At 50.1% G+C, this 139,964-nt stretch overlaps 3 protein-coding genes, 1 long non-coding RNA gene and 2 pseudogenes across 6 annotated transcripts; 1 reads left to right on the forward strand and 5 right to left on the reverse strand.

The window, feature by feature from the left end:
- Window positions 1-7,790: 7,790 nt before the first annotated feature.
- LOC308427436 (dnaJ homolog subfamily C member 8-like) lies at window positions 7,791-8,789 on the reverse strand (annotated as a pseudogene). The gene is made up of 2 exons: window positions 8,082-8,789; window positions 7,791-7,797 (listed from the first exon to the last, which is right to left on the reverse strand). The product of its transcript is annotated as a dnaJ homolog subfamily C member 8-like (transcript).
- Window positions 8,790-9,810: 1,021 nt separating this feature from the next.
- LOC308427244 (steryl-sulfatase-like) lies at window positions 9,811-16,852 on the reverse strand. The gene is made up of 10 exons (XM_080925328.1): window positions 16,664-16,852; window positions 15,701-15,853; window positions 15,375-15,496; window positions 15,091-15,213; window positions 14,205-14,628; window positions 13,857-13,993; window positions 12,625-12,762; window positions 11,985-12,144; window positions 11,195-11,316; window positions 9,811-10,475 (listed from the first exon to the last, which is right to left on the reverse strand). The coding sequence occupies exons 2-10, from the start codon at window positions 15,847-15,849 to the stop codon at window positions 10,123-10,125; spliced, it is 1,728 nt and encodes a 575-aa protein (XP_080781454.1). The 5' UTR covers window positions 15,850-15,853; window positions 16,664-16,852; the 3' UTR covers window positions 9,811-10,122.
- Window positions 16,853-18,943: 2,091 nt separating this feature from the next.
- On the forward strand, window positions 18,944-21,522 carry LOC308427502. The gene is made up of 4 exons (XR_013975252.1): window positions 18,944-19,307; window positions 20,310-20,374; window positions 20,740-20,889; window positions 21,339-21,522. It is a non-coding gene; the product is annotated as an uncharacterized lncRNA (long non-coding RNA).
- Window positions 21,523-34,856: 13,334 nt separating this feature from the next.
- LOC308427437 (ribosome biogenesis protein NSA2 homolog) lies at window positions 34,857-40,051 on the reverse strand (annotated as a pseudogene). Its single transcript has 2 exons — window positions 39,506-40,051; window positions 34,857-35,622 (listed from the first exon to the last, which is right to left on the reverse strand). The product of its transcript is annotated as a ribosome biogenesis protein NSA2 homolog (transcript).
- Window positions 40,052-51,343: 11,292 nt separating this feature from the next.
- LBP (lipopolysaccharide binding protein) lies at window positions 51,344-75,249 on the reverse strand. The gene is made up of 15 exons (XM_080924692.1): window positions 75,104-75,249; window positions 72,774-72,888; window positions 71,889-72,017; window positions 68,553-68,708; window positions 67,998-68,061; window positions 64,089-64,152; window positions 63,263-63,354; window positions 62,613-62,789; window positions 60,993-61,052; window positions 58,467-58,634; window positions 57,173-57,240; window positions 56,708-56,750; window positions 55,474-55,537; window positions 54,689-54,765; window positions 51,344-51,730 (listed from the first exon to the last, which is right to left on the reverse strand). Exons 1-15 carry the CDS (start codon window positions 75,225-75,227, stop codon window positions 51,686-51,688), a joined length of 1,446 nt encoding a protein of 481 aa, XP_080780818.1. The 5' UTR covers window positions 75,228-75,249; the 3' UTR covers window positions 51,344-51,685.
- Window positions 75,250-91,823: 16,574 nt separating this feature from the next.
- Window positions 91,824-115,189, reverse strand: BPI (bactericidal permeability increasing protein; the record flags this gene model as incomplete). Its single annotated transcript, XM_080925563.1, has 15 exons — window positions 91,824-91,862; window positions 94,077-94,153; window positions 94,901-94,964; window positions 99,662-99,704; window positions 100,538-100,605; window positions 101,651-101,818; window positions 103,566-103,625; window positions 104,524-104,700; window positions 106,892-106,983; window positions 108,006-108,069; window positions 109,697-109,760; window positions 110,693-110,851; window positions 112,071-112,199; window positions 112,381-112,495; window positions 115,060-115,189. 15 exons carry the CDS (start codon window positions 115,187-115,189, stop codon window positions 91,824-91,826), a joined length of 1,449 nt encoding a protein of 482 aa, XP_080781689.1.
- Between the last annotated feature and the right edge of the window lie 24,775 nt (window positions 115,190-139,964).

The following is a 139,964-nucleotide window of genomic DNA, read 5'->3' on the forward strand; positions in this document are numbered from 1 at the left end:
AACACAGACGGTAGTTGATAGGAAGAAACTTTCTAAACAGGTCCACTTCCCCTGTATTCTTTCTTTCCCACTATCTCTGGTGGGGGGTGGGCTACAAGGGAGGTTAAAGGGTTTAAGAACCATCATTAAAAGTAGACTTTGAAAAAATTATTTCTATATCAAAGAATAACATGGAGGCTTCAGAACCACGAGAAATAGATTCCTATTGTTTATAAGCCATCTAGCTCACAAATTATCTGCAACTCCAACTACAAGGAGCCCAACACACTCTGCACACACACACACACACACACACACACACACACACAGAGCATGATTGGTGTCTTAGGATTTAATTGCTGTGAAGAGACACCATGACCAAGGCAACTCTTATACAGGCAAACGTTTAATTGGGGCTTACAGTGCCCAAGAATCAGTCCATTATCATCGTGGTGGGAAGATGGCAGCGTGCAGGCTGACTTGGTGCTGGAAGAACCCAGAGTTCTATATCTTGAACCAATGGCAGCCAGGAGGAGACTGTCTTCTATAGGCTCCTTCATAGGAGGAGCCTCTCCTGTCTTGGGCAGAGCTTGAGCACTAGGTGTCCGCGAAGCCACCCCCACAGTGACACATTTCCTCTAACAAGGCCACAACTATTCTAACAAGGACACACCTTTTGGTAGTGTCACTTCCTGTGGGCCAAGCATTTTCAAACACGTGAGTCTAGGATTTAGATTCAATCTATTCAAACCACAACAGTTGACCAGAAAGGATCTTGGATATGGTGCAGGCAAACCCTCGGCCCCATCAGCGATATGGGTGTAGGTCACGGGTATCAGAGGGGGTGACTTCTCCTTCGGCTATGAAAAGGGTGAAAGACAGGATCCACGGTATGAAGGCTAATTTTGATTGTCAAGTTGACAGGATCGAGAATACCTAGGGGGATGAGTTTCTAGACTGAGGTGGGAAATTCTACTCAGTGTGGGCATCAGCATCCCACAGGCTGAGTAAGAACGAGATAGCTAACACCAGCACATCATCATCTTTCTCTGCTTCTGATTTTAGATGCAACTCAATCAGCTGCCTCACATTCCGGCCACCACGCTAACCTCAAACCCTGAACCAGAAGAAACCTTCCCCTCCCGAGAGAGGCTTGTACATCCCACTGCAGCAAGAACAGCAGCAGATACACTTTGGCTCAGGAGGTAAAAGCGTTGAGCTCAGAATCCACAAAGGGAGGAACGAATGGTCTTGCTCAGGAACCCTGCCTGCTGCCTGCACGTTCTTCCCCAACAGCGCCCCACAGTCTCGCTCTCTTGGGCCTAAGAGTCCGGTGTTGCTTCATGAAGTGAGGATGGAGTAAAGGTTAGCCCGGTAAATACTCTATTAGAAGATATTCCCAGATATTCTAATATTCTATTAGAAGCTGTCATTCACCCAGAATTTGTTGTACCTCAAAAAATAGAAATCAGGAGAGATCATTTACAGACATTAAATGATTTCCAAAAGCTCCTAGGAGATATTAATTGGCTAAGGCCTTTCCTAAAAATTTCTACTGATGAACTAAAACCCTTGTTTAATATTCTTGAAGGAGATCCACAGTTAACATCTCCACGGTCTCTGACCCCAGAGACTGTGGCAGCCTTACAAGAGGTAGAAAAACCCTTGGCTGAAGCTCAGCTAGTCAGAATACAACCTGGTGAACCTTTTGAGCTATGTCTCTTACAGACTGAGAAGCTGCCTACTGCAGTATTATGGCAGAAAGGTCCTTTGTTGTGGATTCATCCACAGGCTTCTCCAGCCAAAACTATTGAATGGTATCCCTCAGCCGTAGCCAAACTTGCCTTTCGAGGATTAAAGGCTGCTATTAGTCATTTTGGTACCTATCCAGAAAAAATAGTTATTCCTTATACTACAAAACAGTTACAGACTTTGGCTGCTGTTGATGATGATTGGGCCATACTTGTATGTGCTTTTTCTGGGACATTTGACAATCATTACCCTAAAAACCCAATTTTGACCTTTGCGCGCTGTCAGCCTCTCGTGTTTCCCCGTGTGACAAGCACAGTCCCTCTTACTAAAGGTGACATAGTATATACTGATGGCTCTAAAACAGGGCTAGGTGCATATGTGCATGAGGGCAAAGTAGTAACCAAACAGTTTGCCCAAAATTCCCCTCAGTTGGTTGAATGTCAAATTGTTCTAGAAGTTTTACGTGCTTTCCCTGGTCCTGTTAATATAGTCTCAGACTCTTCTTATGTAGTTAATGCAGTTAATTCTCTAGAGGTAGCTGGCCTAATTAAAACTGGAGCCCAGTTGCTTCCATGTTTATGCAAATTCAGCAAGAGCTGTTATCCAGACATTCTCCTTGCTACATCACGCACATTCGTGCCCACTCAGGCCTACCTGGCCCAATGTCACAAGGTAATAATTTAGCAGATCTTGCCACCCAAGCTACTGCATTTGCAGTCCTGACCCCTGTGGAGGCCGCCACCCGGTTCCATTCTCTGTTTCATGTGACAGCTGAAACCTTACGTAGGCGTTTCTCCATCACCAGAAAAGATGCCAGAGACATAGTTCTCCGCTGTGGAAGCTGCAGTGTCTTTGTCACCACCCCACATATAGGGGTAAATCCACGAGGCATTCAGCCTCTCCAAGTTTGGCAAATGGATGTTACCCATGTTTCCTCCTTCGGAAAATTAAAATATGTACATGTGTCCATTGATACTTGCTCAGGAGTTATCTTTGCTTCTCCTTTATCAGGAGAAAAGGCTTCTCATGTTATTACTCATTGTCTTGAAGCGTGGAGTGCATGGGGCATTCCTAAAGTGTTAAAAACGGATAATGGTCCTGCCTATACCTCAGCAAAATTCAAGCAATTTTGCCATCACATGGGAGTTTCACTCCTGACAGGATTGCCTTATAATCCTCAGGGTCAAAGCATCATTGAACGTGCTCATCGCACCCTAAAGGTTTATTTAAACAAACAAAAAGGGGGAATTGAAGAGGTGCCCCCCACACCCAAAATGACCATTTCTACTATACTTCTTACCTTAAATTTTTTAAATTTGGATGCTCATGGCCATTCAGCTGTGAGTGCCATGGACAATGGCCTGTGCCACCTAAAGAGTTAGTAAAATGGAAAGATGTCCTCACTGATAACTGGAAAGGCCCGGATTCTATCTTAATACGATCCAGGGTAGCTATTTGTGTTTTTCCACAGGAAGAAAAAAGCCCAATTTGGATCCCAATTGTGAGATCACCAACCTGGAAGATTACAGAGAAAGCATTTTTGAGCTGCTGCAACAAATCACATACTTGGATGGATTCGATCAGGAAGACAATGAAGCACCGGACTCGGAGGAGGAGGAGGATGAGGATGGAGGTGAAGATGAGGAAGATGAAGAAGAAGATGCAGCTGGTCCACCTGAAGGATATGAAGATGAGGAAGATGAGGATGAGGATGAAGCTGGTTCAGAAGTAGGAGAGGGAGAAGAGGAGGTGGGCCTCTCATACTTAATGAAAGAAGAAATTCAGGATGAAGAAGATGATGATGATTACATTGACGAAGGGGAGGAAGAGGAAGAAGAGGAAGAAGAGGAAGAAGAGGGTCTCTGGGGAGAGAAAAGAAAGTGAGATGCTGAAGATGATGGGGAGGAAGATGACGATTAGACCCTCCAGAGAGGGAGAGGTTGCCTGGCACTCCTGGGTGCACAGTAGAGTGATCACAATGTCTTTGTTTCTTTATGTAAGATAGCTGTCCCAGTAGGAGATGATGTGTAACTTTTTATAGGAAAAGTGTGGTTTTACTATTTTGGCCTTACCATTCCGGTTAAGATTTGCTAGTCTGTTAATCATAATGTATTGAGAATTCTCATCTTCCCATAGTGAAATTCTCTAGCATTGTATTTAGATCCTGGATTTTTATAATTCATGCTTAATGTATTAGACATTTTTAGCCCATAATTAAAACATGGTTGCTTTGAAAAAAAAAAAAAAAAAAACAAAGCATGAACAAGCAAGGTAATTTTCTCAGCCAGTTTTTCTTACTGACAGGCAGCAATTTGCAATTCCAAAGAAAGGAACAACTATTTTACTATTCATCTTGAAAAGTAATCTTACAAAAATCTTAAATGAATCACAAATCTAAACTTTTATATAAAACAACAAAGTCATTTCTACTTTAAATCCTCAGAATACACACCTACTCATCAGCAATTTTCATTAAATTATTTCAGGAAGCTGAGGAGAAAAAAATGGATACAAAAATTAATCAGCAGCAGCAGCCCAGCCTCAGTAAGAGTCACATCAGCCGAGGCGAGTTTAGGCTGCCGTTTCTGTTCCCTGACCTTGGAAGCCACAGCTCAAATTTCTGGACTTCAAACTGTTCCTTAAGATTTCCTGCACCAACTATGAGTTTTTCCGAATGCTTTCTAGGATGAAGGCTGTAACTAACAATCTGCATCTCTAACTTCAACTTCTTTCGAAGGATAAAGACTGTGGAAGCCAGAGATGCTGCCCATTGAGGGCCTGGACGCCCCCTGAGAGTTTTCAGACAATTCTTAGATGAAGAGGAATGAAAAGGCAGCTAGCAGAGCTCCACAGCAGCATGAGGTCCGCAGGACACATCATCTACAGGTGCTGCCTTTCCAAGTCACCCATTGTGACTGTGTTAACCTATAGGGCTAACACCTCAGTTCTAAAGCCTCTGCTGTTCCTCCTCCATGGCCCTGACACCAGCTTTGACAGGGCAGGGACTCTGGAGTGTAGGAAGCCACCGCATTTGCCATTACAAGATGGCACTCAGCCCAAAGGGAGGATGGCCAGTTTTGAGATAAACAACCTAAGTGCGCATGCACAACCTGTCTGTTTTGCTGAATCATGGTGACTCTGAGTATGCTAATTAGGGCGGACAGAATGCACCAATCAGGTGGCGACACAGTCCTCCTAAGCATATATAAGGAGGGCTGGTTTCTGGGCTCGGGGTCTTTCGCAACTACAATCAAACCCGCAATAAACGCCTGTAGAAGGATCCTGTTGTGGCGCGTCTTTCTTGCTGGCGAGATAGGCGATCGCTACACTGGAGGATGTGTGGAGTCAGTAGACATTTTCTCTGAGGGAGCAAAACTTAATTCTCTGAGGCCGGGGAAAGAAAGGGGAGCATACACACATACACACACACACACACACACACACACACACACACACACAGTGGATGAAGCAAAGGCTTTTTCTCTTTTTTATACCAGCTGTGATGGTTTGCACATGCTTGGCCCAGGGAGTGGCACTCTTAGAAGGCATGGCTTTGTTGGAGGAAGTGTGTCACTCTGGGGTGGACTTGGAGACCCCCTCATCCTGGCTGCCTGAAAATGCCAGATCTGTTTCTGGCTCCCTTAGATGAAGATGTAGAACTCTCGGCTCCTCCTGCACCATGTCTGCCTGGATGCTGCCATGCTCCTGCCTTCATGATAATGGACTGAACCTCTGAACCTGTGAGCCAGCCCAATTAAATATTGTCCTTATAAGAGTTGCCTTAGTCATGGTGTCTGTTTACAGCAATAAAACCCTAACTAAGACACCACCTAAGATAAAAATTGTCTACATTTAACATTTCTGATCTACCTTTTCATTCATTCATCCTAACCTCAAGGCAACAATCTTTTTATCGCTGATTAACAAACGCTTAGTCAAGCCAAGTCTACATTAGCTAGTTTTTCACTATACTTAGCTGAGGCCAATCTGTATTCATTAAGAAACAAATCATTTATCTTTAATTTTTGAAACCTTATTTAGCTAAACTAAATAAGTAGAAAATGCAGTTTTTAGGGGCTCTGAGACTTTTCCAAAACACCCATTTTTGAGGACAGAATTTACTGGCTGACAAACATAAGGTCTCATAGAAAAGTCCAACTATACATCAGCAGCAGCCTAAACCCCTCAAAGGTTTTAAGAATGTATAAACAAGGTTCTAAAAATGTAAAAACAACGTTTTGGTGGACAGGTCATATGGGCCAGGCTATGCTAAACAAGCTGAGTTAAGACAAAACAGAAATAACTGCTTTAGGAACAACTCCCCTACCCCTCCCTCTACTGAATTCCGAGAATTGTCAACAAGCTTATTTCCAACAATTTCTCCCCACTTCCTCCCCACTTCCTCCCCCTTTCTCTCCTTTCTGAAGATGATTACACTGCTGCTTTTCTGACCAATGGTAAAACAGTAGTTCACCCTCCTCACAAAAAGGTATAAAAGATATGTGCTTTTTGAGTTCGGGGTTGACTCTCCCTGTGAGGCTGAGTCACACACAGTCACACACGTGGGTTGGATCAAAATAAACCTCTTACCATTGCAGCGATCGACTGTTAAGTTGTGTTCTGTGGGACAGTGCCCCTAGGCTGAGACCTTGAGAGTCTTACAAAACGCTCAGTCAAGCCAAGTCTATGGTAGCTAGGTTTTCACTATACTTAGCTGAGGGCAATCTGTATTCACTAAGAAACAAATCATTTATCTTCTTTTAATTTTTGAAACCTTAGTTAAGTAAACTGGCTAATCGTCTACTCTATTCTTCCTTTATAACCCTGCCTGTTGATGGTGCACACCAAAGCCTGTGACCACGTCCTTAGTCACAAGACCGAGGAAGTCAGAATGTTTCTTTGATCACTATCCTGTCTCAACCCTATTTCTCTCTCCACAAGTATAGCCCTGAGCCTGAACTGAGAGTTCAGTATCCTTCCCTAGCCCATACAGCCTCACTGCCCTCCACAGAGGGGCACGTTCTTCCCTTCTATCTTTATTATTAATCTGTCTGGCAAAACCACCTAAACCATCTCCTGAATCTCCCTTTCAACTACCTTAACTTCCTAAAACTATGTAAATCAAGCCAGGTATTCTGAAAAACCATTAATTCATCTGAACAGCATTATTCTGTGCAAGTTTACCTTCATATTCTTCTGCAGAAAAATCGACTAATGGAGTGGGCTGTCTCCTGTAGTGCCAGGAAAATGTTTGTGATCCCCCAAAAGCCAGACAGAAGCCAATCTGATGCAACTCACAGCAGAGTCTTTATTCTATCCGAGCTGGACCAGGCCCCTCCGAAGCACTGTCATGTAGGACGATTTTGGTGTGTGAGGGAGCCCGAAATGTGTATCAGGGCAAGGCTTTTTGGGGGGAGTATGAAAATGCATTATAGGTGTTGTAAATTAGATTTCTCGCCTAGGCCCAGACAGACCATACCAAACACGGTTCCACGTGGAGAGGTTTAATAGAACGGGATAGGGCAGGGGTCAAGGCCGGGCGAAGAGAGGAAGAGGAAAGAGAGAGAGGAGGAAGGGTTTCGGCCTTTTGTAGGGGTAGTGACGTCACTTGCTCCCAGGTGGAGATGGGATTTAGAACTGATGTCTTCTGGGAATGCTTTGGCTGTTTCCATGGCAATTGATGTGCTAGGTTCCTGTCACCTGTGGGTGGAGCCATTGCTGGGGGAGGGGGCTATCCTAATGCCAACAATAGGTAAAAGAATATTACCACTAACAAATGCAGCCATCGACGGCACAATGGGACTGGCTGGAAGATGCCGAACTCTTTGGAAAATGAACAGGTTTAAGGGCTGGGAGCCATGTGCCAAACACCACAGGGTGTCAGGGCAACATGTATCTGCTGTGTGAGTCCACAATGCTTCTCAAGGATGGCTTCCCAAGATGGCCCAGGCTGATCTCGAGACAGGACAACACCACTGTAAGCAAGACATTTAATTGGAAGATTTCTACAAACTGTACATGACCTATGAGCCACCACAATCCAAATAGAAAACATTGAGCTACAGACTGTGGGAAAAGAAGGCGGCGTGAGTCAGTGGTTTCTTCCAATCCTGGTGGTTCCGTGGGTAAAATGGGAGAAGGTTAGACCAAGTCCCTCCTCTCAACGTACAAAGAATTACTCTGATTGATATTAAATTGTATTGAAAATAAAATAGACTAAAAAGCAATGGCTACTCTGTGTTGGGGTGGAGGAGGAGAAAGAGTGAGTCCTTGAAGCAGGAGGCAGAGGGAAGACTGTGGCCAGGGAGGCTCCACAATGGTCCCGTGGCTCAAGCCCCCCACCCCCCCACCCCTGCTGCTCCATCTTGACTTTCGGTGGCCCCAGGAAGGTTCAGTTCTCCTTCTTCCCCTTTGCATTTTCCTGGAAATTTTGCCAACTGTCCCCTGACCATCCCGACCTTAAAGTTCTTCTGACGTTCTATTTCTCACTTGGCTTTTTCCTGGGCCACAATCTCCTCTTCTCTCTGTTGCTTCTCCTCTTTCCTTTTCATCTCCAGCTCAGCAAACAGCTTCACGGTCTGTTTGTAGATGGTCTGTTTGAACTGTTCCAGATCATCTTCCTCTACATTTGCAGGCTTTCCTTCCTTCTTTAGTTGGTCCCCCCTCCTCTCTCTGACAGTGTGTTCCACGTATTCTATTCCTGCCTGAATTACATCCAGGGCCCTCTTATTTTGTTCCTGATCTAGTAGCAACTTGTAAGCTTTGTCCACAGCTTCAAAAGCCTTCTGTGTTTGTCGTCCTGGTTTTTGTCAGGAAGCACCAAGATGGACAACTGGCGAAGCCTCTTTATTTTTTCATGTTACTCCAGGATCTGTCTAGAGAACCTCAAATGGGTTCAGATTAAAGTAAGAGGAACCAGGATGAGTCAATCTTTCAATCTGATTTTTGGACATTAGAACTGAATTTCTCTTCCCTATTAGTCTCACCTCACTGTAGGTCATAAATGCCTCCTCTGTGCCGCCGCCACCAGAAGTACCACTCTCTGCCGAAGCCACCATTTTTTCCAGGGGCAAGGCTTTCTAGTAAGCATGGGGGGAGGGTGTGCAAGCATCTAACTGGAAAGCCACTGTGGCCTTTAACATAATTGGATAATTGTCTGCTGGGAGTCATAAACTTAATTTCTGCTCCCCTCAGCATTGGTGGTCACTAGGCAGGGGATGGGCTTGTAACCTGGGGTGCAAGTTTTTTGGGGTAATAACCTGGAAACACTGGTCTTGTTGAGGGAGTAACCTGCAGATGCTGACCTTGTTGGGGATTAGCCTAGAGACCGGGTCGGGGTTTTCTGGGGGGGGGGGGGGGGGAGGTGGCAACTTGGAACGTAATGCTAGGTACCAGCCTCTTAGTTTACCTGAGTTCACACTTAGGTCAGGTTCTCTAACGGAGTCTGAACATTAAAGATTTGGTCTCACACCCCCATGAAGCCATCACACCAGACTTCAGGCAGTGAGGGACTCCTCACACCCCTTCACACCGTTCCTCACACCCCTTCACGCGGGGTCCCTGGGAACAGGAGTCACAACCGGTTATGAGCTGCTCACACCCCTGCCTCTGTGAGGGGCGGGGCTGCATTGCTCAGTCCCTCTGAGGTACCTCTGGTGACAGTGGGTGGGGTTTGCTCCCCTGCACCCCACCCCTGACCCTCTAACCCCTGCCCACTTTGGTCCAACAGTGGGCATGGCCTTTCCTTCACACAGGATTACATGTGTTATCACATGTGTGACATGGCTGTGCTCGGGAGGCTGAGGCAGGGGCACGTGTGAGCTGGGATTGGCCTGGGCTACACTCCAATCCTTCCCATGATGCTTAGCGTGTGTGTCTCACCCAGGCCCACGTGAAACCCGTGTTGAAGGTTTTTCATGTAGAAGGCATTTCATGTAGCGTGTAGATGAGGCTACCCCACCCACATGCCGGACACATGCTCTCCGCACGAGTGCACACACGACGGGCACGCAGCCGCCCAGCGACCCCCCCCCCCCCCGCATGCGCGTCGCAGCCCTCAGGAACACACGTAGCTCCGGAGGAAATGCGCTGGGTTTAATGAGGAAAACACTGAGTCCATGATCCACAGGTGCGGACACAACACACCTATGTCTACAACAACACTGATAAGCTAAATGGTGAAGCAGCTGCGTGGCCTGCGTGGCACTCGTGTGTTCACACATGTTCACACGTGTTCGTTCGTGAACGCAGCATCAAGTATGACTTTGGGCCAAGCCCTTAATACTGAACGGTGGGGCGTGGGCGAGATACCATCCTTCATCCACACACGTGTTCTGTGACACACGCGTGCAAGATTCGACCGAGGGTCACGACCTCTGTCCCTCGATGACGTCACGGGTCGCCGGCGCAGCGGCAGGCGAGGGGGTGGGGCGCGGACGCGCAGCACAGCTGCAGCCACGGCTTCCACAGGACGTTGCCCAGGGACAGCTGCTCGGGCGCGGGCTCCAGGTGCGCGGCGTGGGCGCTGGCGGCGCGGGTCACGGCACGCAAGGCCTCGTGGTAGCGCGGCTCGGTGTCCGGGGTCAGGGGGTGGCGCTCGCCGGGGTCACGCGAGAGGTCAAAGAGCAGCGGGGGATCGTGGTGTGTGACGTAGCCTCCGTGACAAAGGCACACGTGCGTGGAGTGGCAGTCGCCCGTGGAGTCGAATTTGGGTGTGAAGAAGAAAGCCTTGAACACGGCGCTGCCTGTGGGGCGGTGAGGACGTCATACGTGATGTCATACTGACATAAGATGGGAGTTGTGATGTCATACATGACATGCACGTGATGACGTCTTGCATGACGTTTTATGACACGTGACTCACATGACCACACACGAGACACCTTGCACTGACATGAATTTGATGTCGTCTACATGGTGACATCATATATGACACCTGTGACGTGATATCACACACAATAACAGCATGCATGTAACGTGTTTGCCTGTCTGTGTGATCCTCACAAGAAACGCTTGAGTGAATATGCATGGTGGGTGTGGCATATGTGAATGTTTAACATGCACCAGTGGACATGAGTAGGCGTGGCCTGATCAAATATGTGCCGGTGAGCGTGGCCTGCTTGCAGGAACCAGTTAGGGCTACGTTCCATACAGAACTGGGTGGACAGGTGTGAACGTGGTCTAATTAAATGTGCACAACTGGGCTTTGACTGATACAATATGCATGAGTGGGTTTGGTCATTGAATGCCCGAGGCCTGCTAACATGGAGGCACACAAGTGGGCGTGGCCTAACTAAATGTTCGTAAATGGGCGTAGCCTACCAGCAGGAACACTGCCTAGCTGGCACAATCGAATATGCATGAGCGGGTGTGACCTCATTAAATAATCACCAGTGGGTGTGGCTTGACTGAACTCGTGATTCCCCGCCCCCGACCCACCCACACGCATGCCCCACCCCCTAACCGTTGCTAGGCCGCCACCGCACAGCACTGAGATAGGCGTTGCAGTAATGGAACAGGAACTCGTGCTCCGAGCGATGGGCGTGGCCACGCAGCAGGGGCATCAGGTCCCGCCCATCAATCACCCTGTGGGGGACAGTGCTCAGCATCAGAGGGGGTTGTGCTTGGGTGGCGGGGCCCAGGGCATAGACTGGGAGCAGCTTGGCTTACACTCTTGTGTGTCCAGCTTAGTGTCAAGGGGGACAGGGTATTGACAGCAGCTGTGCTGTCACAAAATGGTGGGGATTGTTCAGTGGGTGGGGCTTTGTCTTCCTGGGGCGGGGCTGAGCCTGAGTAGGTGTGGCCTAGTATTGGTGGGTAGAGCATAACATCAGGGAAGAACTTATTCTCAGAATGAGCGAGGCTCAGTCACTGCTGGGCGGGGCTTGGACACAGTGGGTGTGAAACTGGGGGATTTATTTTCATATGGGTGGGACTTGTTCTTAAAACGAGTGGGGCTTAGACTCATGCTGAATCTCACAGTGGGAGTGTCTTACTAATTGGCAGGCAGAGGCTAGCACAGGAGTGGAGCGTAGTCTTAAAGTGGGCGTGGCTTAGTTGCTAGTGGGCTCGGCTTACACTTTGTGTGGGAGAGGCCTTGTTACACGGCGGGCGGGGCTTACTGTGGGAGTAAGCAGGGCTTTGTTTTAGGCAGGTTGGGGCTTGTTCTTGGGGCGGGCGTGGCCTGAAGGGGGCGTGGCCGAGTTTGAGGGAGGGGCCGGATGTCTCACCCAGGCCCCGCCCCTGTCACCCACCTGTCCTGGGGCAGCTCCGCCCCCGCCAGCCCGACCACAGTGGGGAAGATGTCCATGTTGCTCGTGGGTTCGTCGATCTCCACGCCAGGCGCCACCTCGCGGGGCCAGCGCACGAGGCCGGGGACACGGATGCCGCCCTCCCAGGTGTTGCCCTTCCCGCCTGCAACATGGGACACAGGACACGCGTGACGTCATACAGGTCACACATGTCATCGTGTGGGCGGATGGCCAGGTCACACATGTGGTATGCAACATCACCAGCATGGGACGACAGCAAGACCCGCATTATCATGAATGCACACACGTGTCTGGCTCTAGGTTACATGTTTCGGGCCATGTGTGATCATGTGAGTGTAGCATGTGTGCATGTGTCTCTCTGCATGCACACACTGTGTACGAGTGTTGTGTGTATGGTGACATACGATTACACAGTAAGTCATGTGTGCATCAGTGTGCATGCGTGAGTGATGTTGAGCTCCTGTGTGTTCGTCCATGTTCACACATGTGCATACTGCACAGCCCAGCACATACAGGCACTGTCGTGGTTTTGTGTACTTGTGTTGCAGGATCCAAGCCGAATGGTTCTCTGTGTGCACACATGCACTGTTGCACACACGTATTCCCGCCCCGCTGCCTTCACCTTTGTAGATCCCGTTGCTCCCTCCATGCCTCTCGCCGTGGGGGCCCAGCTCCTCCACGTGTGCACCGTGGTCAGACGTGAAGTACACAAACGTATCGTTCACCAGGCCCAGCTCATCCAGGGTGTCCAGGATCTTGCCTGAGGGAGAAGGGCGTGGTTACATGTGACATGGGACGTGCTAACACACATGACCTACGACACATATCACACTGTGCTCATGGGAGCGACGTCACACATGGTACAGAACATGCTAGGATTCACATACATATCCCTTGTCATTGTGATGCTGTCCCATGTGCCTGGCCCAAGGGCTCATCATACATCACGTGACGTTGCATATGCTGCAACGTGACACACATGCTGTCCTATGTGTGCATTAAACATGTATGTGCTCAGCGCTGTGTCCAGTGCATCTGTGCACAGCTTCAAGTTACACATGTACCTTGAAGTACCAATGACATGTTTGTTACAGACAATCTGCACATGCACCCATCTGCACATGGAACCTGCATGCAGCACAAAGTGTGGATCAGGCATCATACCCATCATGCCTGTCTCACGTGCAGATGATACACAGAACATATGGCCTACATATGTGAGACACACAACGTTCTGCATTCCCACATGAATGTGCACGTGTCCACACATTAACTCGTGCATTCTACTTGCTATATAACATGCACACATGACCACAAACGTGACCTGTGTACTGTGTTATATGCATAATACACTCACACTTGTGAAAACCTATGCATTGAATCCTGAGGCCCCACCCCTGGCTCACACCCACTCATGGGTCTCCTTGCATGCTGTACCTGTGCAGTATGTTTCTGCTCATGCATGACTATACGTGTTATACATATGCATCATGCATGTGACCTGACATGATCACATGTTAAGCCACAATTACCACGCACTTAATAGCAAGTGCTCACGTGACCACATGTGTTGCATGTATACACGCTGCATGTTACATACATCACGTGTCCACACATTCCACAGACACAAGCATCTGTACCCACATTGAGTCCACACATTTTGAGGCCCCACCTTCACCTCCTCACACATGTCCAGTCCCTCTCCCCAGACCCTGAATGACCCCACACATGCACACAAAACACACTGCATACAACACACATGCATGTACATGCTAACTCCATTCGCCCCAGCGTCCTGCCCTGTGACCCCCTGACCCCACCTCATCCCGCCCCACCCCACGCGCGCCCGCTCACCCACGCCCCAGTCCATCTCCTCCACCGAGTCCCCGTAGACCCCGTGTCGGCTCTGGCCCGCGAAGCCCTGGTCCGCGAAGTGAGCCGTGTGCACGTGGAGGAAGGAGAGGAAGAGCAGGAAGGGGGCATCGGCGTTCCTGCAGGGGTGTGGTCAAGCGTGATGACATCACGGCTGGTTCTTGTCTAGGAACCCGAGACCTCCAGCCCCAACCACTTCCCATCCACGCAGCTCAGGCTTTCCCTATTAACCAAGGCTGCCCAACCCAGAAGCCATACCTTTGGGAAGCTCCGCCCCTCAAATGAAACCCCGCCCCCGGAGACCCCGCCCCCTCAGGCCCCGCCCCTCACCTGCTGATGAAGTCCTGGGCCTCGCTCACGAGGCGGGCAGTGAGCCCCCCATAGTCTGTGGGCTGCTGCGTGATGGTGAGGTCGGCCATGATGAAGCAGTTGGTGGGGCGGAAGTAGAGCCGGAAGCACAGGAACCCGATGCCCACCGCGCCCATCATGGCTGCCAGAACCCCAAAAACCCACCCGGGTACCTTAACCAGCCCCGCCCACCGTGCCACCCCCAGCGCTACAAGCGCCGCCCCCAGGACCTGCAGGGGCGTGATCACAAACAGGAGGAGGGGGGTGCCCAGCACGGTCCCGCCCCCTGGGAGGCAGTCACGCAGGTTGGTGGTGGGCGTGCCCAGGAAGCGCGAGAAGCCATGGCGCAGGGGGTGGTGGCAGAAGTCCCGAGACTGGCTGCAGCTCAGGCCCAGGTGCCACTTGCCTGTGGGTGACGGGGTCATGAGGTCATATGGGGTTCACTCAGGGGTCACACAAAGGTCACAGGGCCACACAGTGGTCAAGGAGTCAGACAAGAGTCACACAGGGTAACTGGGTCACACAGTGATCAGGGGTCATACAAGGGTTACACGGAGGGTTATATGGGTTAAATGAAAGTCACTTGAGAGTCACGGAGTCAGAAGGCATCATGAGGTCACTCAGGGGTCACCAGGGAGGAGAGGTCAGAGCTCAGGCTCCCCAGGGAATCACAGGGTCCAAGGGAGCTCCGCGGGTCATGAGGCATGGGGATCACGGGGAGGACACGGGGTCACAGGTGGGCTTTAGGTGTTGTGGAAGGTGCTGGGGTTACCTGGAGGCCATCTGGGGTCAGAGCCACCAGAGGAAGGAGTAGAGGGTGGACCCAAAAACGTTGGCCCCGCCCACCCTCCCCGGGCCCCGCCCTCACCTACAAGTGCAGTGGCGTAGCCCCGCCCCTGCAGCAGCCTCGCGAAGGTGACCTCGGTGGGCGGGAGCCCCCCTGAGGAGGCTGAGAACAGGAACACGCCCATGCGGCCCCGGGCTGCCATGCCTGGGGGTCGGAGGGTCATGAGAAGGTCATGGGGACAACAGGGGTCAGGGCCAGGCGGGTCGGGGGTCATTGGGGGAAACCAATTGGGGATCGGGGTCACCGAGTTCTTGTGGGTTCCTAGGGGTCATGTAGGGGTCATGGTCACGTGGGGTCAGCCCCACCTGAGCGCACAGGGTAGCGTCCGGTGAGGAAGGCAGCGCGGCTGGGCGTGCACAGGGGTGAGGCCACCAGGTGCTGTGTGAGCTTCGCGCCCTCGCGGGCCAGGCGGTCGATGTTTGGGGTCCTGGGGGCAGGGGCCAGGCGGTGACGTCATGTGTGATCATACTTATCCAGTGATGACATTATGCTTTCTGCACGTGTTCACGTGACATATGGTGACGTCATACTCCACAATGTGATGATGCCAGGCCCTGCCTGATGACATCACCCGGACCCCCGGGGTAATGGCCCACCCCTCCCACTTCCGGGTTCACGATCCTGTGCCCACCTGAGGGTCCTATTTCCATAGCAGCCAGGATCTCCAATGCCCAAGTCGTCAGCCATGATTAGCACGAAGTTGGGCCCAGGGCGGGCAGCACCGGGGGCAGCACACAGTAGGGAGAGCAGGAGGAGGAGGGCAGGGAGGGGCGGTCGCATTGTCCTGCAGGGTGGGAAGGCGGGGTCAGTAAGGCCGGGCCCCACCCATCTTCCAAGACAATCACCTTGAAGCCCTGCCCGCATCCCTGTCAATTATCGCAAAAGCCACGCCCACCCCTGGTAATCATGATGAAAAGCCCCGCCCAAGTCCTGTCAGTCACACTAAGGTCCGCCTACTTTCCCCACTCAGAAAGCCCTGCCCTCATCTGGTGTCACTCATTCCCAAGTCCCCACCCACTGCCTCTCAATCTGGCTTCTGTGCTCCCGGGTGCTGTGCGACTTTGTGCCCCCTAGCCCAGGCTACCCTCCTGTCCGGGCCGTCTCCATCTCCCCATGTAGCCCAGGATGTCCATGTCTTCCTCCTCGTAAACCAGGCTAACCCACATCTCGGTCCACAAAGCCGAGGCTATACCTGCAGGGCCTTCCGTGTAGCCCAGGCTGCCCCTGGTCTCCCTCTTTTTGGTCTCGGGTCTCCCTGCTTGTCCTCCAGGCAGCCCCGCATCTCCTCCCCTCGTAGCCCAGGCTGGTTTAGGCCTCCCCACACATAGCCCAGGCTATCCCAACCCTCCACGTAGCTCAGGCTGCCCGAGTCTCAAACACACAGTCCAGGATATCCCCTGACCCCACGCACGCAATCATGTCCATGCCCCTGTCTCACACACACTGCCCATCCGGACATGCCCCTGCCTCACACTCATTTACCATCTACATCCTCTCCTTCTAGCCCGTCCACATAGCCCAGGCTGTCCATCTCCGCGTAGCCCAAGCTTCCACACCACCCTCCCCTCCTGTCCGGGTCCCAGCGCTTGCTCACCAGTTTGTCCCCGCAGCGGGGTCGTAGGTCAGGGGTCAGAGGTTGCGGGCTCGGCCGACAGCGCGGATCAGTAGGTTCTCAGCTCGGTCCGCCCCCGCCCCGGGCTGTTATACCCGCGGGTCACGGGGTCAGGGGTCACGGGTCGCCGCGGGACGGGGGCGGGGCCGGCGCTGTTTACCTTGCTGAGGAGGGGCGGGGCCTCGGTGACGTCAGGGGGCGGGACCGGCGCTCGGAGACTGCGGTGTAGGCAAAGATGGCGCTCGGGGCCTGCTGGGCGGGGGCCTGTGATTGACAGGTCTGGGGCTCTGGATGACGTCGTGGGGTGGGGCCAACGATGGGGAATCCCAGCCTGAGGAAGAGTGACATCAGGGGGCGGGGTTAGCATCGGCGCGTCTTTGATGGAGGTGGGATGGGGCGGGCCCACGTGCACCGTGTTTTGAGTGACGTCAGGGGCAGGGCCAGCAGGTCTGGGATTCCTGTTGACGTTAGTGGGCGTGGTCGAGGTCTTGAACTCGGCGCCCGGGGCTGTGAGTGGCTGAGTCACTTGCGCTGTGTTTTCAATGACGTCAGGGTTGGGGGCAGATGCTCTAAGACTGACGGGAACGTAAAATGGCGCCTCGGGCTGTGTTTGACGGATTCGTGACGGGGCTGGGACTCCAGATTATATCAGAGGGCGTGGCCTCTCCGCCTGAACCCGAAAGTGCCAAGGGGTATCCTTCATCGGGCAGGGGCGGTGCCAGCGTGCCTGGGATTCCGGTGATGTCCTTTGGGAGGCCTCGCGGTGACTGACAGGTAAGCCCCGCATAGGGGACCCCTGGGATCTGAGTCACGAGGACAGGGTCGCCAGGGTCGTCGTGTGAGTGGCACCCGAGGGGGCGGCGCCGGCGGGCGGGGGCGTTGTCTAAGGTGAGTGAAGGACAGTGGGGAGGGGTTACTGTGGTTCTGGGGGTCAGCAATGGAGGTGTCAATCAATCAGTTCCCACCTCGCCCCCGCCGCTGTCAATCAGGAGCTATGTCTGGAATCAGAGCCTCATGGGGTCAACAGGGAGTTGGGGGGTTGCGTTGTTTTTATTTCACAACCTGGGCTACTTGTTGGTGTCAGTGGCACAACATGGGCTATGTTGGTGGCTACAAACCTGGGCTGTGTGTAGGGAAGCAGTGGGAGGACAGACCAGCAGCCTGGGCTACAATGAGGGAGATGTGGGACAGCATGGGCTAAGTTGATAAAGGATAGTGTGGGCTCCATGGAGGAGAACGTAGGCCGCCCACTTCTCCCTTCAAGTAGCCTAGGGTCTCCCACATCTCTCTCCACATAGCCGAGGCTCTCCCATGTTTGTATGTACCCCAGGTTGGCCCACATTTCTCCAAAAGTAGCCCAGGGTCTCCCACTTTTTTCCCGCCATTTCCAGGCTATCCCTCTTCTCCATCCATATAGCAGAGGCTGTCCTGAGTCTCCATCCTCATAGCTCAGGCTAGGCCATGCATCACTGAGCAGTCCATGCTGCCCCACTTCTCTCCCGGCATTGCCCAGGCTGCACTGGGTCTTTGTTCATGTAGCCTAGGCTTCCCCGTTTCTCCTTATGCCTACACTGGTCTATCCCACGTCTCAATCCACTTAGTCCAGGTTATCCCCAATCTCTCTACACACAGCCCAGACAGTCCCACATCTCCCTCTGCATAGTCCAGGCTGTCCCTGTTTTCTCTCCTCTGAGCCTAGGATGTCCCATGTCTCACACCCTGCATTCCCAGGTCGTCCCCACCTAGCCTAGGCTGTCCCATTTTTCCTTGATGAAGCCCAGGCTAGCTCACTTGCTCCTGAACACTTTGTAGGCTCTCCTGTGTCCTTCACCGAGCCTGCGCTCTCCCTGCATAGCTGGTGATGTTCCACAGCTAAATTCCACAGAGCCCAGGCCAACCCAGGTCTCTCTCCAAAGGCAGACCGTGGTGTTGGACTGAGGCACGTGGAGGTCGATGTGGGGTAGCCTTGGCAAAGCAGGCAGAGCGTCTCTCTGCATAGCCCAAGCTATCCTACATTTCCCTCTGGGTAGCCAGCCCACGTCCTCCCCCCTATAGCCCAGACTGTCCCATCTCTGTCACCACAGACTGCAGTCTATCCCGTGTCTCATGATGCATAGCCCAGGCTGTGCCACTTTTTTTCCAAGCAGCACAGGCTGTCCCACCGCTCACTCCATGTAGTCCAGGCTGTGTGGACAGCAGCGCCTCACTGCCACCAACCCGGGGCAGGTTAGCCCCGCCCCGCGTCAGTTGATTGACAGGACGTGTGCGGCAGCCATCCTCCGGTCCTGCAGGGGGCGCCGGGCCGCGGCTTCGTCGCTCGGGCTTCCGGCGTGACGCCACCCAGTGCAGTGCGCAGCCGCGGCCCGGCCTCGTGGGCCCGCGGCTCCGCAGCTTTGCGGGCGCTCGGGAAGCGATGGTGCTCAGGGAGCGCTGCGGACCCCGCTTCCCGGGACCCCGAGGGCGTGTGTGGTTCCTCCAGCACCCGACACGCGTGCGTGGGCAGCTTTTCCAGCCTGGGCGCTGTGAGGGCGGAGACCTGCGACGCCACCGTCTCCCCGCCGTCTCTGTCGTCTCGGGTAGCTGCGGGGTTCGCAGCTGCCGGGCACGGAAGCGCGCCCACCTCCAGGTGACACCCACGAGTCCGCGGAGGGTCCGCATCCCCGGCGGGTGGGCGGGGCGCTGCGCGTCCTTTCCTGCCCCTGCATCCGAAAGTGACCGGGGCTGCCTGTGCCGCTGTCATTGGTAGTGCAGGGAGAGGATGCTGAAGGCCGAGCTCCGAGTTCGGGGCGTCTATCCTGACCCCTCCACATCCCGGAGCTTTCCTACACGTGTGTCTTTCTCTGTAGCTACACAAGTCAGTGCTGGGTCTTCGCAGCTTGTGTTCTGTGTGCAGAAACTTGGGGTATTTGTGTTGTGAGGTGATGGTTCAGCACAGATTCCGTAAGTTTTCATATAGGAACAGGAGGAAATGTGGGGCCGGAGTGTGTGTGCGCGCGTTCGCGCGCGCTTGTGCTCAGGTGTGAGGCGGATGTGTAACAGTCCTTAAGCACGTGTGGGAAGAGGGAGCTCCCTGGTACAGAATGTGCAGTCACTTCCTAGCCCTATCGTCAGCTTCAGGCACGGTCATGGTGGTGCAGTAGCCAAGAGCATGGGCCTTTGAAACCGCAAAGCTCTCCCAACCCCCCCACGACACCACTTCTAACAAGGCCACACCTAATCTTTCCCAAGCACTTCCGGACCAGGGACCAAGATGTATGGGCCTATGGGCAGGGGGTCATTCTCTTTCAAGCTTCCACACATGGCCAGACCACTTAACAAACCTAAAAGCAGGAAAGCCAACTTTATCAGAAGTTAGAATGTTATCAGTGTGAGGAAAGAAATACACCCATCAAGACTCACCCATGGAGGATGGGAGCTGTCAGAAGGAAAAGATGTGGGGGACTGGGGGTGCGCTGAGGGTGTGGCCCTGACCTGGGTACCCAGCAGGGAGGAGAGGGGGCTCCAGGAAGAAGCTATTGCAGCTACCTTGTATCCCACCCATCCCCAACTAATAGCTTGTACCTTGTGTCTTGGTACCTGCCAAAGTCTTGGTTTACTCTAGGGTCCTGAGTGTGGCTTGTCTCTGCAGGATGTCAGACGGCTATGTGCTCGATATCCCTGGGCTTTCCAGAAAAGAAGGAACACGCCTTGAAGGTATAAATCCAGACGCCTCCTGAGAGACTGGTCCAGCAAAGGCCACAGTCGCTAGGCAAAGGAGAGGCTGCTTCCCCACTCAGACCAGCAGGGACCTGCCTCCCCCAGCCCTTGCCACCTCATGTCCCATGTCTTAGTGTGAAGCAGAGAGCTGCTCTGGGGTCCCAGGAGCCCCTGGGTTTCATTGGGATCTGCCCTGCTTATTGGCTCTAGAAAGGCTATAGTTGGGGTGTAGACAGTTGGGGGTGCAGTTAGCCTTCTCTGAACTGTGTGGACACTTTTAGGGAGCAGTCCCATCCCAGACTCCTGACTAGCGAGTTCTCAGAGGTACCCCCAAACTTGTCTGTTTTCACTCACGGTTTTAGTAAGAGGCCACTGAAGTAATGGTTCTCAAGTTGTGCTCTGTGATGTACCGCGCCATCCCGTGGAGTGTGTAAGAGTGGTCGCCTGCAAGCAACAGTTTAACAGCTCATGTTGGAGGAGCCTGGAGAGTTGAGAAGCTACCTCTGTTAAAGGTAACTTTCCTGCTCACTTTTCCCAGTTTGACCCCTTACTAAGCTGCCTGCCCAGCCATTGGGGCTTCCCGTCTGCCCCTGTATTCGAAAGTGATCGTGGGCTGTCTGTGCCCTGGTCACCGATACTGCAGGGAGAGGATGCCGAAAGCCTTTTCCCCGTGTTTGGAAGGTCATCTGTCCTTACCAAACCCTGGTGCTTTCGAACAAATCTTCCTTCTCACAGCCTGTTGGTCTCTTGGCTGCTGACACCAGGCTCAGTGAGTGTCCTCAGAGGGTGGCGTGTTCCCACGTACGGTGTCTGGGGGAGGAAACTTGGCTAACAGGGACTCTGGTGTCTGAGCCTGTCTAGCTCTGACCTGTTACCAGCTTCCAGTTAGCTAACCGTGCTAATTGTCAGCTATGTGACAATTCGTGTGGAGATCTAAAGCATGTCTCCTCTCATTTTCTAGATGCTCATGGACAACAAGACCACACAAAGTGGGCTGGACACTGTGAAACAGCTTTTTCCATGACACCACACTCCGAGGGCTGTGTTCTGTCCCCGTGACCATCTGCTAGTGCCTGGAATGCCTAGTGACAAGAACTTGTTACCAACTTCCTGTTACCTCCCTAACAGCTGTGCAATAAACCTATAGGTTAATTCAGTCTGCCTTTTACATCCGTGTTCCATGAACTCAGGGCTGGGTGTGGACAAGGAAGGCCAGCTCCAGTCACTCCTTGTGCCTTTCCTGTTCTTAATCCCCCTCGCCCCCCCCAAGGTTTGGGCTTCAGGGTTTTGGAAATGGGCACTTAAGGGTTGGTGCTGGTAGCCTGTATGCATTCAGGCTTGTAAGAGTGGCAAGATTGCTGAAGTCAAGGTCAGGACTTGGGGAAGGGGTTGGTAAAGAAGGATGGGTGTCAAAGAGTTCTCACTGCTAAGAACTAGGAAAGTGAATGGGGGGGCGTGGGGACTATCGCCATGGGAACTAGTGCACACTCGGGACTGGCTTTGGAGGCCCTTAAGGAACATAAGTTCCCCACTGGGTGGGATTTGGTGGGGTAGAAGAGAAGAAACTCTTTGAGTAACTTGGATACCATGATAACATTTTTGTTTGAGAATTTCTACACTTGATCTTAGCCAAAAAAGGCCGAGAAGCGATTGAGAATTTTTAAATTTTGCTTTTTACATTATGTCTGTGTAGGGAGGTCTGTAGTTCACAGAGTAGGAAGCATCTGATCACTGGGCTGGGAGTAGGAAATGGGCTTGAGTCTCCAGACATGAATCCTGGGAACTAAACTCGTGATAAGCCATCTCTCCAGACCCATGAAGAGGGTTTAAGTCTCAGCCTGTTAGGCTGTCGATGTGGACAGTTAACCCTATGCTCCTGGGTTTGTGGAAACACAAAAGCTAGTTTATTTTAGAGAAAGCTTTTTAGTTATTCTATAAGACCCGTCTTGAGTCTTATCTATTCGACACTCCCATGAATGAGAAGAGAGATTGGGGATTGATGCAAAGGCAAGAGGTTTATTATTCCAGTGCACTGGGGTGGCCTATATCCAAAGAAGAGGCAATCCTGAGCCCCTCCATCAGTGTAGGGCTACAGTGATGGTGATTAGGCATGCAAGCATTGGTGGGATTAAAAATAATCGGCTGCTACGAGCGTGGGTTGCATCTCAGGACCTATGCCCTACATTACAGGGGCAGCACAGATAAGAATGAAGCACCACTGGAGTGTGTGGACCACAAAAGCCCTCAGTGTGAGGGGGAAGCTGTAAGACCTTCAGTGGGAGGGGGAATCTATAAGGAGAGTGTAGGATTGTAAGAGCCCTTAGGGTCCCTCAATTGGATCCAAGCAGGGTGGTCTTTTTCATCCTGAGATGGTACTAGCTAAGATTTGTCTTGATACTCATTGCTTTTGCAGTGGTTTATAAGCATCCTGTATATCTGTCATTTGATTAGAGAAAGGACTAAGAATGTTCTTGGATTTTATGTTAAGACTTCTCTAATGTTACTTGGCCTCATGGTAGACACTTAACCAAGGCTAGGATTGACAGCAACTTACTTTTAGCTTTTGGGCATTCCCATTTGGATTGGTTACTATAAAAATGTATCTGATAAAAGAGTCCTAAATGATCAAGGAAGGGAATGGAGCCCCACTGTTGTTTGGGTAGAAAGTTAACATTGGTACCTATAGCAGGACTATCTTGGACCCCCAATGATAGATAATAATACAAGAGGCCTTCTGCTTCTCCAACTACTGTGACCTGACTAATTCTGGCATTGTGGCCACCATGTGGCTCCACTCTTGTCCATCTGCTCACGGCTTATGAGGCTGAATCTTCTGCCTCTGATTTCTCCCTCTCTGCCCAGAAGATCCTCCCTCCACTTCCCACCCAACTATTGCCAGTCAGGTTTTTATTACAGCCAGTCACACAATTCTAGACTGCCTCAGGCAGGTGAGCAAGGACAAATATTTACAAAACAGAAAACCTGGTCTTTGCCTCTAGGCTGGTAGAGAATTAACAATTGAATGTGCAGAGACGTCTGACACAGTGTGCCCCCACAGGTACCTGTCACTAAGAATGGTTTGAGACTTCTTGAGTCCTGTGGGTATGAATCCCTTCCCTTCAGACAGTAGAACTTGATCCCCTCAGAAGGCTTCTGCTGCAGAGGAATTAGACCACATGTTTATTCTCTCCAGAGTGGGGGTGACACTGCCCCATTTAGAATCCTCAGGATCGGGTTCCCCTAAGGTGTTACCTGCCTGGGTTAAAATTATTAATTGGGCCCTTTACTGTGTTTATAATAAAATTTTCTCCTGGTCCTTTTGAACTACTTATTTCTGTTATTGAAAATTGCCAAAGCTGAATTTAAAGGTGATTTGGCAATGTCTGGAGACCCACTGTCTCCTTTGCTGTGCTCTAATGTCCGGAGCAAACTGGTAAGTTAAGCCCCTAGCAGAATCTGACTTCAGCAACCTTTCATCGTAGCCACCTGGCAAAGTACATAATTCTCATTTTGTTTGTATCTCTATTTTAGAGCAACCCTCGACCTTAGAACAAAGCTACCACTTGAAGTCTGTTCTCAACTGAAAGCATCTCCCCCCCACCCTCCTTCTGGAGTCACATGTTCATCTCTGCAGGCAAGCAGGGGAAGGCACAGGTGAGAGTCATTGCCTCAGACCCTGGTTCCAGGACCAGCCGTGTCCAGAGGACACAGGCCATCAGCAGACTGGTTTCCAGAGACCCTTCCTTCTGTCTGAAGGACAGAGAGTGGTGGAAGGTGGTGTGGTGCTTCCGGGACAGACCAGCAGCCGTTTAAAACCCCCGTAACCAGGTGACAGAGGTAGAGACAGAAGAGCTATAGGGGCAAATGTGGAAGGATAAAGGTGTGATGTCACATAAATGAAGCTGGAGCCAGAGAAATGCGTAAAACACAAACCCACTTGTGCTGAAAATGTGTGTATATGTATGTGTTTATGTGCATAGATCTATAAAATAGGATATACATATAACACACACACAATTACATATAGTTTTAGTGTGTCTTTCAACTTTGCTTTTCCCAGTATGTAATTTTTATTCTAAGATGCTGTAGGTATCTTTTTCACCAAAGGAGACCAAAATGTCAGTTCTGGATTTTGAAACACAGGGCCATGCAAGAGAACAGCAGCAAGGTGGGATTCTTTAGTCCTGTCTGTTGTTCCTAACACTAGGGAGCAGATGGTCTGTCTCAGCAGCTTCTCTGCTGCTCAAGTCTTAGCTGGGACCAGGAAGAGGATGGTTGTAACTATGAGCCACAAAAGATCATGTTGCTTGAAGGACAGGAAGTAGAACAGAGAACGGTGTGGTAGGATTCTGAGGAAGGGTCCCAGATGGAGAATAGAAAGCAGAAGACCGGATATAAGGAAAAGATGACGTTCCGGGTTTCGGCATCAATGTTAGGGGAAGGATGAAGAGAGTGGGGGGCATATGGCCCATGGAGGTGCAGCAAGGCCCGAGGGCAAGGGAGATACCTCTGGGGTGTCCATGTTGGAAATCCCTTCCCCCTGAGGGACCAGCCACACAACGGTATAGTACAGAATAGAGTTTATTCAGGTCATGGGAGAGTTAAGAGGGTGGTAGAGACAGACAGACAGAGAGAGAGACAGAGAGAGAGAGAGAGAGAGAGAGAGAGAGAGAGGAATAGAAGAGTAGAGGCCGGCCATGAGCAAGTGGAGAGAGGGGGAAAGGGAATGGGAAGAGGAGGGGTAGGGTTGGGAGAGCAAGAGAGCCAGGAGGCAAGAGAGGCCAAGAGAGGAAGGGGCAAGCAGCCCCTTTTATAGTGTCGGGTCACTGGGGCAGAGCATACCTGGCTACTGCCAGGTAATTGAGGGGTGGGGTTTACAGAATCCCAACACCAGAGGCCATGGAGGCTCCATTCCCCTTATCTGGAACCTGGCTTGGGGGGTGCAGGTTAGAGGGTGCAGGGTTGTAACTAGAACTCTGAAGAAGGAAATCACACTCTGCTTTGTAAGAGGCTGATGCTTACAGTGTCCTCTGCCTCAGCCCGTAGATCGGCCAGGGCAACTGGATACCTGTGGGGCAGAGGCAGGAAGGAGTGTCCTTAGCTAGAGATACCATAGCAAAACTCTACATGCTGGTGGCTTAAGTGACGGAATCCATTTTCTCACATTAGAGCTGACACATCCAAGGTCAAGGTGACACATCCATCTGCTTCCGTGGCTTGGGGTGTTTTCTACATGGTGTGGGAACGGCTTCCTGGAAGCCTGTGTAATAAGGACATCTGCCAGTTTGCCTTGCAGAATCTAAACCTACCTCTCTAGTCCTCCTAACCCACAGTCCCAATGGGGATTAAGATTAAACGTACAGACTGGGAAGATGGTGACAGTATTCAGTCCACAGCAAGAGGGGACCTGCAAGATTGAGGTGTTGGGAGTGATTCTTCCCCCCCCAACCCCCCCCCCACCCCAAGGGTTAGCTGAACTGCCCACTTGTATGCCTAGACTTTGGGAAAACAACACATCCTTCTTTGAAGTTCAGATTGGCCTAGTCACAAGCCAATGATTCACACCTGTGTTCCTGTTTACATTGACAGAGGTTACAGGTTGGACTCAGGGGCTGTCCTTCCACTGGGCAGCTAGGGAATTTGCATACTGCCTTTGTAGCTGATGTCTTGGGGGCTGGATTCAGGGAGTAAAATGGCATTCTGGTAACACAAATGACCCAAGTCATGTCTTTCTTTCAAACCCTCTTGCCTGATTCGGAGTAGCTGCCGACTGTACAGGCACTGTCAGGTGGAGGCCCCACCCTGATGCGGGAAAGAAAGGATATGCTGAAGGGTCACCCCTCGGAGGCTGGCCAGCACATAAGGAAATCGGGGTGTATTAGAAATGGGAACCACTGTTGGTGGATCATAGTGATTGTGCTTAAGCAAAAGAGGATAAAAAGAGGTAATGGTAAAATGTTTTTGTGTATGTTATGCTAAAAATTGCCCCCACAGCAGTCCTTTTGGCAGAAGGAAGCATTCGTTTGAATTAATCTTTTTTCCTCTTTAAGTTTTAACATCCTATTATGTAGCCTTTGCCGTGTTAATACAGAATTGTAGGCTACAATCTTGAAGATATTTTTTAAGAAGGAATGTCTTAACCTGATGAAATATTTGTTTCTTATTCCAAACAGCCATTAAATTGGTCATTGCAGAATAGTGATATTTGTCTTATTCCATATGAAAACTTTTTAGGCAAAATTGATAATTATTATCCAAAAGACAAGTTGTTAAAATTATTTTCTCTATGCATGCTTTTAAATTTCCTGTAACTTTATGCATGCAGCCCATTGATAATGCAATTGCTGTGTTTATAGATGTCTTATCTAGTGAGAGGACAGTATATGTAACCAGACCACATGTTTATTCTCTCGAGTTTCCCCTGCTGCAGCAGCGATGATTGTTGGATTTCATGCTGTAGCCACCATTTTTAAATGTTAAACAATTAAAATTTTAAGTTTGTCTACTGATAGCCATATGTAGCTTATGGTTTGTAATTGTTCTTTTAGATACTGCTAATTCTTGAGTTTTACAGCTGTTTATACAAATACAACTTATTTTTATACAGAGAACACTGTCCCTTATTGTATGGGATACTTAAGAGCTTGTACGTGGTTGCCTGGACCCCTAAGTAAGGGCAATGCCACAGCCAATTTGCATTCCAGGCAAGTCCTAGGCTTTACAGGGGAACTGTTAGCTGGAGAACTTAGACCTAACCAATTATGGCAAATGGATATTACTCATACTCCTGGTTTTAGAAAATTAAAATATTTACTTAAATATTAAAACCTTTTTAGGCTTTCTAGTTACAATTGCTTTAACTGAAGAAGCAACTAAAAGTGTATATTCTCTGGACAATTGTGTTCTCTTTTGGTGTTCTTAAGAGTAATGCTGATCTCATCTCTGATAGACAACTTACTGCTGAAGCCAGAGATTGTTTGCAAAAGGTCCAAAAACATTGGAAATAGCTCATTTGAAATGTATAGATTGTTCAACACCTCTACAATTATTGGTATTTCCATCTGATCATACTCCAACAAGAGTATTTTGACAAGGACCTACTTTATGGGTACATTTGCAAGCCTCACCTTCAAAAATTGTTTTTAACTCCCAAGCTGTTATTAATTTAATTTTTAAAACACAAAAAATAGCAGTACAGACCTTTAAAAAAAAGGTCAAAAGTTATCATTACACCTAATACAAAAGAGCAGATATGGGTTTTAGCAAAATCCATACAGATTGGGCTCTATTTTTATGCAATACCATTAGTAAATTTGATAATAATTATCCTAATAAATTGGCTCAGTTTTTAAAGAGCATCCCATCGTGTTTCCTAAGGTGGTTTCCTCTGTCCCTCTTCCCCATGCCAGTTTAGTTTTTACAGATGGATCCTCTAATGGCTTTGCTTCTGTGGTATCTGAAGAGATTCACGAGACCTATCAAGTAGCAGTTAAATCTGCTCAGTGGCTGAAATTATGCTTTGTAGAGGTTTCCTGAAGAGGCCCTAAATATTTACACTGATAGAATCTATGTTGCTCAAATTTTGTCACCTTTAGAAACTGCCGCTTATATCACCCCTGTGTCAGCAGTTCTTGATCAGTTATTGAACTTACAGACTTTTATTTGGCAAAGAAAGTTTCCTATATTTGTAGGGCACATTAGAGCCCATACTGCCCTTCCAGGACCTCTTTCCAGAGAAAATCCACTTACAGGTGCATACACTCACTCTCTTTCGTTGGCTGTAGAAGAATTTAATGTGGATAAAGCTATTGAGATACATACTAAATTTCATTAAATGATCTTTAAGGTTTCATTACAAAATTACAAGCTCTACAGATAGTCACTCAATGTCCCATTTGTGCAGAATTCATTTCTGCTCCTAATCTGGGAGTCAATCCTAGGGGTCTGATTCCCAGTGATATTTGACAAATAGATGTCACACATGTCCCTTTTTTAAAGAAAATATAATCTGTGTATGTTTCAATTGATACTTAATCAAGAATGATATTTTCATCTGCACATAGTGGTGAGATAATTTCTCACCACTTTTAATTAAAGGTGTCAAAAAATCACTACTTACAAGCCTTTACATATATAAATGTTCCCAAGAAGATTAAAACAGATTACGGTCCTGCCTATTCCAGTAAAGGGTTTGAACAGTTTTGTTCAAAATATGCTATAATTTATAAAACTAAAATTCCCTATAATCCTTAAGGACAAACCATCATTGAACGTGCTCATTGAACCATAAAGATGTATTTGTCTAAAACATAAAGGGGAGCATATCTCCCCTCATGCACATTTATCCTTAATTTTATATATTTAATTTTTTTAACTGTAAAATTTGAAGGCCATTCTGCAGCTGGTCGACATTGGAGAGTGTGCCCAGTGCAGCAGGGAATGGTGTGATGGTGAGATCTTGCTTCTGGCTTGTGGCAGGGACCAGACCCTATTTTGAGTAGGACCCAAGGCTCTGTGTGTCTTCAGGAATCACCTGTCTAGGCTCCTGAGAGCTGTGACCATCCTGTTGAACCCATGGAATCATACTATTGATATTAACAAAGGGGATAGTCTTAATTGTTCTCAACAGGAATGTCTTCTGAGAAGCCTCTGAGAGAGTGAAGACCCCGAAGTGATGACAAGGATCCCAGGACCTGCACCTGTGCCCGTGGAGCGAACTGGAGAGAATCAACTGATTCCTGCACCAGGAGGATTTTGACCGCAGCTGTTATTAGTGCTGTTTCAGCAGCTGCTTTTGTAGCTGCGGTTTTTGGCATTGCCCCTCCCCACCTTATTGCCACAGCTGCTCAGTGGAATTTTCTGGAGAAGTGGCTGATACCCTCTCCACTTAAGTTAATTCATTTAATTGGATATGCATTAAATTGGGAGTATTAAATTTAAATTAACAGACAACACTGTTGCAGGAACAACTCGTTGTGTTTCAAAAGGCTCATAAGATTGAACTACTACCACAGCTCTAGGCATATTAGCCCTTGGAGCAGACTTGCTGTGTATCTTTCCTTATGTCGCTTAGGCAGAAGACAAGCCCAGAGCCAAGCTGTCAGCTGACAGACTAGCAGTGAGCAACCCTATAGCTCTAGCTCGGTTAAGCATGAATAAATTAGGCAGCCAGAGATGAGAAAGACCACAGGGTGTGTGTGTAGGGGGGTGCTTGCCAACCTAAGACTGAGAACGCATGGCAGGGGGGGCAAGTCGGTTTCTCAAGGACAGGTAAGACAAGTGCTGATATCTGTGGGTCACCTAAGTCAGATGCTAACTTATAAAATAATTTGGGGGGGAGCTGTTGGGAGCGATGCTGTCCCCCGGTTAGCTGAACTGCCTACTTATATTCCTAGACTTTGGGAAAACAACACATCCTTCTTTGAAGTTCATATTGGCCTAGTCACAAGCCAATGACTCACACCTGTGTTCCTGTTTACATTGACAGAGGTTACAGGTTGGACTCAGGGGCTGTCCTCTCACTGGGCAGCTAGGGAATTTGCATACTGCCTTTGTAGCTGATGTCTTGGGGGGCTGGATTCAGGGAGTAAAATGGCATTCTGGTAACACAAATGACCCAAGTCATGTCCTTCTTTCAAACCCTCAGGCCTTTGCCTGATTCAGAGTAGCTGCTGATGGTGCAGGCAGTGTCATCAGCAGGCCCAGGAGCTAAAGAGCCAAGGGTCTACAGGAGAGCTGGCTGTAAGAGGCCGTGGTGTCAGATCTACCTTCTGCTTAGGATCTGTCACTGGCCATCGTGAACAGTTAGCAATGCACAAAGATTTATTTAAAAAATCAGTGTGTGCCATGGGGTGAGGATTTTCTGGTTCTCCCCATCTAGAAGCCACCTTTTCCTTGGGCAGCCGCTGCAGTGGCTCTTCTCAGAGCTGGTACTCTTTTCCGGTGAGTGACATTTTGTTCTAAGCATCTGTAGGGTCCTGGGCAGCAAAGACCTGTTCTGGCTGGTTCTTCCTTCTGTTTTTACTTTGCATGTGGAGTCCTGATACAGGGCAGCATCAAGATGTCTCCCTCTCTAGGTGGGGCAGCTTGCAAAGGATTCATCTGAGAGAACACAGACGAGCAAGTTTAAGCAGGATCACCGGGCCCCAGCCAGTTCTGAATCTGTACATGTTGGGTGGGGACAAGAATCCTTCTGAAGACTTATTTTTGATTATGTGTGTATCTATGCACACGTTAGTGCAAGTATCCGCACTTAGAAGACGAGTGTTAGAGCCCCTGGAGATGGAGTTACAGATGGTTGTTAGCTGCCTGATGTGGGTGCTGGGAACCGAACTCGGGTCCTCTGGAAGAGCAGTGAGTGCTCCTCACCACCAAACTATATCCAGCCCCAGGAGTTCTCATTTCTAATAAGTTCTTGTCGCTGCTCAGGGACCACACTTTGAGAACCGACCAACCTCACTTCATATTTATCTGGAGATGGCCCTCCTGCCTGTGGAGCAGCCTTCGTGAAGGACGGGCAGTCTGCTGCTTCCAGAAGAGCCCGGCCAGCTGCCCACTCCATCTGTCCATATTGTAACAAGATGTCCACAAATCCCTCAGGAAACATTCATAAGCAACTTGGATCCAGCCCTTTACCGTGTTGTCAGAAGGAAGAATCTGTGCTTGGTAACACGGCTTTGGTCCTCTGCCACCCCTGTGTTTTCTTTTCAAGTTGGCAAGAACCTCATCCTACGGTAGCAGGAAGACGGCCCAACCAAGTTCTCTCTACCCAAACTGCTGACCCTCCACATGGCGGGAGACTGAGTGACCTCGTCGCCCTCTGAAACCCTTTTATTTCTGTCTTTGGGGACAGAGGAGGATGTGTGTTTCTCTCACATGCCTATCCCACAGCCTTGCTCTGTGACTGATCATTCCAAGTGGAAGTGGGGTCGTGGGGGAGACAGGAACAAACGTGACATGCTTCAAGTTGGGCCTGCCACACAGCTCAGGCCAGAGTGAAGTGTAGAGAGAGGGGAATGTCAGCTTTGGTCACTGTGATTTAAGAAGAGACAGACTGGGGCTGGAGAGGTGGCTCAGTGGTTAGAGCACTGACTGCTCTTCCAGAGGTCCTGAGTTCAATTCCCAGCAACCACATGGTGGCTCATAACCATCTGTCATGGGATCTGATGCCCTCTTCTGGTGTGTCTGAAGACAGTGTACTCACATACATAAAATATATCAACCAAAAAATACAAACAAAAGTCAATGAGCAACAAGCCCCAGCTGGAAAGAGCGAGAGCGAGAGAGAGAGAGAGAGAGAGAGAGAGAGAGAGAGAGAGAGAGAGAGAGAGAGAGAGAGAGAGAGAGAGATTCTGATGTAACACTCACCGCTGCCCTGTCCCACCACCACCACCAAGGGGCTGTTTATTTAGTATTCCTGGTAAGTACGTAAGCATTTTTCTGATAAACTTTAACAGGATTAGAACCTCTTTAGGGAAATCAACTACCCAAACACCCAGTGATTATCAGCGACTGCATGTCTTATATCCAGTTTAATAATGGCTATTCAACTGTTCTCGTTTCCTGAAAGGAAGCTGGACTGGGTTCTGCGGCAAGCTAGAAATGTAACTCGGACACGTACTCATAACCAATTTATCTGAGGAAAAACTATGTAAAACTGACATTTTGAGAGGACACAAGACTGCTGCTCGCCAGACAATGTATTGATTGCCCGCTAGTCCTGCGTAAGGAACTGATTTATCACAGTGCTTTTGTTCCCAAGGTGCTCAGAGGTGGAGTGACTCACCCAGGATCCCACGGCCAGCAGCAGAAGGTTTGGAAGCTAAGCATCTGGGTCCAGGGCTGGAGCCTGCTGTGAGGTCACTTCTAAAGGAGTTACAGCAGGAGACAGAAAGTGGGGTAACCCCTGAGAGAGGCTGGTGTGCTGTGGAGAGAGAAGGTCCCCTTCGGTGGTGGGCTTGGAAAAAAGACAGGCTGTCCCAGAAGAGGAGGTAGGGGAAGGCCGTACCATCCCTCATTAGCAGGGTGACCTTGGGCCCCCACCTGGACTTCTCACCCCATCGGTTTTCTCACCTGCAAATGAAGGACAACAACACCTCCTCCTCCACCAGCTGCCGTGGACTCAAGGACACAGCCCTAAAAAGCAATTAGCACCTGCCTGGCACCTACTAAGGGCCTCCAGGAAAGGCAAGCTGTTACTGCTTGAGCAGCATGACCCCACCATTATTTGACTTGGGGCGGGGTTACTTGTCATCTTACCTAATTTCAGACTTTTTGACAAGTTACGAAAACTAGTACAAAAAAAAAAAAAATCCCTGTACAAGCATCACACAAAGGGTCGTGGCAGCCTAAGGAGGGCAGGGCACGTAGCTCAGTGGGTAGAGCGCTTACTTCATTTGCATAAAACCCTGGGTCCTACCCCCAGAATCTCCTAAACTGGGTGTGGGGGTGCCCACCTGAAGTTCTAGCAATCAGGAGTTTGAGGCCAGCCTGGGCTACGTGAGACCCTATCTCAAGATAAGTATATGTAGACATGTATACCGGTATATATGTATGTATTTGTCCCTAAACCATTTGTAAGTCAAATACAGACCACTGGCTTTTAACCTTCTAACAATTCGGCACATCTCTCTGATCAGCAAGAGCCTTCTTCTGTCTAGTCACCATATGGTGACTGACACCATGAAATGAACACAAAGCTATTTAAAAGATAATTAAAATAATAAAAATAATCAGCGCCAAAACCAATCAGCTACTTTTATAGTTATAAGAAGAAAATAATTATGGCCATCATGGGCTTTGAGAACCTGGTTCACATCTCTCTTAATCTGGTCCCTCCAAGACTAATGATGCCTGAAGCATTGGAGGCTTTGTGGAAGGGAGCCTTATCATTCCTTATTATTATTATTATTATTATTATTATTATTATTATTATTCACTTGGAGCCATTGGGAACCCTCCATACATGGTTTAGAGGGGAGTGGGGTGTGTGGGAGATGGGGTGCTTCCCATTCCTAGCTGAAGACTCATCCGTGCATCTTGGGAGCCTCCCCTCCTGGTGCTCCCTTTGGGAGCAACTTGTGTGGAGGGCAGGACCCAAGCTCCCCTCCTACCTGATGACCCAGTGTCTTTATCTGTCCCATCTCTTTAATCTCCCGGACGTTTCTCATGTATCTTGTGACATGAACTTTTTTCGTTCAAGATTATGAATCTCGGGTGTTGGGACAAAGCTTCTAACTACCGGGGGTCACATTTTTCTGCACGTGTTCTGTTGACAACCTTAAAATAGGGTCCCGGGACGGAAAGAGATGGGGAACACTGGACCACCGGAACCATAAGCATCCCTCCGAACCTCCGAACCTCTGCACCTCTGGGGAACCACAAAGCGACCATTTGCTTTCAGCCAGCACGTTCCCAGCACGGCCAGCAGATGGCTCTGCAGCCCGCGTTTCTGACGCAGCCACACAGGTTTGTCCCTTCACAGTGTCTTCTGTGGGTGCCTTGGGATTTTTGCAGGGCTCAGAACTGACTTGGGGTTCCTAAGCTAGAGATGATCCACTCCCCAAAGTTGGACCCGTCTCCGGTATTCGTGGAGCAAGCCACTCGGAGTATCCTAGGGTACCAGTTAGGATTTACTGGGGACTGGCAAGCCAGCTGCTGAGACTCATTTAAAGGGCTCCTTGGAAGTAACCGACCCAGGGTCGCATGGCCAGTGCTGGCTCAGCAGCAGAAAGTGGCTTTACCGATGAGAACTCTAATGTCCACCTTGCTGTCTCAGTCCCTCCCTCCCTCCTTCCCTCCCATTCTCTCTCTCTCTCTCTCTCTCTCTCTCTCTCTCTCTCTCTCTCTCTCTCTCTCTCTCACACACACACACACACACACACATACACACAGTACTGTCTTCAGACACACCAGAAGAGGGCATCAGATCTCATTACGGATGGTTGTGAGCCACCATGTGGTTGCTGGGATTTGAACTCAGGACCTCTGGAAGAGCAGTCAGTGCTCTAACCGCTGAGCCTTCCCCCCAGCCCTGTGTATGTGGTTTGTTTGTTTGCTTGTTTTACTTCTCTCAGACTTTTAATGTAACATTTAATGAATTTAAACACTACCATGTTTAAAATGTTCCACGTTTTAGGATTAGTGGCAATGAGATGGGAAACACTTGACCTTCCCAGGTACTGCCAGCTACGCTGGGGGCTTTTCAGGCACTGACAGACTTGTACTGGTGCAAACCTTCGGAGCTGTTGTGTGCTTACAACCCAGTCACTACATTTTACTGACACGTGAGCCTCGATGCCCTAAAGACCAACTGTAAAACTGGGCAGTGGTTTATTTTCCTTTACAATCTAATAAATACTTCTTGATGACTGCACATGCGGTAAGGCTGCTTGGTAGTTCAGAAAGGTCACAGCGACGGTGTTTTCCCGACGGTGTGTAGTCTTCGGTAGTGAGTGGAATGACTTGTATGACGTCACTGTCAAACCAGCAGGACTGCATTTATGCACCATCGTTTTCAGGATTGTTGGTAACTTGGGCATACTTTCCGCAAATTCCCTGCCTCCTGTGTCACACGCCCAGCTCACTCACATTCACTTCAGTAACTGTGCCTTTGGTGATCACACCCAGGGTTGTATACAGTGGGGATGATGGAGTCTTTTTCACACCAAATATAGGCAGACAAAAGGTAGCTTTCAGCTCAGCGTGTGTGACATGGACTTTTTTTGAAACGCAGACCCATTGACCTGATGAATCGTTCATATTTAGGCAGTTTTCTTGTAAAACCATCACCAACAAAGCAGACTTTAGTAACCATTCTCTTCCATGCCTTCTTTTTTCTTTTTCCTGTTCGAATAACTTTCAATACTTCTGTTTCTCCTTGGGCACGAACTTTGGGTAGAGGAACCTCCCATTTTCCCGCCTTTTCTTTTCGTTTCTGCTTAATCATGTTGGAAAGTACGTTTGCTCTCGACTGCCCCTCTCTGTCCAGCAGATAGGCAGGGACTGCTCCCTGTGGGGTCTTCTCCTCTTCCTTTTGCTCCTTGTTTCTCTTTTCATTTGTATTTTCTCAGCATGGCGCTGTTTGTGGTAGAGATTAGCCTTCAGGCCAATTTTATTTATTTTATTTATTTATTTTTTGCCTTCTTTGAGCGTTCACGGGCCTCCCGACCTTCTTTCTTTCTCTTTTTCTCATGGTAGTCCAAACGATATCCATATCACTTGCAATGCAATTTAATATATTCATTCTGTGGCAAGATTACAGCCGAGGAGCAGCCATCTGTCCGCAACCTCTTGGGTTCCAAAACTTCTTAATTTCTGGGCGTCACTGGCCCATGAGCCTGCTTTGCTCAGGCCAGAACGAGAAAGGCTCTAGGTATGGTTTTTAAAAATAAGCTTTAATTGAACAAAACCAAAAAGGTCAGAAACATGGGAACACCTTGTATAAGAACAGGAGAACTTCAAAACTGTGGGGGCAGCTCTGGGGAAACGACCTTGTGGTAAAGGGCTTGACCCTCACATATGAGTTGCTGAGTTTGAGCCCTGGAACCCCTGTGAAGTGCCAGGCATAGAGGTGTGGTCTCAGCGCTAGGGAGTCAGGAACAGGCAGCTTCCTGGGGCTCCCGGCCTGGCCTAGGATCAGCCCCAGTCCCAGTAAAACAACCCTGTCTTTAAGAAGATAACTAGGGCGACACCTCCTCGGGAGGGACAGCTCAGGTTAATGTCTGGCCTTCATGCACACACATGCACCCATGCACACTTGAACATACACAAACGTGTAGTAATTGGGGACACACACACACACACACACACACACACACACACAGACAGGGTCTTACTATGAACACCAGGCTAGCTTCAATCTCACAGTAATCTCCCTCCCTCTGCCTTGCAAGCACCGGCCTTAAAGGTCAACCAACACACAACTAACAACACACAACTAAGCTTAAATGTGAATGAAGGACGAAAAGCCAACCTGGGGAGCTGATGGGAGACCCTGGCTGGGCCATGCCACACAAAGCAAGGATCTTAGTCAGCGCTAAACATTTCCATAAGGTGGGCAAGCAGTCATAGCTGCTGGGGTACGGGAATGTGGCTGGCTTGCACCCCGATATCTTCCCCTCTCTGTCTGCTCAGTCATCGTTCTAAGGGAACTGTGTCCCAGCTTCGGACCACATAGACTACATTGTCTATTTTTGAAAGTTGCTTAAACGACAGCATACTGCATGAGGTCTTCTGTGTCTGTCTGTCTGTCTCTGAACATTGTGTCAGAGGATTCACGTGTGCTGTTTCCCTGGGAACACTTATGCCAATCTCAGAGCTCGGGAGCAGCTGGAGGGAAATGATGCGTGAGATGCACAGACATTGCTTTCCACCAGTGCATGCTGGGAGAGAGAATAGCTAGACAGGGCTGTGGGTGCAGGTGCCCATGACCAGGCCACGTTGCTGCTAGCCTATCACATTCACGTTGGAGTTGTAACTCTAACACACAGAGCCAGTGTTCTGTATCCAGATGGATAGCTAATTTTCTCTAGATAGCAGCCATCTTTGGACCCACACCTTTACAATTTATATCCCCAATAATCCTTCCACTGATATTTGTCCCTTATCACTCATTGCTTATGTCATTAATTTTTAAATTTTAGTTTTTAAAAAAATGTATTGATTTGTGCATTTGAGTAGCTGTCTTCAAACTCGCCAGTAGAAGGCATCGGATCCCATTTCAGATGGTTGTGAGCCACCACGTGGTTGCTGAGAATTGAACTCAGGACCTCTGGAAGAGCGGTCAGTGCTCTTAACCGCTGAGCCAACTGTCCAGCCTCCTTATCTTAGTTTTTAAAGACAAGGTTTCACTATGGTCTAGAACTCACTATGTAGAGCAAGCTGTCTCTGAAGTGCTGGGATTAAAGTCACATACCATCATGCCTGGCCAGCTAAATAATTACTCTTTACATCTTTTTAAAAAGATTTATTTACTGTAAGTATGTGAGTACATTGTTGATGTCTTCAGACACACCAGAAGAGGGCATCAGATCCCATTACAGATGGGTGTGAGCCACCATGTGGTTGCTGGGATTTGAATTCAGAACCTCTGGAAAAGCAGTCAGTGCTCTTAAACACTGAACCATCTCTCCAGCCCCTTTTTACATTTTTCAATATCCATAGACAGGCAGACATCTTTCCTTCTCACAAGTCCCCACGAATCCACGGTCTATAACTTACAGGACACCACTGAGCCATTTTCGGGAAGTCTTTTCTACACCCCTCTTGCTCTGACATTTATTTTGTGACTTTTCTTATGCAGAACCATCCCCTTATTTTCTGTATGCTTTCTCCTAAATGATGAAAAGTGAGACCGGACAGCGACTGCTCTCTTTGCCACAAAGGCAGAGACTGGGTGTAGCTAAAGTGTCCCAGGGGGCTCAGGGACACAGAGAAAGAGAAAAGGAGCTTCCTGTCTCTGAGCTGAGCCTGAAATCTGAGCTCCTCTTGGCCTTTTCAGTGCTGTGGGCTGCAGGGTGTTTTTCACACCACAGCCATACTCGCTGGTTTTCTGAGGCTCAGGGAACAAATCTTGTCAGATTTATTAAGGGAAGAGACCTTGGAGGTCAAGGGAAGGGGCTGATCTCTAGAATTTACAGAGCACAGAGCTGGAGACCTGGTCCGGGTGGCAGTTTGTCCATTTGCAAGTCTTCGTTTCTGGGTCTCACTGGTGGGTGGAGAGGCCCCAGGACAGTCAGTCAATGGACCCGAGGCTTTGTGGGAGCTTCCCTGAGTGAAACCAGCGGGGTGGGGTGGGGGGCTGGTGTGCACCCCTGGTCATCATATGTGTGGCCAGTTGTGCCTGTCACTTCTGAGTCTTCTGGAGGGCAGTGACTTCTTTAGGGAGAACCCGCTGAGCAGAATCTGGCCACAACAGTTGGAAGGCGTCAAGAAGCTGAAGAAAGCTGGACAAACCCGAAATTTCACAGGGTACAAATTGTAAGGGACTGCAGACAGGGACACGTCTTGGGCACAGTGACACGGGACCGATGGTTTCTGCCTCTAGGAATCTGCATTTTTTGTCCTTTTCCGTGCCAATCTTTTTCTCCACCTCATGGTTCCGCTCCTATGTGTCTGTCTGTCTGTCTGTCTACGTGTCCACTCCACTGCCTCTACCATTCTCCAGGTTCTCAACCCTCTCCTTGCCCCAACAAACCTCTTGTACCATTTGTTGCATGGCATACTTACTTGGGCATAACTTAGCATATACTTCACAGTGTCCGTCAAGGTGGACACTTTTATGTGATTCAGACAACTCTTTTTTTAAAAAGATATATTTATTTATTTCATGTTTGAGAACATTGTAGCTGTCTTCAGACACACCAGAAGAGGGCATTATTTCACATTACAGATGGTTGTGAGCCACCATGTGTTTGCTGGGAATTGAACTCAGGATCTTGAGAAGAGCAGTCAGTGCTCTAACCACTGAGTCATCTCTCCAGCCCCTAGACAACTCTTAAAAATATCTCTAAAAGATTTTATTTTAATTAATTAATTAAGGGTTTCTCTGTGTAACAGCCCGGCTGTCCTGGATGGTACTTGCTTCCTAGACCAGGCTGGCCTCAAACTCACTGACATCTGCCTGGCTTTACCTTCCAAGTGTTAGGATTAAAGGCATGGACCACCACCACCTGGCCTTATTTATTTATTTTTTTTGTTATTGATTTTATTTCCTTGTCCCCTGTGATTTTATCTGTATTGTGGGCCTCACCCAGGGCACAGCAGGAGGGAAGGGAAATGACCAGCAACACTCTGAGGTAAGCCCAGCTGAGCAAACAGACCAAGGAGCCCACACTGGGTCAAAGGTCACCAGGAACTAAGTATGAGCTGCAGTCACAGTTCAGGTTGGGGATCTGAGCTGAATAGCCAACCAGGCCGGAGTACAGGGTGGTGTCCTAGCAAGTGACCTGCACACAGAGGTCATGCTTGACAGAGACACAGAGAAGCATTTACAAGACAGACGGGGGCTGTGGTGATTTATGGAGCACATTGTCAACTTGACAGGATTGAGAATCATCTAAAAAACAAACCTCTGGGTTTGGCTGTGATGGGTTAACTAGATTAGGTTAATTAAATTGGGAAGCTCACTCTTCCTGTGAGGAGCACTGTTTCATAGCCTGAGGTACCTGTGAGGAACATCATTTCATAGCCTGAGGTACCTGGGAGGAGCACTGTTTCATAACCTGAGGTACCTGTGAGGAGCACTGTTTCATAGCCTGAGGTACCTGTGAGGAGCATCATTTCATAGCCTGAGGTACCTGTGAAGAGCACTGTTTCATAGCCTGAGGTACCTGTGAAGAGCACTGCTTCATAGCCTGAGGTACCTGTGAGGAGCACTGCTTCACAGCCTGAGGTACCTGTGAGGAGCATCATTTCATAGCCTGAGGTACCTATGAGGAGCATCATTTCATAGCCTGAGGTACCTGTGAGGAGCATCATTTCATAGCCTGAGGTACCTGTGAAGACCACTGTTTCATAGCCTGAGGTACCTGTGAAGAGCACTGTTTCATAGCCTGAGGTACCTGTGAGGAGCATCATTTCATAGCCTGAGGTACCTGTGAGGAGCACTGCTTCACAGCCTGAGGTACCTGTGAGGAGCATCATTTCATAGCCTGAGGTACCTGTGAGGAGCATTGCTTCACAGCCTGAGGTACCTGTGAGGAGCACTGCTTCACAGCCTGAGGTACCTGTGAGGAGCATTGCTTCACAGCCTGAGGTACCTGTGAGGAGCATTGCTTCACAGCCTGAGGTACCTGTGAGAAGCACTGCTTCACAGCCTGAGGTACCTGTGAGGAGCACTGCTTCACAGCCTGAGGTACCAGGCTGAATGCATAGGAGACAGCAAGCTGAGCACCACCATTCACCTGTTTTGATTACAGATGCCGTGTGACCAGCTTCCCTAAACTCCCAGCATCCTGGCTTCTAAACCGTGATGATTGACTGTAGCCTCGAACTGTGGGCCGAAAGAAACCCTTCTCTTTGCATGCTACATTTATCAGGCTGTTTTGTCATCGCAACAAGGCAAGTGACCAGCACAGTGGCTAGAACAGTGCGTTCCCATGACGGAAACACCAGATGCCGTGTTACTTAACAATCAGCCAACCAGCAATGGAAACAAAAGTAGAAAGGACACAAAGGCCAAACACCCCAAACAGTTGACGCCCCTTCTTCAGCTCCACATGAGAGTGAACGGAAGTCAAACTTGCAAGCTCAAAATCAAATGAGAAAAAAAACCAAACCACGTTGCATCAAAAGCGAGGAGATCTAGGAGCTGGAGAGAGGGGGTCAGGAGCTCTGACTGCTCTTGCAGAGGACCTGGGTCCTGTTCCCAGCACCCCTGTGGCAGCCCACAGCCATCAATAACTCCAGTTCCAGGGAACCCAACACCCTCTTTTGGCCTCTGCAGACACCAGGCATGCATATGTGCACAGACATACATGCTGACAAACACTCGTACACATAAAAACAAATCTCCCTTTTTTAAAGTGATGAGATTCAGCTAAGATCGAATTGAAAGGAAAACTGTCATTTCTGAGAAAGAAGAAGACAGGTGAGTGAAGGACGTATCCTACTTATGTAGACATAAGAAGAGACACAGAATCGATGTGGGGAAGACGGGAGTGAAAACAGGCGGAAACGAATGAATGAAGCCGGGTCCTTCACAGAAATAAACAGGATTAACAGACGAGTCGCATGCCGGGCCACAGGCCTCTAGAGGGCGCTACGAGGCAGCCTAAGGAGCGCCGAAAGAATTGGCACGGAGACCGGAATAAGCACAGGACACTTAATATGCACCTTAATTGCATAAATAATGCATGGGCACATGTTTACTGGAGATAGAAGTTGGATGAAAAGAATGGACGGGCGCAGTGGCGAGCCCTCTTCACAGGGTCTCCAGGGCGCTATGGCTGATTGCCACAGGCTGGGGTGTCGGGTGTAGCAGGGAGGAAGGCCTCGGAAGGGACCCACTCTTCTGAGGCCGCTCTCCGTGGCTGCCCCTCATGCTGTTGTCCCCCTGGCCATCAGCATCCTGGGGTCTCTGCTCTTGCATCTCCTCGAGTTCAGAGCGACTGGACCAGGTGCTCCGATTGCCAGACTTGAATTCAGACACTTTGTCCAACCACAGTCACAGTCCGGCGCCGAGGTGCAGGGTGGCGGTGCGCACAGGGGTGAGGCCAGAGCTTCTACTTGGAAGATCAGAGATCAGCTAGTGGCACTGCTTCCACGGACCTCTCCTCAGCTTCTAGGATGCTTTCCAGGAGTCACATGACTGTCCACGTTAGTGGGGCCAGCACGGAGTGAAGCCGAGGAGGCTAGGTGGGTTCAGCGGCACCGTTCCGATGTGTACATAGTGTGGTCACATCTCACTAGGCAACGCTGTTCTCTCAGCTGAGCAGGCAAGCTTTGATAGAGAACTGCAAAACCAGAGTCCTTAATGCAATGCGGGCTGGAGAGATGGCTCAGTGGTTAGAGCACCGACTGCTCTTCCAGAGGTACTGAGTTCAATTCCCAGCAACCATATGGTGGCTCACACCATCTGATCTGGCCTCTTCTGACACACACAGGCGTGCATGCAGATAGAGCACTCATATACATAAAATAAATCGAAAAAAAAACCACAATGCCTATTTCCTTTAAAAGTAAGGGTGATTTAGTGAAAAATATGCTTAAGAAAATAAATTGCAGGGGGCTGGAGAGATGGCTCAGCGGTTAAGAACACAGATTGTTCTTCCAGAAGTCCTGAGTTCAATTCCCAGCAACCACATGGTGGCTCACAACCCTCTGTAATGAGATCTGGTGTGTCTGAAGACAGCTACAGTGTACTCATATACATAGAATAAATAAATCTTTAGAATTAAAAAGAAAAGAAATTGCAAAAATTGACTACAAGGCTGATAATGTCTGCGAACCAACTGGAAATGGTTGGAATTAGCCAATGATCCATCCAGCCTGGCCGTCTTAGTACTAAAAGCAAGGCTGGATTATAACCTTGCTGTGCTATCATCTGCACACTAATCAAATGTACCCTTGTGGTCATTGCCTGTCTCCCACCCAAAGTGGGGCATGGGGGGGTCACATGTCCCAAGCATGTAGTTCCTCATCAGTACCCACAAGGAATCTGGTCTGCGGTGTACACTCACATGTACGTGTCGACTGAACTCTCCCTCCTCTTCCCCCTGCCACACCAACCTGGGACACTCACTTTCACACTGAAAACAAAGAATGGAACTTTCCACATCACTGAACACTAAACAGCGACGGCCTGCACCTCTGCCACCTCAAAGCATCTGAGACTCATGTAGGCAGGCAGGGAGAGTCCCAGGGAAGCTGAATAACTTAGAACATTCCCCCAGGAAGAGTGCTTGGCAGACTAGGAGCCATCAGCCTGGAAATACGGATAATTTTCTTGCAATGGGGTGTTCTTTATGCAGTCACCTAGGAGGTGGCTTTTGAGAGGACAATAACACACACGGCATTGTTTTAATCACAACTGAAGCCCTCACACTCCAGTGAGGTCATTTGTGCCACCTATGGGTATGGAAAAGGGACAGAGAAAGCACACGCCTAGGCCCCTGGGTAACGATGCCACTCACCAAGTGGATTAAAGCAACAAGAAATGGAGAGGACGTGGAGGGATGTTTTGGGAGCATATATGTAGATCTCAACACTGACAGGAGGCAGGGGGCTAGCGTTGTTTGCTGTGCAATGCTTCTTGGGCCTGGATCCTTTGTTGAACTTCGCTTCATTGAGAGAGGCATGGTAGAAATCTGCTATTCCTGCTGGTCTGGTTGCTCTCGCTGACTCATGCCGATTCAGCAGAGGCCTAGATGTTTCTGCTGGATCACGCTGCCACTGCTGATTTGTGCTTGGTGACATTCTTTGAACTGGACTGTTGGTATCCTGACAACAGAGAATGGAATCGTTCCAAAGAACTGCTTCTAAACAGGTCCTCATCCCCTTGTCCTATTTACCATCTTTTCTCCCCTATCTTTGGATGGCAAACTAGATTTGGGGTCTTTGAAAACCCTTATCAAAGTACGTTTTGAAAAATCTAAGCCTACAGGGGATACATTGTCATAGAGTTCTGAAGACCAGAAGTTCCCGTGTCCATAGGTCACACACCTTCAAAGATGACTACCTTCTTGCTTCTGGGACTCAAGCCTCCACTGTCTCACAGCTGTGTCCCCGTCACCTGTCTGTACGTGCCTCTAAGTGGCCCCTAATATAGCACTACCACTCTGATTAAATTAGGGTCCATCCAGGTCTGGAGAGATGGCTCAGTGGTTAAGAGCTCTGACTGCTCTTCCAGAGGTCCTGAGTTCAATTCCCAGCAACCACATGGTGACTCAGAACCATCCACAATGGGATCCGATGCCCTCTTCTAGTGTGTCTGAAGACAGCTACAGGTAGTTATATACATAAATATTTAAACATAAACAAATAAAATTAGGATCCATCCTAATGACTCCATCATAGTTTGGGAACTTTTCTGAAATTCAATTCAGAATTTCAAAAATTGGATCACACTCCTGGAATGGATCACATATTGGAGATTCTAGGGACTGAGACCTCAGCATCTTTGGGGATCACGTCACAGATTGGAGATGACGTCACAGATCAGCTTGTACCTGTAAGTAACTAACTGCAACTCATTAAAGACTGTGGCTACAGGGAGTTTTCCCATTTCATTGTGTGTGTGTGTGTGTGTGTGTGTGTTTGTCTGAGCCTTGCTCAGGCTTTCCTGAAATGGGACACTGTCACATAAGCTCACCAGTCAGCCAGCAATGACAAAGATCTGTCCACCTTCCAGGCCTCCAGTCACTTTGGTTCAGGGTCACCCCTCTGAAAGGTCCTGTCTATTTCCTATGGTCTTGGGCCTCCACCTCTGGACTTGACATTTCGTAATCTGTAGACCTTTCCAGTTTCCCCCCTGAGGTCCCCAGACAGTTCTGAGCCTCTGGAAAGGGTGGGCACACAGTTGCTACTCCTTTCATGGTGCTGTCTGTGCTCTGAGCAGGCGTGTCTGTAGGGATAACGGGGTGGGGGTGGGGGTGGGGGAGGACGCATGCGCAGTGTGCGAATTGAGATCACAGCTGGCAGTAAACGGGAGGATCGTAGCCCAGGGCAGCTCCGTACCACCGGAGGATTGGAGCAGCCGATTAAATGAGGAGACTCAAATCAACAGCCCAGCACTGAGTCACAGAGGATACAGAAATGCCTGCTTTCTGCCCTCCAAACAATTATAATCTACTTAGGACGTAGCCATAAAATCCAGGAGAAAGAGATGGCAAAGCAGTTAACCAGCATTTCACAGCTCCGCGCCTCCATTAGCTGTCAAACGGACTGCAGCGGTCGTGACAGACATTACTGGAACTGTGAACTATTCGAGGCTCTCTGGTTGTTCGTGACGTGGATACGTAGCTGCTTTCTTCCTGGGGGAGAGGGAGGGTTAATAAACTCTGCAGTTTGGAGAGCTCTGAGCACCTAGCTGTTTGTGATCGCAATAAACTCCGTTCGCTGAGCACTTACTACAGAAGGCAGCAATTCCCACACCTCAGTGCACCGGATCCCCAGACTGTCCGTCCTTTTCTTCATTCTTCCTTAACTAAAGCTGACACTTGCGAACGAGACAAGCCCCAGTCTCAGAGCCTGACCGAATCAGACACACACAGCTCCGCTTGGTTCTGGAAACCTGACTACGGTGATGAAGGAAAGAAGAGAGGGCAGACAGACACACGGACACGTACACAGGGAGGCTGAGATCGGTTGAGCCATGCTGGTTTCTGATGGAGCGGCCTCAACTACACTCGGACCCAGAGTCTCAGAGCACTAATTATGTTCAGCAGGAGAAGAGGGGGCTGGCTAGTGTGGGTGGGCGGTCTCTGTAGGTAGGGGAGCACTCTGGGGCTGTAAACATCATGGAAGGGGAAGCTGCCATCATGATTTCTGTATATTCTGCAAACATTCCCGCACTGGGCAGAGGAAGGCTTTGTCACTTCCGGTGGGCCTGCGGTCCCCAGGCTTGTCCATAAACAACACACCCTTTGCTCCCCAGAGTGGATTTCTGCTGGTATAATTGATGGTGTAGGTTGCTATGGGTGTCAACATGGGGCCGGGGAGGTGAGAGGGCTTGGGGGAGGGTCGGTGTGGAGGAGAGAGGTATAAAACGGGAGGTGGAGGTGGGGGAGCAGATCAAGGCTTTGACGGTGTGGGGAACGATGCAGTGAGGACCAGGGCCGCCCATGAGAGCTTAGACAGCTGCCCTCTGCCTTCTCCATCCCAAGAAGACAATAAGCTCTCAGTATTTTAAGCGAATGAGGCAGCAACAGGAGACCAATCCATGATTTAAAAAAATAAAAAGATTTTTTTTATGTGCAGGTACACACATGCTTGAAGAGGCCAGAAGATGTCAGATCCCACCCCACCCCCAACCCCGTTACAGATGGTTGTGAGCCACCATGTGAGTGCTGGGAACTTAACCCGGACCTCTGGAAGAGCAACACATGGTTCTAACCACTGAGCCACCTCTCCAGCCCCTCTACCACAGTCTTCTGCAGCAGAATCTCAAACAAAGCCAGAGCTCACCGAGACAGACTTGCCTGCCTGCCGGTCGGCTCCAGGAGTTCTGTTCCTACTCTCCAAAGCTGGGATCACCTGACATTTATGGCACCGTCTCCTTCCGTGCTGGAGTTCTTTCACTTGGCACCTGAGCCTGTCTGACTTGTTTCCTGTGCTCACTGTTCACTTTTGTTCATTGCGTTCTAATACACCAATGTGGGCATATTTCATAATGGCCGCCACTGGCGATGGGTGTTTGATTTTTTTCCAGCACAGGGTTGTTATAAAAAGAGTTCCATGGGTTGTTATGGTTACATTTCTTTTTCTTTTTTCTAGAATGTCTGAGTCCTTCCAATGTTTACTGTAATGGGCCAGCAGCAGCGAGAGGGCCAGAGGGACGGGAACCCCGACTTATTTGTCCCTCATATAGACCTTTGGGGTCTGCCAGCTCTCGGGAGCTTCCTTCAGGCCTGCCTTCAGCCAGATGTGCTTCAAGTCTTTCTCAAACTTGATCTGCTTTCTTTTCAGACGTCCTTCCCAGACTTTACGATGTAAAACCCGTGTCCTCTGGATCAGTTTATGGTACGTGTGGTGGTTCATCTTCCGCCTTCGGATCTCAGCACATCTTTGCACTGCATTGGAGTAGCATCCCAGGCTTCCTGACTCTCTGCTTGGCTTCCTCCTCCCCCTGGCTAGGTGGACATTTGTAGAATTTGGAGGGCAGCGGGCAGGCTCGGCACCAGAGCGGTGGCTGAGAGCTTATGTGCAGAGACAGCAAACCTTAACTGGGAATGGTGTAGGCTTTAAAACATCAAAGTTGGGGGGGGCATGGTGGCTTACCCCTTTATTTTGAGCACTCGGGAGGCAGAGGCAAGAGGATCTCTGTGAGTTCAAGGCCAGCCTGGATTACAAGGTGAGTTCCAGGACAGCCAGGGCTACATAGAGAAACCCTGTCTCAGGAGGGGGTTGGGGGAGGGGGTTGGGGGAGGGGACCCAACAATACAACCACCACCACAATAAAAAACAACCAAAACCAAACAAACAAAACAAAAACAAAAAAACCCCTCCAAAACAAACCAAAAACAAACCCCCAAACAAAATTAGCCAACCAACCAACCAAAATAAATAAGTAAATCAAAGCCCGCCCGCAGAGACTCACCTCCTCCATCAAGAGCGTACCTTCTAATTCTTCTCAAACAGTTCCCACAACTACAGACTAATCATTCAACTCTGTGAGTTTCCAAAGGCAATTCTAGACCACCACACGAACCTGTCAGCGGGCGGCCTTTGCTGAGCACGAACCCGTTTCTGTTAAGCGTGGGGGGCGGGGCGGCACTGAAAGAAAGCCAGCCCTGATTGGGTCCGGGGATGCAGGTGTTTGGAGCTGAGCCGTAAGCCGGGAAGAGCATTGGTCAGCAGCAGACAACCATGCCCGGGGTCTCTGCTGCAGAGGCGATGCTTATGGCCCCGTGAGATCACTCAAGGTGAGGAATACCTTCTCGGAGGAAGCCCCAGGTGGGAAGTCATTTTCTTGTGTCTCATCTTCAGCCATCTGTTCCGCTGTGTTTTCCTACTTCCATTCCTCGGAGGACCAGGAGAGGCATGCTTCAGGGCTTGCTGCTCTGATCTCCAGCAGGAACCCCACAGCGCCTTTACCTCCCCAACCCTCTGGGCAAGGTGTGGCCTTCCAAATGCTGGGAGCAAAGGGAGATGCCAAAGCCACAGCCAGGGGACAGCTAGACAACTCAAGGATCTCTCTTCCGCTGGGCCCAGAAACTGGAGCAGTGTGACAGCTAACTTCGGTTAGCAACTTGTCATGCCTGGAATGGCCTGTGATCAATCCCATTGCCAGTGGAAGGAGGAGGGCCCAGCCCAAGGTGGGCAGAATCAGTCTGAAATGAACAGTCCAGGCTATGGAACAAAGATTACTGGGAACAAACCACTGAGCTGTATTTTCCCGTGGTCTCTGGTTCATTCTTCTGCCCTTAGCCCCTGCCTTGGTTTCCCCGTAAGCTAAGATAAACCCTTTCCTCCTTCAGGCTGCTTTCGGTTATGGAGTTCATCCCAGCAACAGAAAGCTTTTTGCTTTCAGGGTCTTGCAGGATGGGCTCCTGGGGGAGAAGGCAGAGAAGAAGGTGTCTCAGGAAAGTGCACACAGGCAGAGGAGGGACCTTCAAGCAGAGACATCTCCTGGGAGACAGCAAGAGAGAAAACAGTGGAGGGGTCTGGGCACAGCTCAGGGAAGATGGAGTCTTTGTTTTTGTTTTGACAGGGCTTCATCTAGGCTGGTTTCAAACTCCCTGTGTAGCTAAGAATTATCTAGAACTCCAACCCCCCTGCCTCTGTCTCCCCTGGGCGGGGTTATAGGAATGCATGACCATGTCCAGTTTTCTGTGGTGCTGAAGGTTAAACGGAAGGATTCATGCATGTTAGACAGGTAGGTGTTCTACCAGCTGAGGCCTGTGTGGGAGGGGTTTCTCTGAAGGATTTGACTTCTCTCTCCAGAGTTCAGTGGCTTCTCATTAACACTGAAGAATGCCCTCACTCCAGGAATGTGTGGGCACACAGAGAGAACTCTGTTTTCAAGGCACGTGCACCAGGTTGGACCTTTCCCACATCTAAGTTATAGTTCCTTCTGAAGAGCAAAGGAAACACTGTTAATGCAGATTCTCTCTGTTCTGTAGCTCAACACAGCTCCAGCCAATCAATTCCAATCAATTCCTGTCTGAAGGTTTTATTGCTGTGAACAGACACCATGACCAAGGCACATCTTATACATGACAACCATTTAACTGGGGCTGGCTTACAGGTTCAGAGGTTCAGTCCATTATCATCAAGGTGGGAACATGGCAGCATCCAGGCAGGCATGGTACAGGAGGAGGTGAGAGTTCAACATCTTTGTCCAAAGGAAGCCAGGAACAGACTGAGCATCCTCAGGCAGCTAGGAGGAGTGTCTCCAAGCCCAGCCCCAGAGTGACACACTCCCTGGGCAGAGCATATGCAGACCATCATACCTACACAGAGCGCGGAGCAAACTCCGTCTAAGGGACTGTTTTCACCGGATTGGCCTGTGGGGCATATTTGTGACTAATGACTGATGTGGGCGGTCCCAGGCCTGGGCAGGTGTTGCTGGGGTGGATGTGAAGTTAATCAGCTCTGTAGGCTATGCGGACGGAGCAAGCCAGTAAGCAGCACTCTTCCCTGGTCTGCTTTGGTTCCTGCCTTCGCTTTGTGGTGGACTGTGATCAGAATATGTAAGCCATGTAAACCCTCTTCTGTTGCTGTTGGTCATGGTAGTTTAAGAGAACCAGTTTTCTCCTGGACTCTGTGTCTGGGCCCCAGGACGTGAACTGCTCAGCCCAGCCATAGACAGACTGACTGGAGTGACTGTGACCATGGGCCGAACTGAACATTTCCTCCATTTTAAGCAGTTATGCCACCAACTTGGTCCTAGTGACAACAAAAGGGACTGACTTACACAGTGGGTGGGGGAGGGGTCTGCTGAGGGCTGCTCTACCAGCTCAGCTTCCTCATGGACTTGAACTGCAGTCGCTGTGGAGGCTTACCCATGCCCTTCATAGGTTGCCCTCGCTCTTCCCTCTTGCTCCCCATACCCCTCTATACTTCCTGGGATCATCTCTCAGACACATAACGCTCCCATTGTCCTGGGCTCTGCTTCTGGGAAGCCCAGGGCAGCACGGGTGACAACCATATCTGCCACTGTGCCCTGGGCACTCATGGGAACTTGACAGGAGCCTCAAGGTGTGCGGCCACATTGCCAGGGGGTGAGCTATTCCCAGCTTCGTTTGACAGGTGAGGACACAGAGGCTCAGAGACACTTGGCCCAAGGCCCAGGGTAGGCCATTTGCTATCCAGACTGACTCTTCTCTGAAGACCCAAGGTAGTGCTTTGAGAAAGCTGGAGTTAGAGCAGGGATTGGGCTGCCTGGTCCTTTGCAGCAAGGGAACACTGTCTTCGTTGTGGCTAAAAGGGCAGGGAATATGGCTAGACCACCTTCTATTCTGTGAGGCCACATTCATACTTCATATGGTAGAAATAGCTCATACACACCGTTACCGTTACATGTTTGCTTGTTCTGAGTTAACGCCAGCCCGGGTGGCATTTGGAAGGATGCTGAATTGATTCTAGTAGACACTAACCAAATTCAGCATCCCTGGGAGTGTCTGAACCCTCTACTCTCTCCACAAGGCCCCTACCACAGGAGCTGACAAAAAAAGGAATGTGGCTAAGGTCCAGCCTTGGAGACCACAGTTGAGGCTGAACAGCAGTGAATTCCTGGGGCTAGACCAGCGGGGAGGGTGAAGTTAAAAGGTTCAGCCCGAGACGTGATTAGGGAGAAGTTGAGGAGCTAAGAGAGAGGCTTAGATACCGTGAACCTCTGGGACTCGGCTGACCACCTGACCAGAGGGGTGACTCTCAGATCACTGGTGCCTTTGATTCCTGTCCTGTATGACCTGCCGCCTTCTTGGGTCTCCAGCCCAATGAATAAAGTGCAACTTGAGGGTTAGTGCTGTACCTGCTCAAGGGTGGCGGGCAAAGAGGAACTCCAGAATTCTGGTTACGCTTGCACAGGGATGACCTAGGATCCGGCTGCTGTCACCACAGGAAGAAGCCTGAGCCCCTCCCACTCTTCACAGGGATGGCAAGGAGTAGGGAGGAGGAGAAGCCATGCATCACCCCGCCACCAGCTTGTGACAGCTCATCCTCCAGTCTCCGAGCCCATCTCTGTCATACTTGGAGTAAATGGGTCTATTCCCCAAGAGTTATCTGCTAGCCGGCAGCTCATTAGCACAATTAACCAAAAACAACTCCAAGGAGCCTTCTGACTCCCAGCCCAGGGGCCTAACGACATCACACAGAAAAGATTCTTTATTAAGTCTGATCAAAGGCTTATTGTTCGGTGGTTAGAAATCATGGTCTCTCCTCGAAGGCATGTGGCTCGAGAACAACAGTCGATGAGTGTTTGATTTGGGTCCAACCAATACCTTCCTTGGACCCATCTCTCGCTCACTTGCACAGGCCTCCCTAGGGACAGCTGTGGGAGGCTGCAAGTTCGCTTTCCCTCTGGGTCTGCAGCAAGCAGGAAGCAAGGAAGAGGTATCTGTGGGAATAAGGCCTAGGCAGGACAGTGAGTTCTTCACTTCCCCAAGTGCTGGGGAAATGGGTGGGGTGTGTGTGTGTGTGTGTGTGTGTGTGTGAAGTCCTCCACTCCCTTGTTGAGGACCTCATGGCAGGGGCCAACAGGAGACAAAAGGAGGCCACAGCTCCGGCAGAGCTTCTAATACTGGCTAAGACCAGATGGTGGAGTAATAAAGAGGTTCAGCTGGGATGTCACATCATTCTATAAATATTTATTGAGAACCTACTAAGTGCCAGCACTCCATCAGATATGAAGGTCAGAAGGTGAATTCAAAACCACAGTGCCTGCTCTTGAAGTGATAACAGGTCGGTGGTGGGAGGGGCCTTTCCTGGAGAGGTCAGTGGGGGGAAAGGGGGTTCTTCCTGGAGGACAGAGTCAAGTCCAGGGCAAGGGTGCACCTGGTGAAGAGGATTGTGGGGACAGGATCCACCAGAGCCAGGAACAGGAACAACTTTGCGTTTTGAGACTCTCCAGAGATGTGCTGCACATCTGGAACTACAAACGTCAGGTCCAGCTGTGGCTTCTGGCGCCCATCTTTCTTCTTGTCCTCAGACTCTCATGTACTGGACATTGGCACCCAAGTACAGGAAGTCCTAGGGGAGAAAAAAAATAGAGTCCTCTAAGCTGGACATTCTGGGGCACACCTACAGTCCTAGCCTCCCAGGAGACTGAGGCAGGAGGATCACTAATTTGAAGCCAGACCTTATTAAGGGAGAGAGAAGTGAGCAGAGGATGGAGAGAGAGGGGTGAGGGAAAGATAGATGACAGATGGACAGACAGACAGAGAATATGAATCCTTTACTCCAAGGATGCCAGCTGTGAGGAGTACAGGTCTAGTAGAAGCAAGAGCAGGTCAGGGTACATTCCTCATTCTGTCTGTCACTTCCCAAGCTGCAGCTTCCCGGCAGGCCCTCAGACATGTCTTTAGTAGCACCTAAGTTTTGTCTCCATGGCAGAGGACCTGAATTTATGAACTCCCAGCTTCACTTTCTTGCTGGCCTTAAGTTTCCACTCTAGAGGGTGGAACTCCAGGCAGGCTTGGACTGTTTCACAGATCCACCACTGTCTCTGGCAGCCAAGAGTCTAATGAGCAGAGTCCTGTGTGGTAAACCTTACAATCACTTCCCACTGGCAGACACTGAACTAAAGGCTTCCATACTCGGCCCCTGACCTTCATAAAATCTCTAGGAGATTTGAGCTGTACTCCATGAACAGAGGAAAGACCACGGGACAGCTATGTGAATAGTTGCCTAGCCTCATTCTGAGTATCAAGCAGATGGATGTTGGCCACAGGCCACAGCATCACCAGTGGGGTCCCTACATCTGCCAGCCCTTTATCTCACCTTGGACATGCTGCTTAGAGAGGGAACTAAGACTCGGGTGCAGATGGACCACGAAACAGGTCATCACGACGGTAGTCAGGAGAGCAAAAAAAGCAGACCTCCTGCTGGAATTAAACACTGTTCTCATGTCAGATGGGACCGAACCCAACTATCTACATACGAGAAGGAACAAGTCCAAGGAGTGAGGATGATGATGATGATGATATATATATGTATGTATACACACATATGTACATAAAAATATATATGTAAAAATTAATATATCAACACTTCTATATTACTATATACTAATATATATTATATCAATATACTGTATTATATATATGTATACACATATACATATATATGCATATATAAAATATTTATATAAAAGGAACAGAAATGAATCTTGATACTAGGAAGACAGTTGTCAGATATGAAGACATTGAAGAAAACTGTAGTCCCTTCCTGACCCATGTCTCGACAGTCAACCTCTGCAGTTAGGTTGCTCTCTGTTAGAACCTGAGGCCTCAAGGCTCCTCCCAGAAATACACACTAATAAAGGGTCTACATCACATACTGACCCAACATGATTCTATTGTCATTTGCACTGTGGTTTTGCCTCCCTGCTCTGTGAGGATCTTGAAAAGAAATGCCCTAGAAAGGAGATCTGGTCTGCCATGGTTTGGGAGGGAGAAAGGCTATTAGGAATTAGGCCACCTGCCTCATATTTATGAAAATGTTCAAGTCCACAAAGTAGTAGCTGGACACTTTTCAAAAACCCACTCCACTGTCTTTGGAGTGTTTATCTAGCTGTTTAAATTATAAGAATTTACATGTGTGTATGTATGTATGTATGTATGAATGTATGTACATACATATGAATGTATTATGTGTGTGAGATACACACACCTGTTGGTGCATTCCTGAGGATCTGAGGACAACTGTCTCCTCAGTTGTCCTGAGGGGATTCAGCTGTCTCCTACCACGTGGGATCTGGAGAACCAACTCAAGTCATTAGGCCTGGGTGAGAATGTCTTCACCCTGACCATGGGTATCTCTCTCTCTCTCTCTCTCTCTCTCTCTCTCTCTCTCTCTCTCTCTCTCTCTCACACACACACACACACACACACACACCTTACACAAGTGTCTGCATGTAAGACACTGAGGGACCCTGCTCCCAGTTGGCTTCGATTAGTAAATAAATACACCAGCAGCCAATGGCTGGGCAGGACAGACAGAGATGCGACTTGTAGGATTCCCGGGCTTGGGAGAGAGGAAAGGACGAAGCTGAGTTGCCATGAGAGGGGTGCAGGACGGACCAGCCACGTAAGAATTCGGGTGAGTGGCTCTGGTGGGGTGGCAGAGATGAAATACAGAGTTTACGGATGTTAACTCTGGGATACCGGAAGCGAGTGTTTACTAGGCACGGGAAGGATTAGACATGCCCAGCCTTTGAGCAAACCAACCCTAACTCCAGAGCCCTGGAGACAAGTCCAGAGCCTAGCTGTTCTTGTGTGGTAATGGCAGCCTTCAGACTTAAAGGGGGTGTACAGGGTGGGGTGCACTAAGCTGCCTTTGGGGTGCAGCTCTTCCACGTAAGAATCGAGAGGCAGTGCTGAGTGAGAAAGATAGCACAGCATAAAATTAAACCGATAAACGAAACCAGAGTCTTTAGAACTTACCAATGGCCTTCGGAACACGACCCATTGGCAAGGTTGCGATTTTCAAAATGAGCCTTTTAAAGCCCCAGGCTGTATCAAATACCTCCTGACAACATCTGTGTGTTTGCATATGTAATTAATGTATTTATTATGTCTGGCACCTAGGAAGTGGCTATAAGAATTATCATACATTACCATGTTTATTAGAATTTTGAGATCAACTGTGGCCATTTGACCATGAAAGACTGTGGGGGACCCTGCGGAAGATTGAACTTGGCCCAGTTCCCATCCCTTCAGTTAATGGAAACTCAAGGACATCAAAAAAGTGAAGCCCAAGACTTCACGATTCTGTGTCCTTTGTCAAGGGGAGAGAATTTAGATGGTCCAAGGGACGTTTATGAGGCTGCCAGGGAGCTGCAGCTTGTGTGTTTGTGTGTGTGTATCTGTGCGTGTGCATGTGAGCCCAGGTACCCAGGGACCATCCTCTTGAGTAGTGGCTTCCAGACCTGACACGCTGCCCAGCTCTCACCCCTCCCACCTCCAGAGCCCCACGGCACCCACTGACCTTGTGAATCTGGAAGTCGAGGTCGTGGAGCTGAATGCGCCTTGGCAGAGGGAGGGGAAAGCCCTTGGCCAGCTCATCTGTGGGTTGACAACATCAACGAGATGTATTGGCGACTGACAACAATCGATTTTTACCAGAGGCTCAGCGCTCTACAAGTGCTCGATGGGGTGTGTCCCCACTCAGTGATTACCTGACTGTGAGGTACACGTTACCGCTCTTCCCATTTTACAGGTATGGAAACAGTGGCACAGAGTGGCCAAGGAACATGTCCTACTTTCCAAAGCCAGGAAATGGCAGATTTGAACCCTAAGTGGCCGAGAAGGCACCTAAGCCTTCACGTGGTCTGATGGAGGACCACTATTATGGTATGAGGCAGCGTAAGACTGTAATGAGGACCAGCCGGTCACAGGTCACAAAACCGGGCTTGGGCCTTACATTTTATTTTACTGTGGAGTTGGGCAGTTAACTGGAAAATGTATATTCAAGTTGGTCGCCTTGTCTTACTATGACCTATGACCTAATCCTGCTGAGCGCTTCCGAAAGTCTCTCTTTCTCCATAAGGAGTTTACTGTGCATCAAAGACTTGTCGAAATCCCGAATCCCTGTGGAGCCCTGGAAGACGAGGCTGCTGTCACTGTTCCATCCCACAGAGACCATCAGCGCTCTGAGAAGTGACAGCTCAGGTTTACTTCTCAGGAGACTCTGGTTTCCATCTCTGGTGCAAACACTTTCTGCCCAGGAGTGGGGTCAACTGCAGACCTGGAAGGGTCTAGAGCCATTCTTACCGTTGGCATCAGGGTAGAGGCTGTTGAGAAGGTAGTAGTTGAGAAATGCCTGGAACAGGTTCACCTGGGGAGAGAGAGGGGGGCCAGGTGACCACGCAGCCATTTTGTGTCCCAATAAGCAGTTTACCTCAGCCCATGAGGTAAGGGAGTTGACAACAAATCTTTACTTTTCTAATCCCAGCACTCGGGAGGTAGAGGCAGGTAGATCTCTGTGAGTTCAAGGCCAGCCTGGTCTACAGAGTGAGTTCCAGGACAGCCAGGGATACAGAGTGAGACCTGGTCACAAACCAAACCAAACCAGCTACTAACCTTAATCTAATGAGGGCTAGCTAGGAACTCCGCCCCCCCCCCCCCAGAAAAATTAAACTAGAGGAGACTCTGGGATTTTCTACCAGTGGTCTATTAATAAACCCATCATGGACTGAATTAGACCTGGCAGGCTGTTGACAGGCAGACCTGAGAACCTGGATCCAGCTCTACCTGAAGTGCCCACCCTTAGTTTTATGTGGCGGTAATTGTCCTGCATGTGTGTGCATGCAGGTGGGCGTGCATGTTTGTATGGATAAATGCATGTGTGTGGGTGTACACGTACATGTGTGTGCACATGTGTATGTGGTATGTATATGCCTGCATGCATGCATGTGTTCATGTGTGTATGTGTGTGCAAACATGTATGTGTGCCAATGTGTTCCTGTGTGTGTGTTTGCATTATGAAGGACAGAAGTCAACCTCAGATGTCATGTCTCAGGAGCCATCCACCTTATTTTCTGAGGCAGGGCCTCTCACTGGTACCCAGGGCTCACCGATTAGGCTGGGCCTGAGGGCTCCAGAGGTCCACCTGATCCTCCCTAGCACTAGGATTACCATGTTTGGCTTTTTACTTGTGTGTTGGGGATTTGAACTCAGGTCCTCATACCTGGTAAGCACTTTGCCAACTGAGTCAACTCTTAAGCCTCACCTTTTGTTTATAGTTAGGGGACCCTGTGAGCCTCACCTTGCTCAAGACAATCTGAGGGGGACTTCTTTTCATTGCAGTTAAAATGATTCTGCTGAATAACCAATCTTATATTGGGACATAATTACCCCTCGACCATCCTGCATTCCTGAGAGGTTCTACAAGGGCCTGGGCAGATCTGCTCTTCTCTTCCTATTCCGGGCGCTATGGCAACTGCTTCAGAATCAGCATCAATTAACTGGCATCTTAATCATGTCCTAACCAAGGACAGTAACTCACATTGAACATGCCGACTTTGGACTCGATCAGTCTCACTTGTGCCCTGTAATAAAGCAGACTCACAGGTGAGCATCTCAGCAGAGGGGGCCTAAGTGGGGTCACCAGAGAGGGGGAAGCGCTGGTTCCAGAGAGGCAGGAGAAGCAGAGATACAGCCGTGCTGGGAACACAGTCGGGGCTGGGGACGTGTCAAAGCTTTTTGTTAACCCAATACACCTGAGATCTGAAACTCATCGACTAAGGAAAAGCACTGTTAGCCACTTAGGGGGCAGGACAGTAAAAGGAACTAAGCCAACCTGAGTTGTACTATTTATATTTCCTTCCCCAATGGCAAGCCCTTGAGGTTGAAAAGGGTGTCACATCCCAGCCACGCCCCAGTCAGAGTCCAGATGGAACCTGGCTGGGAGCCCACGCACAGTGCCCCCCCGCCCCCCACTGGGAAGCCCTTCCCCACTGAGGATACTTACTTATCTGGATGCAGCATTCCGGTGACCTTGCTGTTGTTGAAAGTTAATGAGGCAAATACATTAGCAACCTGGAAGAGGCAGGGAAAGAAACAGGCTTGGAGGATGGTGGTTCTGATGCTGGGGAAAAGGGCGGGGCCCAACAGCCTCGGAAGTTTGCCCACGGGACTGCAGCATCCCACAGCGTTCAATGCCTTGATCAGTGCGTGACTGAACTCAGACGTGATCGGGTCTAGGAATGGCCGAGACTCACAGCAGATGAGCTTGGAACGGCTTATCTGGTGTTTGCAACCATATTCAGCTCTCAGAGGCCGTGGCTGGCTATCCCAGGCTACCCCAGGACCCAACTCAGCTCTAGTAATGATGATAATGAATCCCATTTTATTTAAAGATGATTTGATGTCATTGGTAACACTCTGAAAGGCTGATACACCCTCTTTGAGGAGCTGCCCTTCAGAAGTTTGTCCTTGTTGAGTTTGAAGCCTAAAACAAGACAGCAAATTCTTCACCCAGTGTACAGAGCCTCTGAAATCTGTGCCCATCAGCCAGGGGCCATTAAGAAAGGAAAACACGTAGTATTTAATTTATAAGGAATTTTGTTCAGGGGAATGATTATGTGGGTGACGGGACCTTAAGAAAGCCACATAATCATTTCTTTGCAACCCCTCCCAACCCCCCAAAAAGTGTAGTAGGTTACTCAGGACTTAGTGAAAGCGGGAATCCAGCCAGTATCCTGACGATGTTGCCAGTGGCTGATAAAGCTGGACGTCAGAATGCAAGGGAGCTTGGGAGATGTAGTCTTCAAGGATCCGTTACATTGTAGAGGCAACAGGAAAGACTCTCCCTCCCACCACAGCCCAGACTTAGAGGAAGACACACACATTAAATAAACAAATCTTCAAATTTGGGCAACAAACACCTCCAAAGAGAATTAACAGAGTGCCACAAACTTAAAAATGCAAATGGTGGGGCTGGAGGGATGGCTCAGTGGTTAGAGCACTGACTGCTCTTCCAGAGGTCCTGAGTTCAAATCGCAGCAACCACATGGTGGCTCACAACCATCTGTCATGGGATCTGATGCCCTCTTCTGGTGTGTCTGAAGACAGCTGCAGTGTACTTATATATAATTAATAAATAAATCATTTTTAAAAATGTAAATAGTAAGGCAGATGGGTGGCAGTAAGAGGAGTCCAGAAAGTCTTCTCTGGAGTTGTAATTTACCACTTGAGAGCTGTGGAGGGTGAAAAGAAGAGCCCTAATGAAGAGAAACAGCATTTGCAAAGGCTCTGAGCCTTACCACGCCAAGTCGGAAGACAGGTTCCCGGGTGGAGCTGGGCAGGATCACAAAGCCTTCAATCTCCATCTGTGGGGTCAAGGACAGATTCCCAGGACTGACATTCAGAAGCGGGGCAGAGACCACTGTTCCAAGGAGCTCCAAGTTCATGTTGGGGTACTTTTTGGTTATCTGGGGGTAGAATGTGGAGACTGATTATGTTAGAGAAAGGAAACAGGTAATAGACTCTAACCAGTGCTTCTTAGCCTGTGGGTTGCGACCTCCTTGCCAGACCTCTATCTCCAAAAATATTTCTCCAACAATTCATAACAGCAGCAAACTTACAGTTATGAAGTAGTGGCAAAAATAATTTTATGTTTGGGGGTCACTACAACATGAGGAACTACACTGTAGAGTTGAAGCGTTAAGGAGATCCTGGGGCTAGGGAGATGGGGCAGCAGTAATGGGTAATGATTGTTCTTTCAGAGGTCATGAGTTCAGTTCCCAGCAACCACCACATGGTGGCTCACGACCATCCGTAATGGGATCTGATATCTTTTTCAGGCACATAGGTGTACATTCAGATTTAGCATTCATATACATTAAATAAATAAATATCTGAACAAGAACAACAACGAAAAGGAGACCCGCTGCTCTAGAGGAAAACAGAAAGGGGACATTGGGGCTGGTTGTATTTTCCACGGTGTTGTGCAGACACCCCACCCCCACTTTCCCCAGCCAGTAGGAAGGGGAACCCATAGGATCTGTGCTAGTTCTCAGAAACTAGACCTAACAAGCCCTCAATACTGCAGGGAGGGGGTTGGTATTTTATTTAATTATGGTGGCTATGTTATTCAATTTAGGACAAGACTGGGGGTGCAGAGTCAATGGAAGAGTTTACTCCCATGATCCATGAGCCATCTGTTACTGAGGGGAGTTTGGGAGCTGGAGGAGATGGGCTACATGTCTGTGAGACCGCAGCAGGCAGTCCCTTTACCGGGTGAGGGCAAGAAGGTAGGGCAGTCGGGAGCCAGAGAATGACAGAAATGTGACCAAGGATGCCTCAGAACTAGCTGGGACAACTCGGTGACACTGAGGAGGCACAGGGCCTGGCCCGGCAGGCCTTGAACATTCAATTCCTTTCCGAAAATTTAATTTGTCTTTAAATGTATTTATTCTACTGTATGTCTACAAGTGGTTTTGCTTTCATGTATGTGTGCACACCACATGCATGCCTGATGCACACAGAGGTCAGAAGGCATCAGATCCCCAGAAATGGAGTTGTGGGAGATTGTGAGCCACCGCGTGGGTGCTGGGAACTGAGCCCAGTCTTCTGTATAGAGTAGCAAGTGCTCTCTGTGAGCCATCTCGCCATCTTAATTCCTCTCTGCACAGTACTTCCGCCTTCCACACAGCGTTAGACGAGCAGAGAGAGGAAAGGGACCTGGGGAACCACCTGAATAACACACTCGAAGGTCTGGTGGTGGCAGGACTAACGCTGGTGTCACCACAGGCTGCAGACAGGCATGTCCCTCTCTGGGGACTAAACCTGCATAAGGGCAGGTTGTCCTGCTGTGACCACAGAGGGGAGGAAGCTACTGACTTATCTTACAGTACGGAGGGTTTTCCACAGGCAGGAAGAAGGGAGTGAACAGCATGCATGTCTGTACGAAAGAACCAACGTGTGTGTGTGTGTGTGTGTGTGTGTGTGTGTGTGTGTGTGTGCATGTATGCACACAGCTTCCTGTAGAGATTACAGAACAGGAGGTCTGGGGGGGGGGGGCTGCAGAGACCACTCAGTGGTTAAGAGCGTATTTGGTTCCTGCAGGGGACTCAAGTTCAATTCCCAACATGCACGTGGTGCCTCACAATCCTGGGGTCTGACACAGTTGGGAAACTGGGGAGCCATTCCATACAGAGTGGGTGTCGGGTGAACAGGGCCCGGGAGGCTTTTCCTCTGTCACCTTTTTTATCTTAGGAATTGTGAGCTATGAGAATTCCGTTTCCGTTCAGAAAAATGTCAACGCAGGGCAGGCTATGGTGGTACAATCTGTAGTCCTAAGCTCCCAGGACTCGGAGAGAGAAGGAGCTGTGAGTTCAAGGCCAGCCCAGGCTACATAGGAGACCCTGTATTCGAAAACTGAGGGCTAGGCTGTAACTCAGGAGCCAAGAACTTTTGTAGCATATGTGCACCCTGGGTTCCCAACCCTGCACCTCAAATGTCCCTTAAAGAAAGCAGAGCATGCCTAGCTTCTGGTAAACCCTCTCTGGTTGTTAGGTGATATTGACTAGGGTGCCTTCCCAGCATTCCTTGGGCTCCTTAATATCAAAACTAGGGAAACCTGAGGAAGACTGACTAGGGATGCTCAGGCCTATGCTGCAAAGACTTCGAAGGGAGCCTGCAAGTCTGCAGTTCCCAGGCCTTGGCTGGAGTCTCCTCACCAGCCTCTGAGTCTGGGTCAAGCAGAGAGGGTCCCCACAGGATTTAGAGAGAAACTTTAGCAAACTGGTAGGCTCAAGTTGTATCCACGAAGAGAGGAAGGGGCTTACCTGGGGAGTGAAGGGTCGGAAGGCCTTGGTGTTCAGCCGAATGTTGGAGTCAGGTGGTAGCTGCAGCAAGAAGACACGGATGTTTAGGGAGGTTTTCACTAGAGATCTGAGGATTGTGGAGATGAATCACATAGTCACTTCTCACTGCTGTCACCAAACACCTGACAAAAGAAACTTGAAGGAAGGTCACTTTAGCTCACAGTTCAAAAGTCCAGTCTGTCATGGCGAGAGCTTGAGGCATCTGATCACCCTGTGTCCAGTCAGGAAGCAGGGAGTGACCAGGACCTGAGCCTACAGAATGGTGCCACCCACAGGTGGCTGGGTTCCTGCCGCAATTAACCATATCTGGGAATCCCACACAGAGATGTCCGGGGCTTTATCTGCTTAATGGTTCTAGATCCTGTCAGGATGACAAGCAGAATGAACCAAGACAGTGGAGGAAGGGCAACACTAGCTTCTGCCTCTGGGTCCAGTTACCTTGGCTACCGTGAGGCCTCTGTCTTACAGAGCGTGTAAATTTCTTGCGGATGGGGGGTAAGACTGTGAACCCATGGGCATCTTTCAGAGCTCTCCCATTTGAGACAAACCCCCAGCTTGCCTGTGTTGGACATTGGGCTGGGCTTTTCGTCCTAACCTTCGGGGGACCCACCACACAGAGCGCCCGTGAAGCAGGTGGGAGACATGAAAGTCCTGTGGTGGAGTGGGGAGAATCCACCGCCTCCAGGACAATGTTACCCATCTTTGTCAGGGTGATCACTGTGTCCCCACCATTGACATCACATCACTGTGTCCCCACCATTGACATTACTTATGACCTCAAATTTTAAGAGGAGCTATAAAAAATAACTTTTGAACCCTGGGAAACCTAAAAGAACTGAGGGGATTATGAGATGTGATGTACCATGACAGCCGCTCTCCTGACAACCAGTACCTCAAGGTAAGTATGAGGAAGACATGTTCCTTCCTTCTGTCCCAAATCACTAAACTAGGCACCCTTTGCACGCCGACTTCAGGGAAGAGCCCAGACAGATTTGTGATTTGACAAAAATACAAATCTAGTGTCTTCATACTTGTCATTGACTGTCCTTTATTCCCTTCCTGTTATGTGACTTTACCTCATCCATTCATTTTTAAATGTTTAATATCTATGTTATACATATATGTATGTATGGGTGTTTCGTATGTGTGTCCATCTGCATACCAGAGGATTGGATCCCACAGGACTAATGTATAGCCGGCTGTGAGCCACCATGTGGTTGTTGGGAATTGAACTCAGAAGCTCTGGAAGAGCAGCCAGTGCTCTTAACCACTGAGTCATCTCTCCAGCCCCCATAAAATTATTTTTAGTAGACATGCAGGAGTTCAGGACAAGAGAAAAACATGAGTTAGACCAGGCCTAGACTAGAAGGTCAGACAAATCTTTGATTGTTATTTGGGAGAAAGAATGTTGGCCTTGGGTTTTCTGGTGACCCAAGAAGAAAACAGAAATCACGCTAATATATTTCTCTGGTCCTGATATTTGCTTAGCTATAATCCACTATTCTCCTGTGGACGCACAACAGAATGGAGGGAGGATGAGCTATGCTGTCCTGGAGAGCAAGGTGAAGCCCAGATTCTCACCATGTCATCGGTGATGGAAAAGTTCAGGTACCCAGCCTGGTGGTAAACCCGGCTGGCTATGTTGAAGGCGTGATCAGAGATGGCAAAGTAGACCATCTGTTTACTGTCCTCAGGCAGGCTCATGGTCGGAGCAGGGGTAGCGTCTGGGGAGCGGTGATTCCGATTAAAAATTTCACCCTGGAGAGAGAAATGGGTAGTCGGATTGTCTACAGTCTACCCCATGGCTAGCCATTGAGCTCAGGGGTTTCCTACCTGGTTGACGAGGGGCATGGACTTGGAAACACCATCCTAAACTGCCCCTCTGGTGATGGACTCTTGGGCAAGTTTGTGTCTCTTTCTGCATAAGGGCCCTGGGAGTGCTCGAGTTATGGAAACAATGGGGTATGTGTTGGCCAGCCTGCCCCCTACCCCCAGTTCCAATACCCTCCCACATCACGGTGGGCACGGTGCTGGAGGTGGCCTCGGGGAGGGTGCCATATAGTGTCACTCTGAGTGACTCCCACTGCTGGAACACTACCCGCCACTCCTTAACTCTGGGCCCCGTGCACAAGATCCACTAAAAATGAGGATAGGCTTGAAGTTAGGGAGCAGGGGACCCAAGAATGGGCACTGGCCTGTGTCGTCGGCTGACTCCACTCCTGCACCCTCACCTTAAACATCACATCCAGCATCTGGGCCTTCGCTCGAGGAGGCGCCACCAAACTGTAGTCAATGCCCAGCACACTGTCGATGTCCGCTGTGACTGTGAGTTAGAGCAGGACCAGAGTGAGGGGCAGACGTGGGGCCTGCTGTGGCCCTCGGAGCAAGTAGCGGGAGAGTGAGCGCTAATTGCTTCTCTAAGAGCCTCCACCTGGGGGCTGGAGCGATGGTCAGAGGACCAGAGTTCAATTCTCAGCGTCCAGGTCAGGCTGTTCCAGGACGATCTGACTCCTCCAGCCTTCTAAAGTATCTGAATTCATGTATACCCCCACACACGGACACACACACAAATATTCACACACACAGCATACACATACACACAACCTGGACCTGGAACATCACCCAACCATGTGGAGGAGAGGACAGTCCAGCCCAGGGCATGTTTGAGTCAGGCTGCCTCTCTCCATACACTGACATAGAAGTTTCACCAAGTCATTCAAATGTAAAGATCAGAAAAATGCCTATATTGTACATACCAGGAGGTAAATATTCACAACCAGGCACGCACGCACATACTTAGGCACCAGAGAGCACAGGCCATGAGCTTCTGTGTTGTTACGCTTTGGCATGCAAAGAAATTATCTGAAACCATCCACCAAGGTCAAGGGTACCTCATGGTAGAAAATCGAGGAAGGAGGGTTTCTAATCACTACTTTCTACCCTTTCGTCTCTGAATATTTGACAGGGTTCGAATATCAGCTTATGAAAAATGAAGAGAAATAGAGACCCCCAGGGCTGTGTGATGCCCTGCCTCCCCAGGGGCACATGGTGCCCTACCTGGCAGAGTTTGGAGATAAGGCTGCAGGTCAGAGGTCACAGACTTCTGGATCATCTCACGAACCTGACAGGAATAGGAAGGGAAAGGCTGTGAGTCTTCACCTTTGGAAGCTCTTGGTGACAACTTCCTGCAAATATCCGTAAATGCTTAGCATATGCTAGGCACAGCAGAAGCACAGGTGATTAAAGAGAAAATTGTATCAGTCCCAACATGGACTCCAACGGGTCCGAGGAGACTGTTCAGAGCGAGTCCAAGGCTGGCCATCTGCAAAGAGCAAAGCGCTGGTGGGCGGTGGTTTGTGAATGACCACCACTCCAGGCTTCTTAGGGGGGAGGACGTGGTAGGAGTAGGGGTCCCGCTATCACCCCCTGCTGGCTGCCACTGGGTCGTGACGGCTGCTGCAGCCCTGCCTCCTGAGTATTCCTGGGAAACCCAGTCAGTAGTCATGCTATATGAACCACTTATAATTTGTTGCCACCAGTGGAGCCGTGAGCTTCTTAAGAGCAGGAAATATATGTTTCCAAGTCTGTTTGCTGTCCTGGCTGCTGCGATAACTTGACTTATTTACTATACAAGCCAATGAAATATGACCGAGAAGAAATGTTTCCCAAAAAATAAACCCAAAAGTAAATACTCTGAAAGGCAAGGTGCTAACTATGTGGCTCCCTCCAGACAACAGGGAAGCCAGGAGGAGGGAAAGGGTCCTACATATAAAGAAGGGGGTCAGTGGGGTGGCTCAGTGGGTAAAGAGGCTTGTGACCAATCCTGATACCCTGATACCTAGGACCCACAGAGTGGAAGGGCAGAATCACCCCCGAAAATTAGCCTCCGGCCTCTATAAGACACCGTGATACATGTGTCCGCCTCCCACAAAAGATAAGTCAATAAATAAACGAGAACACAGGTCATCAGCACGGACTGATCTACAAACATCTTCATCCTCAGCCAATTGAAGAAGTGGAGTTTGCAACAAGATGATTTCACAGGCCGAGAGGCCAAGTGCTGTGTCCGCTAGGAGCCCTCATCAGTGGAAAGCTCCGTGCTGTGTCAACTTACATCTGCTTACATCTGCGTGCATACACAACATTTTCTTTGTTTATGTGTGCACAGGAGCTTTCTGCTTTAGACAGCATTTTTTTGCTTCCTCTTGTGGGCGTTGTATGTCTTACGCATGTGTGCACGTGCCTGTAGGTACACACTCCTGGGCATGCAGATGAAGCCAGAGGTCTACTTTAGGTACCTTCTTCTATCTCGATCCACCTTATTTTTTTGAACCACAGTCTCTCTCTGAGCCTGGAGATCACTCTTCAGCTAGACTGGGTGGCCAGCAAGCCCCCAGGACCTGCCTGTCTGTAACCCCATAGCATTTGGCTACAGATACACCGTGCCGCTGGTTTTTACATGGGGCTGGACATCCAAACTCAGGTTTTCAGGCTTGTACAATAAGTACTTTCTCCACTGGGCTATCTTTACACGGCTGTCCTCTGACCGAGTCTCGCTACATACCCCAGGCTGGCCTCAAACTTGAAATTTTCCTGCCTCAGTGTTCAGGTGCTGGGATTGCAGGTGTGTGCCAGCCCTAAAGCTCTTTCTGATTTGTGGGTTACCACCGACTGCAGTGTACCCATGCATGCAATGAAAGAGAGCGACATGGAACCTTTGCCCTAGAGCTGTGGTCGCAGGTGGCTTCTCAGAAGAGGACAGACGTGTCTAATGCAGGCTTCAGAACCAGCAGTTCAGAAGTGCTCTCAGTCAGGGGTTAGGCAGTGGGGAGGCCATGAGGGCTGGGCAGCCAAGGGTAATAGCTTAGCTTCTCTTCTGCAGCTGAGAGAGAAGATCATGTATGAGGTGCCATGGAGCAAAAGGAAGGGGTGGTAGCCTGGTATATTTGGGGGCACAGCTGGGGAGCTCAGAGAGTCTGTCAGCCCCACCTGGGGTTGTCTCTTCTCTGGAAAGACAATATCCCACCAAACCTCCCTAATCCTGAGCCTGGGTACCCTATTCTTTCAGAGACCTAAATAGTTGTGGAGGAGAAACATGGTGTCCTTGGTCCCAGATGCCCAGCAGGGCCTTCGAGAGGCATGGAAGCCTGGTGCCTAAGGGGGCTGCAGGGAGGAGGAAGCCCTCTGCACTTAAATCCTCGCCACTACCCACCAGCCCTGCGACCTCCGCATCTCTGTTCTGCTCGCTCACAAGACCGGAGGCCAAGCGCTTGTTACATGTTAGCATGTCTTCCAGAGTATGCCTTCCTGGCCCTGAAGGCTCAGAAAGTGGCTCTACCCTAAGCAGGGAAGAACAGGTCCTGGAGCAGCTCAGCTGCAGATGAGAGCTTACAGGAAGGAGATGTCTGAGAACTCAGAGAGCCGGGGCCAAGTTAGATCTTCAGCTCTGCCAAAGCACCCAGCTCTTCACAGGCCCCACTGTTAGGAAGGCCCCCACCCTGCTCTGACCCGGAAGCACTGCTAACCCGAAACACTTCTCCGACTCTCTCTGGCCTCGCTTTTAAAGTCTGAGGTCGAGCCCAGTTTGGTGTTGATGTTTATAACCCCAGGATGATGTCAAGCTTGAGGCCAACCTGGTCTATATAATAGGAATCTGTCTCAAAACATCAAAATAATAATAATAATAATAATAATAATAATAATAATATAGGCTAAGATCATGCAAAAAATAAAAATAAAAAACTTAGCTCTTTGTTCCTGGTCAAAACACAAGATCACACAACAACAGCTGTTATTTGTAAATTAGAATAGAATATTCTGCATTCGTCATATTAATTGAGCAAAACGATAATTAGGGCACCGTGTTTTGTGATGATTACCGCAATGTACGTCACTGTATCACCACTAATCATTAGCAGGAGCAACAGCAGGGATATCAGTCATTTTGGGAACACGTCATGGGTGCCTGGGTCTGAGGCTGGCAAGTTCACCTAGCCCGCGGGACCACACGTGTGAAGTGTGTTCTTATGTTCCTGCTTCAACCACCAGAGGGCGTGCAAAGCCAAATGGGCATGTCTGTGTGTATCTGTGTGTGTGCATGTGCGTGTGCATGTGCGTGTGCGTGTGCGTGTGCGTGTGTGTGTGTGTGTGTGCGCCCATGTGTACTCATTCCTTCTTCATTTTCTGCTTTTCTGCAGTCATTGTTACAGACACAGCTCTGGCACTCAGCATTTCACAACTGAGATTTTGGGGTGAAAGTGTGTTTACAGAAATTGAACATTTGCATGGAATAAAAAAAAGTCTTTGTTCCAGTGAAAGTTTATAAACTGTGGAGATGGAGGCTGGAGTGATGGCTCAGTGGTTAGAGCACTGGCTGCTCTTCCAAGGGTCCTGAGTTCAGTTCCCTGCAACCACGTGGTGGCTCACAGCCATCTGCGATGGGATCAGATGCCCTCTTCTGCATGCAGGTATACATGCAGACAGAGTACTCGTCTACGTACAATCAATAAACGCTACATAAAACCTGGAGATGTCATACTAGCTTTTACACAGGAAAATATGACACAGTTTCACTGCCTCTGCAGTCAGGACAGGGGCTCATGATTTTGCCCAGTTCCCACCAGCCAGGTTCCTGCCAGGTCCCTGAAGGCACCGGGGCAATGACTTCTTTTTGGACTTAGGATGAAGGACGGTACGGACATGCTAGGCAAGACCAGAAGGGAAGGGATGGGGATCTCTCTACACCCCATTTCACCTTGGCCAGGCCCCTGGCTGTTTTCTGCCTAACTGGGTGCAGCTGGAGTCTAGAACCTTGAGTTCAGCTCTACCATAGGCTGGCTCTATGGCCAAGGCACATGGTCTTTCCCCTCTGAGCTGTGATCTCCATGCGTGTCTATGAGCCCTGATAGCATGCCCAGATGCAGAGGCCTGTGGGGAAACCCACTGGTCCCTGCTGGCCTTTCTTACCTTATTCTCCAGTATTTTCTGAAGCTTGGACTTGATCTGGTTGTGGAAGAGTTTCACCAGCCACCTGGGCAGGGGACACAGCACACAGTCAGCTGTGTGCCACTGGGTATAGGGACAGTGGGGACGGAGAAAGCCAGATGGAGAGATGGCTCAGCGGCTAAGAGCACACACTGCTCCTGCGGATGGACCCAGGTTTGGTTCTCAGCATATCAGGTGGCTCACAAAACCACCTGCCACAGTCAGTATGGCTGGCTCCAGCCTTCTGCCAGATCTGCTAAGATCGGGGGACTTGGGGGTTGGGGATCGGAGTCTGGGAGGCCAAGCCACAAGTCCCTCCAGCGCCCAAAGCTTCCTCCCCTGATAAGGTCCCTTAGTCTATTGACTTGTTGAAATAGCAGCTCAGGGCTCCTGCCCAAGGTTTCTTCACCAGTCTGTCCCAACAGGGTCCTCAAAGGATGGTCTCATGTCCGTGGGGCACTAAGCATGCTACATAGTTCTGGACACTTACCAGAACCCACCAAGAACCATACCCAGGGGGACCCAGAGGTGACTCACTCCACACTTCCTGATACATGCACCTCCAAATCATAAATGCGGCTGCTGCACCCAGAGGCGGTGACTGTGGGCCGTCCTGAAGGATCCATGCCCAGGAGGAGGTCCACTGAGATGGTGATACCTTTGACATCCAGGTCAAAGGAACCTTTAGGTTTCCTGGAGGAAGTCAGAGGCCCAGTTATTCATTGTGGCTAGGATCTGAAGCCATTGGGGGGATAAAGAGGAATCTGGGTTCTTACTCAAAGCAAGTAGGTGCAAGCAATGGTTTACAAAACAGTCACAAATGTTTAAAAAAGACCTAAACATACGTAAAACAGCTTTAATCACAAAGAAGAGGGCAAGCAGAGTGCGTTGGGATTGGCAGAGGTACTTCTAGAAAGACCTGGACCTTTCAAAGTCAGGAAGGAAGTGTTTGGTAATCTGCAAACTGGAGAACAAATTTCACAATATACACAGTGAAAAGAACCATTCTCTAAGACAGTGCAAGACTCCTTACCGTATGAGCGGGCACGCGGGCTGGTTCTCTAGTCCGCACAGTGAAGGAGCCAGTAAGGGAGAGAGCAGGGAAAAGGAACCCAAGCCCGAGCAGCTCTAACAGGAAACGTTGTGGAAATGACACTGCTGGTTTCCACCCACAAGGTTGAGAAGCCTTTTAAAGATGAAGGTAAACAGACACTGCAGGCACAGTGGCCCCCAGAGGACCCTGGGAGAACTTTCTGGAACAACTCGGTACAGCTATCCAAGTTCCAGAACACACGATCAGGCCCAGACACCAGATTCCCAACTCTTTCTCTCTGATGCCCGTGTCGGGTAGCTCACTGAGGCATCATGGGTAACCGCAAAACAAAACAAAACAACAGAAAACCCGAAGAAAGACAAGGAGCGGGGCTGGAGAGACTGCAGCAGTTACGCATGCGCACTGCCCTGGTAGTGGATCCGAGTCCAGTTCCCAGCGGCCACATTGAGAGGATGACAAACATCCGTAGGTCCAGGACCACCGTGATGAGGTGCGTGTGACCACCACAGGCACCTGCAATAATGAATACCTTCCCACTCACTCACCATACGCTCACCACCTCTCCCCCGTCGTTCAAAAGAAAATCAACCTAAAGGGAACTAGACAGCTTGAATATGCATTCATGTTCCAGACAGCTTTTTTCAGTAACAAGGCAAAATGCGGTTTACTTGTGAGTCAAACTCTATTCGAGGACTAAAATGCCAGGACACACGGTGATGGGATGAACTTCGAAGTCTAAGTGTCAGGAACAGACGTGCGTGCGGTGTGCGGTGATCAAGTTCATAGCAGGGGTCCAGGCAGGAGGAGCTGTGCAGGCTGGAGCTTGGGGGGCAGAGTGGGAAGTGGGGAGTCGTTATGACTTTCTTTGGGGTGAGGCCATGACTCCACAACCCTGTGTCTGTGATTGGAAGCCACTAATGTACATGTGTCAAATGATCAGCGTCACCCTCTGAGAGTTTCATGAAAAACTAAATAAATAAAAAGGCTCTGGTTGGTGGTGGCACACGCCTTCAGTCTCAGCACTTGGGAGGCAGAGGCAGGGGGATCTCTGAGTTTGAGGCCAGCCTGGTCTATACAGTGAGTTCCAGGATAGGCAGAAACCCTGTGTCAAAAAACAGAACTAATCAACCAACCAAACAATAAATAAGAAAGCAATTTTGAAAGATAATAGAACAGAATTTCATACGCTCACGGAGGACGGTGGTTAAGGGCGGATTGGAGACAAAGGCTGGAGGAAGGGGTGCGGTTCAGTGCCCTGGTAAAAGGGAGAGTTCACACAGTTGCCACACACACACACACACACACACACACACGTGTGCTTACGACATGGCACTTACAAACACCTACTGACCACACTGAAACAGCAGAGAAACAGGCAAAACTAACTTTTGTAGGTTTATTTTTATTTATGTGCATGTGTGCTTGGGTGCCTGTGGAAGCCGGAAGAGGGCATCGGATCCCCTGGAGCTGGAGTTACAGTGAGCCGTGAGCCTCCCGACAGGAAACCAGGAACTGAACCCAGGTCCTCTGCGAGAGCGGCCAGTGCTCGTAACTAACTGCTGAGCTCTCCCCAGCCGCACAAACAAGAGTAGGAATGGATGGATACTGCCATTCCAGCGTGCAAACCTCAGTGGCCGTGTAAGAACTATTAAGATTTGTGCCTCCTCCACTTTTACACCAACTCTGTAAAGCTGGCCATTTCACACTTCCGGTGGGGCGCCGTGCGTACCGCGCATGCGCTTTGCAAAAAACACGTGGCTGGAAAACCGCACAGCACACTGCGGGTCTCAGTAGACGTGACCAGACCACCCGGCTGAAACTGGGCAGCTCTTCTGTCCTGGGCTGAATTGTGTCCCCAAGTGCACGTTAAAGTCCTGCCTCTGTACCTCTTGGTAGTGACTCCGCATGGAGACAGCCCCTTTGGAGAGACGAGGCAAGTAGGACAGGTCCTCATAGGACACTGGTTCTCAACCTTCCTAATGCTGGGACCCTTTTATACACATCCCCAGCCATAAAATTATTTTAGTTGCTCCTTCATAAGTATATTTTTGCTATTTTATTATGAATCGTGATGTACATATCTGTGTGTCCCTATGGTCTTAGGTGACCCTTATGAAAGGGCCATTCCGCTCCCCCAAACGAGTTGCAACCCACAGGTTCAGAGGCACTGTCATAGGAGGTAAAGATGCAGGAAAGGAGAGACTAGAACTGTCAAGAGCCCACAGGGGACTGTGTCAAGCACAAGCCATGTGCAAGCTGAGGAGAGAGGGCTGCGGCCTCCTTGACCTTCTGACCTCTCCAGACCGTAAGTCACCCATGGGTGTTTCTTCATGGGGATACCTCATCTAGGGGCTGGGATGCTGATGACCCCAATAGCTCTTGATACAGGGCAGAGGAAGAAGGGCGAGCTGGCTGAGCGAGTGAGGCTGCTAAGTGTCTCCTGCTCCACGGACTCAAACTCTTCCTACTCTTACAGCCTCTATCCAGGGCCTCTCCGAGGGAGAGCACAGAAGGCTGCCTCCCAAGGACAGCTCCATCTCATGGGAGGTCCTAGCCTCAGGCCCTATATCTGTGTGTAGGAAACAAACCAGAAACGTGCTATGTGGTCTCGTTCCCGGTTTCATGTTCATTCAGAACCCTCAGGGAAGCAGGCCTTAGAAGATGTGGAATCTAGAGAGAAAGAGACTCAGAACTTGGACTCCGGTGCGCACTGTGGCCTGGGTTACACCTGTCTGTCCATTATGTGGTCTTTCTGATGACCCAGGAAAAAGGAACAAGGGCCAAAGTCATGGCCCAAGAGTGGAGGGAACTTAACTTACAGGAAGGATTTCTGCGCCTTCCACTGGCCTCGGACGCTGATGGAGGAGTCAGAGATGGAGAGACTCAGGCCCTGGCCTGGGAGCGGCTTCAGGGAGGATCCACGCAGCTCACAGCTCTGGATCTTCAGGCTGCAGGGAGATGGGAGGGAGGTATGAGACAGGTGCCCAGCATGGCTGCCTCAGGAACCGCGTTTCCTCGTCACAGCCCTGACTGGTACAGGCCCATGCTCCCTGACTCCCAGAGTTCTTCCTGGCAAGCCTCGGACAACCCTCCTCAGGTCACTGGGGCCTGCAGCAGGCTGGTACTAAGCATCGGGGGACTATACTCTGAGAATGGGGTTCAGTGGCTTGCAGGTACACAGGACTGGGCCCTGTAATCCATGGTGGCCTGTGACAGTATCCTGGGGTGGGCTCTGCATACACTGTGTAGGATGGCAGACCCTCCCTACAACCCTGTGTTCCTCATGTCTAGGAAAGGGACCAGATTTAAGAAAGCCTGAAATAGCCCTCAGAAGAGACTAGGAGGAACCAGGGCTACCCGTGGGAAAGCATAGGTCTCAGCCTTAAAGACTCAGCGTAGGTGCCCCTCCTCCCTTCCCTGACTGCACCAACCACAGAAAGTGATGTGAGCGCTCAGGACACTTCATTTTAAGCTGTAAGCCTGCCTTTCCCTTCTCGGTCACTCGAGGTAGCTAGATTCTGAATTAACCTTCGAAGGGACAGAGCAGCAGCAACTCTATTAGAAGAAAAAGACTCAGGCCACACACCTGGGAGGCATTAACAACCGCTGTGTGTCCAGTGTAGGGACCCAGCTCCCTCCAAGAAAGCCCCTCTGAACCTCCCACTGCCTGACCTAGTCCTGAGCTTTGTCCCCTTTCCAGTCACCTATAAAGCTCGTAGTGCCCACGGCCCACAGGCTTGATCTTGAAGTCCCCGCCGAAGTCAGCCAGTGTGATCTTGCGCAGCTCTCTCTGCAGAGACAACAGTCCTTCCTTGGCCGCTGCAGACAAGGAAAAGCTGAGGTCAGCCTGGCCACCACGCCTCCTGCCCTGTGCTCTAAATTCTTCGGTGGCTCCCACCATCCCTGGCTAGAGAAGCTAGCTTCCTTACTTCCGGTAGTCACAGCACAGCCTGTCACGTCAGATAGTGCCAGGCAGCATGGAAGTCAGGAGGTATGTGTCGTGCTGTTGTCAGAGCATTGGCCCATTTTACAGACGAGAACAAAGAGGCCTTTACCAACAACACGACCAGAAAAGTCTGGGTCGCTGAGTGCCTGGGGTGTGGCCCTCTTTTTTGTCCTCCCTAGTACTGGGTCTGTGTAGAAAACACACTGGGAGGGTTTCAGGGCTAGAATTCTGGCTGTGACATTTTTCTAACCAAGTGGTTTTAAACAAGTCTCCAGGTGTACTGGCTGGTTTTGTGTCAACTTGACACAGGCTGGAGTTATCATAGAGAAAGGAGCCTCAGTTGAGGAAATGCCTCCATGAGATCCAGCTGTAAGGCATTTTCTCAACTAGTGATCAAGGGGAGAGGACCCAGCCCATTGTGGGTGGAGCCATCCCTGGGCTGGTAGACCTGGGTTCTATAAGAAAGCAGGCTGAGCAAGCCAGGGGAAGCAAGTCAGTAAGTGACATCCCTCCATGGCCTCTGCATCAGCTCCTGCTTCCTGACCTGCTTGAGTTCCAGTCCTGACTTCCTTTGGTGATAAACAGCAATGTGGAAGTGTGAGCTGAATAAACCCTTTCCTCCCTAACTTGCTTCCTGGACCAAATGTTTGTGCAGCAATAGAAACCCGAGTAAGACACCAGGTATCACTTCCTCTATCCATCACGAAACAATAACCCCTTCCTCATGGGCATAATGGAGCAAAGAGCCCAGCCTGTCAAACCAGCAGCAACTTAGAACAGAACAGGCTCTTACAGCTCATGACTGGCCTACAACAGGTACCCAGAACCACAGAGGAGGGTTAATGTTATTAAAAGTGTGGAAAGAACCAAACACCCAACTTCAGAGCACTGGGTGTACACACTTGGCACATGTGCCCGGGGAAAAGGGAGGTTCCCAAACCAATGCAGTTAGTGGTCTCACTCTGTTCTGCCCCAAGCCGGGCATTAGTGACATTCATTTTCACCCTTTCCAATGAGACCTCTTCTTTAGGATGTGTATGGCAGGATTCCTCCGAAGGACTGCCGCCCTTTGTCTGTGGATAATTCTTACTGAGGGTTCGACTTTACCTCCCCCCGGAAGCCCTCCCTGATTTTCCCTTCTGTTCATAGCCTGTTTTAGATCCCATCATCCCTAGTCAACTGAAGGAGTGTTATGACCTCCGTTAGACAGCGATGGAGCTGGGATGCGTTTGACCTGTACAAGCATTCCAGCTCCATCGCCCTTCGGACACGATAATTCGGTGTCACTCTCATATCTTGTCAAATACCTTTTCTCAGCCTGTAAAGTTGGATCAAGCCTAGTGGTTCAGAGATGTAACCCAGGCTACTTAGGAGGCTGAGGCAGGAGAATCCTAAGTTCCAGGCCTGCCCGACCTACAGAGTGAGATCAAAGCTACCCTGGGTAACTTAGTGAGTTGCTGTCCAAAGTTCAAAAGCAAGAAAGAGAAGGTGCAGCTGCGGCCATAGCTCTGTGGTGGGGTGCCCGCCCCACGCGTGCAAGGCCCCGGGTTCAATCCCCAGTGTGGCAATGAAATTTTAAAAAGGAAAAAACAAACAAACAAAGAAAGCAAGCTGAGAGTAACATGCATCTAATGGCACCTTGCAGGTATTGATCAATACAGTTTTACTGTTTGGTAAGTCACGTGACTGCCACTCAGATGCCGGGAGGCCGCACATCCCTTCCCCACCCCCAGCCTCGCTTGGTCCCTCCCAGTCTCTGTCTCTAGGTATGATTTGTGGCTTTAAGTCATGTTTTCAAATTCCACCAAGACTCTTCCAGAGGACCGTCCCAGTCACTTGGTAGGGCCCTCGGCTGACTGCCTTCTCTTCCCAGCCTCTCTGCCCACTGCTAACTGCTTTTCCCTGTTACCTCCTCCTTCAGCGCTGGACCCTAAACCTTCCTCTCAGTCCCGAAAAGACAAGCTATGTGCCGAGGTCAGCTATGGGCACGTATCCACATATCCTCCCTTACCAGAGGGACAAGCCCTCCACACCCAGGCTGTGCCTGCTGTCCCGCCTCCTAGGCCAGCCTACATTACAGCTCCTTACCGTACTCCAGGCCCTTGTCCGTGATCCTGGCCACCAGGGCGGGGTTCGTAGCCCGAGCCCCTGGTATAGACAGGAGCAGCAGCCCCAGCAATGTAGGGAGCAGAGGCCCAGTCCCAGCCTTCATCCTGGATGCTCTATGGGTGAGTGAGGACTGTGACAATGTGAGCTGGCTCTGGTGTCCTAGCCAAGGCCCAGGGCTAGGGGGCGGTTCTTGATGGAGGGCGGGCTCCTGGAAAGAGAGGCCCACAGACTGGAACCAGCTTGCAACACCACTGGGGTCATTGTTAGTACTGCTCAGGTTAGGACGGTGGGCCGGGTTCCAAGGGGGTAAGCCACGCCCATTTTCCCCTGCTTGGAGAGGGGAAACCCCACACTCCCGGGAGGTTCTGCCTTGCCTCTCAGCCACTGCTAGGAAGGCTTGGTGTCAGAGACAGGAAACTGAGGTTCACTAAGGGTCACAGCCCAGCCCATGAAAGCGGGAAGGAAAAATAGGTTTGGCTCCTCCTGCTCTCCGTTCTTGTAACTGTTTTTGTTTAAAGAAGGCACCTCTCCTCCCAACCTCGCTATGGGATAACTGTCTGGGCAGCAGCTTGGCCAATCGTTACAGCACCACGCCAAACCAGACACCACCCAAAAGCTCTCAAAACAGCCTTGTGCCCCATGACCCCAGCAATATTCCTTCTGGAACGTGTTGTGCATAACAGTCTATGCTCTATGTGTCGAGCTGCCTTGCTGTGCGACCCAGGCAGAGGAGCGAGCCAGCTAAGGGGAAGGGGGATTGGTCATGGGGATTTTTAACATGGTGGTCTTTCTGAGGGAGATTGCGTGGTGCCGTCGTCTGAGAGGGTTTGGCAGTGTCTGCCTTCCTTTCCCTCTTTCTCTTATACCTTTTGTGAGGATCACATGTCCTCCCTGTTTCTCTGCATTAGTGAAAATTCTTCCGTTTGTTTCCTTGTCATTGGAGATGGGGAAAGGGGGTGTTCCTATGTAGCTCAGGTTGGTCTTGAACTCTTGATCCTCTTCAAGCCCTTTCCACTTTCCTAGTGCTAGGATTGTAAATGCAGTTTATGATAACGATGTTAGCTGTTAAGCACTCTAAGATTTACAGTGCCTGCCCTCTTTAGCTTTTCCTTCTGAGTACCTAATACAATGCAACTCTCCTGACCTGCCCCGAGGGCGCACACAGAACCGGTGTAAGCATGTAAATCGAATGCAGGAGGCTCTGAGGAACAGTACTAGGGCATGCACAAAGTCCCTGCATGTGAGCCCCAAACTGCAGTGTTCCACAGCCAGACAGTAAGAGGAAAATAAAACCGACTCTCACTCGGGGCCATGAAGACCGAGAGAAATGGGTAACCTTCCTGCCCACAGTCTAGTCTTTTCCCTCCCTTTGAAACCTCTTTGTGCTGAGCATGTTGAAGCTTTGAGGGTTAGAACTCCCTGGACTGTCCGTGTGGCCAGCCCCGGAATAAACCTGACTTCCCACTTACCAGCTCTTGTCTCCCAAGGGCCAGCTTCCAAGAGGCAGAGGGCAACATCTGGACCTTTCACCGACGTCAACATTGTTAAGGAGTTATGAAGAGCCGTCTCTGCTTAGGTGGGTGGGATTGTGGGTATTTGGGGTTCAGGACATAACTGTGGGGTAATGCTCGCTCAGCACACAGAGGGCATTTACCTCTGCATTTCCTGGGTACTGAGATGTGGTCCTGGAGCTCTTTATGCTTGTAGTTAGTAAAGACAATAAAATTTCATTGCAGAAAGCAAAATTTCCAGTAGGGATTGTTAGGAGAAGGATGAAGAGAGTGGGGGGCATATGGCCCATGGAGGTGCGCTGAGGCCTGGGGGCAAGGGAGATGCCTCTGGGGGGCCCATGTTGGGAATCTCTTCCCCCTGAGGGACCAGCCACATGCCGGTATAGTACAGAATAGAGTTTATTCAGGAGGGTGGTAGAGGCAGAGAGAGAGAGAGAGAGAGAGAGAGAGAGAGAGAGAGAGAGAGAGTAGAGGAGTAGAGGCTGGCCATGAGCATGTGGAGAGAGGGGAGGGAAGGGAAGGGGAAGAGGAGGGGTAGGAGTGGGAAAGCAAGGCTGCAAGAGAGCAAGAGCAAGAGAGAGAGGAGGGGGCAAACAGCCCCTTTTGTAGTGTCAGGTCTTTGGGGCGGAGCATACCTGGCTATTGCTAGGTAACTGAGGGGTGGGGTTTACAGAATCCCAACAGGGATGGTCCTGTGTTTTCAGCTTTTGCCTGTAATTTCCAGTAATTTTAAACTTTGTTCCACCCTTGGCTCCAGGAACCCTTCCCTGACCACTCCCATGTTTCCCTGAGATCCCAGAATCCCTTGCATGTCCTCCCCAGCATGACATTAACCACACCCAGCTTTGTGGTAACAGAGGTCACTCAGAAACACAACTCCAGATTCTCTGGTGCTCTTCATCAAACATGGAGGAGGGAGCTGGAGAGTTGGCTCAGTGAGTTAGAGCACTGTTCTTCCAGAGGACCAGGGTTCGATTCCCAGCACCCACATGGCAGCTCACAGTACCCTGTGCACTTCCTGTAGACTTGGGGGTGCCTCAGTAACTTCATCAGACTGAATAACAGTGTAACGCTCAGGAAGGACAGGAGGCGTTGGGGTTACGTGTGCATGTGTATGTATGTGTGTGTGTGTGTGTGTGTAGCACAGGCAACCCCACAGGACAGCCTGTTCCATGTACCATGTAGTCCTTGTCCCAGGGGCAGAGGGTTGTGGAGGCCTTTGTCCCTAGGCCAGCCCCCAAGCCTCGTTATTTCCAAGTATGTCTTTTACCCTGTGGCTGCTGCTAAATATTGACAGGAGTTAGAAGGAAGCTGTGTTTATTGAGGGCTTTATTTCCCAGATCCTCATTGGTTAAGTGCACACTCCTTCCTCCGGTGTGCACTTCTATCTCTGAAAACTGGGTCCTGTAGGGTTCCATTCCCATTCACTGGTCAAGGAAGGCACGCTGTTTGAGGAGGTGACATTCTAGGGCCAGGCACTAGGATAAGAAGGGTTGTCCCAACAACAGGGACAGAGGCTTGGGAGAAGAAGAGAGCTCATACACATGTCCCAGGTCCCCAGGGAGTCTCTGCTTCCCCTGAACCTGGCCAGAGTTCAACTCCTTCCTCATTTCCTTGAGCTGCCTCTTCCCATCAGGCCTTAGCTCCCTTTGTGAAGTGCTGGCGTTGGATGGGAGACTCTCCTGTGCCTTGTAGCTTAGAAGACAAAGAGGGACAGTTTGGAGACTGGAGACTTGGTGGGGATGGGAATGTGTTTTTCCTATTTCAGGTGCTTTGAGGATGTTCCCAACCAGGAGCTATTTGCAGGAATGGGAAATTCCCATAGCAATGACCCTTGGACCTCAGAATTGCCAGTGTGCTATTGCTCCAGGTCTGGACTTCCTACTCTATCCACTGATAGCCACAAATCTATGGGGAGCTTTGGCTTGTAACAGGGCCCTGGTACCCAGGAACAGGCAAAACTCTTACCGTCCCTTCAGGGTCTCTGTGGTGTCTAGCCTTAGCTCAAGCAGGAACCAGGCTGCCTTTCACGGTCCCAGATGATTTGACTTGTGTATTACTTAGGGTCTCATTGCTGTGTAGAGACACCATGAGCAAAACAACTCTTGGAAAAGAAAACATTTAATTGGGACTAGCTTATAGTTCCAGAGGTTCAGTCCCTTATAGCAGGAAGCATGGCAGTGGGCAGGCAGCCTTGGTGCTGGAGGAGCTGAGAGCTCTATATCTTGATTTGAAGGCATCCAGAAGGAGACTGTCTTCTGCAAGCAGCTGAGAGAGGGACTCTCTTTCATACTGGGCAGAGCTTCAGCACTTGGAGATCTCAAAGGCTGCTTACGAAGTGACACACTTCCTCCAACAAGGACACACCTATTCCAACAAGGCCACACCTACTAAAAGTGCCCCTTCCCATGGGCCAAGCACTCAAACCACCACATTCTACTCTTTGCCCCCCCCCCATAGGCTTGTTCAAACACATACTTAGCCAAAGCATGATGCAAAATACATTTAGGTCAATTTCCAAAGTCCCCAATATCTATCACAGTCACAACAATGTTTAAAAGTTCAAAGTCTCTTCTGAGATTCATGCAATCTCTTAACTGTTATCCTATAAAACAAAAATAAAAAGAAGATCACGTACCTCCAACATCACAGGATATACATTACCATTCCAAAACGTCATAGTGAGGAAATACTGGACCAAAGCAAGAGAGAAAATGAGCTGGGAAAACTCCAAACTTTGCATCTCCATGTCTGATGTCAGATAGTCTTCAGATCTCCAACTCCTTTCATCTTTGTTGACTGCAGCACACTCTTTCTCTTGGGCTGGTTCCACTTCCTGTTAGCAGCTTTCCTCAGCAGGCATCCCACAGGTTTGTCATCTCTAACATCTTGGAGCTCCAGGGCAATTTCAACTGTATGGCTTCTTGTTCCAATGCCTTGGATCCACCCATGATCTTCTAGGTTCCTCCAAAGGAACTAGTCAGCTCTGGCTGACTCCACTCCACTGCTGATGCTGTTCTTGGTAGTTATCCCATGGTACTGGCATCTCCAATATCCTGGAGTCTTCTACTAAAACTAGGCATCACCAATAGCATCTCATAGGCTCTCTTCATGGTGCCAACTTATCTGTATGACCCCTTCAGCCCTGGGTCATGTAACTGAGGCTACATCTTCACCAATGGCCTTTCCTGGCTTCTCACAGTTCCAAGCCTCAGCTGCTCTCCATGACCCCTTCATGACTTTAAAACCAGTACCACCTGGGTGATTTTTACAGAATACTGAGTATAGCTGTCAGCACAGTGTCTATCTCTGGAACACAGTTTCTTTGTGCTCCCCCCCCTCCAAAAAAATACTTCCCAGAAGATTTCACCTCAGTAATGCTGGTCTCTTCTTCTGCTAATTTCTTATCTCCAGCTGACCAGCATCAATTTTCTCAATAATCCATTCTGTTCTTGGCTCTGAAGCCAGAGCCACATTACCCAAACTGCCGAGTTCCGCTGCTTGCTCAGGCTAAAACATGGCTTCCCTGTTCTATTACATTATCACCAGCGTTCTATTTTCCAAGCCCTTCAATGCCTACGCTTTGCCATCCTGGACTTTGCTCTGTAAGCTAACCTTGAACTCAGAGCTCTGCATGTCTCTTCTCTCCTGACTGCTGGGATTAGAGGTGTGTACCACCAGCCTGGACCTGAGCTTTTCTTTACCTTTCCCACAAGATCTTTATAAGTTCTGGATTGTAGTTTATTCCAGATATAGTCAAGATGACAGTTGAGAATAGCCACCACAATCCATTACTTGTCAATTTGACACATAGTCAAATCTCCTTGCATTCAAATGAAAACAAAACCCAAGTCATAATAATGCCTAACAGGACATAACATCCCTCTTTCAACTGTAAACACACAAACAATATGCTTATCTGGGTGGGATCTGGTCCCAAAGTCCCTTAATTTTACTTAATATTCTTGAATATAGGATTTAGTTCTATTTTACTTGCTTGTGCCCCTGTAATCTTTGAACCATATATTTTGTATTTTTCCCTTTTCAGATTGTTAAACTAGATAAAAATTCTCTTCAAAAGACTGGACCGTAGGGCAGAGTCTATACTGGACTTTTTTGAGGCCTCCTTTCTCAATGCAATTAATCTGAATCTTTTTACCTTAGCCTCAACCAGAGGAGGGCAAAAAACATCCACATCATACTAGAATTTCTCTCCTCTGAAACCTCTTCAGCCAGGCCCCCCGGGTTCAAATCACCTCAGCAACAATGTTTCCATATTCTTAATACGATGGCCCATTAAGCCCCACTTAAAGCATTCCACTGCTTTCCAAATCCTAAGTCCCAAAATCCACATTCCAAAAAAAAAAAAAGACATGGTCTGGCCTATCACAGCAATACCCCACTCCTGGTACTAACTTCTGTCTTAGGGTTCCATTGCTGTGGAAAGACAATACAACCAAGGCAACTCTTATAAAAGAAAACATTTAACTGGGGTTCAGAGTTCAGTCCATTACATCATGACGGGAAGCATGGGAGCATGCGGGTAGACATGGGGCTGGAGGAGCCGAGAGTTGTGCATTTTGATGTGAAGGGAACCAGAAGAAGCAGGAGAGGACTCTCTTCTACACTGGGAGGAGCTGGAGCAAGGGGCACCTCAAAGCTTGCTTATACACTTCCTCCAATGTTGGAATAATCATACTAACCCCCATTCGCTTAGGGTTAGCTAGACTGCCCTCTTGCACGCCTCAACTCTGGGAGCGATACACGCCCCCTTTTGTTATGCTAATTGGCCCAGTCACAAGGTACTCCACACCTGGTCTTCCTGTTCCCAGTTGCCCCAGGTTACAGACTTCACCCTAGAGGGTGACTCTTCTACCCAGCAGCTAGGGAATTTGCACACCTCCTCTGTAATTACCTGAGTGTATATACTGAGACTGGAGTCAGTCATGAGAAACTACAGTTGAAGATGGAGTATAAAGCATTTCTGGTAACACGAATAATTGAGTCCTGTCTTTCTTTCAAACCCTTAGACCTTCGCCCAGTTCAGAGTAGCTGCTTGTGGTGTGAGCACCACATTCCAACAAGGCCACACCTCCTACTCATGTCATTTCCCATGGGCCAAGCTTACCCAAACCACTCAGCTTGAATTGTCTTATTGCTGAGGTGGAGAAAACCTATGATCTTGGCGCCAAGAACCTGAGAAAAGTTGAGCCCCCAGCCTGGTGGGCCGAGTCCCCAGCCAAGTGGCAAGTCTCTCTCTCTGCCCGACACAATCAATTTTTTACTCATGGTTAGTCACCTTTTCCAGCTGCTGCCCAAGAGGTACCAGGTGCCTCTTTTGGGTCTCAGGCCCCTGGGATCTCCTGCCAAGCTGCAGCTGTGCCAGAGCAAGTCTGTTCTTTCCAGAACAAAGACTGCCTTTGTTCCAGGGAACCTTTGGATTCGGAGAAGTTCCTTTCCAGGGCTACCCACTAACCCCCACTGTTCAGCCCCAGGCTATCATGCGGAAAATTGTGCCATAGTCTTCTAGTTACTGACACAGACTTGGAAATGGGCAAAACTGAGTCTAAACCCAGACCTCAGTCATTCCTGAGGTGCCTGCTATGAAACTTAACCAAATTGGGGCTGTCTCAGGTCATACATCCAAAGACCTTTTTTTTCTTTGTTCTGTGTCTTGGCCACAATGTACCTTGGACAATGAGTCCAGTTGGTCACTAGGGAGCACTCTTGACTAGATCATTCATGATTTTGAATTTTTCTGCTGGCATGTGGACAAATGGTTTGAATTCCCTTAGATCCGGGTTTTGGGGGAGCTGCGCTCCTGGTCCTCCCTCTGTAACCAGTGCTTGATGGCTGAAGTCTTGTTGGCTAGGTTTGTGGCATCCTTCCATCTGGGGCTCAGGTCCTGAGGCACGCTCTGCTCTGACTGAGGTACCTGAGTCGTGGGCACATCCACTCCTTCTCTGAGCCCCATTTACCCCTCCCCTTTCTACACCATCACATGCTCTGCCTAGTGACCCCCTTCTTCCTTGTACTCATCTCTTCCTTCTTCCCTGCCTACCCCTCCCCTCCTTTCTGCTAATCCTACCCCTCCCTTTCTACACCATCACATGCTCTGCCTGTGGCTGGAGCTGAAGGAAGTGTTCACATTAATATTCCTTTCTTCCACCAAGATGTCTCCCAGACTGAAAAACAGCTAGACACTGTTGGGATTCTGTAAACCCCACCCCTCAATTACCCAGCAGTAGCCAGGTATGCTCCACCCCAGTGACCTGACACTATAAAAGGGGCTGCTTGCCCCCTCCTCTCTCTCTTGGCCTCTCTTGCCTCCTGGCTCTCTTGCTCTCCCAACCCTACCCCTCCTCTTCCCATTCCCTTCCCCCCTCTCTCCACATGCTCATGGCCAGCCTCTACTCCTCTATTCCTCTGTCTCTGTCTCAGTCTCTCTCTCTCTCTCTCTCTTTCCCTCTGCCTCTACCACCCTCTTAACTCTCCCATGACCTAAATAAGCTCTATTCTGTACTATACTGTCGTGTGGCTGGTCCCTCAGGGGGAAGGGATCCCCAACATGGGTCCCCCAGAGGCATCTCCCTTGCCCTCAGGCCTCGCCACACCTCCATGGGCCATATGCCCCCCACTCTCTTCATCCTTCCCCTAACATTGGTGCCGAAACCCGGGACGTCATCTTTTCACAGCATTGGTGCCCCGTGACTTTTCCTTTCATTGGTGCCCCGTCATCTTTTCCTTACAGACACCTCTGAAAACTTATCTGCCTATATGAAAGAGACCTGTTACCTGCGCTGTGACTTAACATGGCCTTTATGTCATTCAAGCCTCCACTCTTGCTCCCAAGGAGTACGAACAGGTTCAGTACACAGACCAAACCCACCTAGTGGACCGTACAGTTCCCCATGGGTGACATGGTGGTGCCAGCTGCAGAACCTAATTGGGATTATCAACTGGGTCAAAATGGCTTCCAGAGTGGGGGTGGGGTGGAGGGACCCATGGTCCGTTGCTTCCTACAAGGCATGAAAATGGTCTCAAGTTGACAAACATCTGGCCATTATTCTAAACTGATTACAATAGACCCTGATCCAATACACCGGCCATGACCCAGCCTCCCTAGCAAGATCCTTTCTACCATGGTCCCAAACACCCATTTGATTTCCCAGTCATCACAAGATATTTGGGGGAAAATTAAAAATAAAAAAGCTGAAAGTGTTTATTAACCCCCCCCCCCCATACAGGAGTTGGCAAAGATGGCTTTTAAGGTCTTTAATGACCGAGAGGAGACACCGCATCTTCCTGACAGGCTTAGCTACAGCACAAGGCTTTGGCAGCCGCCCTGTGGCCAAGGGTTATCCCACAGAGGAAACGGGAGACCTGCCAGTCCCAATCCCACAAGGGTCCGGCAAAAGTCATCTCCTCCAGAGGCCTGCTTCGTAGGCGGACAAGAGAGCCACTGGTACTGTGGCTGCGCTGACTTGACAGCCCATCGGGCCGTGCCCTGTCTGCTGGTGGCCCGGCCACTAGAGGTCAGAGTACCTCCATGTAGACTCATTCTCTGTGCCCCCCATCGGGCCGTGCCCTGTCTGCTGGTGGCCCGGCCACTAGAGGTCAGAGTACCTCCGTGTAGACTTCTGTGCCCCGCCATGGAGGTCCAGCCACGCCAGCGCAGGCACCTCAGACCCTCTCAGCCTGAGAGCTGCTTGGTCTGCTGGAGGATTGACCGCCCCCAGCCTCGGGAACACCCATCTCTCTCACCAAGCTCCAGGGAGTGGGTAAGTCCATCACTTCCTGGTGAACACAGTGGCTACCTTCTCCGTCTTGACTTCCCACTTGGGTCCCACAGCCGGGCCCCATCACTAACTTCTGTTATGGACACAACCCCTTTCTTTCCACAAGAGACCCTGCCACTTCCTCCCATGCTTACAGAACAATTCTCACATCCTTTTCTGGTCATGCCTGTCTGCCCAGTGCCTTTACTTGGCTGTGATATCCCCAGCTGCTTTGGGGCCACCCTCTCTCTGGCCCCCATTATCATCTCCTTCTTCCCTCAGTTACCCCACAGATGCCTACCCCAGACTATCCCTACCCTACCTGGTCTTGTCGACCTCCAAGTATGGGATATCTCTACCTGCCAGTTGCTACGTACAAGCTGGTCCTAATCCACCTTAAGGACCCCTCTTCCCTCTCTTCCAGAGCCCAATCTCCATTTCTGAAGCCTGTCATGCAGCCTCAAGCCCATCACTATCTGCCTCCAATCTCGGACTCTCACTCCCCACTGCACCTTGCCAGGCACCCATTCTCCTGGTGCTACTGTTTAGTTCAGGACCCTGGCCTCATTAACGAGGCAGTCATCCCAGTCCACCCCATGTTTATCGGCTCCTACACCCTCCTCTCTAACATTCCTCCTACAACTTCACCATCCTGGTCCTAAAAGTTGCCTTCTTTACTGTCCCCCTTCACCCGGAGCCAGATTTTCTCTTTGCCTTCACCTGGGAGGACCCTGTTTACATGGACAGTTCTGCCTCTGGGCTTTGGGGATAGTTTGCTTTTCTTTAGCCATGCCTTGCCCAGGACCCCTCCAGTTCCAACCTTAACCCTAGTAAACTTCTGCAATACGTAGATGACCTCATGCTTGCCAGCCCCATACTGTCGATCCCAGAGGGCCACCTCTTTACTTCTAAACTTTCTTGGCTTCCTGGGGTACCACGTCTCCCTCTCTGAAGCTCATCTGTGCTCTCCAACTATAGTATACTTGGTCGTTCAGCTTAGCCAGTGCTCTAAGACCCTCACTTTTGACCAAACATGGACTTGGAAGGGCTACAACCTCCAAGTACAGTAGCTCAGATTCTTCCATTTTGGGACCTGCCAACTCACCATTTCTGTGGATGCAAGTTCCCTTACAGACAACTCAGGAGCCCATCAGGCAGCATATGTGGTGGTCACCTCGGCTGGGACACCTGAGATGGACCGTCTCCCCGTGGAAACCGCTTCAAAGAGGCTGAATGAATGTCTCTAACCAGTGTACTCCATGCTGCCAAAGGACAACAAGATGACATCTGTACTGATTCAAAGCTTGCTTTTTTAATCGCTCTTAGCCACTCTGTCCTGTGGAAGCAAAGTTTCTTCACCACCAAAGGCATTCCTGTTGTCAGGGGTCCCCTGATAGCAACGCTCTTGGAGGCCTTCCAGCTCCCTGCAGAGGAGGCCATAATTCACCGCTGGGGGCTCCAGACCTCCACAGACCTAGTCGCTCTGGGTAATGGCAGGGCAGATCAGTAGCCCGAGGTTTGGTTTCCAGCTCGTCCAGACCCACAGGGCGCATCCTCTTCCTGATATTCGCCTACAAACCCCAGCCAGGGGAAGAAACAAATTCCTTGGCAAAGGAACCACACAAGCAAAGAACGGATGCCTTTACTGAGTCACCACCTTATTCTTTCCCCAGAAATGATGCCTCCACCATCTCTGACACCCACCAGAGCCTATGCATTGGTCCCAAGGCCCTATTCCTGTTTCCAGGCCCCTTTTCTATCCCACCTATTTTAGAAACTATATTTTACAGGTCCAAGCTTCCTGACAGATGTGTGCTAAGACCAACCTGCAGGAGGATCTCCAGACTCGTCAGACACTGCATGACCTCAGAGGACACCAACCAGGTGAAGACTCGCAAATTGACTTCACACACATGCACACCCACAAAACACTCCACTATCTCCTAACCTTTATTGTTACGGTGGATTGAGACATTCCCCACGTCTTGGGAAATAGCAGACATGGTGACCTAGAAACTCCCTGAACACTTCGTTCCTCCATTTAGCACGCCATAGACCTTCTGAACAGACAACGGTCCAGCCTTCATTTCCAAGGTCATTGAGCTCATCTCTGAAGCCTTGAGCATCTCTTGGAAGCTTCTCTCTTATGCTCCCTTCTCAGCTCACACCTTGACAACCACCTCTCTATTGCCACATCAGTGGACTCAGACACTGCTGACCCTCTCCCCCTTTCCCCGGGGGACCAGACACTTCTCAAACAATTATCTTCTAAGTCTTTAGAGCCCCGGTGGATAGGATCCTACACTGTGATCCTCACTAGCCCCTTGACAGGAAAACTCCAGGGACATCAGTTTTGGTACCATCTAATTTTCTAGGCTCAGGAAGTCCCCAGACCAAGATGGATGATCCACCCGACAGCTGGGACCCAGCCACTCGAGTTCTGCCGAAATACCCAATGGTCGGGCCTGGCTATGTTCACGCTCAGTAGATTTGCCTTTGCCTCTTTCTCTTCCTGAGTCATGTTTGTTCTTTGTTGCCGCTGTTGCCCCAGGCACCAGGCCCTAAGACACCCCTGCCAGGCTGCCTTTCTGCTTATTGTCACCTCAGTCCTCCCCCGTTAGGTGAGGCTGTGCCAGTCCAACTGCTGGTGCTTCCGTGTTTGGAATACTTGACCAATGGAGTTGGTGAGATCCCCAATGACTCTGTGGACCAGGCCAACTGCCCCGCTAAGGGATGCCAAGATGTTATCTCTATCCCAACCGACAAAGGCCTGTTGCATTCAATGGGTCAAGGAATATGGGGGCTGCCCAGGGGGCTCTTGTAAAAGAAGCCTCCTAAGATGGTGTGAATAAAACTGCCTCTGGTGGCTAACACTGTCAAGGATGGGCTACCAAACTAGTTCAATGTCACACCAGTATAGTGTGACATTGCATTGATATTCAAGATCCTTGGGATGACCATTGGACACAGGGAGTGATAGGAAAGGTTGTCAAATGGAACCATATGAACAAACAGAAATCTGGAGAGCTTACATCCAGACCCTGCCCTCTGTCCTGCAGAGTCTCTCAAACCTCACCAATACCAAACAACAGCAGGCGGAGTTCCACCAATCATACCTAGGAGTCCCATCTTTATTCTAGGTAAAAACTTAACAATAAAAATGTTTCTCCTGGCTGGGCCTCATCCTGGAGGGAGCAACCCTACTTAACCTCACTGAAGCCTCCAGCCAACCTTAGCCACTGTGTTCTCTGTGCTGCTCCGATCGAAGGGCCCTTACTTAGTACCTACCTATGTGATACCAAGGTCTGATCCCTTCCAACCAAGGTGAACACCACGCAAGACGTACCCCTCTTCCAAGGCTCCCTGGATACCCAATTCCTTTCCTGCTACTCAGGACTCTGCTCCCTCCACAATAACTAACACAGTTTTGGAATAGGTCTGGGCACCCCCTGCAGGGGTGTTCTCCTGGTGCAATGGCTCTTATCAACATATCCGCCCTGGTGGAAACTAATCTGAATCATCCACCAATTGTCTGAAGAGCTCCACCGATGCACCTCCGTTCTGTTCTTTCTGGCAGCCTTCACGCTTCATGTGGCTAGCGCCGTTCATAAGGCTGGCGGTAATAAGCTATTTTTTTTTCCTGGCAGCTTGCCTCCTCCACTTTCTCCAGGAATGGATTGGTGAGGTTTCCCAAGTAATGATCAACCAAACGCTCAGCAGCCATACCTCTTGCACAAGCCCACTGACTCCCATCTCTCCCACCCTATGCTGTTCCTCCTCAGCAGGAAATAGCCAGATCTGTGCTCTTATACCCAAAGAGGTTGGGGTGTTTGGTCGAAACCCCCACTCGCTTCCGCATAAGCTGGGAAACCCCACCCACTTGCATGCTCTGGGCTAACATTTCATCACCGCTCACCTCAGTGTTTCTGACAACCCACCCAAGAGTGCCCACCCAGGGACTCAGTTTTCGACCATATATGAGCACAATCCCAGCTCCTAGCTGACACACCTATAACCCCGCCCCCTTGCTTTCCCAAGGGTGTGCGACTTCATTGACCTCCACCGGTAAGATAGGAGAACCCTCCCGAGAACTGTCTCTCAATAAACCTGCCTTTATATTCCTGATCTGGCCGGATCTGGCTTACTGCACTGGTTGAACACACGGCCCTCAAGGCAGGAGGGAAGCTATTATTCCTGCAGTACGCAGCAGCGCCTCAGTCTCCAGCAATGGCCTTCTGGGAATTTCTCAGCAAGACCAGGTTGTTTAACATTTGTCCGTACAGAGTTCCTTCCCTAAATTCAGAGAGCCCTTGCAGAGTTTTAGGAGGCAGGAACTGAGCCTCGGGCAGGAGGAGGAATACTGTCACGTGTGAGCATCAAATCCTCAGCTGAGGCACTGCTGAGACCTCCCCACCCGGTAGACAGTGGCTTTGGGTCACTCAGATGTGGGATCAACTCCACAGTCATTTAAAGACATATTTTTTGGGGTACCTTGTGCCACAGGCTATGATGAGCCAAGGTCCCCACAGTGTGGTGAAAACTCAGCTGAGAGAACCCAAGACCAGAGAATGAAATAAGCTTCCTTGAGGTCACACCGACGGCAAGTGGCCGAGATGGGCTTTGAACCCAAGGTGCCTGGGATCGTAGCTCCTATTCTCAGTTCTGTCCGGAGAGCTTACCTCGGCCCCACAGCCCCCTCCCAGCACCCTCAACTGAAACAGAGGTCAGGATTTCACCTCCTGTTTCCAATGACAAAAGAGGGTTCAAGAGCTAAGTGGCATCTGTAAAGTCAGTCAGCCTCAGGGGTGGGAACGGGGAGGAACACCGGGTTGCTGTTTGAAATTAGGCCCAGGGATTCCGTGGCTAGGGCTTTGAACATTGAGTCCAGGCCTCACAGCCGCTTTGGACACTCTTATAGACCATGAGGTGCCCTGTCTGCCATGGGCATTGTGGAGAAGACCAAATGGAGCGAAGAGTCAGGGCTGCCACGCTCATGCCGCCAAGGAGACATGACAAAGTGGCAAGCCAGGGGCTGGTCTTCCGTGGCCCATCTCACCCTCTCCCTGCCCAGGGGCCCCCTCCCCACCTGTCCTAAATCAGCGGACAGTGCCTGGCCCACAAGTGAGCTGCCGGAGGGGGACCATTCAGTCATCCTGGAGTGGACAATCCCTTTTGCGTTCTAATTTAAAAAATAACTTTTCGACATTATTATATTTTACTGGACTGGTTTGGCACCTGATGTATGTTATCTCATGACTTACATGAGACAAACATCTGAAGGGACGGGTGGTTTAAGCTGGCTCATGGTTTTAGAGGTGTCACTCCCCCATGACAGAGAGGGGAGTGGCAGAACAGAGCAGCTAATGTCATGGCAGACAGCAAGCAGAGAAAGATGGCTGTAGGGAGGGCCAGAGAAACAGCCCCAGAGACGTGTTTCCAGTGACCTGCCTCCTCCGAGCAGGCCTCATCTACCTTCCACCACCTCCACACGGTCACAGTCTGACTCTACAAGATTAATCTAGCCCCTAGGTCAGAGCTCCCACGATCTGATCCTTTCTGAAAACACCCCGAGACACACTTTACCCATCTCCTAAGTGTTTATTAATCAAGTTAGGTTGATGGCGTTAACCCTCATAACATTTGCCCAAGTGAAGCACGCAGTCTGGGCTCCTTTGGTCTATCACAGAGCAACTCAGTCGCATTGCTACTTAACTTTGACGGCTTCTCGACCCTGGGAGGAGCTTAGGGTACGTTGGCTTGCAGCAGGAAGTCTGCCTGAGAAATGGCTCACACAGCAACTTTGGGAATTTACTGTGTCTGAATCTTTGGGGAACATTTCCCAAACCAGACCCCATGGTGTTGTCTTTTCTGAACGCTACAGAGATGTTTTGGGGGAACTGTGACTCTGTCTGCCCATTTAGGGTCCAGAAGTGACTTTTGGATTTTCAGAGGGCAGAGCAGGGTTGTTATGTGTGTTGGGAAGTGGCCAGAAAGTTAATAAATCACAAATTGATGGGAGAGGGGGTGGTGGAGTGGAGGCCCACCTCTCTATGTGTAGCAGATGCTTCCGAAGAGCAGCCAGGATAGACTTACAAAAATGAATTGGATCGTGTCTTTAAAAAAAAAAAAAAAAAAAAAAAAAAAAAAAAGATTTATGTGTAAGCCCATATGCGGGCATTGCACATGCATGCAGGTCCCCACAACCGTCAGCAGAGGGCGCCGGTTCACCTGCAGCCACAGTTACTGGAGGTTGTGAGCTACCTCACGGGAACTGATCTCTCTGGTCCTCTGCAAGAGCAGGGAGCATTCTCTGAGCCATCTCTGCAGCCCCTGAGAGATGTGTCCTTCTTGTGTTCGAAACTCTCCAAGGTTTTTTTTTCTGCTTTTGAGAGCAGACCGGTCTCAGCTCCCACTGTGTGTTTGCTGCTCTTTCAGCCCCCCAGCGCCTCCCCCCATGCCCTCTGGTCCTAAGCCTGGTCCTCCCCTGGCCACCAGCAAACAGAAACAGGCGCCCCCTCCTGGCTGACAAATGAGAAATTTTGTTTCCTAAGCCTCGGTCACAGAATGAGGGAGAAACAGGGCACTGAGGTCAGAATGAGATCTTCAGACCAAAGGTACTCAGCCAGAGAGACCCAACAGTCTTGGGCAGTCCCACCAGACGTCTTGAGGAAGGGAATGGCCCAAAGCCCTCAGTGGGATCCAACATCGGTCCTGGAGAGTCTGGAACTGATGTCTCCCATACCAGGGCCTGGAGATAGTGAGGTGTGCTAATTACACTAAGTTAGAGCTGCATTCCCTGGCCTGTTTCCTGCTGAGACACAATGATGTGGACCATCAGCTTTTTGGGGCAGGCGTTCAACAGTGAGGAACACCGGCCACAGGAAGACAACAGGCTGAACAGGCACGTCACAAACAGCCCAGTGACCCATCGCCTCTCAAAACTGCAGGACCCTAGAAAGCCCAGCTCATCCCTTCCAATTAAGAAACCCCCAGGGACAGGTGGAACGGTGGGACTTTGCGCTAACATAGGTGTTCAGGACTCGAGAGTACAGCACGCTGCGGACAGCCAGTGAGTGAACGGACAAAAAGCCACACCAGCACACGGAATCTTCAGGGGGTAAACGGGTGTTTTTGTAAAGTCCAAAGTAATGTCACAGCCCCAGCGGAAATGCCGGCGCTGGAGAGGGCTGCTCCGAAAGAGGCCGGGAGGCCCGGTAAGCAGACCTCCGGCTTTCCAGAGCTCAGCTTCCACTGGCTTGGGTTATTTCTAGAGCTGATTATGGGGAAGTGAGCAGGGGGCCCGCAGGTCAGGGCCAAAGACTAAAGGATCCTTGGAGCAGGACAGCCGGTGAGTGTGAGGGCCCCTTGGGAGCAGCTGCAGAGCTTCCTGGCCCAGGGTCCGAGGTGATCTCAGGTACGGTGCAAGTCCGCCACGAGCAACAGGAAATTCTAGGGAGAAACGAGCACCGTGAGCTGAAATGCACCTTTGCTGCCGGGCTGGGTTTTTATAGGAGGGCACCTATCTGAGACACTCTGTCTCAGTATAAAACAGGTCACCTTTGGCCTCCGCGTGCATGAGGACACACCACACGTATTTCGAAATGGGAAAGTCGGAGGATTGGCTGAGATGGGGGCAGGGAGAGGCCTGCTTGAGGAAAGGCAGGAGGCACTGGGACCCTAGGGTGTCATCTGTGGGCTGGTTTGTGGGGCTGCAGTAGTACCCGAAGCATCCCTCATCATCTTCCTGAGCAGGCCCGCCTTGGGGGGCCTCTGTGTGGCACCCCAGCCTTGCAGCCGCTCGAAAGACCTGGTTCCAATCAAGACTGAAAAGTTACTCCCTACCCCGGGCGCCCTTTACTCTGTTTCTAAGTGAAGAAATTCAATTTTGCCTGGAGTGGGGTGGGATTTATTTATTTATTTTTTTTTTAAGGATGACCTTAGTAAAAGTTAAGAACAGAGATTCTGGGAGGCTGTGTGTTGGGATTCTGTAAACCCCATCCCTCTGTTTCTTGGCAACAGCCAGGTATGCTCCGCCCCACTTACCTGGCACTATAAAAGGGGCTGCATCCTGTGCTGCCTCCTCCTCTCCTGCTCTTTTGGCCTCTTGGTTTCTTGCTCTCCCCCTCCCCGCCCTTCCTCTCCCCATTCCTTCCCCCCTTCTTCTTCTTCTTCTCTACTCCTCTCTTCTCTCTGCCTCTTCTACCCTCTTAGCTCCCCACATGCCCCGAATAAACTCTAATCTGTACTATACCTCCTGTGGCTGGTCCCTCAGGGAAAAGGGATTCCCAACATGAGTCTCCCAGAGGCATCTCCCTTGCCCCCATCCCTCGCCACACCTCCATGGACCATACCCACCCCCCCCTTCATCTTTTAACAACACTGTGGGCAGATTTCTCTGATCGATATCACCTGCGTTCCAGTCTCCCCTGGTCTGAATTGAGGTTGATTGACACCAGAAATTAGAGCAGCGGTTCTCAGCCTCCTTAACGCTGGGACCTTTAGTGCAGTTTTCGATGTTGTGGTGACCCCCCCCCACCATAACATTGTTTTTGTTGCTACTTCATAACTGTAATTTTGCTTTTTTTGTGAATCATAATGTAGAGATGCAATGTATCTGATTTGTGGCCCCTGTGAAAGGGTTGTTTGATGCTCAAAGGGGGTTCCTGACCCACAGGTTGAGAACCATTGTATTAGAACAAGGAACTTGGTGACAAGGACCTTTCTCGTTAAGTGTCGCATGTCAGAAAGGGACAAGGGCTTCATTGTGGAGTCATAGGATTTCTTGTGGTGCGTAGGGACGAAGGGACTTGGGGTGCAGACACTGAGGAAGCAAGAGAGGCCCCAACAAGCACAGCACTGAGGAAGGCTGGTTCCAAAGCCAGGAAGCTGGGTGGACCAGACATGACTGCTGAGCTGGAGGAGCTGCTGAGTTACCAAGAATGTCAGTACCATGGGGGGGGGGGGATTCGGGCTTTCTGCTGTGCAGGGAGGGGGAGGGGACAGGACAAGACAGGGAGAATGAAACACTTGAGGAAAAGGGCCCTGGGAGCCCACGAGCCTGGAAACTCAGAGGAAGGCACACTCAAACCACAGGGTGTCACACATCTGCAGGACGTGTTCGGAAAGAACTCTGCAGCCAGACTGGTGCTTGGTGCGGCTGTGGCATACAGCATGCACCAGGTGATGGTTTCCTGCTGAAAGACTACACTTCCCAGCTTCCCTTGCAGACTGTAGAAGAGGCCCATCTCATAAGCACACAATAGCAAAGAGAGTCTCATTTTCTCCCACAGGCATTCTGGCTCTCTGCAGGTGTGGGGGACACAGATGCCCCCTGGCTATGAATGAACAAGGTCCCACCTCAGGTCAGGCCAAGCCTCTCTTTCCTTCCGCTTTCTCTTTCAGAACTGCTGCTTTGTAAACAGCCCTAACTTAGTCATTTAAACACATGCAGGTAAGAGGAACCATGTGTCCACTCGGCGAGTCCATGTTTACAGGAACAAGCAATCGTGGTGCAAAAACCCATGAGCCTGGCTTAGACTGGACTTCACTAATGCCCAGCGGGTTTCCTGGGCCCCAGTCATAGGGCTGTTGTGAGAACAGGCAGAGTTCTGTGCACAGTGTGGTACAGAGGAGGCTTGGTGACCAGAGACCTCAAGGACTTACCTGGTAGGAGTCAAACATGAAGTCGATGAGTTGGGTCCCAGCGGGCAGAGGGAGAGGGAAGCCTCTACGCAGCCTCTCTGTGGACAACAGAGCGGGGAGTGAAACGGGCTGGCACAGGTTTGCGTGTCACAGAGGAAGCCTGCCCTGATGTCTGTGCCCTGCCTCCTTGTCCTCCATCAGCCCCCAAGGCCACAAGCAGGACCTCTGTGGGCCTCTCTCCTTCTGAGGGTACACACTGCTGGTCTAGACCACCTGAGTGAAACCATGGGCTACATACACCAAACACGGTCCTGTGGTGCTTGGGGACCCACTCTGTGGTGCACATGGAGCTGGGACCGGGCAGGAGCTGGGGCCTTAACTCCTATGCTCCATGAACTCAGGCGGAACGGAGGCAGGCAGGGGCAGAGAGGTTTAGTAACCTGGGTTGGTTGGGGTCATCCCTGAGGAACTGTTTAGAGACCCATCTTTACTGTGAAGATGAACTTGGATGGGTCAGTCTCAGGGCTGCTGGTATGAGCCTCACTTAGGGGCAGATGTTAGTTTATCCCACGAGGAAAAAGTCACTTGATAGCTCCCACCTCATAGGCTGCCCTCAGATGGGCAGAAATGATGTAAGGGATAGGGGCAAAGTTGGAGCCCAGGGCATGTGAGTTCCTTTTGTCCTCTGAACTTTTGGGTTAGATGTCATTTGAGAGCATTTGAAAGGCCCATTCTTTACCCTCCCCACCCTGGCTAGGAACCAGGACCTGCAGGCAGGCAGACCCCCCCCCCCCCCGCATTGCTGACCCGGGATTGAAAACCATTGCTTTCCCCAAGCTTCTTACCATTGATCTTGGGTAGTACCACTGTGGGTATGAGGTAGTTTATGACATCCTCCAGTAACTCTACCTGCAGATGGAACGGTGGCACTGTGTAACCTGCCCTTCACACCTCCCCAGGACCCCACCACTCAGCCCTCCACAGCCTCCCAGTGCGGAGAAGCACCGGAGTGCCACAAAAGATAGTTTGATCCACTGCAGCGGCAAAGTGAGCAGCTGACAAGGTCTCGGGATTGCAGGTCATCTAGGAAGGTCGGGAGAGTATGAAAGGGGTGTTTGCAGGGCTCTTCCACAGTGGTCAGCAAAAGCCTTGCAAATGAGCAGGTCATGGTACATGCCTGTGACTGAGGTGCTGAGGCAGGAGGATAGTGAGTTTGAGATCAACCCAGACTACTGAGACTGTGAGCTTTGGCTCAAAAAACAAAAACAAAACAAACAAACAAAAACAAACACAAAAGCCAGGTGTGGTAGCACAGGCCTGTAACCCCAGCACTCTGGACAGTCAGAAGGCAGAAGGTGGATCTCTGGGTTCGAGGCTAGGCTGGGTTATACAGTGAGCTTCAGGCTCAGGTTCCAATAGTAAGACCTTGCCTTAGAAACCAAAAGCAAAGAAGGAAGAAAGGAAGAAGGAAAGGAGGGAGGACGGCAGGCAAACCTTTCTTTCAAATGTATAGTTTTGGAGCAGTAACAGGGCTCATGCTTTCATTCTGGGGCATAGGGTCGAGTGTCCGCAGGAAAAGGAGGCTCCAGGAACCAAGGGATTCTGAATTTTAATTAAGGAGGCATAAGGAAAAGCCAGGAAGGATTTGTTCTAAACCATGAACCAAAGAGTAGGGATGCAAATAAGTTTCACTTCTTGGGTGTGCAAAAGTGCAGGCTCTGGGTGCTCAGTGAATATGTGCTGTTTTGACAATACTAAAAAATATACATTGAAAACATTCTGGAACCCACATTAGAATGCTTGCTCCTAGCAGTGACACTTAGAGCTCGTAAATGTGTGTGTGTTTGTTTCTGGAGTAATCAAGCTTGCTCCCCAGGCTGTACTCCCCAGGCTGTGCTCCCCCAGGCTGTGCTCCCCAGGTTGTGCTTCCCCAGGCTGTGCTCCCTCAGGCTGTACTCCCCCAGGCTGTGCTCCCTCAGGCTGTGCTCCCTCAGGCTGTGCTCCCCAGGCTGTGCTCCCTCAGGCTGTGCTCCCCAGGCTGTGCTCCCTCAGGCTGTGCTCCCTCAGGCTGTGCTCCCCAGGCTGTGCTCCCCCAGACTGTGCTCCCCCAGGCTGTGCTCCCTCAGGCTGTGCTCCCCAGGCTGTGCTCCCTCAGGCTGTACTCCCCATGCTGTGCTCCCCCCAGGCTGTGCTCCCCCAGGCTGTGCTCCCCAAGTTGTGCTCCCCCAGGCTGTGCTCCCCCAGGCTGTGCTCCCCCAGGCTGTGCTCCCTCAGGCTGTACTCCCCATGCTGTGCTCCCCCAGGCTGTGCTCCCAGGTTCTCAGTTTGATGTCCTCCTAGCTCTGCATCTGGGAAAACCCATTTCCTTTTCCGGCAGGAGCAGAAGTTAGTTACCAGCCCAAGCCAGCCTGGGGCAGGGGAGCCTGGAGGACCCCCAGGAGGGGCAGGCTGGCTTTCCGTCTGTTGTCATCCCAGATGGATTCCCAGCACATTTAGAGATGGCACGCCAGGACCATGTGATTTTGGAGCTGGCAGCTCCAAGGCCCTCAGTGGGGGACTTGAGTCGTTCACCGATGAAGGCTCTGTGTGGAGGTGACAGATGGTGGCTCACGCCATGCAGGAGAAACTGCTGTGGGCAAGTGAGCTTCCTAGAGACGGTCAGCTGCTTTGCAGTTTCGATGGCTGTGCCTCAGGAAGGCACAGCCGAGGGCTTCGTCTCTGGCTTGCCTCTGGCCACTGCTGTGCCTTCTCAGGTTTGCCATCTATCTGGCACGTGAGATGGGCACGGGTCGACCCTCACTGCCTACAGCCTGGTGTGGCTGCCTCTTGGGAGACAGCCCACTCTACTGGGGCAACTTTCCTGCAGATGGGCATGAAGACGAACTTTCATAAAACAATATTGCTTAGATGAACTAATGATTTTCTAGGACTCCTGATTTGATTTAATTAGGGCAGGAAGTTGAGGTGCCTGATAAGCTTGAGGAGGTGAGTTAAGTTGTTTTGCCAGAAATATATAAGTAACGGTGAGCTTCCTTGTGTTCCAAGCACATAACTGTTCTTGGAAGAGAGAGATAGGCTTGGGACAAGTTAATGATCAAAGAAAACATTGTGTTCTAGGGCGGACCTGAGTTCCTGGATCTTGGGATCTAGGGATGTGGCCACAGGTTTCGGAGTGTGCCATGAAAAGACAGGATTGTGAATAAAGAGTGACTAACTATATTGTGAGTGTGAGAATAGAGAATACATAGTTCTGAGCCAGACTTCAGAAGAAAGATGCTAGACACATGGTGAACTGTGTCTTGTAAAAACAAACTGTCATCAGCTGAGCACAGGAAAAACTTACAGCCGTAGACCGGTTTGCTCAACCTTTGTTAATCAGTGACAAAGGAATCACTACTTTGGGGTTATGTTGTACTTGTGGGAAATGTTTAGTAAGTTGTGAGTTTCTAAAGAGGAATCCACTATCGATAATCCTGTTGTAATTTCCTTCTGTGTAATGATTTTAATCTGTCTTTGAAGACTATGTTTTCATGGTAGTTGTTTTCAGAGAATATGCAACTTGTGGCTATGAGGTAATCTTTTTCTTACCTAGAGAACTTTGTCTTAGATGGTATAAAAAGGCTAAGGGAAAAACAGTTGTTTGAGCCTGTTCTTGAAGCTTGCTCCATCCACCAAATTGAGTATGTGTACATGTATGTAAAGTGGTTGGAGCTTTACTGCATCTACCCAATGTGTGAATGTGCATGCATGCATGTATGTATGTATATGTGTATGTATGTATATATGTGTATGTATATATATGTATGTATATTGTATATCTATGTATGTATGTGTGTGTATGTATGCATGTATATGTGCGTATATGTATGTATGTATATGTGTATGTATGTATATATGTGTATGTATATGTATGTATGCATGTATGTATATGTGTGTATATATGTATGTATGTATATGTGTGTATGTATATGTATGTATGTATGTATATGTGTGAAATTGTTTGAGTTTATCTTGCTTCATTCACTCAGTGTGTGTGTGTGTGTGTGTGTGTGTGTGTGTGTATGCATGTGTGCTTCCTTTATTTTTTCTTTTCTTTCTGGCCATTCCTCAAAGAATTTAAAGAGTTCAGAGAGTTTGTCTCTGGTCCCTCAGAAAAATCTGCGGAGTGATCAGTCAGTAACTCCACACTCAGCACTCCTCAGTCTACCTGACCTGTCAGAGTGTGCCGTCGCAGCATGGGTGGGTCTGTGGCCAGCGCTGGGGGAGGAGGGGGAGAGGAGGGGGAGAGGAGGGGAGGGGGGAGAATGGAGAACACTAGAGCACCCAAGCGGACAGACCTCTTCTGGGTCATTCAGTCACTCAGCTACAACCTGGATGTCACCACAATGACTTCTCACAAACATCCCACATAAATTCTACCTAGGCCCCTCCAAACCGCTCCTCCAGCCCCCCCTTTCCTCTGCTTCCTGGCGTCCTCACACTCTTGTTTTCTATGGCTGGTCCCCTAGCCCAACCACAGGCCCCAAAAGCAGCATAAACCACAGCTCCTTGTTTTCTGTAAGAACAGGTTCATGAGGCTGTTTACTGACCCTGAGCTCCCTCCTCCCTCCTCCCTCCTCCCTCCTCCCTCCTCCCTCCTCCCTCCTCCCTCCTCCCCCCTGAGTCTACATACAGACCCCTGGGGGACCCCAGCCCTGGCCTGCTTTCCCATCCATAGCTTCTATGAGCTCTACTTAGTAAACATCAGCCACCCTGGTTCATACATTCCCAACACGTGCCAAGATGTTTCTGTCACTGGGCCTTATGTTCTTATTACTCCCACTGGCGCTGGCTTATTCTGACTGGAAAATATCACATCCTCAAAGTGGCCTGCCCTGATCTCTCCCACTACCACCTCCACCTCTACCACTTCCACCATCACCACCACCTCCACCACCACCAACACCACCATCACCTCCACCACCACCACCACCACCAACACCACCTCCATCACCACCACCACTACCTCCACCTTCACCACCACCACCAGCACCACCACCACCACCACCACCACCACCATCACCACTACCTCTACCACCACCATCACCACCACCACCACCACCATCACCACTACCTCTACCACCACCATCATCACCACCACTACCTCCATCACCACCACCACCACTACCTCTACCACCACCATCATCACCACCACTACCTCCATCACCACCATCACCACCACCACCACCACCATCACCACCATCACCACCCACCTCTTTCTTTGAGACATGGTCTCATTACGCAGTAGCCCTGGCTGAGCTAGAACTTACTATGTAGACAAGGCTGGTCTCAAACTCAGAGGTCTGCCTGCCTCTGCTTCTCAATGGCTGGGACTCACTCACTCACCGTCTGAAACCTAGGAGTGGGTGCTCAGTGACGTGACTGATCTGTCCACTCGGTAAGCACACTGAGCGGTTCTTTTGTGTGCATTTTGTCCCAGTGGACTCCCAGGGCACAGGCTCAGGTTACAAAAGACTGAGCAGAGAGGACACATGACTGGCCTGGGGCTGCTCACAAAGCAGGCTGCTTGCAAAAGTGGGAGCTTTCTCAGCAGGGTTCGGACTCACCTTGAAGGGGCCAAAGTTGGATTGCTTCAGTTCCAGCAGCAGCCTGCCGAGGAGAGAAGATGAGGGCATCCAGTGCCCCGAGAGCCCACCCATGGACACTACCCCGGCCTCTGACCCAGTGTGCTTTCTCATCATGACCCTGGGTCTCCCTTGACAGTCCCAGGTCCTCAGCATCGTTAGCACTGCTGACCACACCCTAAGCTCCAAGCACAGTCCACCTCCCTGCTCTGTACTGACAGGAAAAATGTGTCATCCAACGGGAGCTGTTTCCAAGGCGTCTAGAGGGGAAGCCGCATGCTGGGACAGCTTTCAGGGAATGCAGATAGTCCAGGGGACAGCAAAGCCAAGAGACAGAGAGACTAGGCTTCCAAGGACTTCACTGGGGTGCTTGGGCCTCAGGCTTGTCCGTCACCTGATCCCACAGCCCACTGGTGGATAGAATGTCATTTAATGGTGATTTGACAGCAAGAGGGGTACTGAGGTGGGTGCCCCGTTCCTGGAAGGCTCCAGGAGGCTCCTATCTCACGAGTGAGAAGTACCTCAGAGAAGTCAAACCATTTACCCGAGGCCACACAGTTAATAGTTAGCAAAGTAGAACTCTAGCCACATCTCTGATGCTCTTCAAAGTCTGAAAAGTTGTTGCTGTCTATCACGTCAGTAGTCCCGCCCCCATCCCTGCTCTGTGGAGTCCCATCCCTCACCCTCTCTGTGCTCCTCCCCCACCCCGTCTCTCCGCGGCTCTGAGCCAATGGGCAGAGCGTGGTCAGGTGGACCAAGGCCAGGCCTGGGTGCTGAGTGTGTGTGGAGACCACTTTTCTCACTCGGATCCAGGAAAGGATGGACGCCTGTCCCCTCTCTCCCCACAGGCCGGCTTACCTGCCTAGCTTCATCTCTCCGACAAGCCTGTTTTCTTCAGCATCCACTTCCAAAGAAGCATTGGTTTTCTGCAAAGCAAGTGATCCAAGGAACTGGCCTGCCCTCCAGGCAGGGAGGGTCAGGGGTCAGCCTCTCAGAGGCCTAGCAGTGTGGCCATACCTCCAGGCCACACCCACAGGGCCCAGGGAGCAGGGAGACTGGCTTTGGCCTCAATCCCACCCCCCACCCCCATTTCACTCCAAACCTACTAAGGAAGGGAAGCCCCGCCTCCGCGTCTGGCTCAGGTAAGCAAAACCAGAACAACCCATTTCATCAGTAAAGTGGGCTTCCCCTTAAAATGGGGCAGATCAGCCACAGATCTCTAGCACCCCCTTCTGGGAGGGCATAGACCCATGTAGGTGGTCCACGGGCGTCTAGTGTCCCCTGTTAGGGGAGATGCTGGAGCCACTGACCATTTCTGTCATGATAGGGTGACCCAACCAATGAAAACAAATCAACAGTGGAAAGAAAATTTGAATAAATTAAGGGTGAAGCAAATGGATCCGTGAATAATTGAAAAAGTGATGGGGCCAGACAAGGTATAGCATAGTTCCCGCAAGAATGAGTGATTGGTTTAATTCACAGGTGGACAAACAGGTGAATGGATGGATGGAAAACCACACCGGTGCTATCTGACTCACGAGGATGGGCAGCTGGGAATTGTTTTATGCCTTGAAGGAATGAATCGCTGAACGAATGAAAGGATGAAGGCGTGACTTACCCACGTGTAAATAAGCCAGTGCACAAGTGCCGGCTGGTAATGAGTGCCTATGGGGTGTGCGTGTGCATGTGCATGTGTGCTTACATGTGTGTGTGCACATGTGCATGTGTGCTTGCATGTGTGTGTGCATGTGTGTGTTTGTGTGTGTGCATGTGCGTGCATGTGTGTGTCTATGCATCTGTGTGTGTGCATGTGTGTGTTTGTGTGTGTGCATGTGTGTGTCTATGCATCCGTGTGTGTGTGTGTGTGTGTGTGTGTGTGTGTGTGCGCTCGTGCAGGTGGGTTGGTGTCTCTAGGCTTAAGCTATGGGGTCATGGTATCTGGGCTTGAATCTAGGTCTCCACACTTCTTACCATGCCAAGCAGGAAGAGAGGGACCAGGGAGGAGTTGGGGAGGACCACAAAGGCTTGGGTCTCCATCTTAGGATTGAATGACATTCCCGAGGGCTGTATGTTCAGGCGTGCAGAATCGGGCGCTGAGATCAGCAGTTGTACCTCCATGCCTGGGAACGTCTTGGCCACCTGCAGTTTCCAGCAGGGACAAGGGACAGAAGAGGTCTTTCTTATTAAAAGGTTTCTAAGAGGGGCTGGAGAGATGGCTCAGCAGTTAAGAGCACTGACTGCTCTTCCAGAGGTCCTGAGTTCAATTCCCAGCAACCACACGGTGGCTCACAACCATCTGTAATGGGATCTGATGCCCTCTTCTGCTGTGTGTGAAGATACTTACAGTGCACTCATACATAAAATAAATAAGCTAATTTTAAAAAAAGGTTTCTAAGGCCCATCCTGGCCCGTCATCCTGGCCGGTGAGCAAACTGACCAGTGTCAGTCTGACCTGCTGGCCTCTTGACTCTCTTTTGTTGCCCCCACCCCCAGGGACACAACATGGTTCTGCTCTTCTTGTGCATGGCTCTTTCCCATGGAAACCCCTTCCCACTGTCTGTTCCCCTTCCCTGAGTGCTTGTCCCTGTTCTTCCCCAGGCTGCCAAGCTTCCTTCAGTGACATGTCTCCTAGCCATACCTCCCCGCCACCACGTCCTGATAGAAGTTTCTGTGGCTTGCGTGTGGTGCTTTTCTGTAATTCATGCTGCAGCGATGTGGCTTTGCTTAGAGATGGGCCTCCATGGAGACCACGTTGGATGAGGTCATGGGCGCAGGGCTCTGGGTTGACGAAACTGTCTTGGCGCTCCCTTCTCCCTCTCCTTCCACTAGTGGCTATCAGACTGTCCTCCCAGGACTCTAAGGAATAAATCTCTGGCTTAAGCCATCCAGTCTGCAAAAGGAACCTTCCTGTCCACCTTGTGTACCTACCTCTTCTTCCCTGTCACCATCGAAGGCTGTGTGTGTGTGCGTGGTTTGTTCAATTGCCTCATGCACCTGAGTGGAAATTTTCCATCTTTACAGGACTGAGGGGCAGGAAGCAGAGGATCATGAGGGAAGCAGAGAGGGGAGGGGAGGCAGTGAAGGAGGATGGCACCAGGGGGAAGGGAGCACCGTGTGTGTGTGTGTGTGTGTGTGTGTGTGTGTGTGTGTGTGTGTGTGTGTCAGAGGAGACAGAGATGGAGGTGGGCAATAACAGACAGGTAGCCTGTTCTCTTGGTCCCCAGCTCAGCAGAGATTTGATGGCTGGGTGAGCCCCACACCTGGCCTCATCTTCAGGGTATTGATAAGTGTCATGGTTTGTATATACTCAGCCCATGAAATGGCACTTTCAGAGGGTGTGGTCCTGTTGGAGTAGGTGTGTCACTGGGGCATGGCCTGTTGGAGTAGGTGTCACAGTGGGCGTGGCCTGTTGGGGTGGGTGTGTTGTCATGGGTGTGGCCTGTTAGAGTGGGTTTGTCACTGTGGGCATGGGCTTTAACATTCTCACCCTAGCTGCCTTGAAGCAGTATTTTTTTTTTTTTTTTTTTTTTTTTTTTTTTTGCAGCCTTCAGATGAAGATGTAGAACTCTCAGCATTGCCTACACCATGCCTGCCTGGACACTGCCATGCTCCCACCTTGATGATAATGGACTGAACCCCTGAGTCTATAAGCCAGCCTAATTAAATGTTGTCCTTTATAAGACTTGCATTGGTCATGGTGTCTGTTCACAGCAGTAAGACCCTAACTAAGACAATGGGGCACCTGAACTATGTCTGTGCTGGGCTATCCTGAGCCACATCCACTCTGCTTACTATAGGCCTGAAGGCCTGAAACATCCTATACAGTGTTCCAGCCCCCCCCCCTTCCCCAGCACTCTAGTGATCCGAGTGAGGAGACGTCTCCTACCTTGGGCAGGAAACTCTTAAGGAAGTCAGTGTTCAGCTGGAATGTGGCATCCTTTGATAGCTGCAGCGAGAAGAGCAAAGGACATTGGGAGATTGTTACAGGCTGAGAGGAAGACACACATGCCAGGCCAGGGGCAAGACTATGGACACCATGCACATTGGCACCATAGTGGCAATGCCACCTGGAACTACTTGGGTAGCAATAGGCCAGGAAGGGTAGATGTGACCCATGACTGCCGTCTGCTGCCCAACCAATCACAGGATGTACTGCTTTAGTTAGCCTGACTCCATGCTACCCCTCCAATGACAGCAGCCTGACAAACCCACTCCTCCTGTCCTGTGATGCCCCACCCCTGCCGCCTCTGAGGAAACAGCCTGAGCCCTGCCATGTAGTCTGTGTTTCTGTCGTGGGTGGGTAGCAGGCATGGGGCATTCTGCATTTCTTCCTATACCAGATGAGAGTCTGCTGATTCTGGCTAGTGCTGTATAAGGAACCCGGGGTGTGGGGGGACTGGGTTGGGATGGCTGTACCTCCTAGTTTGTAGAGAAGCTTCCTGATGTACAGATGGAGAAACTGAGGTCCAGAGTTAGTTCAGCCATGAACATGTGGTAAGAGCCAATGAGATTGATTGTTGCTTTGGGTAGGGGATGCTGAGTCGGGGAGGGAATGACATATGGTGGGGGTGTGGCCTCTTACTCTGCTACCTCATTAATATTCACAATGGCCTTTGGGGAGGACATTAGTGTGGTGACCTACAGATGAGTCTGAAGTATAAGGACACAGAAGCAATCTGCGGCCCCTCAGTTGACAATGAGTAGGACTAGCACTTGAACTGAGGGCTCCGTGGCTCCTGACCCTCATGGCACCTTGGGCTCCACCCCCGGGAACGAAGCCTCCCACCAAGGTCTGCTGGACTCGGAGTCCTTGTTCTTCTATGCTCAGGGTTAGCTGCACTCACCACTTGGTCCCCCAGGGTTATTTTCAGGGCTCCAGACTCTTGGTATGCAAACCCCGCAGAGTTGAAGAAGTAGTCAGAGATGCCCATGCATACCATGTAGTTTTTGTTGGGCGAAAACTTCATTACTGGTGGGCCGTTGGGAAGTGATCTGCGGTGTCCTTGCCAGAAAAACTCCCCCTGGATGGAAAGAACAGAGAAAGTCAAGATGCCCTTCTAGGATTGCAGGTGAGCCCAGTAAAAGACGGGAGAGAACCAGCTAGAGGTGAGTAGGAAGTGTTGGTGGAAGGGGTGGAGGGGTGTTGGGGGCATCCTCGGACAAGGTCATACAGCCAGTAAGTGGCCGAGAAAGAGACGTCAAGCCAGCACCTCCTCCCCGCCGAACCACTTCCCTCTCTCTTGCCGGTTAGCTCAGCATCCACCACAAGAACAGTAGCCTCCTCTGCCCCATTAGCAGACTGCTAATTAGACCGGAAGGCTGAATCGTGTGTTTCTGTAAGCATTACTTGCCACAGGGAGACACATGCTCCCTCTGTCTCTAAACAGCGATGTGACAACACGCACTGAAAGCAATGGTTTGTTTAGGAAGAAACATAAGGTTGAGCTCAGAGAAGCAAATTATAGGTGCATGTGGCAGAATGCCACTTAGGCAAAATGGAAAGGGCACAGTGAGTCTGAAATGTGCACAGGAGCCCAACGTGACAGTCAGTGCAGTGCCTTGTGTGTGCAGAGCCGTGGGGGGGCCCTGTACCACGGCAGCCCGGCCTTTCTCTGAGCCTCTGAATCATGTCCTTTACACTTAATGCCCATGTCACCCATACTTCCTTTCTTCCCTTTCCCCCTTTTCTTCCTTCCTTCCCTACCTTTCTCTATCCATGCACCACTTCTTTCCTTTCTTCTATCCTTCCTTCCTTTCTTCCTTCCTTCCTCCCTCCCTTCCTCCCTTCCTTTCTTCCTCCCTCCCTCTCTTCCTTCCTCCCTCCTTCCTCCTTCCTTCCTTCTTTCCTCCCTCCCTCCCTTCCTCCCTCCCTCTCTTCCTTCCTCCCTCCCTTTCTCCTTCCTTCCTTCTTTCCTCCCTCCCTTCCTTCCTCCCTCCCTTCCTTCCTTCCTCCCTCCCTTCCTTCCTCCCTCCCTCTCTTCCTTCCTCCCTCCTTCCTCCTTCCTTCCTTCTTTCCTCCCTCCCTCCCTTCCTCCCTCCCTCTCTTCCTTCCTCCCTCCCTTTCTCCTTCCTTCCTTCTTTCCTCCCTCCCTTCCTTCCTCCCTCCCTCCCTTCCTTCCTCCCTCCCTTCCTTCCTCCCTCCCTCTCTTCCTTCCTTCTTTCCTCCCTCCCTTCCTTCCTCCCTCCCTTCCTTCCTTCCTCCCTCCCTTCCTTCCTCCCTCCCTCTCTTCCTTCCTCCCTCCCTTCCTCCTTCCTTCCTTCTTTCCTCCCTCCCTCCCTTCCTTCCTTTCTTCCTCCCTCCCTCCCTTCCTCCTTCCTTCCTTCTTTCCTCCCTCCCTCCCTTCCTCCCTTCCTTCCTTTCTTCCTCCCTCCCTCCCTTCCTCCTTCCTTCCTTCTTTCCTCCCTCCCTCCCTTCCTCCCTTCCTTCCTTTCTTCCTCCCTCCCTCCCTTCCTTCCTTTCTTCCTCCCTCCCTCCCTTCCTCCTTCCTTCCTTCTTTCCTCCCTCCCTCCCTTCCTCCCTTCCTTCCTTTCTTCCCCCCTCCCTCCCTTCCTCCTTCCTTCTTTCCTCCCTCCCTCCCTTCCTCCCTTCCTTCCTTTCTTCCTCCCTCCCTTCCTTCCTCCCTTCCTTCCTTTCTCCCTTCCTTTCTCCTTCCTTCCTTCCTTCTTTCCTCCCTCCCTTCCTTCCTCCCTCCCTTCCTTCCTTCCTTCCTTCCTTCCTTCCTTCCTCCCTTCCTTCCTTCTTTCCTTCCTTCCTCCTTCCTTCCTTCCTTCCTCCCTTCCTCCCTCCCCCCTTTTCTTTCTTCCTTTCTGAGACAGGGTCTCCGTGTAGCCTTGACTGGCTTGAAACTTGCTATATAGTAATTAGCTCTGCTGAGATAAAAGCAGTGCTGGGGGCACAGTGAGGGGCTCTTTCGGCAAGAGCGCCTGGGGACAGCATCCCTGAGAGGCTAGGAGGCCTATCTGAGCTGGAACGAGAAGGAAGCAGGAAGAGCCACGTCTGTATCTGCAGCAGAGGGGCATGGGCAGAGGAGAACGGGTGCGGAGGCCCTGGGCAGTGGGCAGGCATAGGGAAATTTTGGGATCTTGGGAACTAACATGGCTGGGACAGGGATGCAGGGGAGTGTGGAGGGGGTAAAACAAGCAGGAAGAAGTTCGTTTCCAGGGTTACAGAGGGCACATGTGCACAGGTATGTGACTCCGTGGAAGCCTCACCCTTAGATGCCCCTCCAGGAACTGGTCCGTGGTTATCGGAGGATCCACCAGACTGTAGTCAACTGAGGTTATGTTATCCACTCTGGTTATCACTAGACAGAGAGGGTGGTTGTGAGCTCCAGTAGCAGTAGCCTGCCTGGCTGCAAGGGGAACTGTGGTCTCTCTGCATTTCTGCTTCAGGGAGCCCCTGAGATTCCCTTAAAAGACTTGAAGTCTGGAGATAGCGATTGGGTTGGAGCACCCAGTGAGCCAATGCCAGTCTCTGGCATACGAACACATGCACGCACACACGTGCACACGCACACACACACACATTCACACAGATAACAATGGCTCAATGAGGGGGCCATATACCTGCATTATATGGTGGGCAGAGGCAAGAGGATTGCTTTGAGGTTGAAGCCAGACAGATTGCAAAATGTTTGAGGCTAGCCTGGGTGGCTGTGCGATTCTGGGGGTTGGGGTGAGGAGGCTGTTTTTTGGTCCCACATCAGAGCATGCATTTTGGACCCAGCGGGGTTGCAGTCCAAAAGTCAGTTTATAAAACCCAACTTCAGGTGGACATTAACACATATCATATACATGCATGAAATTGCCGAAGGATAACATTTTAACTCCGCTCTGGGATCCGGATTCTTCTGGGTGGATCTGGAACCTCAGGCATGTGTCTGCTCCTCTCTCTGAGCCTTAGTGAGGAGTGAGGTGAGGTGAGGGTGCTGGGGCATCCTGAGCTCCCGGTGCAGGAGGATGCCTGCCAGCAGCTGCTGTTCTTTGCCATTGGCTGTGTAAAGAGACCTCGCCCCTTTATCAGGTGTGGAGACTGAGGTGTAGTAAGGACCGAGCAGCCTCTCATCTCTAACCGTGGCTCGCAGGCCTCAGAGAGCCAGGGCATGGAGGAACTGGGGCATAGGGTCCCAGGGTGCTGGTGTGCAGGGGGCCCAGGGCGTCGGGCTTTTCCCTTCTGCCTGACTGAAGGTGGTTGCTTTCCATCTTACTTCTGGACACAGGAGGAACTGGTACAGTGTCAGCTCTGGTGGCACACAGCCTTCCCTGCCCCTCCCCAGCGGGCTCAGGCCTGACTCGTCCACTCCGCCTCTCCCACCCCAGCCCTCACCTGGGAGAGACTTCACATAGGGCTGCAATTTGGAAGATACAGAGTTTCTCACGATCTTGCAGATCTAGGGGCAACCAAAGAGATATCAGTGAGCTTCAGCTGTGAAAAGTGCTATCCATGGGGGCTGGAGAGATGGCTCAGTGGTTAGAGCACTGGCTGCTCTTCCAGAGGTCCTGAGTTCAATTCCCAGCAACCACATGGTGGCTCACAACCATCTGTCATGGGATCTGATGCTCTCTTCTGGTGTGTCTGAAGAGAGTGACAGTGTATATAAAATAAATAATTCTTTTTCTTTTTAAGTGTCACCCACAACTGAGAGTCAAAGCATATTTTTCTGTGGCTATAGCAAAATACTGGAGACCAAGTAATTTACAGAAATGTTGGGAACTGAAGGCAAGATTTCTAACATGCATACACAGACACACACACATACACACATGCACACATAAACATGCAATAAATACATGCACACACACATGCATACACAGACACACATACATGCACACATGCATACACAGACACACACATGCATACATGCAATACATACATGCACACACATGCATACACAGAAACATACATATGCACACACATACATAAACATGCAATACATACATGCACACACATACATACATACACACATGCATACACAGAAACACACATATGCATGCACCCACTCATGCACACGAGCTAACCACAAATATAAATGGTCCAATTAAAAGACCAGACTAAATACAGAGAATACCTAATAAAAAAATACAGAGTATCTAATAATTATAATAATAATAATAAAGACCAGACTGTCTGAATGGATTGAAGAATAAAGTCCACTTATTTCTGGGCCTTGGTTTGCAGCCCAGATCTTTCCTGGGGCTTCCAACTGGGAGAGAGGGAGAAATGGGGAGTGGGAGGATGAAGGAAAGCAGGAAGGGGTGAACAAACTTCCCTTAAAATGTGCTTCCGTTACGTGAAGCCATAAAGTCCATCCTTCTCTGAGGCCCCGTGCTTCTTCCCTCCCTGGCCCAGGTAGACAGGGGCATCAGGCTAAACACCCTGGCTGCTCCTGGGTACTGGGTACTGTGTGCCTTCCGCTGGAGCCCAGGGGTCTCTGCAGCCTCCAGGACCTCAGGTCCCTTCTCGGCCAACTCCCCAGCCTGCTCCAGCCTGTTCAGGCCCAGCTGCAGCCTGTGCATCTGGCACCCAAGGTCCTTAAACAGGGGTTGCTGACAAGCAGGATGCCCGCTGCTGCTGACCTTTAGGAACCTAGTGCCAGACTATACACAAAGGTTCTTGGAATAGTGTTAGGCTGTGTGGGATGAGGATGCCCTGCCATCTGCACTCTCACTGGGCTCCACACTTCACAGGGATCCCTTCTATGCCTCTTCCTGGTGCCATGTTTTCCAGGGCAGGACCAGGCAGAGCAGGGGAGGGGAGGACATCTAGGAGGGGACAGCGGGGAGGCTGGCTGTTCCTGTGAAGGAGCTGGGGTGGGTGGGTGCACACAGGTTGCTTGGCAGTTGCATGAAGGTTTTCTGGGTAGGGAGCAGCCCTTCCCTACGCCTTCTATGGGCCTCGCTGCAAAGCACGCAGCCGGGCTCTGGGGATGAAGTTGTGGATGCTGAGGGGTTGGGATGAAGGCCAAGGTGTGTCCTTGAGGCCTCTGCCCGGCCGCCACTGATGCCCAGCCCTCCTACCTTTTTGTAAATGATGTTTTTCAGGGAAGTTTCAATTTTCTTGTGGAACAGTTGGATCAGCCACCTGGAGGTTGGGGACATACAGGAGACTTTCAGGGGTACCTGGGAACCCTGGTAGCTAGGCCTTGGTGGGGGAGACTTCATTAGACATTTCTCCATTTTGCAGCAACCTGCTCGATGGACTACTTTCTTAATAGCTGCAGACATCTGCCCCATCCCATACCTGCCTCCCCCACTGCCCTCCCTCTCTGTAAACCAGCCACACTGGCCTGACTTGTTCCCTGGTACCTCTGCTTCCTCTCACCGTACTTGGTACATGTGGTTCTCCCTTATCCAAAACGCCCCATCACCAGCCTTTACCCACACATTCTTTTCATCTCAGTTCAAATGTCATTTCTTCTTGCCCCCAGACTGGGCCAGGTTCTTCAGTTCTAAGGGTCCAGGGCACTTCATGCCTTCCCTAAGTTCTTATGGGCCTAGGTGATCCCTCCCTTGGTGTAAAGTCATCACTCATGTTTTTCTCCCCCACTGAGCCTGGTGCTTTAGGAAGAGTCCAGGGTCAGACAGCTCGGCCTTAACTACTCGGTGGTGGCCATGAGACCTCTTTCTGAGGATGCTGGGCAGACGGTATAAGAGCATTACTATTCAGAGCCGTGTTGGCTGCGCAGCAAGGCCCTGGCTGACGAGGGGATAGGAGAGGTTTCGTTGTCTGCCGTCCTCTGTGTGAGGACTCCTCAGTGCCTGCCGTCCTCGGCGCAGGCTTTGCAGGCTTGGTGCAGTGGGTATCTCACAGGTGACTGTGAAACTGGAACATGAACACCTGGCAGTACTGAGCTGTCCCTTGTGACAGTGTCTGCCCCACTTGAGGCCCCGCCCCTCCCACAGCAAAGGCTCTGAAAACAGCTGTGTGCAGGCAAGTCCACAGCTGTATTTTCTGAGGAAGGGGACCTGGGGGGGGGCAGCCTTGTCTCGGGACTGCAGCCCCAGGAGACCTACCCCAGCATGCTGCCTGAGAATTTGATGCGGACGCTGTCGATGTGACTGTCGCAATTGGAACAGGTGGTGGTGAGTCGGCCTGAGGGGTCATTACCCAGTGTCAGGTCCGCGGAGATGGAAACGGCCTGGATGCTCACGTCAAACTTGCCGCTGGCTTTGCTGAAAGGGAGACAGGAAAATGAACGAACCACCAGCAGGGGTCCCCCACTCCAGGGATCAGGGGCGGCAGAGAGAAGGAGCTACTCAAACAAACCTCACAACACTGGGTGTCAGGGTTCTAACCATCCCAACCTGTTTCCTCAGAGCCCTTGCTGTGTGGCTTTGTTCCTGTTTCTTAGCCTCTCTGAGCTTCTGTTTTCTAGTTCAGACTTTGTACTAGCACCTGAACATACATCTCAGTTTTGTGACTGAAAATCTGAGTGTTTGGTGGTGTGACTTTAAGTAATTATTGATTCAGTAATCTATTTAAAAAAAAAGATTTTTTAAATGTGAAGGTCCTTTTAAGAGCTTCATCTTTTTTTTTTTAATATTTACTTATTTGTTATATATAAGTACACCGTAGCTGTCTTCAGACACACCAGAAGGACCTCTGGAAGAGCAGTCAGTGCTCTTAACCACTGAGCCATCTCTCTACCTCCCCTACTCCCCCAGTAATCTATTAATGAAGTTGATCCTGTAGGAAGGAAATGGATTTACATAAGGCAGAAGACAGGGATGTGCACGGTCAGCTCTGCCTCTTGCGCCTCTTCCTGTCACTAAGACTTATGCTCTGGGTGGCACCCCGAGCCTCAGGGAAGGAGCCACACCTCTCGGCTGCACCTAGCAGATACACAGATACAGATGCTGTATCATGGTTGCTGTTTTAAGCCACCGAGATTGGGATGTTTGTTACACAGAAGTAGTAGCTGGCTAATACCATGAAGGAACCACAAGTCCTACTTAGCTTTTCCCATACAGGCCAATGCAGCCTTGCCACATCCTGCTCTAAATAAACTGTAAATAAACTCAGCTCTTCATCTAGGGTTTGTTTGCTCAAGATTTGTTTATTTTATGTGTATGAGTACACTGTCGCTGTCTTCAGACACACCAGAAGAGGGCATCAGATCTCATTACAGATGGTTGTGAGCCACCATGTGGTTGCTGGGAATTGAACTCAGGACCTTGGGAAGAGCAGTCAGTGCTCTTAACCGCTGAGCCATCTCTCCAGCCTTCATCTTTTTTTTGTAGAGTTCTTTTAAGTGGACAGTCCTCCCATCCCAGAAACACTGTTGTGACATGTGTCTGTAGACAAGGCAGAAGTAGACATTCCCACCACCCTGGTTCTGATGCCACCAAGTGCCACCAGTTCAACCCAGCAGACCTTACGCATGAGACTCACAGGATGTTCTTCCTGGATTTCCATTTCCCACTGATCTTGATGCTGGCGTCTTGGATGGACAGCTGCAGTCCGTCACTGGGCAGCAGCTTGATCTGGGGATGAGGAATGTGAAATCCATCCACAGCCATACTGCCGAGGAAAAAGTCCCAGTCAGCGTCCTGAGCCCCACGAGGGTTCAGTGAGACCCTTTACCCTTCACAGGCCACCCTGGACAAGGCATTCGGTCACCTGGTACCGTGGGCTCCTTAGGTTCACCGTGGATGGGCAATTTTTATCTCTTAGGGGTGATGATCAAGATTTCAAGCCTCACCTGGAGAATTCGTAGGAACCTTTCCCCAGGTGCTTCATCTTAAAGACTCCGGAGAAGTCAGGAATACTGATGGTTTCTAGCTCCTTCTGCAACTCGGCCACGCCCTGCTGGCAGGCTGCAGGGCGGAGCACAGAGAGGCAAGCTCAGAACTCAGCTCATGAGCAGGGCCGCAGGCTCCTGACCCCAGAGGACACTGGGAGGCTCCAGGGGCCTGTTTTCAGACAGCCAGGACCTTGAGCTGGTGGCTCGCACACTCCTCCCCATTCTGTGTGCCGCTCTGATGTCACTGAGACAAAGACACAGAGAGGTCCATGTCCCAGCACTGCCCTGCAAACACTGGAACAGTCATTCTCAGGCAGTGGACCATTCTTCTAATTTTTAGACCATCCTTAACGGTGTGTGTGCACACCTGTAATCCCAGCACTGGGGTCGCTGAATCAGGCGCTAAGGGCATACAGCAAGACCCTGTCTCTAAAAGAACCAAACCAAATGTCCGGGGAAAGGGTTCAGTAGTTAAAGTAATAGCAACGCAGAGATAAGGACCAGAGTTCAGATCCCCAGAATCCACATAAAATGGAGGGTGGGATGGCTTGTCTGTAATAACGCTCGGGAGATGGGGACGGGGGTCCCAGAGCAAGCTGGCTGGCTAGACCGGCCGTATCCGTGAGCTTTGGATTGAAGATTGGCCTCAAAAGGTAAAATGGAGAATGATCAAGGAAACACCCAGTGTCAATCTCACTCGACATATGATCACTCTTACCCACACGCAACCATGGGTATGTATGTGCTTCTGTGCACGCTTACCCCCCCCTCCACACATACACACACACTGTGCGTGTGCCTAAGGAACAACACCTGAGCTTTCCCCTGGCTCCCGGGTGTACACCACCCCATTATGATGCACGCACACACATCCCAAAGCAAAAACCTTCCTAGTTTGTAGTCATTCAAAATACACAGCAAACCACACTGAGCCTATGGGCTGTAGTTTGTAAACCCTGCTCAGACATAACACCCCAAACAGCCGGTCAAGTATCCCTCTCCACACCTTCCTTTGGACTGACGCCACCTCTACAGCCTCCAGACCACAGGACCTTTGCACATGCGGGTCCCGTTCTTCACCGGTAGCCACCTGTTCAACTTCTCCTCCGTTCCATCGCAGTCTCCAGGACGCTTCCCTGACACATACGTTTAGCATCTTCACAGTCTTAGTGCCTCATTTGGGGCAGCCATTCCTCTTTGCCATTAGACATCTATTCACGTGACTCTGACTGATGTCACTCTCCCTTGCTGGGTGGACGTCCCCAGAAGTTGGAGCAATGTCAGCTTTTATGTATGAATCCGGTGTTTACCGTGGTGCCTGGCACTTGCTATTTTTTGAGTAAATAAATGACCGCCCCAGAGGCAGGAATTCTGCCACCAGCGATTATGTGGCCAACAGCCCCAAAGTTCCAGTTAATAGGCAACCATGTCCCCAAGGGGAGAAGAGGGAAGCAGAGAGAGCTGAGGTGGCTTCCAGTTTCTCAGGAACCAGCCCAGATGGAATATAAGTAGCAGTAACAGTAAAACTAAAAAATCACAGGTCTTCCTGTCTGCCAGCACCGCTCCCAGCAAAGCTGAGCAATCTTAGGGGTCCTTTCATTCTCTCCCACCCCCAGTGCTCTGTCCAAGCATTCACAGGTGACATTTGCTAGGGGCAAGTTTGTTTTTCAAACTCAGACCCCAGGGTCGACCTTTGGATGTGGGCATACAACTGAATAATAGGCTTGGTGCATTTTCAAAACCTCATTCCAGTTATCTCTGCTCCCACAAAGTTGTCAATCACACATGCACACACACACACTGGCTCTGGGTTTAAACATATCCTCCTGGCTCATAGGGGGAATCTGTTTGCATCCCTGCAATTCTGAAATGTCCTGCACGGCCTGGAACATGAGTCCTGGAATAGGAAGGCAGATCCATTGGGGGCCGTGCACAGTGGGTCTTCTGAGGATCTGCCCCTGTCTGGTCTTAATTTGAGCAGGGATCTTCCTGACTTCTGCAGTTCCTCTCTCTGTCACCAGGAGGCAGCACTGAGCAGCCCCAAGAAGGGCCTCAGCGAGGCTCGGAGCTCAAACGCAGGTGAGCACTTTTCACCGCCTTTACAAGAGAGAGGGCTCACCTGCAGGAGTGGTGTGTCCCACCCAGCCCTGCAACGGAACAATCGGGACCTGCGGATCTGGCAGCGAAGCAGGTGAGCACAGTTGTTACCTGCCTGGGCTTGGGGAATAGCCTGGAGTAGCTTTCTCCGAGTCTGCCCACAGAGTGTGGGCATCTGACTGGAAGGGGCCCCCCTCTCCTAGCTTGATCAGTCTCTAACAAAGGAGGTAAGGCAGACGTCAGGCTTTGGAAAGAAAGGGTCTAGAAATGTGCACCGGGGCACAGTGTAGAGAAAAGGGACCATGGGGACCATCAGAGCCCAGGGGCACTTGGGATCTTCTATAAGTGTGGTTCAGTCCCAGCCCTTACACTTTCCAGCCCTATGAGACCGTGTCTTAGTTTCTTTCTATATAAACAGGGGGGGAAGGGAGGGTCTCCCCAGCAGAGCTATGAACTTGCCAGGCACCCGATTTAAAGGGCTGTGCACCTTAAGTGGCCCAGTCAGGGAAGGAAAGGGAAGGAAGAAAGGCATCCAATTACCGAAGTCCAGACCCTTCTGAGAGATCATGGCCACGAAGCCAGGGTCGGTGGCCGCTGTCAGAGCTGTGCCCACAATGGCCAGCAGCGCCAGGGTTGACCATTTCTGCACGTTGTCGGGGCCCCGGGCCATGTCCTCCAGGGCAGCCCAAACCTCAAGGCCTCGGATGGGAACCTGAGCCCTATAAAGAAGCCTTCTGGGGAAGGGCAGGGCAGTAGTAGACAGAGGAAGGAGGAAGGTAACCGTGGGGGCGGGAGGGGGAGGGCAGCTGCGGTTCCCCATCAACGTTGGGGACCAGTCCAGGGGCTGCCCCAGTGGAGCCTAGAGGTCTGTGCGAGCATGGGCATGTGCGCATGTGCTGTACACGTGCACGTGCACATACATGCAAGCACGCGCGAGCCTGTTGAGACCTGTGGCTCTGGGGGGCTGATTCCTCTTCCCAAGTGTTCCTGAGTCCTCCTCGCCTCATTTAAGGCTTTCTTCCAAGCTGGGTGGTGATCACATGGAGATTTACTGTATTCATTTTCTATTTTTTGGGTTTTTTTTTTCTCCCGTAGTAAAATGTTTTTTTAAAAAATAGGAACTTTGGAGGTGCCCCGCCCTCCAGGCCTCAGGGGTATTTTTAAGGCTGTAACTCTAGAGCCTTGCGTTGGGTACCTCGACTACTCTTTAAGGCTGGTCTCAGCCTCTCTGTGCTTCTCTGAGCCTCGGTTTCTTCTCCTGCAGAGTGGGAAACTATCACGTTTGTCCCTAGCTTACTGTGGAGAGAGCAGGGCATAGTGTGCCTTGTAAGAAAGAAAATCCAGATGGGAGCATTAGCCGGAGCTTCAGAAATAAACACAAGAATCAGTTACATTGACTCTTCTCCAAAAAAACAAGACCAAACGTACTTTAATTTTCTCCTGTCCCATTTTTTTTTTCCTGGCAAGCATACATAGTTGGTTCTGTTTGTTTTCCTCCCAGAAAAGGGATCATGCTGGGTAGCCCTGTAAAGTTCCCTTTTTCTGAATAATAGGCAGCGAACGTTCTCGCCCAGCATCAAATATTCTGTTGTTTCCTCGGCCCAGTTTTTCTAACCAGGTATCTGTTTTCACAGACTTCGCCCCTGCTTCTCAGGACTAAGGACGTGAGCCTTCTGAGGGGACAGCAGGCTACTCTCAGAGCCAAGATACTCCTAACACCAGCAGGAGGCGCTAGGCTTGGAGGGGCAAGGTGGGAACCCCCGCAACCTAGTTCAGCTTGGCAGCAGGACCCTCAAATTCTGCAGTCCCCGCCCTGAGGATGGGCCCCGTGTGGGCGTGGCCTCGTCTCCATGGTGAACAGAGGAGGCTGGACTTCAGAGGCTCAAGGTCTCTCTCTCACCACCTCTACCCCTGCATTTTATGAAAGTCTTGGGAAGTTTGGATCCTCCTGTCCTCCTGAGGTCTGTCTTTTGTTTTGTTTCCTTTTTTTCGCCTCTCTTCTCTTCTCCCTCCCTTTCTTTTCTTTTCTTTTCTTTTCCTTTCTTTCTTTTTCATTTCTTTTCTTTCTTTTTCTTCTTCTTTTTTGTTTCTCATCACCTGTTTCTCTAAGAGAGTCCTCCTGCTGTCCAGCCCAGCGAGGAGACACTGGAAGGAACCGAGAGCTCAGGGATCCTTGCCAAGGCTGGAGAGGACAGGTTGCTCCTCCTATGCAATGATTCTAAGTTAGGTCACTGCCTTTCAGGAGACACCAGAAAGACTTGTCTCTGGGGTTCTGCCCTTTGTACCTCCCTCAGAACCTTTCTTCTGCATCCCAAGGCAGCTAGGATTCATGACCTGTCATAAAATGCCATTTTCAGAAAATAATTTTGGGCACCTTCCCATTCAGACATACACTCAAGCGAAACCCCCATGCACACAAAGTGAAAATAAATACATTAAACGATAATAAAATAAGGTGTAGATGACGCCAGAGCACACAGAGCAGATGTCCCAGGTTTAGGAGATCCTGACGTTGTGGATATACCCTGGAGCAATTTCTTTCTTTCCTATGGACTTCTGGACTTTTTCATATATTTTTAAGTGTGTATATACCCATGTATCTGTGCAAGTGTGCGTTTGTGTGTGCACACACGAGTGCATAGTGACTTCAGAGGCCAGAAGAGGGTGTCAGATCTCCACGAGCTGGAATCACAGACAGTGTAAGATGCCTGAGGTGGGTACTGGGAACCGAACCCGAGCCCTCTGCATGGGGCAGAACACAGTCTTTGTTTTAACCACAGAGCCCTCTAGCCTGGACTTCTATTCTACTCAGAATGTCAGCTTGCTTCAGCCTCACCCACACTCCTTTGCTGACCTGCCTCCGCATGGCTTAAGTGATGAGCATAGGACATCACGTGGTCACAGTAGGACATCACGGGGGTGGGGGGACATAATGAGCAGGCTCGCCCAGAGGCTGATGCTGTGCCCTGTCCTGCTCTTGGTCCTTACCCTGCTGAAAGTAAACTAGGATGAGGGTCACATGGACCTGGGCTCGGGCTCCTGCCTAGGCTCCAGCCCCCGTTTCTGAAGCCATGTTTTTTCATTTATGGACGAGACAGTACCTGTCCTGGTGTGCCCTCCATCCTCAGACATCATGCCTTTCATTAGCTCTGAACGTTTGAGGCCAGCCTGGTCCACAGAGCAAGTTCCAGGACAGTCAGGGCTACACAGTAAAACACTGGAAAAATAAAAACAAAGATAGATGCTCAATTGTGGCAGCCATTGATTACACTTTTGGGTTGTATGTGCTCTGAATTTAGAAGTAGGAAGTTTTTATTTTATTTATTTATTTTAAAGAGCTGCAGGGTCCACTAAGGAAGCTGATAGGAGTCTCTGCAGTGAGGATTGTTACAATGAGAGGCCAGGGCCGCAAAGGAGCCCGAGGAGAAGGGGGAATTAGACATTACATTAGGCAGAAGGAATACAGTATATAGAGATCTGAACAGGGAAGGAGGGGTTTCCCTCTAACCTAGTGGTTCTTAACTTCCCAATGCCGGGCCCCTTTAATACAGTTATGGGGACCCCAAACATAAAGCTACTCCATGGCTACTTCACAATTGTAATTTTGCTACTGTTAGGAATCGTAGTGTAAACATCTGCTAACGCAGGATCTATGATGTGGCCCCTGTGAAAGTCCTTTCTACCCCAGAAAGGACCCGACCCACACGTTGAGAAACACTGTTTTAAAGCCCAAAGAAGAGCTTCATTAGGAGTGAGAGAAAAAGCTAGCTCGGTAGGCAGAGGCAGGAAGGTATCTGAGGATGATATCATTATCTGCAGCAAGGCGGGTCCAGCCCATCACTGGATGAGAAGGAAAGGTAGGCGGGGAAAAGTCTAGGAAGGGGAAGGGGGAGGAGCAAGGCAGAATCAAGATGGAGCCTGAGAAGAAGGATCCGGATCCAGGCGGTCTTAATTGGCGATAGGTAGATATGAATATTTTCAAGGGTTTCTATAGGTCAATTTGTCTTATCTAGGTGGGCGGTTTATATCTTTGCCAACTTATTCTGTGGAGGGATTGTGGTTTGAGAATTTAACCTATAGATCTGATCGATAAATTATTGATTATTGAGTCATGATGTTACTGGGCTGTGGGGAATGTAAGCAACGTCCCCAGGTGGCTGAAAGACAGCCAGGAGAGAGCGGCTAGTGGACCGTGTGGCAGAGAAGCAGCCAGGGAGCACAAATCCGGCTCAGGGGCCTGCAGATCCACGCAGCAGCCCTCGGAGTGAGAAGGTGCGGGAACAGGTAGCTGCCGACCCGTTTTTATTTGTACTGCAGCAGATCTCTGTGAGTTCCAGACTAGCCAGGGTGACATAGTGAGACCCTGCTTAAAAACCAGAGATTGGGGGTGGTGAGTTCAGAGTCTCCCCCAGACAGACTTCTGAACAGTCTCTCTGGGGAGTCTAAGACCAACTCTCAGAGCAAAAGAGAAGTCTGACCTTTTATACCCTTTTAGGGGTGGTAGGAAGTTTCATATCACATGATTTAGTTAATATTTCAGGACATTTGTCTCATGCATACAGAAATCTATGTGTATAGATGTATATATTAGATGTTTTCCTGGAAGTACCAGAACCATTGGCCAGACTACAGCCCCCATTGAGGCCTCATGGGGGGCGTCTCCATAGGGTCCTGTCAGGACTCAGGATCCAGGCAGGATCTGCCACTTACGTCACTTGTGTCCCCAGAGCCTCCTGTGAGCTGAAACAGTTCCTCTGTGTTCCCTTGTATTTCATGACCTTGACATTTCTAAAGAACAAGCCTGCTACTATCTGAAGAATGGCAGTTTCGGATGGTCTGAAGTTTTTTGGGGGTTGGAGTGAGGTCACGCATTCCCGCAGGGACCTGGGGTAATGCTGCCTTCCCAGTGCGTTAGTCTGCGGCATTAAGTTGTCACTTGCTGGGGACGTTGCTGCTGTCTGTGGTTCAGGTGTGTTGATAAGGCTTGAGGAGGGCTGGCCAATGGGGTACCAGCCCACAGGTGTCCGAGTGCCTTTCTCGTCCAGTTCAGTGGGTATATGGTCTCGAGGGAGTAGAGTGGGAGTCCAGGAAGCATCTGAGTATCTTGTGGCAGCTACTACAGTTCCACTCAGGGCTGTGACTTAGTGCAGAGCCCTGGCACATGTTCTAGAGTCAGCAGAGGGCCACCTTGGCACCCCAGGTTCACCTGATACTTCCAAGTTGATGCTGATTTGGCTAGTCGGTATATTTTCATCCTGATACCCTCCTGAAACCAGGACCTGACCCTCAGGGTAACCTCCTAGGATAAACCTCAACGTTCCCAGAGCACGTGGATGGAGACAGGGGGGAGGAGTCATTATCCCTCGGGGTGGGGGTGGATAAATGGGGGATAGCCTGGGAAGTCAGCATCACATTTCCATACCTCTGAGTGCAGTACCAGTCCCTACAGGAGGTCTCGTCTCCCTGAACACCCTTTCTTTGTCTGATAGTGTCTGAAGCACCAGGCCTGGGTTACAGTACAGTCACAGCCTGCTCTGCCTTGGTTAGGTGCAGCCCAGGTCTACCCACTCACTGGTTTGTCCTTATCTGGTAGATGGGACAGTGATTCGGACACATGAAGGGGCATCTGGAAGCAGTGTGCATGGCAGCTGGGTGGGGTACCTATGGGCTTGCTTTTTCCTTCCTTCCCCATGCCTGCAGCTGTGGGGAAGACGGGAACTTTCCTAATCTAGATCCCATACGTGCAAATTCAATCAAGCATGGGTCAACTATTTGAAAAAAACAATCCAGAAAATTCTTTAACACTTAAACTAAATGCATGTGAATGTGTGGTAGACTGTGGGTATACCCTGCTGTAGCTCCCCCTCAGGGCTCTTTACTCTCCAGCCTTGACCTTGGAGAGTGCTTGTCTCTTGTCTCTTTTTACCGTCTGCTGTTTGTGGGGGTTCTGGGACCATACTGCTGACCTGTGACCTCCTGAGGGGAAAGGTGAGGTGGTCTTCCGGGGGAGAGGCTGCACTTCAGATCCTCAGCATTCAGCCAGAAGCTCTTCCTGCTTCAAAGGAAGGAAGCAGTTTGGTGAGGTTCCTGGATCCAGGAGGCTAATACCCCAACTCTCCTGATTCCCAGAATCCTGTGCCTAGACAGACTGGCATCATCCAATGACCGGGGCCTGTGTCCTGCCAACAGGACAGGTGCTCTTGAAAAACTCAGAGAAGAGACAAGAGTGTGACCAGACAGAACTTTCTAGAACAGTCCTGATGGCTACATGCAGGATGGTGGATAGGGTGAGGAAGGAAATGTAAGACCTGGGGCCGGGAGGAAAGTGTCACCATAGCCCGGGTGGGACCTCTGCACACAGGAAGGCTTCTCTAACCTGGAGCCTGCCTTGGGAGGCAGCCCCGGCAGGGCAGGGGAGGGAAAGTTAAACAAATGGACAGAAGATGTGGTCCTTAGGGAGTTTAGTTTGAGACTGCAAGAAGAAGGCTTTGTGGACGAGGCCACAGGTCTTGTCCTTGAAGGTAGATGGCTCCGTGTTAAGTATGAGTGTCCTTCCGGATGCTAGTTAGATTTGAGGAAGGGGACACTGCGAATTTAACACATTTGTACTCTTTTGGTCCCCAGTTATAGATCTCTGAACCAAGGAGCCCTGAGGTACCTCTGAGGGCCCTGGATGGAGTTTAGCCTCTGATGTAACAGGGGAGTAAGGTGGGACTGGAGTCTAAATTATCATGAGAGGAAACAGTTTGGAGATAAAGACTGGCCTCCACCTCCCCACGCCCCACAGATAACAAATAAGTCCTGTCTTCAGTTCCTTAGCAGCTGCTGCTTGTTTGGGACATGGATCCAGCCCCAGCCAGTGTCCCGAAAGCCTTGTGATTTCCGACTGGGCAAGTGGGAAGGGTGAGAAAAACATGGGCTTAGGAGGAACAGAAGAGGGGGAGGGAGCCCTGGGCCTGTGACTGGCTAGCTACCCAAAGTTTTCTAAAAAAACAAAAACAAAACAAAACAAAATAACAAAAACAAAAGACCATTACTGATGTCACAGTTCCAGGTTCCCAGGGGAGAGGAGATCCAGGAGGACAGAGCACAGAGGGGTGAGCCCAAGGACAGTGCATGCTGTGTGTGCCCAGCCCAGAGTGCAGGACCGCTACGGTGAGCCAGCAGAACTCTCAAGGATGCTGAGCTGAGGCCTCGCGCCATAGAACACAGGATCTTCACTCGGGGCCTGCAGATGCCTGGGAGGTAAGGACAGCAGGCCAAAGCTCTGTGTCTGCGCCACCACAGTGCACCTCTCTCCTTCGTTATTTAAATCTGGTCAGATCCTAGCTCACTTGGCCCCCAAATGAAAAATGAAGATGTTTTCAACATTTGCAAGGGTCATCATAATCAACACATAGCCAACGGCCAGCTTGTGTGATGTCCGGCTGCAGATACATAGAGCAGAACTCAGGGTCTCTAAGCACAGCCAGCCCTTGCAGAAGGCCGTACCGTGTCACATTCCCTATTATGGTTCGAACCTAAAATGCCCCAAAAGGTGCTTGGGTTGCACACTTGATCCCCATCAATTCTGGGAGGTATTAGAAACTTGTGGGGGTGGGAACCTGAAGAAGAGATCCTCGGGCTGCACTGGAAGTGATACCTGGTCCCTTGGTCCTTCCTGCTTCCTCTGCTTCCGCCCTGAAGTGCACAGGCTCTTGTTTCATAGGCTACTGTTATGCTCTGCCATACACAGGCCTAGAGCCCGCAGCAGACCGGATTGCAGGCAGAGAGCTCTGGAACCCGTATTTCAAAGCAGACCACCCCCTTTCAGTTACAGTGTCAGCTATTTTGGTCATAGCTCCACAAAAATAACTAACATATGTCTGAGTGGCGTGGTTATCTCAGGATAGGAACCAAGGCTATCCCTCATGTAGGAGCAGTTACATCATCACGGGACAGGGGCTGCTATCTATCCACAAATGAACCTCACAGTGGGAACTGAATAGAGGTTTGCAGAAGCCTGAACTGTAAGCAACTGGACCAGTTTTAGGTGGGCTGCACAGCCTTGTCTACTTCCTCCATTCCTTTTTATGTTTAACTGTTGCACCTCTGGAGGCAGGCTGAGTACTTGGTACCCTTAAAGGTAGGTTCATCCCTAAGGCAGGACTAAGGAATCCAGCCCCTCTGTGTTCTCAGCACACCTGTACAAGGTCTAGCTTCCTCCCTGCCTTTACCTCTGCTTGTCCCTTCACTGGCATTGTCTTAGTCAGGGTTTCTATTCCTGCACAAATCATTATGACCAAGAAGCAAGTTGGGGAGGAAAGGGTTTATTCAGCTTACACTTCCATATCAATGTTCATCACCAAAGGAAGTCAGGACTGGAACTCAAGAAGGTCAGGAAGCAGGAGCTGATGCAGAGGCCACGGAGGGATGTTACTTACCGGCTTACTTCCCATGGCTTGCTCAGTCTGCTTTCTTATAGAACCCAGGTCTACCAGCCCAGGGATGACCCCACCCACAATGGGCTGGGCCCTTCCCCCTTGATCACTAGTTGAGATCTCATGGAGGCATTTTCTTAGCTGAGGCTCCTTTCTCTGTGATAACTCCAGCTTGTGTCAAGTTGACACAAAACCAGTCAGTACCATTGACCCCTTGTCAACTTGACACACAAACACATTATTATTAAGCCTCAACCCTTACTTTCTTATTCATCCCTATGATCTAAAAAACCTTAAGAGTCTCACAGTCTTTACAAAGTCCTACATATTAAAATTTCAATCCCTTCAAAATATCCAATCTCTTTTAAAATTCATTCTTTTTTCAATTCAAAGTCTCTTAACTGTGGCCTCCACTAAAATATTTTCTTCCTTCAAGAGGGAAAAATATATCAGGGCACAGTCACAATCAAAACAAAATCAAACTCTAACCATCTAGTGTCTGGGATCCACTTAGGAACTTCTGGGATCCTCCAAGGACTTGGGTTACTTCTCCAGCTCTGCCCTTTGTAGCACACACCTTGTCTTCTAGGCTCCAGCTGCCTGTTCTCCACTGCTGCTGCTGCTCTTGGTGATTATTTCATGGCACTGGCATCTCCAAATCACTGCTGTCCTGGGGCACTAATTGCAACTGAGGCTTCACCTTCACCAATGGCTTTCCATGGCCTCTCACAGTGCCAAACCTCAGCTGCTCTTTATTCTTCAAAATAAACCTCTTTATTCCTTCAAAACCAGTATCACCCGGTGACTCTTACACATTACCAAGTCCAGCCACAGCACAAGGTACAACCTTGGATATCTCTGGAACAGGACTTCTTTGTGCTCTAAAAAAACACTTCCCAGAAGATTTCACCTCAGTGATGCTGGTCTCTTCTTAATCACCACTAATTTCTTAGCTCCAGCTGACCAGCATCAATAGTCCTAGTAATACAAAGGTTTTGCTTTAGTAGTTCTAGTATCTTGTTAATCACAGCTTATTTTTCAGCCTCAGCTAACCAAAACCACAGAATCTTCACAACCAAAACAGCAACAGCCCTGATAATAGCCTCTAATCTTCCCTCTGAAATTTCACAAGCCAGGCCTCCATCTTCTGCACTGTTCAACATTTTTTCCCAAGCTCCTACAGAACATCCCACAGAGCTCTTAACACCCCAATGGCTCTTCTAACTCAAAGTTCCAAAGTCCTTCCACAGTCCTCCCCAAAACCTGGTCAGGTTGTCGCAGGAACACCCCACTTCTGGTACCAATTTGTCTTAGTCAGGGTTTCTATTCCTACACAATGCATCACAATCAAGAAGCAAGTTGTGTGTGTGGGGAGGGTTTATTCAGCTTACACTTCTACATGCTGTTTATTACCAAAGGAAGTCAGGAGTTAAACTCAAGCAGGTCAGGAAGCAGGAGCTGATGCAGAGGCCATGAAGGGATGTTGCTTATTGGTTTGCTTCCCCTGGTTTGCTCAGCTTGCTTTCTTCTAGAACTCAGGTCTACCAGTCCAGGGATGGCACCACCCAAATGAGCTGGGCCCTCCCCCTTGATCACTAATTGAGAAAATGCCTTCTAGCTGGATCTCATGGAGGTATTTTCTCAACTGAGGCTTTTTTCTCTGTGATAACTCCAGCTTGTTTCAAGTTGACACAGAACCAGCCAATACAGGCATCTTGAGACAGGTGGTAGAACCTAGTCTCTTGGACCTTGACATCAGGGTCTTTGGCCTTAAATTTCAGTAATAATGATATGTAATTTTACTATTTCTATAATGTTTTTTGGCCACTTACCGTTTGTAAAGTACAATGTGATATAAACTTCAGTTAAAGTGAAGGTTGGCCTGCCTTTCCCAAGAGCCCAGTCAGATGCTCTTGATTCAAGCACAGCCAGCCTCCCCCCCCCCTGACGCTGACAGCTGGGAACTACAATACCCATGAACATCAGTCTGCGGTGCACAGGAGCATGGGTATGGCTGAGTAATCCAGGTGGTAGCCACTCCATGAGAACCACCACTGGCAGTGTCCTGGGGGGAGGTGGGGAGGTCTTTCCCAGGTGCCTTCTGTCCTGAAGACCGAGGCTTCCTTGTCCTAGTTAGAGTTACTGATGCTGTGATGAAACACCATGACCAATAGCAACTTGGCTTTTGTATCTGAAGTCATACTCCATCACTGAGAGAAGTCAGGACAGGAACTCAAACTGGGCAGGAACTTGGAAGCAGCAGCTGATGCAGAGGCCATGAAGGGGTGCTGCTTACGGGCTTGCTCCCTATTCCTTGCTTAGACTTATATAACTCAGAGGTTGCCTCATCCACAATGGACTAAGCCCTCCAACACCAATTACTAATTAAGAAAACACCCTACAGTCTTGCCTACTTCTACCTAAAACTAGCTGGAGAAAGAGGGTGGGGTGGATGGATGAACACATAAAATGTTTTCACATACTGCACTTGACTGAGAGGGAAGGTTGCTTTCATAGATGAAAATACTGAGTTTGATCAACCTGACACAATGTAGAATCACCTGAGAATTGAGTTTCAGTGAGGGGCTGTCTAGAGTGTTGGCTTGAAGAGCATGTGTAGTAAAGGGTTGTCTTGATTACATCCGTTGATGTGAGAAGACCCAGCCTAAAAGTGGGCGGCGCCATTCCTAGGCTTAGGTCCTTAACTGTATATAAAAGGAGAAAGTGAGCTGAAAGACCACCATGCGCATGCTCCTTCTCTCTCTGCCCCGAACTGAGGCTGTGACTAGCTGCTTCAAGTTCTTAGTGTTTCGAATGATGAAGTATAAACTGGAATCATTAGTGAGTATGTTAGTGGGGCTAGGTACAGTTGTAAGGGCCTTGCACATGTGTTTATGTGCATACTATATACAGGCCCTCCCAAAGGAGCAGGCATGATATCTGTCTCGTTATTATAGATGGAGACAAGGATCAGAGCCTCACAGTTAAGCTGACTACCGAGGAGTTGATCTGGTGGACACCAGAGACTGAACTCTTGACCCTATGAAGCTCATTTACAAGAATGAGCCACTAACCAGGGACTGTAGGTTCTGAGAGCCCAGCTGCCTGGGGGACATCCGAGGAGCCTTCTGAGCCTGGATTCATGCCCATGTTTTCTGTCTTCGGCCTTATCTGCCCAGGAAGGAAATTAGATATTGATAGTGTGGGACAAGGCATCTGCAGCTGCTGTTTTCCCAGCTGTGGAGAGGCTGGGATGAGTCAGTCCTGGACTCTAGTGGGTCCTGAAGCCAGGGCCAAGTGTGATCATTGTGAGAAAACACAGAAGACAAAGAAGATAAAATAGACACATAAGCAAACACTGTTAAGGCCACACAGCACATCTTACTCAGCAGTGCAAAACAGCGCTCCTGAGAGAGAGAAACCCACAGGGAAGCTCCAATGTGTGACATTAAATGGCAGAAGAGGGGCCCAAAGGGCACAGGCTCTATGTTACACTTATGTGATGTTCTGCAAAGCACAGATTTGTAGGAAAAAAACACGTGGACAGGGTCTGGGGCAGAGGAAGTCACGAGCTCTAGAGCGTTCTAGAGAAAAGAAAATGGACAGCGGCCCTGTCAGTCCACACAGGACACCTTCTCCATGTGTGTCTTGCAGATGTTTTTCCAGGTGTGCATCTGTGGCCGAGCCTTTGTGTTCACACAAATGCCTCTCACGTGGTTGTGCCACAGACACTCCTTGACGGTGCTTTGAGACCGCTCCGTGTTAAGAACTGTTCTTACGAGGCACATTTTTCTTGAGGTTCCGTGTCTTTTTGATTTTTGTTTTTTTTATTATTTTTCCATGTTGGGGATTGAACCAGGCCCTTGCACACACTCTAGTCATACAATCTATCATTAAGCTACATCCTGACCCCTCAGTCTGTGTGTGTGTGTGTGTGTGTACATATACATCATATATATGTATATATATGTATGTATGTATAAATTTGAGACATTGTCTTACCAAGTTGTCCTGGCTGACCTTGAGTTTGCAATCCTCCTGCCTCAGATTCTGTAAAGACTAGCTGTTATGCTTCTCCTCCATCTCAGCTGCACGTCATTGGCTTATTTTAATTGCAAAGGCACTGCATGCAACACCTTATGTTCTGTATCTGTGGGTTTTGCCAAGCCTACAGTCAGACACAGAGTAGGGCCTTCTTCATCCTAAACATGACCCCTCGTGCCTCTCTAGAACTTGCCACTTCTTCCACCCACGTGCTGTCTTCCTACAAGTCTGTGCTTTGCAGAACATCACATAAGTGTACCACAGAGCTTGTGCCCTTTGGGTCCCATTTCTGCCATTTAATGTCAAACATTGGAGCTTCCCCGTGGGGTTCCCTCTCTCAGGAGCGCTGTTTTCCACTGCTGAGTGAGATGTATTGTGTGCCATAACAGTGTTTGATTACACATTCATCACATGGGCGAATACAGCCTCACTACAGTCAGACTGACCTCCAGGTGAACACACATATTTTACTAGAGACACCATCTAGAAATGGTGTTATTGGGTCCTATAGTCTACCCTTTAACATATGCAAGGAATTTCTATGTAGCCAGAGGACAATCATCCACCATATTGTTTTCAGACAGGGACTCTGTCTGACCTAGAGCTTTCTGGTTCCCCAAGGCTGGCAACCTGTAAGTCCCAGGGATGCAGCTACCTTTGTTTCCTCAGCACGGGGACTGCGGCATGTGCCGCCAAGCCCAGCTTATCTGGGTCTGGAGATTCCATCTAAGGTGCTCAAGCTTCTGCAGGTAAGCACATAATTAATTGAGCCACCCCCTCCCCCTCAGCCCCCCCATCTCTTTTTTTACACATAAACAGCACAAACTGTGTTTTCTTTAGGGTGATCACATATAAAGATTTAGATGATGGGGTGCTGTCTTCCGCTGCCACTGTGCGACTGTGCCTCTGGGTTGAGGACAGAGGACTGCTCTCTCCGTATGGCTTTTCCAACTCTCCCCCTCCCCCACGCTTTTCCCTGTCACTACAGTGAAGCCTCCTCCTCGTTTTAGATTAACAGAGACACAAAGCTTCATTGAGGGGTCCCGTCTTGTTGGCAATACTCTCGGATTGTCTTCTAGTTTGGGCTCCTACGTCAGCATCCCTGTGACAGATCTGATTGTATGTCAGGTTATGTCCTGAGGATAAGTTTCTAGACAAGAGCTTCCTCTGACAGAGAACTATCCGCTACTCATTCAACTGCCTCCCCTTAACGCTCCTCTCTCTGTGGAAAGTGTTCCCACCATTCCCATTGCATGTCCTAGATAAAAAACAAACAAACAAATACCAATCTCCCCCTCCAAAAAAAAATCAAAAACCAAACAATCTTTCCAATGAACAATGCCGGAACAATTTTCTCTCCATGTGAACACAGCACCCACCTCACAGATAAAACCCACTCCGTATGGACGGTGGATTTAAATTTAAGTAGTAAAACTTTACAACTTTTTGATGAAATGTTGGAGAACACCCTTCTGGAATGAAAGGGGCTGGCAAGAGGGCTCAGCAGGTAAAGGTGCTTGCTGCCAAATCTGACAACCTAAGCTCCTCACGACTCATGGTGAAACACCGGAAGACTCCATGAGGATCATGAGAAGATGCTGTGGTCCATACTTAGATGTTCACACCCCTTGTACCTAACCCAGAGGTGGTATCGGAGAGCAGAGAAAAGCCATGAGCCCTCTGAAAGATGCCCCTCCCATCATTGTTTATGGGGTGCAGAAGGAGACCAAGGAGAGCCCATTATAGACACACCGCCTTTGAATATACCAGAAGTCAGGTGGTGTGCTGGCATGACCAGGATCCCGAATAAGCTGGAAACCACTTCGGACCCATCAGTAGAGCTGGCGGTCTTCACTAGGCACTGCCACTCTCAGACTTCCCAAAGGAAGCTTTCAAAGGGGGATGTTTGCAATCCGTGCAGATACATCCAGGAACCTGACAGAACCCAAAAAGCTATTGACAACAGCAGGTAGAAACACTGTAACGAGTAGGCAATGAAACACTTTAGGCAGCAAACACCAGTGGGCCCGGACTCCTGTGTCCCTGTGGGCAGCTGAGCATGAACAGGGTCCAAATCACAGAGGGCTGTCCTCAGCAGATTCCCTCAGCGGGAAGCTGAGGAGAGACAAAGCTACAGAACCTGTATTCCGGTTGGATGCTCACCTCTCTGTACAATCTTATTATATAGAAAATAAGAGGATTCCACAGTTGGGCACAGGGACCTGGAGGGAGGGGCTGGGTGGCTCACGTTCTTTGTTTTGTAGGCATAGTGTTACTTAACATTGTATAAAGATTATTCTTGTATTACTCAAATGCTGATTTCTGTGTCTCCCCTCCCTCCATATCTGATTGTAATACTTATTCTGAGCATCTTCTGTTTCAATGTTGTGCAAACATTACTCCCCAATTATTCCCTGATTGGTCAGTAACGAGGCGGATCAGCCAGTGACTGAGCAGGGAAGAGACTGGGGCTGAACTTCCAGAGGAGTAAGAAGACAGAAAAGAGTGGGGATTTTCCACGGGGATGAGTCCAGGAGATTCCACGAGCAAACACCTGGAGCCCAGAGACCCAAATCAGTACTAAAATGCAAGTATCACGGGGATTTGGGCTGAGAGGTAGCAAGATTATCATAGAGGATTAAAATACAGTAATACTGCTCAATTGTTGTGCCCTTAAAGCTTGTCAAATAAATAGAATCGTCCAGTCTCAATTATTCGGGAGCTAGCGGGGTTAACAAGCACTTATTTAAAAAGTTAAACATTGTTTCCTCTTTGCTGGCTGGGCGGGGCCGCTGCTCCTGAGCTGGAAGGACTTGAGACCTGGCTGCAGGCAGAAGCAGCCTGGTGCCTGTGCCCAGGGGTTCTCATTCAACACACCAGGGCTGGGGCCAGACAACTAGAGACTGGCCTAGAGCCCAGATAAGTGCCAGTTCTTCTCCCTGCTTCCAGTCCTAGGGAACCCAATGACAGCTCTGGTCCCCGTCAACCTCATGCCTCCCTTAGGTGGCCATGCGTGCCAGAGTGTACCCCACACCCATGAGCAACGAATTCTTCCGTGGTCTTAGTGTCTCCAAGTTGTCATTTGGTTACCCTCACAAATGAGCTTCCTGGGGACAGTCACCAAGCAGGCAGGGGAAGGTTTGGTTGACATAATGTCCTATTGTCACTATGCACTGGGGCACCCATATATCACTGTGGCCCTGACATCTCCCACAGCAAGAATGGGGAACATTCAGACTCAATTTTAATAGGTCTGATGTAGCCCAGGTTGGCCTCAAATTCACCGTGTAGCCTAGAATGACCTTGAACTTCCTGTTCCTCCTGTCTTTACCAAGTGCTGGGAGTACAGGCACGGGCCACCCTGTTTAGTTCATTCAGCGCTGGCAATCAAACTCAGGGCCTTGTGCATGCTAAGCAAGCGCTCTACCAGCTGAGCTACATCCCCAGTACACGTAGGGTTTTTGTGTGTGTGTGTGTGTGTGTGTGTGTGTTTTAAGATTTATTTATTTTATATATGAGTACACTGTCGCTGTCTTCAGACACACCAGAAGAGGGCATCGGATCTCATTACAGATGGTTGTGAGCCACCATGTGGTTGCTGGGAGCTGAACTCAGGACCTCTGGGAGAGCAGTCGGTGCTCTAACCACTGAGCCATTCGTCCAGTCCCAAAGTTATTTTTATTTACTATAAAATGATGCACTAGGTGGTACTGCATATGGAACCCAGGCCCTCAGGCAGAGTGGGCAAAGATGCACCAATAAATTCATCCCATATTCTATTTTATTTTGGGACAGGCTGACAGGTTGTGCAAGGCTAGACCTTATCATCCCTCTGGGTAGCTGATACCACAGGCCCGCGTCACCAGGGGACATAGGGGACCTGATGCAGACATCACAGTGGAATCCGGTGGTTGATGCAGTTTATGTTCGCTAGTAAAACGTTCGCTTGTAGTAAGTTTTCAGGGATCTGGAGTCACAGGGTTCTGGGAGCCAATCAGAGTTGTTTGGATCCTGCTCTCTGAGCCTTAGGTATCCCTGAAGGGTGGGGCGGGGCTCAAGGAGGTAATGACGTGCAGTGTGCTGTCTAGAATCTTAAATAGTGGCCTAGACGGGGTGGGGTACAGGCAGAACTTCCCTGAGGACTGACGGAGGCAGCCTTGACCCTGACCTGTGGCAGTGTGGAGGGGGGCTGGAGGGAACACAGCATCTATTGACCAGGACAGCTGGCGGAGGGAGAGTCCTGCAGACTGGTCCTAGGAGGGGCTCTGGTGGAGCGGGGAGGGGTCAAGGAGGAGAGCCAGAAGCTGCAAAAAGGGAGGCCCAAGAACTGAGAGTGGGCTGTGACACCCATCTTCTGGTTCCCCTGTGCCTTGAGTCGACCTCACGCCTGGCTGTCAGCCGCCTCCGCATCCAGCAAACACCTTCCTGTTTCTTCAAGTCTCCTCTCCCTCTGTGCTGGGAGACCTGGCTTCCGGCTGGCATCTGAGTCTTCTCAGCTTACAGGATTTTCTGTCTTAGAGTCAGGGGAGACCTCCCCTGGGTCCCACATCTTCCCCCAAGCTGATACTCATTCTTCAACCAAACCTCAGAGTCCGCTCCTCTCCTTCCCGGACTTCCACTTCGTAGAGCCTACTTCCGGCCCACAGTGGTCCATTTCCGGCCCCCAGGCTCCCTCAGTGACCCACTTTGCCCTCCCCCGGCTCCAGAAGGCCAGTTCTAGGTGTGGAACTGTATTGCTTTCCCAAAAATCCACACACTGAAGCCTTTCCCCTCAGTTCCAAGGAGTGTAGACCTGTTAGATGAACTATCTTCGATGTTTTGCTTGGCAATTCTGGGAAACTGACCCGGCATGCAAGGGTGGCCAAGTGTTACTGTCTTCATCTCTAGTTCCTGGGCCAGAAAGCCTGCCTGCCCCACAGACAGAATTCAGTAAACAGTGGTAGTTTGAGTGAGTACACAAGAGGACAGCTTTCCAAACTCAGTGACTACTGCTTTGGGTCATTTGATGCTTTAAAAAGTATGTGTGTGAGTGTGTATGTGTGTGTGTGTGTGTGTGTGTATGAGTGTGTGTGTGTATGAGTGTGTGTGTGTGTGTGTGTGTGAATGTGTGTGTGTGTGTGTAGGGGGTAGGGTGGGTGTTAAAGATACAGAGAAAAAACTACAGAAGTTCAGGCCTCACAGATCTGCTTCAGGAAAGCATCAACTCATCAGTAACTGTCAGATGCACCGATGCTGGGTGGCCTTGTAACTCTGCCAGGGACTGTTCTGTGCCAGGAATAATTTGTATTTTCTTTGTGGAAGCCAGTAAGCAAGATGGCTTCCTGTCTTCCCTGTCCTCATAGGGTAACAATCTGGGGGCTGTGACAAGGTCTGAGCTACACAGAGGTGTCAGTATGCTTGGTCTAAGAAGAGGACCTGGCAGTCCCCTCTCACGCTGACTAAAGCCAGCCAGACAGAACACTTCGGACCCTGTTACTTCAGAGGTCCTGCCCTCATCCTTGTAGTTTCCAGTCACCTTCTCTTGGGGTGGGACGTCAGTGTTACTTTGTAAAGCAGTCCAGTAGTCCCAGGTCTGTGTGGGGGAAACTGGGGCCTGCTGCCCAGATAGCAGCCCCTCTTCAGCTGTGGTGGGGAGGCATGCTGGCAGAGGACCTGTTGGCTGTCACCCCTGCAGGCAGTGTAGCCCGCCAACATCTTAACTGCATCCTCATGAGAGAGGCTTGTGGCCAGAAGCAGCCGCCAAGCTGTTTCCAGGCTCCCATCCTTAGGAACCGTGGGAAGCTGAGTTCCCTACTGCAGGAAGCTGCTGAGCTGGAGGGACACTGGGCACCCACATCCCACCAATACCACCTGGAGATCGGCCGCACCCAGGTCTGCTCACTGCCAACGAAGTACTCCGGACACATCCCAGCCTCTGATTCATCCAGAGCTTGTTTTTTCCCATCACTGTACCTTTGACCTCACCTACTGGACTTTTATCACTATGCTTAGGAAACTAACCACTTGATCTACCCGGTGGTAATCTGTTCTAGGCCCTATGGCTTCCTGCAGTGTGGGGTACCCTCTCTTTCTTTACAATGAATGGTCATAGCCATCCAGAATAGATGGGGGGCCAGGTCCTCTCCCCAGCCACAGCATGCCAGTACCTCTCTGTTACCTTAGATCTCTCCAGGATTCTGAATCATCACACTCATGACAGAGACATCCAACAAAAGCCCCATCGCTCCCCTCTCTTTAGTTTGTTCTTCCATCTCCATGCCTCTTAGTGACATGCCTGGTGGAGTCAGCACTGAGACTAGGTTTCATCAATGAAGGAAGAAATCTGTCAGTCAATGTCAATGAATTTGTCAATGAATGAATCTATCGATGAATTAGCCGGAACCCAGCCACAGCTCTGTCTGTGACTGAGTGGGTCTCTGGGCCAGTGTTTCTCCAACTGTGTAATTAAGACTCATTTGTGTTTGTTACAAACATGGTTTCCAGCTGTGTTGGTTGTCGGTGTGTGTCTATAGCCCCAGCAATCAAGGAGCTAAAGAAGCTAAGGCAGGAGGATCATGAAGAGACTAGCCTAAACTATACAGTGAGTCTGACACCAGCCCAGAACACACACTGAATCCCTGTCTCCAAAAACAAGAGTCTCCATGGTTTCCAGCCTTGAGGTCTAACCCTCTTGAGGAACAGTGCGTTGAGGCAGAGTTCTCTGGAGGTCATTCACTCTTGTGAGCAGTAGGTAGCTTCTCAGGCTCCTTCCTGAACTAAAGTCCCGGATGTTGTTTTATCAGGGCCCAAGGGTGGAAACAGAACCCAAGGCTGTGGAGGACTATCCTAGGGGGATCCAAAGGAGGGGAGACAGGAAGGAGAGTGCCATTCCCACAGTGGAAACTTTTGGTTTCTTTGACAAGCCAGTTATGTCAAATGATGTTTTGCTGGGGCACATGAGAAAGTGTTTTCCTGAAGCGCACACAGGTGAAAGTAGGCTTCTGCTAAAGCAAACATGGGAAAGGATAGGTGATGTTTAGAGAGAAAATAAATATGACCCCACAGACAGTGGACTATGCTGGATGGTATTGGTATGCCGTAACATTATTTACCGGTTGTTGATTGTTGTGACTCCATAGAGAGAAATACACCAAAAAAAGTCTGGTGGTGTTCTGGCAACTTCTTGCCACTTCCTAGGACTCAAGCCGATGGCAGAGTGAGCTGGAAGTTTCTGGGTATGCCAGCTGAAACAGACATATGCTTGCTGAGGCAAGGCACGGATGTTTGGAGGGAGTATAAACAGAGCTCAACAGACAGTGTCGCATGCTTGCATAGATAGCTCAGCAGCGTTTCATGGGTCTTTTGTCTTTGTCTTTGTGAGTCTTCACTTCCTTGAGGCATGGCAGGGAACTTCTCCTGGCATCCCTGCTGGTCCTGGTCACCCCTACTGACTCCTGCTGACTGGGTGGAGGCCTAGCTGTTTCTGCTGGATTGTGTCACTGCTGTTGATTCATGTTTGCTATCCTGACGCTACTAAGCTGGACTGCTGGTATCCTAACAAATGGAAATCGAAATAGCCCCAAGAAAACTACTTCTGAACAGCCTACAGCAGAGGCTCGTGGTTTCTTCTTGATTGACCTGCCATTGCTGGTTCGTGAAAGGTGTTTGTTGCGAGTGGATCAGGCAGCCACTGCTGATTCATGTGAACTGAACTGCTGATATCCTGACAATGCAGACTGGATTTGCTCCAAGGAACTATTTCTAAGCAGGTCCACATCCTCCTTTGCCCTATTAACCTTTCCTTTCCACTGCCTCTAGTGGGTGGTGGACTAGAAGAGAGGTTAAAGCATTTAAGAGTCCTTATTAAAAGTAAGTTTTGAAAATGTGAGCCTACACCTTCCTGACTTGGCTGAAGATGAAGGAAAACAGTGAGAGCCAAGGCTGGGACTGTGGCAGACAGCTTGGCCTTCCACATGAAGCTGAGTTCTTACATGGAAGGCTGAAGCCCTAGCATGTGCTGGCTCCACCCTGTTCCCATCCTGCGAGGCACAGCATGAACAGCATCAGTCCAGCTTCCACGGCTACAGGGAAGAGGCCTGGTGTGTGGTGTGGTTCTAAAATTATACTTTCCCCACTACCATGTCCTGCAGTCCTATGAAGCCCTGAGCCAAAAGAAATCCTTCCTCTCTTAAGCTGAATCTGTCAGACACTGGTTCATAGGAAGGCAGAAGTAACTCATGCTGTTTTGTTTTTATTGCTATGGTTTTGGAGACAGAAATTTGATACATAGCTTAAGTTGATCTTGATCCAATCCACCTCCTGGTACTGGTGTTTTGGGTGTACCCGCCTCCTGTCCAACGTATTATCAGTTTGATATGCAGACCAGCTTACCTCTGACTCTTTGTTTACAGTTCAAGGTTTATGCTTCTGTGTCCTTTTCTAGTTTTCTGAGCCATGTGAAAAGCTTATATGGTTAAAACTCAAGGCCATATAAACATATTCCCAGAAAAACACATGTCCAGATCTTCCCTTCTGTATGTTTCTCCCTTATCCTTTCTTTCATATAATTAAGTTAATATGTGTGTTTTCGTTTTTTAATTTCTTTATTTTTATTTGTTTTGTGTTTGTGTTTGTGAGAGAGAGAGAGAGAGAGAGAGAGAGAGAGAGAGAGAGAGAGAGAACACCACATGAGTTCAGTGCCTGTTAGTATCTCCCGGGGCTGGAGTGGACGGTACTTATGAGCCACCTGGTTTTGGTGCAGGAGTTTTGGAAAAGATCAGCTGATAGGGCAAGACCTTTTTTGCATGTGAGTTTCCTTGGCTCACAAGCTAAAGGCCCAACTGAAATATAAGTGTGAAAAGAAGAGACCAAGCTGTACTCTGACACACACACACCTCTCTCTGCTCGGCACCAGGTAAGATAAATGGGTTTCATGCTCCTGCCTTTGGCCACCAGGCTTCCCATCTGAGATGGGCCATGTCCTGTTAAGTCATGAGTCAAAATAAGTCCTTCCTCCCATGAGTGCCATCGTCTTAAGTGTGTTTGGTCACAAACATTAGAAAAGTAATAACAGATGTATATTTGAGTATTTCCAACATGCTGCTATTATAAACTCTAGGAATAAACTGTGCCCCAGACTTCTTTATATTTGCAGAATTTTCTGGTTAGAATGTAACCCAGGAACGAAAGGCCTACACTGTGGAGAAGTATGCATGCCGTGCTGCTAGATGGTTTGCTGTATGAGGCATTCCCAGGACTTTGGTCACACTTCTGCAACTGCAAGAAAGTCAGAGATGAGGACAGGATTCAGAAAGGTTTACTTGGCTCATGTTTTTAGAATTCCAGCCCACAGTCATCTGGCCTAGCTACCTTTGGGCTTGTGGTGAAGAGGAACCTAGTGGCAGAGGGCATCCTATGGTAAAGGTAGGCGACTCATCTCCTGAGAGCAGTCAAAGACAGAGGGGGAGGGAGAGGGAGAGGAGGCTGGATTCCCCTCCAGGATATGCCTTCTGTGATCTCAAACCTCCTAGATCCTCACCCCCTGTGTTAACTACCCTTCAGTTGCTGTGAAGAGACACCATGACCAAGTAAGTGTAGGCTTTCCTAGAGTTTCATGTGAGTGCATGAACATCATGGTAGGGAACATGGTAACAGGCAGGCTGGCATGAGGCTTGAGCCGAAGCTGAGAGCTTACTTCCTGATTCAAAAGTTAGAGGCAGAGGGTTGGAGGCTGGTACAAGTGTTTGAAACCTCAAAGCCCACCCACTGCCCCCCCCCCCCCGCGCCGCCAGTGGTTTCTCCAACAAGGCCACACCTCCTAATCCTTCCCAAAACAGTTCCACCAAGTAGGGACCAGCCATTCAAATATATGCACCTTTGGAACTCATTTTCGCTCAAACAACCATACTTCTTAAAGGTTCCACCCCATGTAACAGTACCCGGCTGGAGGCCAGGCCTTTCACACGGGTCTACTGCAGCCACCTGCAGTGTGATGGAACCCCATGCCAGGATTTGGACCCTTTGCCAGCAGGATGGATGAGGAGTAGTATTTCAGTGTGGCCTGGACTTACATTATCTCTGTGTCTGTGTCCGAGGACACATGCTGGGTAATCTCAAATAGTAGCCCCACCCTGTGTCTTATGCTGGTTTCCTTCCTAGCTCTTTGGAGGCTGGTAGCTGTGGCTGCCCACCACACCTTTGGAGTCAGCCAAGTATGCATGTGCAGTGGACAATGAGTAATGAGTTTGTCTCTGTGGGGAAAGGAGTCAGGACGACCCAGGACAGAACTTGCAGCATTCAAGGATATAAAGGAAGGGACATGAGAAACTGTGACACTATGATCGTATGATCCAGTGCAGACACATACATCCACCCCCCCCCACACACACACACACGTACACACGGCTCTGAGTGAGGAGCATGATGCAGCCTTGAAGAAATGCTGGAGCCTGGACTTCCTGCTGGATTCAGAGACCAGGGTGCAGGGTCTGCTAAACAGAGGCATAGACACAGGATTTCTATAGACCTCTTGGCTCAAGGTCATCAGCTCTGTCCTAGCCTGCTCGGCTGCCTGGGTGACCTGTCTAAAAATCACTGGTAACCATGGCACTTTAGGATGATGAACTTCCAGACTTCTGGGATAGTAAAATTGTTGGGATCGAAACTCCTACTTTACTAATGGGACCTCTGACTACTGTCCACCTAATGCAGTCTTACCCATCCACCCTCCTACCCATCTAACTACCCACCCACTCATCCATCTACCCACCAACCCACCCAGTCATCCATCTACCCACCAACCCACCCACTCATCCATCCACCCACCAACCCACCCACCCATCCATCTACCCACCAACCCACCCACTCATTCATCCACCCACCAACCCACCCACTCATCCATCCACCCACCAACCCACCCACTCATCCATCCACCCACCAACCCACCCACTCATCCATCTACCCACCAACCCTCCCACTCATCCATCCATCCATCAACCCACCCACTCATCCATCCACCCACCAACCCACCCACTCATCCATCCACCCACCAACCCACCCACTCATCCATCCACCCACCAACCCACCCACTCATCCATCCACCCACCAATCCACCCACTCATCCATCCACCCACCAACCCACCCACTCATCCATCCACCCACCAACCCACCCACTCATCCATCCACCCACCAACCCACCCACCAACCCACCCACTCATCCATCTACTCACCAACCTTGCTGTCTGGGTGTCCACATGCTTCCCCTTCTACCCATAGATCTATCCATCCACTCACCCATTCCCTACTCATCCACCCATCCTTCGTCATTCTTCCACCCACCTACCATATATCCAACTCTTACTCATCTATTCACTAACCTACCCACCCATTCATTCACCAACCTGACCACTTACCCATCCACCCACCCACACATCTATCTAGTCTCTACCTACCCACCCATTTCTACTGCTTACCTGTTGGTACTTCACACAGTCAAACCCTCTCACAGTGTGGACCAACAGTAAGCTTTTCTTGTTTCCTGGAGTGTCTGTGGACTGGGTTTTCTGGAGTAGCTTCACAGGGTGCCCTGGCCCAGGGTCATGCATGGAGTGGCCATCAGATTGTCAGCCTGAAATGCAGCCACTCAAAGACTTGCCTAGGATGAGGACCCATGTAACGATGGCTCCCCAGTTGCTGTTGACCTATAGCAGCAGCCCTAAGATTGCCTTATCTGAGCATGTCCACAGGACACTCGAATGTCCTAGCCCTGCAATGTTGGCATCCCCATGGCACAGGCAGCAAGATAGAGCCACAATGTCTTTAATGACATCATCTTGAAATGCACACCTCGGGGCTGGAGAGATGGCTCAGTGGTTAAGAGCACTGACTGCTCTTCCAGAGATCCTGAGTTCAATTCCCAGCAACCACATGATGACTCACAACCATCTATAATGGGCTCTAGTGTCTTCTTCTGGTGTGTCTGAAGACAGCTACAGTGTACTCATATAAAATAAAAATTAATAAAAAAATTTTAAAAAAGAAAGGCACACCTCACCTGTCTTCATATTGAGGCCTCAGTCTCAAAGTCTAGCCCACACCACGGGGCTTCTTCACTCAACAAGAAGAGTAAGAAATCTGTGAGCCTCTGTTAAAGTCACCATGCTACCCATCCACCGGGTAGACAGACATTTATTAAGCACCTCCCTTTTGCCTGTCCCTGAGAACCATTCATAGTTCAGAATGTGCAAGAGCAGAGCACGTGGAATAAATGTTGCAGATGTTCGCTGTGTGCAGAGGTCGGTCACGTGAATGAGCAAGGGAACAGCTGTGAGCTCTGGTGAGTGGGGTGGGGGGACAGGCACCCCGAGTTTCAGATCTGGGCTCACTCAACTGAGTCTTTCTAACTCTGTTTGCCTGGTTTGATCCACTGTCAGTTTCGAACCTGATGCAGCCGCACTAGTGCTCGGTCTTCCCGGAAAACATTCATTCAGCAAATACTTATAGACATAGAGCTCCTTTCTGACCTACAGAACTGGCGGGCAACGGCCAGCTGCATACATTGTCTCCTTGGCTTCAAACATCTTCTCATCTTTTTCCCTACTGTGAACTATTTCTCCTAAACCTCAGTGCAAGTGTTTTTTTCTCTGACTTGACCCCAGAGATGTGGTTGGGTTCCTTCCTCTAGACTCCAACTACATCTGTGTCCACAGCCTGGCTCATTCAACAGTAGGTAAACACTGGAGGGAGGGAGGGAGGGAGGGAGGGAGGGAGGGAGGGAGGGAGAAACCTTGAGCATCAGAGCTGAGAAGGATAGACTTGGGCCACTAGACCAGGTTTCCCAGAGGTTTGGTCCTCCAAGGAGGAGTAGGCGTTGTGAAAACATAATCTCCTGGGACAGGGTGGGGTGGGGGATTTGGGGCACCTGGGCATGTGTGCAAGGTGAGAGGGACAGGAAGACCTAAGTAGGCTGCACTCCTCTCTCCCCTTCCTCCCACAGCTGGCATC

This window comes from Micromys minutus, assembly GCF_963924665.1.
Source record: "Micromys minutus genome assembly, chromosome: 11".
In the NCBI taxonomy this organism is placed as follows: domain Eukaryota; kingdom Metazoa; phylum Chordata; class Mammalia; order Rodentia; family Muridae; genus Micromys; species Micromys minutus.

What these genes read in the sequence shown, in the direction of transcription:
- LOC308427244 (XM_080925328.1), bottom strand. Translation starts at nt 15,849, where the DNA reads ATGCGACCGCCCCTCCCTGCCCTCCTCCTCCTGCTCTCCCTACTGTGT. An exon ending in GCCCAGGACTTCATCAGCAG is followed by an intron (nt 13,994 to 14,204) that starts GTGAGGGGCGGG and finishes ACACCCCTGCAG; the next exon opens with GAACGCCGATGCCCCCTTCC. An exon ending in GGAGATGGACTGGGGCGTGG is followed by an intron (nt 12,763 to 13,856) that starts GTGAGCGGGCGC and finishes CTTCTCCCTCAG; the next exon opens with GCAAGATCCTGGACACCCTG.
- LBP (XM_080924692.1), bottom strand. Translation starts at nt 75,227, where the DNA reads ATGAAGGCTGGGACTGGGCCTCTGCTCCCTACATTGCTGGGGCTGCTG. An exon ending in GGACAAGGGCCTGGAGTACG is followed by an intron (nt 72,889 to 75,103) that starts GTAAGGAGCTGT and finishes CCTTGTCTGCAG; the next exon opens with CGGCCAAGGAAGGACTGTTG. An exon ending in AGAAAATACTGGAGAATAAG is followed by an intron (nt 64,153 to 67,997) that starts GTAAGAAAGGCC and finishes TATTCCTGTCAG; the next exon opens with GTTCGTGAGATGATCCAGAA.